The sequence below is a fragment of the Bacillus rossius genome, chromosome 1 (genome assembly GCF_032445375.1).
Source record: "Bacillus rossius redtenbacheri isolate Brsri chromosome 1, Brsri_v3, whole genome shotgun sequence".
NCBI classification, from domain to species: Eukaryota; Metazoa; Arthropoda; class Insecta; order Phasmatodea; family Bacillidae; genus Bacillus; species Bacillus rossius.
The window spans coordinates 42,536,112-42,650,362 of NC_086330.1; the positions used below are offsets into that span (position 1 = coordinate 42,536,112).

The 114,251-nt window shown below is 37.8% G+C and overlaps 3 protein-coding genes across 8 annotated transcripts; 1 reads left to right on the forward strand and 2 right to left on the reverse strand.

Moving 5' to 3' along the window:
• The first annotated feature begins 12,886 nt into the window (after positions 1-12,886).
• LOC134535139 (tRNA modification GTPase GTPBP3, mitochondrial) lies at positions 12,887-64,833 on the forward strand. Of its 5 annotated transcripts, XM_063374091.1 has the most exons (8): positions 12,887-13,154; positions 13,232-13,408; positions 16,772-16,891; positions 36,010-36,179; positions 57,603-57,713; positions 59,339-59,444; positions 61,543-62,077; positions 64,535-64,833. In XM_063374091.1, the coding sequence occupies exons 1-8, from the start codon at positions 13,040-13,042 to the stop codon at positions 64,767-64,769; spliced, it is 1,569 nt and encodes a 522-aa protein (XP_063230161.1). In that variant the 5' UTR covers positions 12,887-13,039; the 3' UTR covers positions 64,770-64,833. The 5 variants fall into 5 exon arrangements, with proteins under 5 accessions (XP_063230161.1, XP_063230191.1, XP_063230201.1 ...); XM_063374121.1 differs by lacking the exon at positions 64,535-64,833 and having other exon boundaries at positions 12,939-13,154; positions 61,532-61,618; XM_063374101.1 differs by lacking the exon at positions 57,603-57,713 and having other exon boundaries at positions 12,943-13,154.
• Positions 31,457-32,899, reverse strand: LOC134535154 (transcriptional coactivator YAP1-A). The gene has a single exon (XM_063374144.1). The coding sequence runs from the start codon at positions 32,801-32,803 to the stop codon at positions 31,550-31,552; it is 1,254 nt and encodes a 417-aa protein (XP_063230214.1). The 5' UTR covers positions 32,804-32,899; the 3' UTR covers positions 31,457-31,549.
• A 14,835-nt stretch (positions 64,834-79,668) lies between the features above and the next one.
• LOC134535165 (geranylgeranyl transferase type-1 subunit beta) lies at positions 79,669-97,829 on the reverse strand. 2 transcript variants are annotated; one of them, XM_063374156.1, is made up of 7 exons: positions 97,365-97,829; positions 94,798-95,017; positions 91,116-91,248; positions 83,431-83,547; positions 81,335-81,445; positions 80,473-80,602; positions 79,669-80,392 (listed from the first exon to the last, which is right to left on the reverse strand). In XM_063374156.1, the coding sequence occupies exons 1-7, from the start codon at positions 97,594-97,596 to the stop codon at positions 80,274-80,276; spliced, it is 1,062 nt and encodes a 353-aa protein (XP_063230226.1). In that variant the 5' UTR covers positions 97,597-97,829; the 3' UTR covers positions 79,669-80,273. The 2 variants fall into 2 exon arrangements, with proteins under 2 accessions (XP_063230226.1, XP_063230237.1); XM_063374167.1 differs by lacking the exon at positions 81,335-81,445 and having other exon boundaries at positions 97,365-97,810.
• Between the last annotated feature and the right edge of the window lie 16,422 nt (positions 97,830-114,251).

A 114,251-nucleotide genomic window follows, 5' to 3' on the forward strand; every position in this document is an offset into this window, starting at 1 on the left:
TGCAGGTCCCACTTGGTGTGGTCCTCGTCCAACCGGATGCGCATCTGAGTTTTAATGTCATGATTTCGCCTTTCGGTCGGTTTCGCGCGCAGATGGTAGGTGGGCGTCGTGTGATGCTCCACCCCCCATCCCGTGCAGGACATTCGCCAGCTTCTCCCCGTGAACTGCACCCCGTTGTCCGTCAGCAGGACTGCGGGGTACCCGTATCGCGGGAAGAACTCGCGCTCGAGCAGGGCAATCACGGTGCCGGCCTTCACGTTTGGTACTGCGAACGCCTCCGCCCAGCGGGTGAAGACATCCGTGACCACAACAATGAAACACCGACCACAGGACGTGCGAGGATACGGCCCCATATTATCCACCGCCACAGTGTGGAAGGGATCCCGGGGCCGACGTGGGACCTGTTGCTCCCTGCCGTCGGGTCGCCTGGACTTCCGCTCCTGGCAACGCAGGCAGGCCCGCACGTAGCGTCTCATTTATGCCACGTTGCCAGGCCAGTGGAACGTCCGTCTGACCTCACGCAGCGTCAGCTCCGCACCCGGGTGTTCCGCCAGGGGGTGGTCATGCAGGTAGCCCATGATCCAGCGCCTAGCCTCGGGCAGCACGTGGGTCTGCCACCTGCTCGTTCTGGGAGCCCTCCTGGTCTGGAGCACCCCATCCAGACTTCGGCAGCCCGGTACCACCCCTTCCCCGCACTCCGTCAGTCGAGTCTGGGTGTCGGGGTCCCGGAGCTGCGCAGCGTGGAGCCACGTGAGCAGTTCAGTCATTGTTTCTGGTCGCGCGTCAGGCGCAGGGGCAGTGGAGCTTGTCAGCGCGTACAACGCACACGGTCGCGGCGTCGAGTCCTCTACCCCGCGTTCACGCACAGGGAGGAGAACTTCCTCCCAGCCCTGGTCGTCGCGGAACTCATTCTCAGGATCCGGATTCCGAGACAACTCGTCGGCCAGCTGATTTCACGTCCAGGGATGTGTTCGACCGTGAACGAGAATTCCTGGATCATCATGGCCCACCGAGTGAAGTTAGACTTCCGGCCCTGAGCGGAGTCTAGCCAGCGGAGGTATTGGCTGTCGGTTCTCAGCGTGAATGAGCGTCCCTCGACGTGTTGACGGTACCTCTGCAGGGCCCAGACCACTGCAAGGCACTCCTGCTCATTCACGTGATACCTCCGCTCAGCCTGCCCAAAGTTGGCGCTGGCATACCCATTCACACGCCTCACGCCCCGGTCATCCATCTGGTACAGTACCGCACCCATCCCCTCCTGACTCGCATCTCTCTGGATGAAGATGGGGCAGCTGGGCACCAGGCGTGAGAGCGTGTGACAGTTCCTGAACCAGTGCTTCACCTGTCGCAAGGCCTCGTCCGCGGCGGAGGTCCACCGGAACTTAGTCTTCGGCGACAGTAGGTCCATCATCGGGGCCGTTACCGTGGCGAAGTCGGGGACAAAAGACCGCAGCCAGTTGAGCAGACCCATGAGCTTCTGGAGCTGCTTCCTGGTCTTCGGTGCCCCCTTTCCCTCGATCAGCTCCAACTGCTCAGGTCAGGGGCGGCACCCCTCCGTCGTCACAATGTGTCCCAGGAACTCGATCTCACTGGCCCCAATGTGACATTTCTTTGGGGCACACGTCAGTCCGTGTCTGACCATACGTTCTAGCACCAGTGCCAGATGGTGCGCGTGCTCCTCCCACTTCCTGAACTAGACGATAACGTCGTCCAGATAGGCACTGGCGAATTCGCCAATGTACCCATCCAGAACACGTACCATCAGTGCCTGGAACATGGCAGGGGCGTCCATGAGACCAAACGGCATGGCGCAGAACTGGTATCGCCGGCCGTCTGGTGCGGTAAATGCCGTCTTAGGGCGGTCCTCCAGGCATACCGGCACCTTCCAGTAGCCTGATATCAAGTCGAGTGTCGTGAAGATAGTCGCGTCCCCCAGTCCGGCTAATGCGTCCGTGATGTTGATCTGCGGGGGCGGGGCGGGAATGGTCAGTTTGTTTACCGCCTTGAAGTTCACGCAAAAGCGTAAACTTCCGTCTTTCTTGGTGGCCAGCACCACCCGCGAGTTGTACGGGGAGGTGCTGGGTTCAACCACCCCGTCACGTAACATCTCGTCAATTTGAGTCTGTATGGCCCCCCGTTCTCGGTTGCCAAATCCGTATACCTTCTCAAAGGGGGGGCGGTGCGGTACCATCGGTATCCAGTGCTCAGTCACGTTCGTCTGTCATAGCCGGTCCGCGGCCGCAAATACCTGTGCCTGGGAGGCGAGGACATTGTTGATGACGTCGACGTTCTCCTCGGGGACACAATGCTGAAGATCCTCTAGGCGGATGACTGACTGAGGGGGACTGAAGGGAACCTGGTGCACGCCGTACACCATCCAGCGCCCCCGGGTGCCGAAGTGCATCCGCCCAGCTCGTACTTCTACGGTGGCGTCGACCTCGTACAGCCACAGGACTCCCAGGATCAGCCCCTCGCGGAGCTCGGGGACCACCCAGGCCTCGATGTGGCTAACGTGACCAAAGATGTTCAATGTTACCTGAGTGATGCCCCCTGCTGTGACGACGGTGTCCCTGGTGGCGAGCTGCACCAGGTCCCTCCGCGGGGTCATGCCTCCGCTCTCACCAGGTGGGTCGCGATGTAGGATCGACTGGCGGCGGTGTCCACCAGGGCCAGCATCTCCCGTCCGTTAGCATGGACGGGAATTCGCAGCAGCTCCTGCTCCTCGGAGCCGACCTGCCCCAGCTGTGCAGTCGTCTGTCCCCCACCGCCCCCGGCCTCCTGGCCGTCCGGGCGTGGGGAACTCGCGGCGAGGTCCGCGGCTCGTCCTGGCGCTGACTTGTTGACATTCCGGTGGTCCACCTTGTCGACTACAGTTTGACGAGGCGGCTGGTCCGGCCCCAGAAACACCCCCAGTCGCGGCCGCTGTGGTACTGGCGGCATCCAGTTGTCCCTAGGGTTGTCCCAGCACGGGAACTACTGGTGGGATGCCTATGCTGACGCTCCGGTTGCCCACCTCGCCGATGGCATGTCGACGAGGCGGCTGGTCCGGCCCTGGTAAAACCTGCTTCAGGGCCACGGTGGTTGTGACGGCATCCAGCTGTCCCTGAGGTTGTCCCGACACGGGAACAGCTGACGAGGAGCAGTTCTGTTGCCTCTTGCTTCCCGGCGGCGGACACGATGTTGGTGTGATAGGCGCTGGCGATGGTCGACGAGTCCTGTTGGTAACTGGGTCTGTCGGTGGCTGGCGGGTCGGGGAGCAGCACCTAGTTGTCCCTCCGCCCCCGTTCCCGCGTTTCCTGCCTGCGACGTGTTGCCTTCGCGCGCTTCCTCCCACGCGGCTCTGGTGGGTCACAGGCGATGCCAATGGTACGCCTCTGGGCAAAACCGGCATTGCGGCGGACGCTCGTCCCTCTCCCGCGTTCTTGTCCGCTCCTGACGTCCTCCTTCTGCTGCAGCTGTCTCTGGGTGTCCCCTGGTACCACCATGGTCTGTTGTCTTCCGCGGTCCCGCGCTGTCGGCTTAGCTCACCATGGCCATGTCATTGTCCGTGACCTCTGTGACGGTTACCCCTCGTGGTCCCAAGCGGGCACGGGGAACCCTCGCGCCCCTAAGTGCCGTCCTCCACTGCGACATGTTGTGTTCAATCACACGAGCGAGGGCCACGAACTCCTCTGTGTCACGTCCGGCGGCTGTTCTCATGAAGGGGTGGAACTCTGGTAGCAATTGTTCGACGATGGTTGGTAACGCCGCACTCACGTCTCCACTCGTCCCCAATCGGCGGAACATTCGCAGCTTCTCGTAAATGAACTGTTCCGCACTCTCGTCCTCATCCTGGTTCCGGCAATAAAATGTCCGCAGACACAACGCACGCGCCTGATCGTTGTCGTACCTAGTCTCGACTTGGCGTACAAAAAGCCCCCACTCGGTATCAAAACTCCCGGCCATTGACCACCAGTTTCTTGCCTCGCCGCGGAGCTGTCCCGCCACTCTCGACGCCCACTCTGCCCATCGCACTTCGTATAGTTTTAAGAGGTGCTCGCACTCCCGCAAAAACTCCCACGGGTCCTCGTTGTCTCTCCCCGCAAACACTGGCAACTCAAACTGTGTATTCACGTACCGCACTACCGGTCCCTCCGCGTCCGGGGGCCTGTCGCTCTGTTCCCGTTTACATTCGGCGTCTGTGCTGACCGTGCCGTTCGCGCCCCCGGCTGCGCTGCCGGGCCCGCATACTACGCTTTTTACGTCCAATTTCGCGGAGTCTCCTTCCTCATGCATGTCTGTTTCGAAACTGATTAGATCGTCTCTCTCTTGTCCCGTCTGCTTCCACGCCATCCTGTCCTCCGGTGCTACTGATACGGGATGTGATCGCAATCTCCCCCAGTAATACAATGCGATCCTTCCCGGCGTGTTACGTTCAGTCGGAGATCCCGCTGCGCTGCCGTCTTGAATTTCTGTCGCTCCCACGTCGCGCTATCTCTCGCCGAAACGTCTCGTGTTCGTGCCATTCCCGCGCCACGTTATCTCCCGCCGGCGCACCGGCGCGACGGCTCGAGTTCGCGCCGCTCCCACGCCGCGCGGCTGCACCTGCTTCTGTCCTGTCCTGCACCTGTGCGCTTGCGTGTGCTTGCGTGCGCTTGCGTGCGTTTGCGTATGCTTACGGCCACACTAGTTGGGTGCCAAATGACGTCCCTCGGTTTCTGGTCCCTATTTCCCCGTTTACTAGAAGTTCCTGTTGTGCCCGTACTGCTCTCGTAGGAGAGGTGTGAGTCCAGGCCAACGTGGCCGGGACCGGGGAATACGGGACCTGGAGGGAGGGTGAGGTGATGAGGAAGAATGATAGGCAGTTTTTAAAGGACCACTCGATGTTAACAGTTCCACGAGCCCCTTTTATTGTAATCCTGAGAGCCTGCCGCGGCCTGGCGGATCCGTCGCGGGATGAGCGCCCTTCCCACGAAGACTCGGACACCCGAAGACCGTCTCGTGCAACCAACTCGTCTCGACACGAACTAGAAATCCTCCCACGTAACAAAGTTCCTGATTGAAAGTTGCTCCACAAAGGCGCATGACACGTGCGCGGTTCTTTACGTAACAGACTCGTAATGACGGCGAAGGTTCGGCGGTGCGTAACTACGCTTACGCGTCCTATGATGTTCGACTCGTGACGTAACTCGTAACTCGTAACTCATACGCTCAATCGTGTGAGCGGCACAGCGAAGTGACGTCGTACCGACCATGGCCTTTAAGCCCATGCTCCGCACCGCCAGTACCGTATCCCGTTTTCGGAGCGCGCCCCTTGCCCAGCCGGATTGAGTCAGGCGAGCGTCCCGGGCGTGACCCCAATAGACAACAAACCTTATTAAAAGTCACCGCGGCCACTGGCCTTAATTAAAATGTCCGTGACTAGGATCGTGTCAGATTAGAAGAAATCCAACTATTACAGCTCACAGTGAGACAATATGTTGATAAATAAGGTCGCCAACTTGATGTCACATTTTAAATAATTAAATACATTAAAACTATTGCTAAGCCTTAAGCACCCAATTACCAGGTGCTACATTTTAATTGGGCACCTGGAACATGTTTTAACTGGTAATATAGTAAATTAAATTAATATATGTTTTTTGACGCCGACTCACAAAGAAGAGAAAGTTTCTCTTCCTTGCGAGGCGGCCATGTCCGGCAGTCTCGAATCACTCCGCGCCGGGAACAGACGTGTGTCCGTGGGCAGCATCCAAGTTTCTTTCATTTTATTATTTTTTATTCTGTACTAAATCTTTAAATTTAAAACCTTTTGTTAACTCACCGCTGCCCACGTCGACTCGGCGCATATTTTGCGGAGCCGGGCCTATCCCGACCGTCTTAAGTGTGATACCGCGATACGTATCGTAGCACAAAACGTACGGTACTGGCCGACTCCAGCGAAAGTGTTTTTACTTAAGGACGCCGTGCATATGCCTGCCGGCTGCACACACGTAAGTGTTTCGCCGAATTTAGGAGCCCGCTCATAGAGCACCCCCTGCACCAGTTAATGTTCGGCGCTGGCCGTCTCCAGCGAGCATCGACCCGCGTCCCGCGAGACTGCCGCGGTAACCATTAATGTCGAGTAGCGTTGTTTTTTCTGTGTTAATCGTGTAACGGCTAGACGTCGCCAAGTGTTGGTGAGAGTGTTTTGTAGCGGGACTAGATTAAAGGTAATTCTCACCAACTCGTGTATACTAATTATCCGGAGTCTCCCGTCCTCCACACGGCCGAGCGGCCTTCACAGTCAAGAGAGAACCATTCAGGGTAGATTCAAGCCATGTACCTGGCGGGGCACGCGGGGGCAGAGTACCCACGACCCAACATCAACGGCCTAGCAGTCCGCTAGCCTGGCGCCCCTCCGGACAACAAGAGCACCGCGACGCCCGTAGCGCCCGTCAGGTACCCCCCGGGCCTTTCACATAGGTCGGGTGACGGCAGAAGGCAGCTCAGCTGCCGCAACAACCCGTACAGTGGCGCTGTCGCCGGACCGCGAGCTCGGTAGATGCGCCTCGCGATCAGCGCGGAGCGGCGTGCACGTCTACCGCTGAACGAGTCCTGAGCAACACTGCCCTTCCCCGCCCACCCGGGGCCGTCGCCCGCGGTCCACGGGGGAGGGGAGGAGAAATCGGCCGGCGTGGGAGAGCGCCACCCCTCGCGACGCGGACGAGCGCCAGGCCGCGATTACATATTAACACTGCGAGACCTTTGAGAAAATTACAAGATTATTTACACAATAATTAATACATTACGGTTACATTATTTACACACTTACTGAGGTTCACGATCATTTAAAAAATATATACAACACAGAATTATTCGTAACACTAAGGAAGCCACTGGCATGCTAGGGCGCACGCGGGTGCGTCCCTGGCCGATGCACTACACTGATGGTTCACTGGGGAAACAGATTCCCTCAGGCCTGCGTCGGTGGCCAGGTACGGCCTCTGCATCTGGGAGGGTACGACGACTGTCGTCACTGCATAGTGAAATAAAACTTGGATGTTAGAGTATCAAACTAAGACAAAATGAATAAAGTTTCCAAAGAATAATGCTTAGAATACCCTGAAGTTAAAAGTGTGTTCTCTCTGGCAATAAGATGTATAATATCTGTTATACTTTGGTTGTCCTCTTTTCAATTAAATAATTAAATACATAATATTGGCTCATGAAATATACAATTAATGTTAAAATAATAATAATATAACTGTAAACAGTTGGACTGGTTACAAGTTCAGTATTAATTTTTTCTAACTGCCTATTATAAATTCCTTGTTTTCTACATTTCAGAGATGTGAGGTGCCATCTTCTGGTTTATTGGTTCAGTTCTGTCATCCACCACGGGATGCCTACAATGTACAAAAGTTGAGGAACATCCCGATGAAGCCCGAAGGGTTAACCTTCGGCCATCTTCGGAAGTTTGTTTTTATTTTGGGAAAACGCGTGGTATTTAGAAATAGATTGTAAACATGGCATATAAGAACAGTAAGATAGAGAATTAATTTAAGGAATGTATAGAAAATAAAATGGAAAACATCGTCGGGTATGTGGAGATGGAAGTTGTCTGTGAAACATTCACGAATGGATTGTAACAGTTAGGTTATTCATACTAGGTGCCTCAGCAGGTGAAGATGAATTTATTATCTCTAGTCTGTCCGTGCATAACGTCAGAGTGATAGACTTAACGTGAAACGACGGTTCGACAACAGACTCGGCCATTGGTTGGACAAGCGTGTGTATGATACGTCAATAAAGTGCCATAGTTTTTACTCAGTCTGTTTCCTTTTCATTGCTGGTGAGAACGGGACGAGAGTGGAGTGAGCTTGAGGAGTGAGTATTAAAGGGGAAGGGAGGGAGGGACTTAAGGAGGAGGCTCAGGGAGTTGAGAGGAGTTATCCTTGCCACCGGGTGGAAGCCCATTTGCAAGAGTACAAATTAATTAATTCATAATTCATACAAGGCGTCCTGGGTGGCCTGAACAGCCCAGGTAAGTTAAATTAACGACGCACTCCTGCCTGCAGCCACGTGGTAGAACCCGCCCTGAGACCATATTTTCGACCTAACTAAGAATGTACAGTCGTAAATACTTCAACGCAGCTGTGTTGATGACTTCATAATGAAATGTGTGAATAGATAAAAGATAAATGTATATTTATATAAGATACCAAAATTATCGAGATTATCAAAGAATACAAATTTTTAACGTGTGAAATATGTTGACCATTGGGTGTGTATTATGTTGCTGTAAATAATATCTTTTTTTATTCAGTTTCTCTTTAACACTTGGTCTCCAGAGTGCCCTTTATTTGAGCAATTCACTACATCCTCAGTACCTACTTGTAAATTGCTTCTGTTTGTTTCAAGCATGTGAAGAAATTACAATATTAGCTTATACGTTAAATTCCTTGGACGCGCCATGGAAATTAAGAATTATTTTCCGTTTGTTGCAGGCATGAGAAAAAATTAGAACATCTGCTTATACATGTGATTCCTTGGACACCACATGAAAATTAGGAGATATTTTTATCAATCCTCATAACTGTGCCTTTTTTACTGGATTTAGAATGTTATTTAATTGCCACTTAAGGATAGTAACTTAGAAAGTTGAAATAAAACTGGTTCTAGGTATTATTTAAAAATCAAAGAGTATGTTTTTACAACCTTATATTTCAATGTAAAAAACTTATGAAATTTGGATGGAGAGAAAAAAAGTATAAAGATTTTTTGCCACATATTCATAATAAATTATTGTACAGTGAGGACGGTAGGGGAATGGAATAGGCTGGAGGAGGAGTATGTGATGGTTGGGAGTGTGGACCAGTTCAGAAGAAGAGTGCGGGGAAAGTAGAGTGAATGCTTGCCACCGGGTACTTCTGTGCCCACTTGCAGCAATAATAATAATAATAACAATAACATGATAGGTATATTTTCAAACACATTGATAGTTATTGGTAGGTAAGTTACAAGAAAGAAAGTGTAATATTTGAATCATAAAAAAAGATTTAGGCTTAACCAGTGGCGTAGCCAGGATTTGTGTATGGGGGGTGTTAAGAAGCATGGCCCCCCTGTATTAAAATGGGTGTCTGGGGGTCCTCCCCTGGAAAAATTGGGATTTTAAGGTGTAAAATAGTGCTATTTTAGCAGTTTTCGGTTCTTAAATTTTAAATATTTTAATGGTAAAAATTTTATTAATCTTAATATGAAATTTGTTTCAGTGATGAATAAGAAATTAATTAAAGATTTGGTGCTAGGGGGGGGGGGGGGGTTTGAACCCCTAAACCCCCCCACCTCCTGGCTACGCCCCTGGGCTTAACATATTCAATATGTCATTATTCTATTCATGCATAGTACATAAAAAAATTTCTATATGAACTGCACATATATATTTTAATGTAACATGTCAACTTTTATGAGGTACCGGTATAGGCTGAAAGAAATGGACATGGATAGGGTTCTTTTGGGCAGGGCTGTTATGAATAAAAAAAATACAACAAAACTTAAAAAATTACTCAATATTTATGTTTATTTCCATTAATATATTTGTGATGAAACTGTGGGCTCTAACTTTCACATAAATAAATGTATTATTTCTGTACTGAGCATTACCAAAACAGAGATTACAGAGTAATATTTCCTCTTTACATTCTACGACCAGATGACACTCTGCAAGTCAACATACACTAAAGCACACAATTGTGTTGAACCTCAGTATCCATCTATGTGAAAAATTACTTTTATGGTGAGAAACAGAATCTTGTAATTTGTGCAAAAAAAAATTAAATAAAATAATTATTTGTTATTTTGACCAACAGAATTTGTGTCATCACAAGTTATATAACTTCAGTGTGCCTAGATGTTAAACATAGTTAGTTGAAGTATAGTACGTTCTGGTATCTCTGAAATAAACTGTTAGATGCAATAACATGCATGCATGTATCCAATTCTTTCCCAGCAACCCAAATATCAGCTGATACATTAAAATTTTCTGCTTTAAATGCTATATGGCTAGTAACTCCTATTCTCTTTAAATGTACTTGATTCCTGTAAATGTAATCTGGTAATATTCTATTAGTTATTCCTCGAACAAAACTTAAGCAGGAAAATGCTCAGAATAATGACAGTAAGTACATATACTCAATAACAAACAAAACAGTTCCTGCGTAACATACATGAATCAGCCATTAAACATTAGAATATGTACACACACAAATACAATTCAAAGTTATTAGTTTTAACTTTAAAATTGGGCTAAAATAACTTTCTTCAATTTAAACCATTCTGTACCCCATAGGGAAAGGGTGCTATGTCCATTTATCTACGTTTACAGGAGAACATTTAAAATTATTATAAAACAATTTTATAAGTATGTACATACATTTTTCATTGAGTTAGGAATTGATAGGCCTACAAACATTATAAATCCCATATTGATTATATAGAAAGTTTAAAATGTTACAATTAAGATATAGACGGGGCACGCTGGGGCAATGCACCCACGACCAACAACGGCCAAGGTTTCCAAGCTATCCTGGCGCCCTCCGGACATCATCATCATCATTACAACACCCGTAAAACCCGTCAGGTATTCCCCGGGCCTTCCACAGAGGACCAGGTGACAGCAGGTGTAAATGCATGTAGCTGATTTTGTATTTGCCACCACAGGAAAATGAAACATTAAGGTAACATGCAATAGATACAAAGAGAAATATCATTGTATTAAATTAATTAATTAAATGCACCCGTGGCAGTCTACAAGCAGAACACTCTCGCACTGCTTATTTCACAATGTCACATATCGAGCGGGGGAAAAAAAATTAGATGTTTTAAAATCAACTTCCAGAAATAAATATAACAGCAATAAATGGGAAGAAATGGATTGCTTGATTGATTGAGTGCTGTGATTTAATGTTGACACCGTTCCGGCTGCCTCCCCGTCAAAGCTATCAAGTTTTGCGGGATGGGTCTCGGGGTTTGGGTTCGGCCAAGTGGCGGGAGGCAGGGACGTGTCCGTAGAGGTGATCCTTGGGCTGTTTAGGCCACCCAAGACGCCTTATACTACAAATGATGCACTCCGCTACGTGAAGTGTGGTTTTTATTACACACCAACCTCTACATGGTGCTATGCATCCCCTGGCCGCGACTGTTCGGGGTTAGGGAGCTCTGCGCGTGTACGGCTGTTCGGCGATGACCCCGCTTACTATGGAGAGGGGGGAGTTTTGAGCGAACAGTACGTGGCGGACGTTGCTGCTAAGACCTGCGCGGTGATGCACGGCCAGTGGTGTTGTAACTCACGATCTAGATGCGGTTGCGGAATTGGCGCGAAGACGACCAGCCTCTTCGAGCTCCCGGTGGGTACTGACTCACTCGTGTAGCACAGCGCTACAGCAGGCCTGCCAATTGCGCGCCAGAAGCGCAGCGCGCAGGAAACAGACGCGGCCAAGTTTAGGACCTATTCGCACGTTGAACAATGGAATTAACAAATAAAAACATTTGATGAAATATACATTACATAGTTTATGTCTGTGAGAGAAAACATGTACCCTTGATGCTATAGTCCGGCGGAAGCACATTGCCACACCCGGCGGAGTGCTTCCGCCGAGGTGGCCGGTAGTGGTGCTAGCTGCGGGTCGTTCGGTGCACTCACACTCGTTGCACCATGTTGCACGCGCGGGCGTGTTCGTGGCACACGGCTTTGAGAGGCGTCGGAGAGGCATCGCGGCCTGTGCGACTAAGAGGCGCACTATCGGCTGGCGTCAATGTAATATTAACCAATGTCTTGCAGTCAACAGTTTTTAAGGGCCTTCAAACTAATTTTTAAGTCGACAATAATTTGTCAATATGACAGCAAATGTAATAAATTAAGAAAGACTGGATTAAGATACAAACATAAAGAAAGTACCGGCAATGTAACAGTTGTTGCCAGGAGATAAAGAAGGCACCAACAATGCAATGCCATTACATTAAAGTTTGTTGGGAATAACTGGTCAAAAATCAATAAAAAAATGAAAAAAATTCTCGGCTCTAGACCTCGCCGTCGTTACCTGCTGAGACACATTTCTTACACATTCTTTAAACAAATTCTCTATTTCATTGTTATCGTGCGCAATATTTACAATCTATTTAACATTCCCGCGCGTTTTTCAAAAGAAAACCAACTTCCGAAGATGCCCGAAGGTTAACCCTTCGGGCTTCATCGGGATGTTCCTCAACTTTTGTAAATTGTAGGCTTCCCCATCCACCACAAGGGCTGCATGCTGTAGGCTACTTTGTTTCTGTTTACAAACCAGAATTGTTTCGATTTATTTCATTCCATTCTGTATAACACTCTCCAAACCCTGATCCAATAGTTATAAGAAGTTTCTCCATTCGAGACTCTCTCACACGTTTTTCCAACTTTTTCTCTATCTCTGTTGGTTTACCTGTGCCCTTAAATCTGACTCTTCCTTCTTCGGGTTGTATTCATAGCTACAATTACAGTCATGGCACCAGACCACGATGCTAACAACAACGTTGCATGCGACCTTTTTAAAATTAAAACCTCAACCTAAAGCTTAAAGGCCGCATCCTGAAATGCTACCATACTCCAAACTACTAACTTCTTGAAAAGGGACCTACAGAACTGTGAAGGGACTCACATTGATATGGTGACTCGCCAAAAAAAAAAAAAACTACATACAAGTTTAATCAGGAATGCACGATTGAAGTGTTGAAGCAAGAAACACCAATTTTATGTTTTGTGTTTTCATTATATCTTCAACCCTAATTTTAGAATTTATCTTTAACCTAATATTTAGTTGTTGATTCTAAATTGAGAATTTTAGTTTTCTTTTAATTTTTTCGTTTAAATGTTGGTTCCTTGATTGTTTTTATTATCGTTGCTTTGTTGCTTCGTATATCACGCGGGAGGTGCAAATGTAAATTTTATAAAAATTTCATTCCATACGTATTGTATATGCAATGACATTAAACATTTTAAATTTTAATTTACTTAAGGGTTTTGGGAAGCTGTAAGGGCGTTTTAATGTTGTTAAAGTTTGCAAAACAACAATCAATGATTTTTAATTATTCAAGTGTCTTTTTACATCTAAGTATTAGCAGAAATCTTTCTGCTTCTACAATTTTTGCATTGTCCTCAGGTACTCTATAATGTTATGTATTCTAGTTGGGTTGTGTTTTCTTTTTTATTTAACTCACTTAGTTTTATGTTTTTCAGGCTATGGGAAGAGTGGTGTGGCTGTCATCAGAGTTTCAGGATCTCAAGCATCAGCGGCTGCTGTGAGAATAGGTGGATTGAAATTACCTCTGGTTCCAAGGCACACGTTCTTGCGGAAATTACGTGATCCACTGACAAATAACATTCTCGACCAAGGGATAGTTATTTGGTTTCCAGGTACCAGTCAGTCATTCATTTCATGCATTATTTCCGTTTGACCCTGGTAATTGTCATGGTGAGGGGTGGGTCCGAGAAAAATAGAAAGTAATAAAAATACAAAAAGAAACATTGCCATATTTCAAGTAGTTAACGATTTTAACATTGGTTGGGTTAGCTTTGGTTAGTTAAGTTTATAATACTGTAAAATCTTGTTAATGGCTGGTTAGGTTAGGCCAGCTACATTAAGTATGTATTACATATTGTATTGCGAATACATTTTGTTTTGAAGAGAGATGTTTATTTCTAACTTGCGTGGTGGTATCCCACCCATATCTTTTCTGTGGTTTCTTTCAATAAAGTTCAAAAATAAATATTTAATAAAATTTCTTAAATAAATGTCTTAAGAATAAAATCATTCAGCAAAAGACAATAATTAATAACTTCAATCATAAAAAAAATATAGTGCTCATGTGTACTTTTGTTAAGAAAACTGGTCATGTATGTTCCATTTGTTTTTGCTGCATTTATTATTGTAAGTCAGTAAAGTGCTTTACAAGACAGTACACACCCACCTTTTATCATAAGTGGTAGGTTGACGTCATCTGACCGAAGGCCACCCTAAAGCCCGACCTGCAACCGCCTGTATCCGACCCCGCTAACGGAACGCACCCCTAGCCATGGCCCACCCGAGCCAGGCGAGCATCGGAGCAACAGGTAGAATCAAGGACCATGCCCTAATTAATCAGCCACCTCGACCCCAGTTCATTATAAATCTCGTATTATTCAAACTTAATTAATGTAAACTTGTTAAATCTAATTCTTGGAGAGTATCTGCAAATTAGGTTAATCTTTATTATTTAATGTATAAATTTAGAGCCACTTTCAATCTCCTGTTAATTAAATAATTTCCGAATAACGGAACTTTAGAAACTTTGGCGCGAGAGAACGCTGAGGCCTCCCCTCGTGCCAAGGCCAGACGCCAGTACCGAGCGACTCACGGACTGGGGCGGACGTGCGTCCCACGGGGAGTCTTCATCCTTTGTCTCCACTGAAATTCACTACTGGTAACTATAGTCATAATTCAAATCCTTTTCGTTTCGTAAACTCCCCGTGCGTACCTGGTCCTTTTTACGGTGTAGGGCCTAACCCAGTCGTTTAAATATAAACTCCCCGCACAAAGCATTACGCGGGGCAGTTCAGCATGCGGCACGGGCCGGAAGCAGGAAGAACTTATATTGAAATGCATCTGTGGGAGTGTTTGTTGGTACCAAGCAACACATATATATTGTTAGAAGTAGGACTTTTGTAAATTTTATGTGCTGGTTTCAAATAAATATCTTTCCTTTGGGGCAAGAATTAAGTAATATAAGAATTCCTTGAAAAATACGTGACCAAAATGTCATCCAAAAAAATTAATTACTGTTCACTTATTAATGGACTTCTTATTAATATTATGTTACACAGCATAGAAAGTCATTAAGGGTTTTTATTGTTGCTGATCTAACAAAACTTACCTAGAATGTGGAAACCACAGAAGCACACTGGAAACCTGGTCTTCTTGAGTTAAGTTATGAGAACCAGTGCTACCATAGGATTCTAATGCAGATTAAAGGGGAAATATTTGAAAATAAAATGTACAATTGTATAAATAAATGTTGGTTTTATTTTGATTATTCAAGGCCTGTCTAAGAGTTGCTAACACTTAGGGCGGGATTCATAGTTGAAGGCTTGTTTGGCGAATAAGTAATACTTTATAAAGTAGTGCTTATTCTTCAAGTAGTACTTATTCCAGCAATATGAATTCATAAACCTATACTTGACGAAGTAATACTTGAACAAGCCCTTCTTATATTGGCCGTGCGGTACTTGATCAAGTATCTCAAAAAGTAAAGGACGAATTTTGTGTCAACGTAACGCAAGAAAATATACCGCTGTAAATCCATAGTTTACCTGTTTGAAAATAAAAATGCCCACGTTTCCAACCATATATGCGTACCATTAATACGTAAGATGATATTTATACTTTATTTGAAAGTGAACTTGAATAACATAAATATGAACATGTATTAAAACGAATTTACAACTACATAAATATGTTTTGAATGTTTGTGTTGTTAAATTATGTTGGCCATCTTGTGTCTGTGATCTATAAGTGGGTGAAGTTAACCACGTGGTAGCGAAACAACTTTCGTGATTCGTGATGGCTAGTGAAAAAGAAAAGAGAGGAAAAATTATACTGATTCGGAAAGAATTTTGTTTAAGCAGTTGGTCTTAAAATACAAAGCAGTACTTGAAAATAAAACCACGGATGCGATGAGTACACAAGCGAAGAATGCGGCGTGGATTAACATTGCACGCGAATATTATGGTTCGCTGTGTATATGAAAGGGTTTAATGCATCTCGTATGTATGTAGCGCTTTGGTGTCCGTACATTGACATGGTCCTCGTAAACTTCATCCGCAAGTTGTTCAAAATCATCCCACTCACCAAAATCCATCACGCTAGCTGCAGAAGAGGTTATGTACGTAGCCTGTATTGTTTACAAAACTAAGCGGCAACAATTTGTTTAGTTTCTTTTCACGAAATTAAATTTGTTTACGCTCTCATTTTAAATTTAATATATGCAAAAATTAACGGGAATTAATACCTTACATAACCTATTCCTTACAACAAAAAAATCCGTACCGGTACTTGAGTCACCTAGATAGTCGACTTCATGAAGTATTACTTATATCAATGAATGAGCATGGCTTATTTGATTATGAATACTTTCGAAACAAGGCAAACTTATTTCATGACTGTGAATTCGTATTGAGCAGTACTTATTTGACGCAGTGCTTCGCAAAGTATTACTTGAAGTAGTCCTAATAAGCAGTGCTCTTTTTGTTCGCTATGAATCTAATGCCATACTTAAGCATGCATATAAGCAGTATGAATTCCGTCCTTAGTTCAGTGTGCTGATTAGAGTTATAGACAGCTGAGGCCTAAGATGAACTCTCTGGTGACCTGTACATGCCTGCGTCATTATTCTTTTTCCTCAAATAAATATATCTTAAAAGAATTTGAGGGACAAATTAGATTGTCATGTGAAATCTGCAAGTTTTTTACATTGTTTTACGTATTGTTGACAGTGAGATAATTAAAGACAAAGACTCAGAACAATGAAAATCCAGGAAATTGGTTACTGTGTTTGGTAAGGAACATTCCAGTATTTGCTTGGGGTAATTTTGGGATACTGTGGGAACAAAAACTATATTAGGATGGTAAGCTGGAATTTCGCACTCTGCTCCTGCGGAATGCAACACCAAGTGCTACTTCACTAAATAACACAGTGAAATAATGTAGTTGCAACGTTCGTTCAAGCTGTGTGTGTGTTTTAGGGCCGCGCAGCTTCACGGGAGAGGATTCATGCGAGTTCCAGGTCCATGGTGGACCTGCAGTTATTACTGCAGTTCTACACGCCCTGGGGAAACTACATGGCTTCCGGCCTGCCGAACCAGGTATTGACTTGAACAAAGGTGGTTCGTGTTGAACACTTCTGGACAGCCTACTAAAAAAGCTACTTCCAAACCATGGCCAATCCTTTCTGCTACTTTCTCAAAGTAACAATAACATCAAAAGGATGTCTTTTGCCCTTTCCTTTGTCATTTAGAACTGTGGGTATAAATATGTTACTGCACGTTAATGTCGTACTCACTCGTAGCTTTTACACCAATTTCTTCCACCCTCATACCACTTTACTCCCTCTCCCCCAACTCTTTGTTATAAAATCTTGATCTGCCTACAACTCTAAACCTCACCATAGCTTAGTTTTTCCCCAAGCTTGGTGGCTTCCCCCTGCAGCCAGCACTTTTCCAGATTCTCCAGCCCCTTTAACAACCATTTTCAGAGGCTTCTTCCCCCCCCCCCCCCTTTTTTTTTTCCCCCATCGCTTTCACCCGGTTACATTCCTCCAACAGTGTCCATTCTTCTACTCACTACTTGTTACTGTTAAATAAGTCATTGAACTTTACTTTGTAGCTGATATAGTTATAAATACATCTTAAGAATTGCACCAGCATGTACAGCAAAATGTGAAAATGTATCATATTGAAAAACAATAAAAAAATACATGAAGGTTTACTTAATCAGAGTTGCTAACTGTATTTCAATACTCCCCCTTAATCCTTTGTCTTTAGACCTAAATCAGTCACACACATAGACCTAAATCAGTCACACACACATTATGTTGTTTTGTGCAGAGTCCTTTAGTGAGGATGTCTGCAACCATTTCTTTTACGGGAAGATAATTGAATACAATTTTTTTTAACTGCATCTTGCACAAAATGAAGATGCAAATATGTTTGGTTCTGTTATGAAGATTGGTATTGTGTACCCACTAATTTTTGTGCACCTTGATTGTCATTCCATATTGTATTTGATTCATTTCTTCCAATCAGTTCCATTAGTAGACCTTTAGTGACAATTGTTTCTTAAGCCGCTTCAGACATTGCCATGTATTCAGTTTACATGCTTATCATAGCAACCAGTCATTACTTCTTGGATTCCCAAGATGTAGCTGCACCAGCCAGAGTAAAAACATAAACAATGTAAGATCGTCTGTCTCCTTTATAATTTGCCCAATCTGCATCCGCAAGTCCAATTATATCAACACTTTTTCTGAGTACAGAGCAGTAATTAGTTCACTGCCCCCTTTAAGTATCTAAGCACACTTCCAATGTTGTTCATTGTATGTACAGTAACACGTTTTTGTTGCGACCCCATTTATTGCGACCACCTCTCTATTACAACCCGATTTCGAGGAACCGTGAAAAAATTGCCGAAAATCCGAAGAAAATCAGACAGAAAATAAGTTTCTTGTGGTGAGTAGCGTGTTACTGCGTTTCTCTTGCCGAGTGCTCTACTGTCGTAGGCAGCGCATATCTAAAAATAGATACCACTTCATGTCGACCGCTGTCAGCGCTTAACAACCCCCATTCCACGTCCCTTTGCCGGCAGGGTGCAGATAAAGGTTTTTGTCGCAACGTGTTTACGTTTAGCTTTTTGCGAGTGTCTAGTGTGGTACACAGTTTAGGCAATGCTACCTGCTGGATTTCTCTTGATTTTGATTACTATCGGTTGACAATACACAGCGACCGACTGGATGCACGCTCGCCTCGACTTGTTTTAACTGCCGCAGCGATGTTTATTTTTACAGCTCAAGCAATTATCTTTTCCTGCGGGTTGACAGAAAAAGGTCGCTTCACCCAGCATAAAAATAAAAGGCTAGGCCACTTATTCTCCACGCAGGAAACACACTGGCTGCCGTCTGTCTCCCTCGCATTTATCTTTCTTCTAACATTCCATGTCTCGCCTCTCGCGCGAGCAATAACGAAGCGACCACGCATTGGGCCGTTTTATGCTTTTTTTGGTGACAGCAGCTTGATTTTATTCGGTATATTCCTTTTCATAGGACCCTTGCTATTAAAATACATTTATATTTAAGTTTTAAAGCTTGTAAACTCCTTGCCAGAGATGACTGAACTCGAACTTGGTGTGAAAAGTGACATATTTTGACTCCTCCCTCACCGCTTTAGTACCCCATTCTTAATAGCCCAATTTTACGGGAGAAGGGAGGGTGAAATTAGAATTTTCTCACTGAAGGTTTTTCAAAGGGGAGCGAAGTTGGGGTGTTATAAGGGAGGACACTAGATGGTTTGTGTGTCTGGGAGGGATGAGCTAGCCTTGAAGAATGTTACCTTGGGGAGGGAGGGGTGAGCTTATGCATCATGAAGCCGCTGCCGCCAGCCAGCCGGGCGAGCTTCGTGTGCGCCCACTCGCGTTGCAGAACCTACAGCTGCCATATTTTTAAAGGAAATGTCCCATTATTTTTTTGTTATTCTTACATGAACATTGTTGGAAATATTAAAGCCGACACAAAAATACGCTGTGTGTTAAAATTAACAGATTTGAATGATCTTTCATTTAGTTTTTTTAAATTTTTTTTCTGATTTTCACATTTTGGTCAAAATGTCCAATTTTTGACGGTTCCCGCAAATGTATTTGTAAAATCACTGCTTCGTTAAATCCGGGGTTCGGGACATCGGGGTTCTAGTGTATTTAACTACGGAAAGCAGAAAACGTACATGTAAACTAACACATATTTTCTTTAGAGGTGGCCTGTAGGGTGACGGACTTGTCATGAAGGTTGAAGTGTGTTTAAAGCAAAGCCGTCTAGCATTGTGAGTGACAGCATCCTGTCATTGTACGGCTGGTTTGTTAGCGAGTAGCGGTTTGGAAAGGGGGGGGGGGGGGGTGTGAAATCAACCGAAAATTTCGGAAAACATCTATTACGACCCCCCCTCTATTACAACCCTATTCCTGGGAACCGTGAGGGGTCGTTTCAGAGAGGTTTGACTGTAGTTTAAATTAAACTGACTCCAAGACATTAGCTGCATGAGCTATGTCTGGCCGAGTGCTCATAGCATGATACATAAGTGAACCTGTCAAATTCAGACTTCTTCTGTTCCAGTATCCACTTTGCAAAGATTAACATTGATATCCAGAGGGGAGGCTGCAGGTTTGTCGTCTGACATTCCAAACTATGTCCGTTGTTCCTCTGTATATTTTCTCTGATCATCATAAATCTCACTCTCTCCATCTTTTCTGATTCTCAGTCCAAGGCAGTACTGGGCTTCTCTGTTTTTAGATTCATTTTACCAGCCACATTGTTGGAGAAGATTAAGCAGTCATGAACATAGGTGGCGATGATCATAACATTTTCACTGTTTTAACTTATTATAAACACATGATCAGACTCTGATCTTTTGTGTCCTCATTCAGTCAATGCATTGTGGAGTTTCTGATTCCAAGCGCTTGATGCTTGCTTCAGTCCATACATTGCATTCTTGAGTAGGCATACTTTACCCTCCTGACCTTAAGTTCTAATCCTTATGGCTGCTCCATACAAACATCCTGATCTAAGTCACCATTGAGAAAGCTGTAGTTACATTTAGGTGGTCAATATCCAAGTTTAATGCAGCAGATAATCCCAATAGAATGCAAATGGTTGAGTGCCTAACAACTGGTGAATATGTCTCTTCAAAAATTTATTCCATTTTCTTAGGAGGGTCCTTTCGCAACTAGGTAGTCCTGCTTTGTGACTAATTATAGCTCCATCTGTATATTTCTTAATTTTGAATACTCACTTGTTCTTTATTATTTATTATTTTATCATTTTTGGGTCCATCCACTAATACCCAAGAATCATTATCAATTAAAGTACTTTACTCCTCCTGCATTGCTACTGGTAATTCTCACTTATGCTTACAGCTAACAAGGCATGTGACATGCATAGAGAGGGTTGCACTAACTATGGATGTTGTGCTTATCGCATGTCGCATGGGGCAGATAGGCAGATCGCTGATTTTCACAAAAAGACCGCAAATAGTCAAAGTAATTTAAAACTGTATGTAATTTAACAGCTTATAGTGATCAGATTGTTTTTAGGTTCTTGTTGATTGCTTTTCATATATTTGGATATCACGAATGCCAGTGTACCCTGTGGCTCTTGCAGTTGCTTTTGATGATGATGATGATAATAATAATAGCAGTAATAATAATAATAGCAGTAATAATAATAATCATCATCAACTGCTTCCAACCTGTGGCCGGATAAAAAAAGTAAAATGCCTTTCATCTTCTTCCGTCCCTCCACCATTCATCATCCTTCACTTTATTCCAGTCTTCTCTCTCCTGCACTCCTTTAATTATCTACTGTTCCCACCTCCTCCATGTTCTTCCTTGGGGTATTCTTTCTGTATACTTAAAACTTCATTATTTTCCTAGGCAGCCTTTCCTTTTTATATTCTCTGGACATGGCCATACGTTCTCATTCTTGCTTTTTCATTGATCTCATTCAAGTTCCTGTTTTCGTGCTCTTGCTTGCACCATTTCATTCTGAATCCTGCCTTTCCTTGTAAGTGGCAACATACTCCACATAAACTTCATTCCTGTTGCTCTGATCTTCCCAGCATCTCTTTTTATCAACAGGTCATATCTCTGCTCGTGACTATGGGCACATGGTAGGTATTGCAAACACCTGCATTTTAATGGTGCCTCCCTCTTCCATGCCAAATCTGTCGCACACGTGTAGAATTTATCCCCTTGTTGTCCTCTTCTTACAATTTTCTCTTTGTTTTTTCCCATCCCTCCAATACACTTCCTAGATACTTGAAGGTTGCTACCTGTTTTAACTCAACACCATCTAATTCAATGCATCTCTGAACTCCATTTTTTCCCCTCATCATGACCATTACTTCACTCTTTTTAGTGATGAATCTCATACCTCACTTCCAGCTGATAGCTGCTCTAGCCATCACCTTCCTTTTTCCCCTAGATCATCAAATCATCAGCAAAGAGCATGGCCTCTTAACTTTCCTTCTCCAATTTTTTCTTCCACTCTCTTCATAATTCTCTCCAACACTATTATAAATAGCAATGGGTACAATACACTACCTTGCATCACTCCATTGGCTTGTTTAGACCACTTTGTCATCCCTCTTCCAGTTCTCATGCTGCTTCTGTTTCCCGTATACATTCTCCTCACACTATCTATTAACTCTTATTTAATCCCAGCATCTGTTTTTCCACACTGTTGTATGCCTTCTCCACATCCAGGAATAACATTACTAGATCTTTCCCAAATTCATATATTTTCTCTGTCAATTGTTTTATGACAAATATCAGGTCTGTGGTAGACCTCTCTTCTCTGAACCCATGGTGCTCCTCATACCATTTTCCTGCCGTACTCTTCCATATCTTCTTTTCCATGATCTTTTCATACTCCTTTGCACAGTAGCACATCAGAGTGATCCCCCTTATACTTCTCACATCTTTTCCTGTCTCCTCTTTCTTAAATACTAGCACTATTGCCCCTTTACTCCAGTACTCTAGTATGCATTTTTCACTCCAAATACACTTCATAATGTTACAAGTAAACATGTTTTTCGCTTCTTCGTCACAGCACTGCAAAACATGATTTATTATTCTTATTTCTCCACTGTGAATCACTTTACAGTTCTACGAACATTGCGAACTGACATCCACCTCTGTGTCAGACTGTCAACTGAACGTAAACAATGTTTTTGCAATAGCATTATATTGCATGAGCAGGTGCCTCACCTCTTGGCAGCCATGTTTTCCGCCTTTAAGATGTTTTGACATAGACAGTAGGCATGTGACAAATAAATTCGAAGTTTGGGGAAATGTAGGTCTTAACGTGAGAAAATATTTGTCTTTAACTTAGGCACCACCATGTGGATGGGCATGTGGACCTGACTGAAGACTCTAATACAGGGTCGTGATGTGGCCTGTTTGGGTGCTAGACTCAATTCCCACTTTGTCCGTACTTGTTCACCCGACCGGCGGGCCGGTATTGCAATACTGGTCGATAGTAATCAGTGGGCTCTCTAGGTATCCCACACGCCTCTGGATAGTTGCATACATGGTCGAGCGGACAAAGTACTTACGTGCATCTGGTAGAAAGGTTTTATTACCATGTACCTTACATGAGGTATACGATAAAAAGCTCAGAACACAATTATAACTGTAAAAACACCAACAGCAATTAACGTTTCGTGTCAAATATCCATCATTAGACTGAAATGTGAAGCAGTCTGCCCCCAGAGTAGGCCTCGAAGAAGAAAGAAAATTTTTTTTAAAATCTTATGAACTAGAGACCTGCAAAATTCGTGAATTCATTCGGTGATAGGTTAGAATTCAAATCATATACCTCTTAGATAATTTTGCTATTGACTTACTGTTCATCTGGACGAATCTCAACCAGTTATAAACCCTCAACCAAAGAAGGATCGAATCACAGACAAACCAGCTGAGATGTCTTACAAGTCAGCAGCCAATGAACTTGCGTTATTTGCCAGAGTGTACAGGGGTATGTGCAGTCTATCCTGAAGGCCATCGAAACCGCGGATTTTGCAGGTCTCTAGCTATGACGTACAGCAGATAAAAACAGATCAGAAGTTACAAACTTTGAGGTCCTCGAGGTGCGGTGGTTGCTTTCTACTCCCAGCAGTGGTAGTGAGAAACTGGGCAGGGATCAAGGTGTTATGGCTGCAGGAAACTTCTAAATTACCATTAGTTCATGAATAACTACATAATGATGATATAACCATAGCAAATCCCTCAAACTGTTTTACTTAAACTACAATAATTTATTATGAATTAATATTATTTATGACTTTGCATGTTTCGTATTTTAGTTCAAAAACTCAACCTCTTAAATTATGGTGTATTCCGAAATGGTTTTGCTTAGTGCTGCTCCATCCTTATACACTTGGGACTTGAATTAAAAGTAAAATTAATAATTATATTAATTAGACATTTAAATATTATGTACGTGGCACAGACTCTAACATGCCCTTTTGTAGTGGTGGAGTGAAATAAATGCATACACACTGCTGGTAAGAGGTTTAAAAGTACATAGCAGATATAGAGGGTGTTGGTGGGCGGGGATGGGGGTGTGGTGTGAGCAAGGCAAGGCATATCAGGCTTAAGGGAGGGTGTAACTCTGGTCGACGTCAAATTTATGATCATCAGGCAAAGTTCGAGCTTTCATTTTAGCCAGAATCTGAAACCAAGGGCATGGACAGGGGGAGGGTATAAAGTTAGATCCCACCCTTCCCCTTAAATTTGGGGAAGACGTACTTTTTGCTTTTATAGTCGCACTTCAAATCATTTTTATAGTTTGTGTTAGTTGTCTTAGATTTAAATTTTAAAAAGTACTTTTCAGGTTGTTAGATTAAGAAAAAATTTTAAAAGACCGTTAAGTACTACTATAAATCTTTGTCACACAATGCCAAAACATATGGTAAAATGGTGAAAATTTACAAGTTTTTATTTTCTTCGTCATTCAAGATGTCTACAGGTCACAAAAAAGTAACAAAACTAAAGAACTGGCCATGAAAATGTCTCGAAATAAACGGTAACAATCTGCAATTCCCACAATTTTAATTTACAGCATTTTAATTTGCTAACTTGCATTTTTTATGCCTTCAATTAAAGTCATGCGCTAAATATGAATAGTTGTGAACTGTCCATTTTAATCATGTGGAAATGATCTCTGATAATCTAGCTTGCTAACTAAAAAATGGACATATTTCTGCTGATAGGTCAGGGAATGTTCAACATTGATGTAAATATTAAATATAATGTACCTTTAAAATCTGCATAAATTGCTGGAAAGCATAAGACTCTATAATGTAAATATAAATTTTCTTAGTACAAATGTGGTTGATCGTACCAAACTAATAAAATATTTACTTTATTTATGATCATCCACAATTGCAAAATTAAAAAGCAAAATATTGAAATTGGAAAATTCTGACATAACTGTGAAGCAGCGAATCTTTGGCTTCCAGTGTTTTAAAGCTTCACCACAATGTGCAGCTTAACATCAGATGCGAAGATTCAAATAAAACTAATCACAAATTTCCTGGTGAAATTCATATGCGTTCATATAAAAGATTTGATTTAATTTGCTTGGTCAAAGCTTCGCACAGGCCTAGTACTATTTGTAGATACACCCTGTAATGCAGCTAGTCACTGCACACGGTTAGCAAAAATTTAATCGCACAGCTCACTAATAAAGATGTATCCGGGTAAGGATCTCATATTCTGGGAAATGTGAGTAGAACAACCAAGTGAGAGTGTTGCCATCCCTTCTCCATGCATTTTAGTCCTTAGGAGTTATATACACATTGGCAAATAAATCTTATTTTTGTAAGGAACCAGTAGCTAAACCATCAATCAATGAAATAAAGAGAAATTCAGTGTTTTTCCTTTTTATTCAGTTTTTGGCTAGATTAATTTAAAGTCACTCACCTAAATGATGATTATTACATAATTTCCTAATACCTATTTTTAAACAGTATTGCTTTACACGCAAATGATAAAAATACAGTAGGCCATACACGGGTCTGAAACAAACTGTGCTACTTCTTTCATCACTCCCATGCTTAGCAAATAAACATATAAAAATGTGTGCCTAAATACATACAGTCCATAACACTATAACAGAGATAATTTTTAACATTATATAAAGTATAATATTAATATCATATGCAATTGTAAAAGACACAACAAGAAAGTAACACAATAAATTCCTATATTGTACCAAGGACATTATCAGTAAATTACCAATAAAGTACTAGTTAGTAACTTGATTATGAAATAACTAATTTTAAAATTATTTATGCTCCAACCTTCAAGTCTTAGTCATGCACACATTAGTCACACTTCAATATTAAAAACTTACCCACATCTAAAATACAAACCTCACAGTTTACAGTATAGTAAAAAAAAAACTGCACACTACCTATGGCACCACATAATTCTCTAAATAATTGGAACATTTTTGACTTTGCTACTCATAACACTTTATTAGTGAAATTAAATTCAAGTAGGTATCAGGACAGATATTTGCTATTTCCATGTAACTAAAATTTTATCATTTATTGCATATTTAAATATCTTTACTAAAGTAAACTAAACTCTAAACAACACATTCTATAATTATATCATGTGTGCACAATTTATATTGCATGTGCATTATGTGGCATCAGTGCAGTACATTAAAAATATCTCTTCCACAAGGTTATGATCACTTGTTAAAATCATCACTTACTTTGAAGTTTTGAACAACTATGAGCAGTTTCAAAGGATGTGCATATTAAGAACTACTGAAAACATGGTAGTTCTGAATATAAATATCATGGTTTGCTCAAAGTGCAATTCAACATTTTAAATATATTTCTTATATAAAATTCTCCAACATACATGCATAAACATAACAAAGTGTTTAAGCTTTCATTATTTATTGCTATACATAATAGTTAACTATTTATTATGCAGTGCACACAATTTATGAGATACATTTATGTATGTTTAGAATAAAATAGACAGATATTGTGGCAGGTATTAAAAAAAAATGTGGGTTGTAAAAAAAAATTAAGAACGATTGTAGTGGACACAGGTTTAGATGACATAATAAACATTAGAGAGAGGCTATAGATAGCACAAGAGAAGTGAGATGTTGAAGAAAAATTCTGCAACTCATGATAGAAATTGGAAGTTATAACCTTCTAAAAAATGAGAGTAAGGGAGGAAATGGAGACGCTCTACCACCAGTTGAAGGGTTCACATTTGGGAGAAAACCAGACTTGTTTCTGTGCTGTGTATGGAGGCAAGGAGGCACTTGAATGGATCCAAATACAAACAGCACACGTAATACAACACATGAAGATACAACATTTTGGAAGAGGTTGCTGGTAGATAATGTGATGGGTTGAGTAAACTTAACAGTCACCAGCAAAGATGGTGCCACAATGTAAAGAAACAGCATGTTGACAATAAATTATGTTCAGACAGTGGCATGGTACAGAGACAGGAAGGTGTTGGCAATTCAATCAACTGCAGGACACACAACAATATTTTTAACTTGGAAAACATTTGACTTGTACTACTAGTTGATCCACTGTTATAATTAGTCAATTAACTTAAACGTATTTTCACAAATTTTCAAATATGGTTCCACTAACAAGGTTCTGTTAGAACTAGTGTGGCTATATGGATGTGGAAGCTAAACTGTCTTTCTCTCTTTCAGAAAATTGCAACATAGATAAATATTTAAAAAAATTCATCATGGAAATTTTTCTTTAGATTTGTTTGGTCAACCTGTGTACATATTTAAAATGGCTATTTACATCTCATAATAGCCAAAATACCAGTGGGAACAATTAAGGCAGTTCAATTTTAAATCACAAATTATGTTTTTTTTTTGTTTATGTGGTGGTTTGATGTAGTATCAATAATTTATACTATAGCACCTGTAAATTATGCATTCCTTGCATTTTGATAAATTCATGCTGCAATTTTATAGGGAGATATAGAGATATACAGACATATGTATTTTAATTTATCTGCTTACTTACCATTCCTGAGAGAAATTAAAAATAGGCAAGGCCATATTGGGATGACTAAAACAACATCCACCAATAAATTATGTTCTATGATACTAAAAATATTACAACCCTGTAAGTTTTTTAAAACATTATTATATAGATTTTAATACTTAAACACTGAAGGATATTGATTTACTTTTAAATAATGGAACATTATATTACCTTGTATTTATGTTATTAAACATTTATAATATTAACTTTCATCTCAGTCATTACATCATTAGTCATAATGGAAATTTAATTGGTAAGATGCACAAAACAGCTTTAGAGATATACTATGTAATTACTCCACAGGCACTAGCAATAACAATGTCATACTGGTGGAGTTTTCAAGTTCCAGGCACATATCACTACTGGATGGGGAAACAAAATTTAATGTGAGGACAACAGAATGGTTTATCACTATCATGTTGCTTCAAGAGCTCAACTGAAAATTGACTGAAAAATATCAGTTATCCAAGGGGTTTAGATCTGCAACTATGGTGTGTTGATGTATACAACTGCACTCTAATTGTAAGCATTTATTACAATATACATATAAACATTCTCTACAATAATCTTTTATAACTAAAATGGCAAAAATTCATAATAGAATCTATGCTAATTTGTCATAAAAAAAATTATTGTAGGCATAGATTCTACTACGAACAGATGGTGCAAATCATGTTTTAATAATCATAAAATTATATGAAACATGTCAAATATATTAATAACTTGGTTTTTCTCAATCAGCAATTTTATGTCAAAAATATTTAGTCCCAGCTTTATTCTGAATTAACATCCTTCAAATGAAAATCCTTCCATACATACAAAACAGTTTCAGTTTGTAGCAACTCTGCTGAATTTCAATTGACATTTGACCAAATGAAAACAGCAAACTATTGTTTGGCTAACATATATAGCTTTGACATATCTAAGATAAATGGCAAACATGCAGATCCACATGATTACCACATCAAATATTAACTGAATGTCACTACCACATCAATGACCATCAATACAGGCCTTGGAAAAAAAAAAATGCCATATACTGTCTTCATCAAATATTCCCCCAATAAACTTTCAGCCATTTGGCTGCCCTGTATTCTGAAATGTAAATGCTACCATTTAACTCCACAAACTTTCACACTTGAAGAAGCTGATCATCCCTGTATTCATTTGGATGAATGTTCCACTCTTTACCAAGAGGTTTACTATTCATTCTGTAAAAATGTATTACAATTACAGTTAACAAGATAATAAGAAAACAAAATAAATACAGGGACACAGCTTTCAATAATGCTTCAAAATCAAAATGAAACTAAAACAATTGACAGTGTTTACAGACCTGTCAAGAACACTTGTTTGCACAGCAGTTGAAGATTGCCAAGCTTTTGACAAAAGAAAAAAAAGGTTTCCTGACAATTGGGTGATGATCATGTGATTGGCAGACATACTGGGGATGGGCAGATGCCATTATTTGTTATGAAATGTATAATTTTATTGCATGTAAATTATTCCTAATAAAATAAATAGGTAGGTACTGCTTCAAACAGTAAGAAACTGCTCACATGCTGCCAACTACTCACAGTTTGGGCACTAATTTTTGTTTTGTTTTTGTTTCTTCATGGCATCCTTCTACAGCTGGAATACAATCATGGACTGCATCCCAACTACTATTTTCTGAATGCAAACAATTACACAGAATACTCCATGCTGACGTTTCAGTAAGATTCCAACTAACTAACTAGTTCAGCTTGATGGCAAAATAATTATTTTTACAACTTTAAAAACTGAAGGCATACTGTACTAATCTTCAGAACATAAATACTTGCACAATGACCGTTTTAAACTTTCTGTGAAAACTATGGTAGAAGTAACATTTAGTTACTGCAGAATATTGAAACATCTTACATTAACATGTGATGTATGTGGAACACACATTTTTAATGGTGCTTTCACTCTGGCTGATCCAAATGCGTGCTTTGTAAAAGATGTGGTAAGTTACCACACACTGTACTAAATGAGTCACGTGCTCAAATTACTGAACGTTACAGTGATTGCAAACATGTTACTTTGGCAAGCTGTTTGCATAAGAACTTGAATACTAGCACTATCCACACACAATTAGAACTTTTTCACATATAAAATGTTCATCTTTCAAAACATGTGCTACATAAATTTAAATGCAAGGTCTAAACCAAGAACACGTAATGCTTTCACAACATAGTGCAGTCTTTGTAAAGAGGTTCATAATTTTATCTGAATGAATCTATATAGTATATATTCATCACTACTCAACAAATTTATTGCCTATGAACCATGTTTCGTGTAAATAAGAGCAGTGAAGTGTTCAGCTCGAGAATGCCAGTCTACCTGCAACTGTACATATAGCTACCTTAAAAGTGTTAAAAATGATCTGGCTATAACAGAAATAGGCTTAAGATTGATCAGTTAAGTGTAGGACTCGATAATGTCCTTGTAAACTACCGTACTACTTACAGTGTTCATAAACGTCAAAGATAAAACAGTAACAACATTTCCATGTTTATGTACAATAGGTTGCCTACTGTTGGTACACAATTTACTATAACACCGTTCAATGCAACTAAGATAGATAATAAGAGATGCAGTGTGCCATTTCATCAGGTGTAATAATTAGTTTGCTATTGCTTCATTCTTTTACTTTAATAAATCTCTACATTATTTCAGTGCAAAAATCTCTTTCATAAAAAACTATATATTTTTTTTTAAGATTAATTCCAATATATATTAGACTGCATACTGAAAGTATATAAATAACTTCCCAGTTAAAAATATCTTGAAACTATTTAACAAGGAAAAACATTTTTACTAATGTTAATTTATCACTTAAAAAACAAAATGCCAATATTTACATCAAATTTCTAAAACCCTTAGTTCAGTTAGTTCTATACACATAAAAATATTCACAATTTGGAGCACAGGAGAAATTGTACTATGTTTGTTACTTATAAAACAACTTGTACCTGTTCCATGAGCATGCTAGTAAACTGTTTGGATAGGCGTACATGATTTACTCTTATTTAAGCATAGTGAATATCCTAAACCATATCATCTTATTGGGACCAACGCCCTTAGGTGGACAGAAATAGCAAAAATTTGACTTGACAACATAATACATGGTACATAACATTCTCAAATTGGCTCTTATTAATGTGTCATATTACCCTAAACATGCAAACAACTTTTTTTCCTTACAAAATCTTGAAGAACAATAATTTTCCTTATTTAAAAATACTTTTTTTATTATTACAAAAATTACCAACTATATTCTATTTCATATAAGTAAATTGCTTTTGAATATTGTTTCATGTTAACCATGCAACTCAAAATATTTTAAACTGGCACACTGCAACTCAAACAAAAAAACAACATTCTGAACCATTTACATATATTGTTGCAAAAGCACACAATATGGCAAAATGCACATAATTTAACTAAAATTCAACACAGCATGCTTATATTCCTAAGTTAAATTCTTAATCAAAATGTAAAACAGTACATAAAATATACAAAACCTGCCATAAGCTAGTAACTTGCGTTTTATGATTAGCTGCAAGAAACAAGTGTTTTTCTGCCTAAGCTCGCTCATTGGTCCATGTAAACATAACTGTAAATATACCTGTAAAAGTATTTTAAAAATTATTTTCACATTCAAAATAAAAGGCACATTTTTATTGCTCTTACATATACCTGGGATAAACAGTGTGCTTTAAGGCACTGGCTCTCTATTATTGTGAGAGTGGACGGGATAAGTATCAGGTGTGCATTGTATGTTCAACACTCAGCTTGAGATTTATTTTTAGTACCAACTCACAATATTTTGCTTTAAACATCATGTTCATGCAAAATTTTGCTATACTTCAGCAGCCTATAGTTAACCAGGTACACAATAATAAAAAAAAATTATGTGTTATCTACTCATCTGTGCAATCACACACATACTTGAAATTAGTACGCCATCATAGGCACTTTTTTATGTTGCAAAGTGTACCTGTTGATCTAATAGCTTAACAAGAACCAACTAGATTAAGTGATGCAGTGAAAAAATCAAACTGCATGTAGAACACAAATGCACTCCCAGAAAATGTATAACATACTGATGATGAGATAGAATGCTTATAGCCACGTAAGTTCATTGTCGAGCTTATTTGGATTGATCAAAGATTCAACATCTTCTAATAAGGCACTTGACAGATCCTCTCCCAGTTGCAGTGATGGGACCAAATCATCTGTGGAATCAATGTTGTCTGTCAGGGCACTGATGTCAGGGGCATCCAGCGAAGCCATATCAGCTGCCGTCCCATCTTCGCTAACCACATCCATGTTGTCATCCAGGCCGGCCAAGAAGTCTTCTGGAGTTTGAGGTAGCGAACAGTTGTTGCCCATTCCCAGTCCACTATCAGCTGACTCTTGTCGCGAGTGGTCCACCAAGCCGGACAAAAATGGATCCATGCCTGCCGAAGTAGCAGTGCCTGGGACGAATGTTGAACTAGCTTGCAGCATCAGCTCTTGCTGACGCATTATTTCCTGTTGGCGTAATTTTAAGCGCTCGCGCTCCATTTGCAGTGATTGGAGCCGCAGTTTCTGTTGCGTGGCTTGAAGTGCTTGTGAGGATAAGGGTGGGTAATTCCAATTACTGTTCTGTGGCAAGCTGCTATTGGCTGGAACTCGCTGAAGGTGCATGGGAATACGTGGATCAAACCACGAACTCGTTCTAGTCTGGTGGTTGATAAAATATACTTCTCCCTCTGGAGTAGTTGCTTGCTCCCAACCATCAGGCAATGGCCCCAAGGCATTTTCCACTATTTTATTCCCTGAAGCTTGCTGCTGAGTCTCTGCAGACAAAGCTTTGCGGGGATCTTCCCATGTTGTGGTTTGACTTATGTGGTTTATAAAATACAGTTGCCCTTCTGGAGTCTTGGCTTGTTCCCATCCTGGAGGTAATGGGCCCAGTTCATCAACTGACAGTATATCATAGCTGCGCTGTTTCATGTGTTGGTGTTTAGTTTGTTGCTGTTGGGCTGAAGCGTACGTCTGCTGTAACGAGGCAGGCGAACTGTGAGCTCTCGGGTGGTTGGCTTGTAACCTACTTGGCGTTGTGGTTGTGGTCGCACCAGTCGAAGTACCAAATGCAGAATCGGCAGAATTCTCGCGACTATGCGATATAGAAGATACGGACGGAGATTTGGAGCCAGTAGAAGGCGGATTGAAAAATGAGTTAGGTAAATTACGCATCCTAAGTGGTACTTGCAAAGGTCTTTTGGAATCTGGCTTTAGAACGCTGTCGAACAAAGCTTGCAGATTTGATTCAGAATCCATTCGAACGACCACTTTACCTTTACGATGATCCGATTCAGATTCTTGAGCCATGTTTATAAATGTTAAAACATGAAAAACTTTCTAAAACTAAAGTAGCCCCAACAACAACTCACTTGCTCGACGTGTTGAAGCGCAGAGTAGCCAACTGCTGTAGGTGTCATTCTACAAAAGTCATTAAAAGTCATTGAAATACTTACAGAAATAATTACAACTTAATATATTTGAGTCCAACAATATACACGATTATATTCCTTATTAACTAGAATATCCTGTTGTCTTTAATTAGTACTGACCTAAAAAAAAACATACTCGTACTGGAAGAATTGTGTTGGTCACAATAATTAGACAATGGCTTGGTAAAGATTGTTTACAAATGTAAAATACTGTTTTTGACGTTGCTGTTGCTGTTAGCTGAAATAGCACAAAGGAATTTAGGTTTACATGATGAGGAAAGTTTAGTGTCTCAATTGAAAAGTTTCTGGCACGATAAAGTATTTAAGTCTTAAGTTAAGTGACATTTACATATAAAACAAATTCAAAGCTTAAGCATATTTGGCGTAAATTAGCAGTGTATACAAAATAAGGATATAAAAATACATCGTTCTCTAGAACAATATGATTGCGGTACAGAAACACGCAAATAAAGTTCTGTGTGTGTTGAAGGCTGTGTTTCATATAGCAGTGAGAATTAGTTCATTTCATTTCAAGAAGCTGAAGAGATGGCAAGTAAAAAGGTGAAAAATTTAACATACGCTTTTGAAAATTAGAGTGGAGAACAGTCTTGGCCGGGCCGTAACGTACTGACATTAAACTTCCCTGTATTTAAAAGAAAAGCCTCTGCTATGAAATTTTCACGGTCAAAACATTTAATTCTGGAAGACGAAATTAAGCCTATTGGAAACAGAAAATTGGAAATTAAAAATGAAATAAAATTTCTTGGTTTAGTAATTGATAAAAATCTATCCTGGAATGTGCACATAAACACTATTTCTAAAAAATTAAGCACTATGTGTTATGCTATGCAAACCATTAAAAATATTTGTTCGACTCAAGCTGTCCGAGCTCTATATTTCTCAAACGTTCAATCTATCCTTGAGTATGGTATTATTTTTTGGGGAAACTCAAGTAAAGCAATTAAATTATTTCGCCTTCAAAAAAAAATACTAAGAATAATAAAAGGTAAAAATAAAAAGTACCATTGCAAACCTCTCTTCAAGGAGCTAAACTTTCTTACACTCCCCTCTTTGTACATATATCATACCATATTGTTTGTAACTCAACATATAAATTTTAAACAAAATAGTGATATACATGAATATAATACCAGGGGTCAAAATAAGTTACAGATAGTAGGGCATAGAACCAATATATTTGCACAAGGCCCGTACTATTGTGGCATAAAATTAATTAACAAACTTCCAAGACAGATGATAAATACTAGAAATGATAAGAAATTTAAAAAGGAATTAAAAGAGTATTTAACTAATGAAGCGTTGTACTCTGTTAAAGAGTTTTTAGATGGGTGATTCATATTTTTTGAAAAGTGATTATATTAAATGCTCTGCAAATATAGTTATTGTATCTGTTTTGTATATTAAATGCTCTGTAAACATTGACTATTTATGACTTGTATCTGTCTTGTCTTGTATCTATCTATATATGTATATAAGTCCCACTTTTGTTTTTATTTTTTAATATATGTTATATAATTTAATGTATCAAAACTGTATATTAATTGCTACTGTATATGATTTGCTGGTAGCACCATGACAAAATATCCGCTGTACTGAATTTGAGTTCTGTATGTGAGTGTCCTATGTGTTTTGTATTAACAACTCCCCTTCAGGCTGCCTGGAGAAATGGAGGCTTATAAATAAATAAATAAATAAAATAAATAAATGCTGTATTCTTAAAGATATCCGGAGAACCACAGGCTCATGTTACAGCTATTAAGTAAACGGTAGGGCGGCGACAACTGCTAGGCCAATCACTCGTTGAAAACAGTCTCGGTTACATTAATAAAGCACAACATACATTTACGTCACTAAAGCAAATATAGACGATCAGGTCAATCTTACGGGGAAAACAGTCTTGTCTATGCTAATAAAAAGTAAAGCACTAAATGGTGTCACTGCACAGGCTACATAATGTTACCTTAAAACTTTAATTTCTCATAAACCAGTATGATTTTTTAAACTCTGTTTTCAGGGTAAATAGAGGAACATCTGTTGTGAAACAAAATATATTGGGAATTTCACACTTTTTTTTATGATAAATCCATGACCCCTACAATTTACCAATTGTTTGTTAAAAATAGGGTGGGGGCTCAACAAAATTATTTCCTCCAGGCCCTTAGTTTCTGTGGGACTGCTCTAGATCGTGATACCATACCATTATTCATTACTTCACCAAGATGGCATCACCTAAGTCATTACCACCCCAACTTTCTTAAGGGACAAGCGAGTTGAATATGGGGGTTTTGGGCAGAGAACGTTGTAATATCTATTTTTCACTTATGTAGTTTTCACATCTTTACTCTTTTTTGGTATCGTTAATTAGAATATAATCTTCCTTCCCTCACCCTGCTCTTTTGTATTATTTCTTCAAAATTTAGATTTTTTTTAACCTTCAAAATACTGGCATTGCCAATTAGATCATGTATTTCAATTTTTTTAAATAATTAAATACTGGTAAAAGTAGAATATACTGTATATAATGTATATAATGTATTTTATTTACCTACAACACCATGACTTCTCTTTAAATCACACACACACACACACACGTGGTCTGTATTGCGTAAGCTCTACACCCCATTGATTCCCAAAGTTCAATGGTACTTATTTGTTTTGCATAAACTGTTGCATAATTTTTTATTTTAATGTGGCAAATTTTAATTCCTTAAACTATCTGTTTATATTTTATTGAATACTTACCTTTGACCTTTATTGTGTATATCTTATTTAAATCCTAGTGTCTTGGATTTATATTGTTATACGTATTTATCTCCTGCTCTTTGTTAACTTAAGTGCATTTAATTCTACCTAACGTACAGACAAATATTTAAATTTTCATGTATTATTTTGCTATATTAAATATTATTTAATTTAAGTTTCATGGATCATTTTTTATATTTTATGAAATAATAGTGGGTGTTTATGATAATCTTAATATGTTGAGTCTAAAATATAGGAGCATGAATTTTTTTTTCATAACTCTTAAAGTAGTATTTGTGGAGTGTTCTATATATTTCACAGGTGAGTTTACAAAACGAGCTTTCCATGCTGGGAAATTGGATTTGACTGAGGTTGAAGGTCTGGCAGATTTAATCAATGCTGAAACAGATGTCCAGAGGAAGCAAGCACTGTCGCAATTGGAAGGCGACTTAAGCAGCCTGTACAAGAGGTGGCAGCTTGCTTTGAAGAAGGTAAAATTCAATCTTTAAAGTCTATAATTAAGTGAACATTTTATTGATAAACAAAAATGCTATTCCATTAGAATATATATAAAGATATGTTTTTGTATACATGCTCATTCCCTTAATTTTTTTTTCGCTACTGAATATACCACTGTACCTTGAGTAATTTTAGAATTTTAAAGATTTAAATTTTGTACATAATAGGCTGATACAAAACAAATTACCAATAAATCTGAAAACACAAACTCGCAATATGATTATAACCAAAGTAACAAACATAATAAATTGTTTTAACTTAAGCATGGACAATACAATCTTAAAAAAGGGGTAAATGTTGCCAAGTATCAAGGTTTGCTATTTGAGGCATAAGGTGATGTACAAGGTGAATGTATATAGCTATGTGTGAAGCAATATACTAGTCATGTTTACCTATCTATTTTAATGTAAAAAAAAATGATTGTTTTTTTCTCTATTAAACCTAATTATATAGTGAATGTATGTGTTAAGTGTGCAATATGTGTTTTAAGTTGGATGTAATTTATGTATGTACATGTAGCCTAAAGTGCAATTCTCTCTCTCTTAAGGGTCCCGCCTACCTGGGCACACATACGGTGTGCAGAGCTTCAGGAAAAACAACGCGATTTCAAAACTACTCAAGATATCCGAGTGGGGCCTATTTACAAATAGCATTTAAGAGTTCGCTGAGGGCCGAAAAGTACTTTTAATTTCGGATTAAGTTTTTAAACTGTATTTTTAGAAGCGTTAAAATGCCTAAAACGCGTGTTTTCAGAGTAATTTTTAGGCATAAAACAATCAGTACAGATTCTTGAAAGCACTTAAGGGGCTTGCATAACACCTTTATCTTCATTTCTCCGCCATATAATGTTACGGTCACCGCTCAAATTTCACAGTTATCCTGTGACGACGAGACGAATGCGCGCCAGTTCAGAGACTTGCGCTTAGAGGCTATACCGCGCTGGAAGCACCAGTGAGCGTCGCGCTTATCATCCCGCCTCACTAACACACCTACACCCCTGACGAGGCGGGCCCCTTAAGGAATTGTCTTTAGATAATTGCTACTTAAGCTGGAGTCACAAGGCCACGACGCACACAACATGACAGGCCTGACACACTCAGTACCTAATGGAGTACAAGGTTGCAGTGACATCAACGTGGCAAAATACGCGCCCGACTGCCCGCAAGAAGTAGATTCTATGTCTCATTTTATCATGTTGTGCTGCACGATGGAAAGCAAAATGGTAACCTTACAAAACTAAACCTCAAAATTATTTATCTACTTAATAAATCTTTATGTTGAAAAACAGCAGTGTGGTGCCTTCAACTGTTTATATAAACAAATGTAATTTTGTTATGGTCAATGTTATTATTCAACATTTATTCAATATTTAATTTAAGAATGAACCAGTTCAGCGAAGAACTGTTAATTAATAAAGTTCAGGCTCATGGTATTCTGTATGATGTTGGGTTGAAGGACTACAGAAATCAGAAAGGGAAGAAAGAAAAGAAAAGAAAAAAAAACAGAAATAGCAGTTTCTTTCTGTTTTTTTTTTTGAAGAGTAAGTATCAAAAATAAACCTTATCTGACATCTGTGCCAGAGACAAATGTTGTGCACTAAAACTGTTATTAAAAGCTTTCTATAGGGCTTACATTTTTTTAGCACATTCTATACAGCATTTAATGGATGAATTTGGCATGGAAGTATCTGCTGACAGCCATATTAGAGTTTGTTGTGTTAATGTTGTCGTAGTTTTGTGATCCTACGCTATTAACTCTGTCGTGCTGGAATGATGTATGACGTCTGATCAGATTTGTCATGTCGTGTCCTTTGTAGCATTGTGACTCCAGCTGAAGACCTATATACAAACTATCTTTTACTCGTGGGTTCGCTCACGTTGAATCCTTAAATAAGTATCAAAGATCATTGCAAAAAAAAATTATAGGGTAATTGGTTTTTTTATTGCATGATTGGGATCTTCAGTATTTAAAAATTCAAACATACAATTTAGCTTAAAAAACTGAAAACATGCTTTATTGAAATATGTTTCACTATTACAAAAAATAAATAATTTTAAATAATAACATTTTAAAGAGTTCAAAGTATTAACGTATAATAAATTAATTTTTCTTTAAAAGAGCTTAAATCAGAGTATTATTCTAGGAAGCTCATGTATACTATGTTATAAGTTTTTCTGTCCGGTGCAAACGTGTAGATTTCGGGCATTGGACACACACGAACAGGCTAAATATAGTTGGCCATGGGAAAAGCACTGCTTTTCCAAATGCACCCCTGCTACCTGCAATGTTTGCCCTTGCGCTTTGTTGATGGTAACAGCAAAACTAAGCCTGACGGGAAACTGAATTTTTTTTAATTGGAACTGTAGATCAGTGGGGATAATTGGAATTCGAGGTATGATAACACTTTACCCTTTACCGACACCTGTTAAAATCGTGGCACCAAGTATATTCTGCCCCAATGTATGATTCGAAGCCTTGTTCCATTACATAGTCGAGGAGCATCTAGATTTCGCATAAGCATGACTTGTACATTTAGTTCCATTTGAAGTTTATGTAAGGGTACACCTGAAGTTCAAGTGATGATTGTATCAATTGACAAATACTCCTTCATTTCCCCTTACACCTCTTTTAAAATATAAGTGTTGATTTTATTAACGATATAATTTTTTGGCGCCAATATTGCTCTTGGACACAACCACTGATCACTATTCATATTTTGTTGCTAGTCCGGGAAAACGTGGGTAATAAGATCCACATCATTTTCTACTAAATTACAAAATTCTCTTAAAAGTAAAATATAACCTTCAGCATCTACATCCAAACAACCATGACCGAAGAAAATAAACAGACTCCTAACCTCAAAAATTAAAAAAAGTTTAAGTATTGCTTGGCGGTGACAGTAAAATAAAATTGAATAGTGAATTGACCGCTGGTGTTACAGTATTAGATTGGTGAATTATTTAATTTACTTATTGAAACACCAGATGGCATTAAATTTCATTCAACTTACTCAAACTCTCAGTTGGACGATCATACATCATAAAAATATCAATTTTTTTTGCCCTTCAAAATTTTTTTTTAATTTATAAAAAGTGTCTTGTGTCCATTTCTATGCCCTTCAAAATATGCGCACAAAATTTCACGATGATCGGTTGAGTAGTTTCCGCGTGAAAGCGTAACAAACAAACTCACATTCGCATTTATAATAATATTAAGGATTCTCAAAATAGAGCTACACTCTCTGAGAGATTGCAATAAAATATTTTAAATAAATGAATATCTAGTTCTTTTTTTTCCCCTTGTGTTAATTCAGTTACACTCACTACAAATTTAGCATCAGTTCAACAAACCAGAAGACAAGAAATAATTTCATTGTATCATTGTAGTGCTGCCAAGTATTACAGATTTTACGTATTTGTTGGTGATCTATACCTCTAGTTGTGGGATCACAGTGATATTTATTTATTACGGAAACAGAGAAAATTGATTACATGTCAGAAATATTGTGTGTTTATCAGCATTTTGTACGACAAATATCGTGCATATAGCTGGGTGTGTGTTGACTGCATGTATGATACAATAATTTTAGTAAAATTCAATTTGTAACACCTAGTTGAGCTCATTATGAATGCTTTAAATAATATTTACCCTCAAAAAGATTCAAGTTCAGTTGTCTACATATATTTCTACATGTCACTGTAGCAATGAAAATATCACAAATCTGTGTTTTTACCTGTCTATATTTTAATCTATATTTTTACTTGTCACAGGTGTGACATAGGTATATAAAAACATGTGTTTATTTAAATGCAACGTTGTGTCAAAATTTCAAAGCAGTCAGTGAAGAACTTCCTGAGATTTAAGATTTTGAACAAATGAACATTTACATTTTTATTTATATCGATTTTGGAATCGCTAGTTGTTATTTTGCATCTTTCCATATTAATTTAGAACTTTTCCAAATAGTATGGCATCATCTGGAGCTGCACTCTCATTAAGGGGTATTGATCCCTAAATTAAAATTGCTCAGATAAAGATTTCCTTTCATGAAATTGTTCATTACATTACAAATATGAGTTCCTGTAAAAAAATAAAAAATTTATTAATGAAGTTTTGAATATTTGAATTAAAAATTGTATCATGTTTTGCAGCACCTCCAGCATGAAGCAAGTGCAACATTTTTTTCAAGTAACTTGTTTTTACAAAACAATAAAGTATAAAGACTGCCCTGATGCAAAAAGATTCTTAAAACGGTGCTTCAAAAGTTTAAAATATTGAGTTTTAAATTCAAATGAAAATACATTTTTTCAAGTAGCACTCTAGCAACTTTCAACACTAAATTAAAATGAGTTTGTATCAAAAAGGTAGAAACATTTTATCACAGGTGCATTTTTAAATATTTAAATGATGTATATCTTCAACGATGTTGAAGTTTAATTGCGTAGCTTTCTTGCTGGAGCAGCTAAGACAAAGGCTTGCATTTTTCAAACAGGTGTAATATTCAAAGGCCGTACAGTGCAGCGCTCTCGCGGCAAAGAGGCAAACTGCTTGGACCCGCCACGTATTTTCCCCCTACACCTCTCCAAGGTTGTGTGAATGGAGCCTAGGTGTTGTTTGACATGTTATCGGCGGTGGATCACGCGGTCTTCTTTCTGCACGTGGGGGAGGTAGGCGGGGGGGGGGGGGAGCAGGAAGGGCCCAGAACAGCGTTGCCAGATGTCCTTCTGGCAGGAATGCTCAGCCACGCGCAGTGGAAGGCTAGACTGCTCAAGCGAGTGGCAGTTCCGAGCGATATTGGGCACAGAGTGTTGTGTGGCTAAAATAATTTTTATAAATCTTGAGGGAGGTCGTATTGAGTGACGAGAAGAGGCCGCAATACACTAATTAAGAAGTCAACGATGTATGGTATCCTGAAAACTTACACATTACACCAACAAATTTAATAAATGAACATCAAGCAAATTTTTTGTATCAGTCATTGCATTCGTTATCGATTTATGTTTATCAACAAAAAAAGATACAAAAGAAAATAATTTAATTTTGCTTAAACAATTTTATGGACGCTTTTACTTGCTTACAGGCTTTTTAAGATTTATTATTGTAATATTTTCTAAAAATACACATATAGGGGCTTATGTTCATTAAAAAATATTGCGATATGTAGTAGTTTTTGCCATTCCGATATTAATTACACCTGTTTGTAATGGGCCGTCTGGAGGGGAGGATCGAAAGGGGCAAACGCCCAGGCGTCCAGTTATATGAGCGGTCCAGCCAAGATATGGAGATAAATAAATGGATTTATTAGTTACTTCGGTAATATAATAACATCCAAAATGACATTAATTAGTTATACTACAAGTGTAAGGCATTCAATACAAGGTGTACTTACAGGGTTGCTACGGTCAGGGAAAACCTGGAAAACCGGGAAAAGTCAGGGAATTTCATGGAGCCTGGAAAAGTCAGGGAAATTAAGAAACATACTGGAATTTGCATAGAATTGTTACATTCTTGTAAAATTTACCAAATACATTTTCGCCCAACTGCAGTTCAAATTTAATACGTCACCGACATAAAAACTAACAAATAAATAAATAAATGAATAAACGCTTTACGTACTTCGCATGACGATCTGTTGTGCTGTGCAACGCGATCGATACTGACCATGATCGATACTTCCCGCGATTTCGATTAGTCGATCGTGGCAGAGCGGAAAAAAACGGTTATGATGGCTGAATTTGCTTTGTTTTCATGAGACTTTTACAGTTTTGTGCTATGGATTACGGATAAATGAAAATAAAGGCCTACGGGCTTACCTTTGGTTTGGAGTGTGTGTGTGAATTGTAGTTTGTTAAATTATAGTGTGTGGTTTTCAATTTTTTTGTAGAAACAGTAATATGAAAACCATTTTCCATTGTTTACATTGGTTAACAGCATGAAGAGGAAACTTTGAGCGCTTTACTGCGTAGTTCGTTATCAAATTAGTAACCACCACCTTAAATACGATAGTATGTGTGTTTTGCCTTGATTCCAATAGCATTGACTTTAAATACATATATATATTTAAATAAATAAACATTGTATGTACGAAAGTTTTGGAATGCTTTTAAGGCGACGTTAATTTCAAACTTGAAACGAAACAAACATGGAAATCAAAAAAGTCTCAATTTTGTAGAAAAGGTTTGTTTTTTTTAAGAAAACTGACATTACTTTCTCTGAGAATTAATATGTAATATAACAAACATCACAAGCAGTAAACATGTGATACAATTTCTCTGACATTTGTAAACAATATGGACCTAGGCCTTACAGTGTGTGATCTGATATAAGAAAGTGGTTTTCCACGATAGCCCTAAATTTATGCCTCTGCTTTTTGAAACTGAAAAGCTATCCCAGTTCTCTGAAAAGTGAGTTGTTTTTTTTTTTAGTAGTACATATTTCACTACATTTATACATAGTTTTAAAAAAAATCCATGTTTAGGTACATTAACAGATTATATTAAATTTATTATCCCTTAAGTGTAGTTAGTCTCGACACTTACTGTTGAAGAAAAAACTTGTGCATTTCCAGATATCTTAAAGCAATCCCACATGGAGTATTTCCCTATATACTGACAACAGCTTGTCAGGGACATAAAGATTTTGATCAATTACAAAAGACATATATTAACAGTTCAATATGTGTGAGATAAAAATGCCATATCCACACTTTCCGCCTTATGCTACCGAGTACAATTATTATTTTAATGGCCTGGAAAAATTTTCATTTAGACTGGAAAACCTGGAAAAGTCAGGGAATTTCATATCTGAAAATGTGTAGCTACCCTGACTAAGCAGTTTAATTATAGTGAGGCACTGTGAAAGGACCTTTTTCTTTTGTAGATTTTCGACTGACTCGAGTCATTCTCTGCACCATTTTCAAAGTGAGATACAATATTAAAAATCTTAATGCAAAAAATATTTGCAGTAAATTTTATCTTTGGCAATGCATGAAATAAGTTTGTTCTTTATTGAATACATTGCGCTTAAGGTTTGTTTATGAAAAACGTTAAATACGGCGATGGGAGAGGGAGGAATTGGGGACGTATAGGAAGTCAATGTAACGTATTTGTGTAAAAAGAAAATTATTAATGACTTTCATTCGAACAAATATTAAAATATGTAGTACTAAATTAATAGGACAAAGATATAACAAAGTTCTTGGCTTATGCCATTAACGTATTACGTCACATCCCACCGAAACATTGTTGCTAATTTTTAGAGGAATATTACCAACTGGGTGAGTGGAAAAAATATAACTGAAAAACGCTTAGGCATAGGGTTTGGTGCAAGGTGTGTTAAAATGTATGACAAGTTGTATGTAGTAATATACTAATGATAATAATGAAAACAAGTCAAAAATTGTTTCTGTTTAACGAGTTGAACTTAGGTAACATTAATGTAAAATTTAAAAAATGCCTTTGTTTGAAAAAATATTAAAGAGAAATTAAAATATATATAAATAAATACTTGAATCGGCCTATCATTAAATTGAAAACATGTTTTAAATTGTACTCAATAACATTTACTGCAAACTTTTGGTTGAAACCATTTAAAAGTACCAGAACGAAAGGAATTCTCTAGGAACACTCGTGCAAAACACAAAAATAACTGGTTATAACTGAACTAATATTTTTATAGTTACATATATTTACATATTTTATATTAACATAATTATATTAAACAGCCCTCATGTAGGCACACAGCTACACTATTGAGAAATTACTTCCTTACCTATTGTCAGGAAAGCAAAAATTGGACAGTAACATTTAGGAATAAAGAAAATATTTGCAATTTCACGCAAAGTTGCTGACATAAACCATCATAGCAATAAACGAATAGCATGAGAAATACTGTATGTTTTCACATTTGTATTGCCATGAAAATAAGTTTTGAACGTTGGTTAAAAATGATGCAGTAAAGCAATAGCGAAAAAATGAAATAACCTAGCATAAAATTTCATATTCTCCACGGAAAAGTTATTTATTGGAGGTATGACCCAAGCAACACACAGGCTAATTATTACAAGGGAATTTCACAATTTAATTTGAAATTAGTACACGCTAGTTTGGCTAAAACATAAATAATTTAGCAGCATGATTGTAATTTTAACACTTCAATGCATATAAACTATTCATCATAATTGCTATACTACCAGAAATAATATATGTATTGAAGTGGCACAAACGAAATTTCAAAACACTGAACTCGAAGAGCGACACTTTTTTTATATAATTTCTTAATACTGTAACAAAAACTACAGAATTATACAAACATAACTTGTAGAACATTAAAGACAAAATTCATTAGCCCTACATTTATCTTAATATGATAATACATCCACACACACTTTTAAAAATTTTTATTATCTTATTACTTATTTTGTTACACTGTAACACAATACCACTCACTGGTTTTGGTGTCTAGTGAAATGCACTATGCACATTAGTTGCAAAAAGATAAAATATCAATGAGTGAAAAAAAAAATATTTGTCATGATGTACACAACCCATGAATAGCTGACATTTACTTTTGGCAGAATCATAAATAGGAATACAAAATAATAAAATTATTTTGAAACTAACATTTTAATTAAACACAAATAAAAAATACCATGTATTCTTAAATTCAGTATTTACGTTTAACCGAAATTACATTCAGGTTTTTCCTATCTATCGTGGCGAGATACGATGATCCATAGGCATACACAAGGGGGGGGGGGGGGGTCAACCCCCCCCCCCCCCCCCCAACCCCCAAAATAAGGCAAAAAAATTATGAACACTCATGTCATTCGAGCTCAATTTCTAAACACAGAGCAACGAGAGAAATAACGTCACCAAGCAGCCCAATTGGTAAGTAAACGTAAACAAATTTGAATTGCAGTGGTTGGTTCATGATAAGTCAGTCTAAATTCTCAAAAGGCATTGATTGGTCTATGGAATAATCAGTTCAATTCTACTTTTATTATGTTTAAGATTTGCTTAGTAGAATTGGGCATTGAGTAACAGTAGTGATTGCGACCTAATTTCATACAAAACTCTATAAAACTATTAAAACGTTGGAGGGGGGGAGGGATCGGACGTTCTTAGGTCGTTGGTTTTGTCAAGTCAGGTACTTTCATTTAAATACTGTACATCTGTACGTATAACACGAAGAAGAAAGTTTGATTATCGCAAGGTGTGTAATTTTAAACGACTGTTACAAACAATGAAAAGCTGAAATGTAAATTTCTCGCCTCAGATGAAAGGGACCTCGTTGAGTGCAACGTGGTGTGAAGTTGTGTTTGAGTCAGTAGCTTAATGGCCTCAACTTAATGTGTAGGTGTTTTTAGCGAATATTGTAAAAGAACAATATAATTTAATATATATTATACTAGCTGCCCGACCCAGCTTCGCACGGCTATACTAATGGGGGAAAAATGAGACTAAATATCCCATTTACAGTAATAATAAATCAAATAAAATGCAATTAATTTCGACAAAAATTTATTACAATGCTTTGTAATGTACCGGAGAGAAAACGAGTAGCACCGATGGTTTCCCGATTCTCAAGCACGCAACGTACAACTGATGTACCCGTACTTCGCTACGGCAGTCTACAGGCAGATCACTCTTGTGCCGCTCATTATACATGCCCCTCCTTGTGGGTACGCTACTGTCGCACCTCGAATGGAAAAAAAATCAAAGCAATGCTCGTTGTCATGGAGACGCAGAAGGCATAAACAATGCAAAATCCCGCTGTCCCACTGTTGCCCGGGCTTAACGGGATACAAGAGCCAGTCCTGTCAGTCGTTATCCGGTAGAGCGCGCGGATGTCGCGAATGTGCAGCGCTCGGCTGCGGCGAGGCTTACTCCGCGCGCGGGGTTGCCAAGTCGTCAGTCGCGCGCTGGCTGCTGTCGCAGTGCCTTGGTTATCTGCCTCCCTGCCACCCGATATGTTTCCTCGCGGCCAGACACCAGCTCCGCCGGGATCCACGGCCTTCACATGCTGTGCGCGTGCTATTTTACATACCTTTTCAATTAAACAGTTGTCAACTACAATTTATTCGCTGAAACAATTTATTTATTTGGGATTTAGTTACTATTTGAAGAGTGGCTTATAGCGAGAGATTCTGATGTATAATCTCGGCCCGGGTATGATTTTGTGGTCTAATTTCCAGCATAAACCGAAAACAATAAAAACATAATTCCCAGTCTTATAACTCTAATCGATTAAAAAACCTTTCACTCGATAAGAAATAACTTTTTTTTAATTGTACTAAATACTTTAATAAAGTATTGTCTTAAATACTTCCTGAAATGTACAGGAACAAACACTATACAAAATTTAATGCTGTATCAAACAATGCTACTCTGGCCAGAGTTTTTTTTTGTGTAATTTTACAGAGAGTTCACAAAGATAGTTTTTATGTATGTACATTAATGATACCGTTGAAAGACACCATTAAAAAATTGATACAATATGTGTACTATTTAAATAAATATATTAATTACATATAATTTAGCATAACATTAAAGATTGAAATGAACATGTTGACATACGTTTTTAAACAGAGAAATTATAGTCTTTGAAGCACTTTCACTGCTACGATACACATAATATTACTTTAGTAAAAGAGGTGTCTATATAAATTTATAATAAGTTCGAATTTAATCTACAAATAAACATAAAATATGTGTTTGATAACCCAAATTCTAAAAAAAAATTGTATTTGCTTTTACAATCAAAATATCATAATATTATATACACTGTTATATTAGGACTATGTCAAAAACAGAAGAAAACATGCATAACATTTAGGAAACCAAAACTGAAGTAATCTGTTTTATGTTTTTCTTTAGTGATTTTTGAGCTTCTTTTACAAAGTCAGGCTCTCGCACATTTTTAGTCTTCGGGTATTTAATGTGTCTGCTATCTCTGGAAGTAAGCACTCCGCAAAAAACTGTTGTAGCTTTGACAGCATGAGTTTTTCCCAAATTTCTTTGTCGAACAAATCTTTCAACATGGAAATCATTTTTCGTATCAACTACAAAGTGGTAATAATTTTTATTGCAGACGCCAAGTTGACCTTGAATCTGGTATAAAAAAAAGTGGGTTTTCTTTAGACGCAAATCTCCAAGTTTTTCTTCGATAAACGTTTTTTTTTTTTCTTTTTTGAAATATAGTCCTTTCATTTATCGTCCCCAGCTGAAAATAAGCATTTAACTTCCAGCAAACCATCGTCTGCCACTAGTACATCTGGAGATATTCCGAGAAATGAAAAGCTTGGGTGTACGAAAAAAAAGCCACAATCTTCGACTTCGACATTTTTTAGTTTGGAATACATATTCTTAGCCAGATTTTCGTTAACTCGTCCAAACTGAACGGCTTTGGAATTTATCTCCCTGTGATACAAAATTAATTTTACTACACAGTGACAGGATGTATGTGTTCTTTTTACCACAAAACCAAAACTATATGCTGTAAGTCTGTTCATAGAAGCATCCCTCCATTTAGTGTTCTCGTGTTGACCAACAGTACTTCCTTCTTTCCAACTCATGAATATTTTTTAATGTTGTTGCATCCCGATTCAGGTTTTCGAGGATAAACTTCATCTTTGTATCAAGTTCTTCAGGACTCAACACGTCTTCAGGACACAAAATGTCTTCAGCACTTGGACCATACTCCAAGTCAGGACCAGGAGTGTTGTTTGGTCGTCTCTTTTTATTTGGAGGGCCATCTTCATGCTGGAGACAGCTAATTTTTAAAACTGTTTGGAAGTATTTTCCTGGGCTTCGACCAAATTTGTTTTTCCATGGGATGAAGTGCCACCTAGGACCTCTGACATGGGCCAGTCCAGCTCCCATACAACGAGCGTGATAAGAGCCTCTTTTAGCAAAGTTTACCCGTTTTCCATCTGAAAACTTAGCTAACATACTCATATATCGCTCAACCTGATTTTTAGTTTTGTTAAGTACGGGTCTATCAGATTTCATTACCATAGGATCAAGAGCCTTTTCAATAGCTTCCATAATCCCCGACTCATTCACAAATGTCACAAAATTGTCATTGGTATTTTTTTTTCTTTTTCAGTATTCTACACGGCAGTTTTCGTGACAACCGAATACATGATGAGGACCATTTTTTATGTCAAGTTTCAATCGAACGATAGATGTACCAACAAGAGTTGTTCCAGCAATTTCGATTGCTTTTCTAGCGCCGCGCCGGATTTTAATGTTACTATTCTTGATTCAAGCAACCGACGCGCAGATGGTGGAAATGACATGTTTCTGGAAAATTTGTGAAAATGGTTTTTTTACAATGTGGTTTGCACACTCAATTTTTATGACTTCCCTTCCGTAAGGAACTCGCTGCTTTATTCTAGAGTAAACACTGAATCTCCGTCACCAAAGTAAGTATTTTTACAAGTGCTTCTCAACACTCCCACAGAACCCTTCTACTATTATAGTTTGTTCCATTACAGTGCTTGGACCACTATATTTTTTAAAGAAAAGATGTTCATTCACCTTTTTGTCTTTGAGTCTTGCAAATTCGCATGCGAAGCAATACTTCCTTTTCACTCCCAGGTACAAGAGTCGGTTTGTTTCGGCTCTGATAATGCAATTCTTCAAAAGAAAAAAAGAAGTTAATATGCACATTTTGACTGGATGTTATAAGTACTGAAATATTTTATTTTATGAACAACAGACTATAGAGTAAGCATTGGTGTAAACAGGAAGATAACTCACCACTCCACTTAAATTGAAATAATGTCAGTCAGTCCTTTTATTCCAGCCGCCGTCCCCTATGACACTAATATGTGGTGTATCATTTTCTACGTTCCCTATGGCAATAGCTAGTTTTTTTTCCATTCTCTATCATTTTCTTGGAAAGTTGTCTTTGCCGAAACTAAATTTAAAAAAAAAAAAACCATCGTAGTAGTAGCGTTAAGAAAACTTATGCAAATCACATGTACACATATTTCACTACACAAATCTTATCACATTATAGGGTTGTGCGAATAGTGTATTTTGGTGGTCGAAAATTTTGAATCGAACAGGAATTTTTTTTAAATTTATTGCGAATAATTTCAAGGTCGAAAAATTATCTTACGTTTTCACAACAATACAGAACACATGTAGAGAAAATAGTAATACTATATTAACTTTTGCAGACAAAGTGAAAATTGTACCATGTTTATTAACCTATTGAAGCAATGTAAACATCATTAATATGCACATTTCTCAGATATAAATATTATAAAGTGCAGTTTGTACTTTTTAAAATTAAAATTAAAATCCAAATTCCATGCCCGTAATGAATAACGGAATTTGGGGGGGGGGGGGGGGGGGGGGAGAGTTGAGAATTTGTAAAATTTGAAGGAAGTAGCTTGGAAAATAACTTGTTGCACTCATGGGTGCCGCATGTTGAGATCCTCTTCAAGAGAACTATACTACCAGCCAGCTTGTGTTAGCTACCCAAGGTCTACGGCCCACTGTTGAGATTCAGCGCTTCGTTTCGTGTTGTCACTGGGCGTCCTCACACGTACATACCCACACCACTTGAGGCAGACATTCCTCCAGCTGCCCGAAAGTAGCGGCAATCTCCTGATAGTTCTGTAGATCTCTTTCCAGGAGTGTCAAGTGAAGGCTGACATTTCACGAATGTGGTAGCACGGTCGTGGGCGGCGAGTGCTAAGAGATGGTGTTATCATCTTGTAACGCGTATATTTACCTATAAATGTGTTTGTATGTAAATCTGTTTAGTTTCGCTATTTAAAACGTGTTTATCTTAAAACGTTCATTGGTTACCAAAAAGTAATCAGTAGGTATAAACCAGAGTCTATAACTGTAACTGCCATTTTTACTTCCACGTATTATTATCATAACGAAAAAAGCAACCGTGTTTGCGGAGCGTCACAATACGACTGGGCACATAGCGGCGGTGAGGACTACCGTACACACAGTGTGTGAGGTAACATTGCGTGAAATATACCCTGAATTATTTGAATGCTGATATTTTTCTCGTAGATGCTAGCTGCCAGACGAACGGTCACGTGTCACGGATTGTTTTGGTATCAATTCAGGTCCTACATCTACTTGTAGGTTATCAGTTTTTTTTTCTTAAGACAGCCATCTATTAAGGGAAATAAATAGTTAGATATAACAGTGTATTATTTTAGTGCTAGAGAAGGTTGAATACGGATTCAAGAAAAAAAAAATGTTTTTATTAGGTTAGATCGGGGATGGTCAAAACTAGTCCAAATGACAATAACGATGCTTTTACCTGGTATCGTGAAGAGTCGTATGATTAAGAGCCTACTGTATATCAGCAAATAAGCAATGACGACTATAATGTCTTATGAAAAAAAGAGAAGTTTGGCTTCACCTGAGTAACAACCAGCAACTACAGATGTGCCTGTAAATATTGGCAATTTTAATCTTTGATATTCGACTTCCGAATGTGAATAGTTCATAAATAACTGCGCAACTATTCGTGTTTACGAATATCCGCACACCCCAATAGATTTTCCATTTTTTGTGACTAATATTGGTATATTAAAATTAAATAAAATACTCATTTTTAGGCAACTAATAATATTTTCAAACTGTTGTCTCATTGCTATGTGGATTCATTCAATGTAGCAGTGGGGGATCCAGGATTTTGGTTTGGGAGGGGCTTGACCCAGCTGAGGCTAGGCTTTATCGAGGCAAACACTAAAACAATAGTGGACCCAGATGCTTTTGGGGGGGGGGGGGGGGCTTGAGCCCCTTAGCCCCCCCTCTGGATCCGCTACTGCAATGTAGCTTTCTAAGTAAAAACAAAATAATGCCTGATAAAGGGATTTATCTTTAAGTTACATTCAGAAAGTCGTCTAAAAATAATTTACAATTATTCTTTCTCCTTCGAAGAACAGAACAACTTATAATGTTATGTAATAATACAATGGTTTATGTACCTACTGGCTGCTTAATCTACTGAGCCTTTTATTTAATGTAAACCTTAGCATGCAAGTATGAAATCTATTATGAAACTTTTCGCACAGCGGATCTAAGTTGTTCCAAAATATGTAAAATATATTTAACCTATCTAAGGTACAAGTTTCAAGTTTCCACTTTTGGTTCACATTGTCTTGAACTCCAACAAAAAAGGATGGGGGGGGGGGGGGGGGAGAGAGAGAGAAACTATGTCCAAATTTTTGCTATCTCAGAGCTAGTGCACAGATTCTCAGGGTAGACGAATTAAGTAAAAATTATTGACGGAGTAACGAATGGTGCTAAGAAATTAAGTTTGCCGCTGAATATGGGTTGAATTCCCCAACGTAGCCATGTTAATTTTTAAAGTCTTACACATAGGAACTGAAATAATATATATTGAATTGTAAGGCACAATATTTTTATAAGCAGCAATTAATTTAAAAGTTGGCTAATTGTAACTAACAATTTGGCTTGGACAGTATAATACTCATGTGAATGAAAACAATACAACCGAATTGAGAACCTCCTTTTTTTAAGTCGGTTGAAAATTAACTTGTTTTCATGCTTACCAAATCTAATTTTCCACGTAGAACTGTTTGTTTACTCTTACTTTTAAGCTGAGGATTTTTTGCCTAACTTATACTTACATAAAAATAAACACATTTCTTGAATCAGGATAGTTTAGTTTGCAAAGCGTCACTTGATTACATTTCAAATTGAAAAAAATTGGAAGTTTTTGTAAAGCACATTATGTCACAAAATATTTTTTGCCCAAACACACTTTACAGTAAATGAAAGAAATAATTAAAACTATAAAAAATTTGGGTTCACCTTCTCTTCAAACCTTTCGCTTTTCGCAGCACATCCATCCATCTCTGAATTGATAGCACTGTTCTTAGCTTTCTTCTCGTCGTTGACACAGTACTCCGCACCATTCAGATTATTTACTGGCACGGAGGAGGTGGGGTCAGATTCCGTTAGCCGAGGATGGGTCCGAAGTAATGGCAACACGGCAGCCGGCTGCAGGCTCCCGCGTGCAAGACAGGCGCAAGTGAACCTACTCGCGGCCAGAACAAATAGCTGAAAATGCAAAATACTAAATATTTCTTGTTCTAATAAAGTTATCAGTATGCCACCGCTTACTTTTTTTATCTTTACTTTAAAAGGAAAAATTCTGCAGACTCTAAATATTTGTATATCTTACAGCCTGTTTTTTAGACCACTTTTTCGGTTTTCCTTAATTTTAAAAACGTAAAATAAAATACTTATCAATATTTTTTCTACAATATTAATCTGACAGATGATTACTGTTGTAAAACTGCAGCAAACAAGCCAAGTACGAAATTTTTATCTGAAAAATTGTAGAAGATGTAGAAAACACTTTTTAACCTACAATTCCCTATCAAGTCGCTGGACCAGGGACGGCCTTAACCACCCTTGGGAGTTGATTTTCGGAAAACGTCATTCTGCATAACATGAGGAACATTACTGTCAAGTTAAAGTCTGTAGGATATAAAATTGAAAAAAAGGGCAATTTTTGATATTTAAAGTCCCCGTAAAATTTCAACGGTGATGAGGACTGCACTAACAGTGAATTAGTTGTTGCCATAAAGAAGACTGAAGCATCAACAAAGCAACAGCCGTTGCCATGGTGATTTTCTACCAAAAACTGGAATTTTGATATTTTACACCCCCAAAACTCCCAAAACTCCCTTCAGAAAATCATATCTTAGTGAGCGTCTACATACATCACAAAATGAGTAACTATGCTAAGTTTCAATCGGTTGAAAGATTTCAAGTCAATCGTAATGCGTCAGTCAGTGATATTTCGCACAAATATATTTTTAAATTTAAATAATTTTACATAAAATAATAATTAAATCTATACATAAATATGCCTCGAATTGAAAAAAAATCGATCTAGTAGATGCCCGTTGCCATGAAGACGCAGAAGGCATAAACAATGCAAAATCCCGTTGTCATGGAGATGGAGTACCCACTGTTGCCAGTGCTTAACCACCCGTGGGAGCTGATTTTCGGAAAACGCTGTCATTAATTGAAATAAAATGTAGCCTATGTATAAAGTTGGACAAAGTTACAAATATTTGTGCGAAATTTCATTAAAATCAATGCAGTAGTTTTGGAAATTAGCCCGGACAAACATTGTGACACGAGATTTTTATATATAAAGATTTAATTCTGTTCTGCTACACTTGAATTGTAAAGCCTGAATTACAACAGCCCGTTGCATCCGAGCGCCATCCGTTCATCCGTCAGCCGCCAAGCGATATACAACTTCACTTGACTTCACTCCACTGCTTGGATTTTGGCCTTGAGCGATATCTGTTTAGCCAGAAATATCAATTTCATTATTCTTTTTCATCATATTTTATCACAAGAGTAAATTTTGAATAAGTCTCAATTTTACTCCCATGCCTTACCCGGGACTCGAACCCAGAACTTCTCCCACCATAAGCTGGTGTGCATCCGACTACGCTATGGAGGTCGGCTGGCGATTTACAACACTCCGCTCGTCCGTCCTAATATTTCTCCATGTCAATGCTGACAACTGTTGAGAAAACTTAACAATTTGGGGGGAAAAAATTATCATATGTAATTATATTACTTAAACAATTATGTAAAGTAAGTACTTGAAACTCATTAAACTCAGAGTGGTTTTTTTTGGGCATGTATTTACACATTTCAGAGTTACCATACATAATTATAATACTTCCGTGACTTAGACCATTTTTGTTTCAATAAAGAGCTTTCGAAATGTGTCTAAACGTAAGCTAAGAAATGATTTTGGAATCAGCTAAACAATTAAACTTTAATACATTTTAATATAATATTTTATATGCAAACACCTAGAAGACATTAGGAGGTTATAGTTTCATCTGTTCACCCGTCAAAAGTATAAAGTTACCAAGCTTTAGACGGACGAGTGAATGACAATTTTCAGTCCAACTTATTGGGTGCAGGTCACGTAATTGACATGACGGATGGAAGGGCTATTGTAATTCCGGCCTTAGTTGCTAACACCCTTACAATCAAATTATACAGCAATTATTCTATTGTAATGCCGTCAAATTATTAGGAATAAGTTTGTAAAGTGCGTACTAAATTCGTTAACTAATTTTATATATATATATATATATATATATATATATACATACACATATATATATATACACACACACACATCTTTATGGGGTTTTTTGTAGGTATTTTAATATTGTAATGTGAACTTACTTAAGTTAATTGAAAGAAAAATTACGTACAAATTACATTTAAACAATAGCCCAGGTTAAAATATGAAATTTGAGACTATTCTATGTATTTACTCAAGAAATAATTAATTTTTTGTGTAAATGCAGTTTTTCTTAAAAATCTGGAAGAACACACCCGATAAAAATTCCTGGGCACACCGTTACAAATGTACAAATAAATTTACGTTTCAAATGTTTGCTAGCTCATAAATTTAATTAATTGTCCGGTAGAACTTGAGATCTATTATAGTATTAATATCTGTAAGTCAGTTGTGTATTTGAATGTTCGTATGATTGTGCCATTTAACACTTCAAAGAGGCAAAAGAAATTATTCAATATAATATTTAAGAGTGGCGGGTTAAAGTTTATTAACGTAATGTCAATGCAATCAAAATATCGCTCGCAAATGTTAATATGTTGCGTGGCGTCAGTATAGGCTAGCGTTAGTGACAAAGCATTAACAAAATGGCCATACCTGGACGGACGATTTATTCTTACGTTAAAAACGTAAAAATTTTGAATGCTGGTTCGCAACTTATTATATCATTAGCCCTATGATGATATCAGGTATCTTTTTTAAATCTAAAAATAGCATTCATTAATTATATTTTAATAGGGCAGAAATACTAAGTTTATCTTCATCACTTCCTTATTAATAAGAGCATGCATTTTCTGCGAAAAGATTTCGAGACTAGCAGAGAGTTAAAACACTAGTATTGTCTATGTTTGGTGACTGGTTCAGTTTCGTTCAAGCACATGCTTACTATTAGTACATGAATCACAGCCATCCAGTGCGGGAGAAAACGTGTTCTGAACGGCACGGTGAAATAGGGCTGTCTTCTCTTTCTTACAGGTGGCCACCAGTCACAAGGAGGAAATCGTTGGCGTGGGCATACCTTTTTGCGGTCTAATGGGCATTCAAATTTTTTCGCGAACTTCATGGCCCTACTTATTAGTCGAAAATAAATTAATTTTTGGATATGTGATTGTTCTACGGAAATGTGTCTTTTTCGTTAGGCATTAAGAAATATTTAATTACAATGTTCCTGAGAACTTTACCCAATTTTCTAACTGTTTTTAATATTAGGTGTTTGCTTTAACTCACCCGTGTTTCTCCACTCTTCATGTCTGTACCAAATTTGCCAAATATTTCTTACTTTTAACACCATTATTCATTTTCTTGATAAAAAAAAGTTGGTTGTCTGTAAAGTCGGTATACGGATGATAGTTTAACGTGACAACGTCATAAAAAACATTGATGAAATGATTGCATACTTTTATGAATAAACTTGAATCGTTTTTATTTAATTATCACTATTTTGTATGGATACAAAGAAGGAGTGAAATGAAATCTAAAATTTAATTGATAAATTTTTTTTTATTTGCATTCAAATATGTTTATTACTTTAACGAAGAGATTATTTTAACTATAACTTTTATACATGTTTGCTATTTAACTTCTTCCAATCTGTGTTATTCTGTTAAGGATAGGACGATGATAGGAAAAGTAGGAAACGAATGGGAGTGTTTCAAGTTTAATGTGCCTCGGAAAAGTCAAATTGATGGTTGTTCCAATCGAGTGGAAGAGAGATAGATGCGGCGCAAGCGTACAATGAGCATAATGGGACAAAGCGTAATGGGACAATGTGCGTTACGGGACACTTTTTTGTGCGTGCAGCCGGCGTTCATCGATTTATTAGACGTTGTCACGTCAATAAAGAGTGTTTTGAACGTTTTCGCCCTTTTGTAACACCTTTGCGCCACTTTGGCATTTTGACAGAACCCCGAAAATGCTGTAGACTGCACTCCAACTCTATCGCTCCGTTTGCAATTTGGCAACAACGGAGAGGGCGAAAACCAGGGAGGGGGCGAGCCCAGGTCATTTCTGATAAGGGGTCATCCATTAATCATGTGATGTTTTTTTAGCAAATTTTTAACCCCCCCTCCCCCCTAGTGATTTGTGGTGAGGTTTCAGACTAACCCCCCCCCCCCCCCCCCCCAATAAATCACGTGTATTTTTTTGGTACAAAATATTTTTTAAAAATTTAAGATTATTATCTTTAAATATAGGTATAATCTAATTTAATTCTGGAAAATTAAGCACAGTGATAAAAATGTCCAGACACACATTAAGGTTGCAGGTTTATTCTCACTAGCATAAAAATAATAAAGGAAAGGCTTATATGTGATTTACGCATGTATTCGGCGCCAAAATCAGTCTTACTGGCGACTGGCAAGCCGAGCCGGGTGGTTCATGTTGCGGCGGGCGGGGATATTGTTGCCTGGCTACGACGAGTCAAGGTCACGCGTCGCTTTTCGGTTTAGTAGAAATCGCGTGAAAAAAATAAATACACGTGTTATCTCTCTACACCCCCCTCCCCCCTTGTGATATTTCGTGATTTTTCCCGACACCCCCCCCCCCCCCCTTTAGAGCCTCACGTGATTAATGGACAATCCCTAATCGGCTGTGAACACGATAGAATGGTGTCAAATAGAAAGATAAGAAACGGGAGGGGTGGGAGGTGGGTAGGAGGAAAGGTTCGATGGAGGCAGCAGAAAATAACCTTGCTGATAGGCATGCGACTGAAGCGCTATCCTACAGGCAACAGTTGAACTTTTTTCTCATTCTTGCCCTATGTTTCTGGAAACGACCAACAGATGTGTTAGCATCGGAAATTTATCCTCGTAGCCGAGGGCCTAATAAGCCTTAAGCCCAATGCTTTGGTTATCAAATTATAAATTAGAAGGAAAACCTCTTGAAAATAATACATAAATTTTAAAGCTAAATATATATAAATTTTTGTTTAGTGTAGTTTTTTATGTTTCTGTATACTCTTTCAATTACTATTTAATAGATGGATTAACTCATTACTATTAATGTGTTAGTTATTTCGTACAGTCTAGTATTTGGCATAAGCTTAATTAAGTTATCTTTACATATGTTTTATTGCATGTGTAAATTTTATTACTGATGGATGTGCCTGGAGGTTGGAATCACTGTCATAGTATTTTAGTATAGCATGTCTTATCCAATATTTATGTACAGACTTGTAAAATAAGATATATTGAATTCTATAAATTTAAAAAAAATTTTGTTGTCGCTGTACTTTGATCAAAAAAAAATTTTCCCAGGCTGTGGCACTTACTGAAGCATACATTGACTTTGGTGAAGATGAAAACATTGAAGATGATGTAATAAATGAAGTTGAAGTTGCAGTTAGAGCTTGCAAAGAAGAAATTCAGGTATGTATATATATATATATATATATATATATATATACATATCATTTTTATCGTGTGGTAGTTATGTCAATAACATTAGATATTAAATCCATACTTAAAAATATGACTTGAATTGTAATAAATATTAGGTTTTTTCTGTCAACCAAATACATAAATACAACCATTTACATTAGGTTGATGTCAACCGGGCCTGTGCCCCAGAAGCCTGGTCAACCTCCGCCACCTTTCCCCTCACCCTCCGTCCCACTTCCCGTACTGGCAGCCGCTCGTCTTGGGTACGTAGTCGGGTGGTTGTGTTTGAATAGCGGCCACGGACGTCAAGAGGGCGCTGTAGCAGCAGTGCACCACACCCCTTTAACTAGAGATAAACATTGTAATTCTTTTTTGCTTATTTTTTCCCCAAGTGGCGTGTGACGGCGGATCGGCCGGGAGTGTTTTATGTACTTTAAGTAATTAATATTTAGTTAAGGCATAAACAACGAAAAGACGTGCCGAACATGCACTAGGCGAACTGAAGTCCCCCGAAGCCGGACTGGTTATCATTAATAATAAATTGTAATTTTAGTTAATAGTTTTTATCATGCATTAGGTGTAATATAATTATTAAGAGTGTTTCATGTTTTACCTGTAGCTTCCTGTGGCGCGTAATCGTAAATAGGTATAACGGTAATTGGTTCGGCGCGAAGACGCCATGTTAGGCTAGCAGTGCCCTAAGCTCACCCCAGTCCTTCGCCAGCACCGACCGAGAGCAGACGCATCAGCACCCCGGGGACCTCACCGCTTGCCTGCACTGCTAAGTAATTCCGTTAAATCTTAATCATCTTAAATCTTTCGCTCTTAACTCCTCGGGGCTTCTCTCGGTCGGGAGGACTGTTTAAATAATTTTATGAGTGACCACTACGGTCCTTTTTATGCTAATTACCTAATTGTAAAGTGTGACCACATAGTCAGGTCGCCCCACGTGAACAGATTCGTGTCGCAGGCGTTGTGTGATATAATCAAAGGTGTAGGCGAAGTAGCAACTAATAAACCAGGGCATACAATTTTATTTGTATTTGTTTATTTCAACATCCTGAATGTGACGGCGTGTGGGACGCCGTAAGAGCCCACTGCGTAGGTGAAGAGAGTACCCGACGCTGAGAGTGGACCAGTGGCGAGTACTAGGATTGGCTTTAGGGGGGTTAAAATCACGCCTCACATGGGCGACGTCACGGCCCTGAAAGAGTCTCTCCCGGGTCCGTGCCCCTTGCATGGTGGCACCCACAAATTAATCTCAGTAAATGTTTCGACGCGAACCCCTCCTTAGCATGACAGTTAGGCCGCGGCCATGTCAAGGTTTACATTTTTGGGTCCCTGAACGTTGAAATGTTAGTTGAGCTATGAAATGCTTAATATCAAAAGTTTTTTTTTTGTGATAAACAGTTGCTTAAAAGATTTCAGTGACATGACATACCCAAAGATTGATTATCCTACTTAAGGTACTACCACAAAATGTTATTAATTTACATGTTGCTATCTTCTAGCATTCATTAGATGCGACCTGTATTCAGAATTAATTTGACTATTTTTCTCCAATTACTATTTTGAAAGCTCTTGAGTCATTTATGAATTGCTTTAAATTTCAGAATCATCTGTCAGATGGACGGCGGGGTGAAATATTGAGAAACGGTGTGAAAGCTGTGATAGTCGGCAAACCTAATGTTGGGAAGAGCAGCTTGTTAAACAAAATATGTAAGTGTCCTGATACTAATTACACTTACATGCACATCAAATCATTGTTTAATTGCAGCTTGGAGATGCTAATAACCACCTGTGATGTAAAGAACCTGTAACAAGATGTAACAGTCCAAACCTCCGTCTAGCTCAAAGGGGTCTTGCTGTTACATGCATAAACATTTGAAGAATTTATTGGGTGCTGAGAATAATATACAGGTTCCTTAGAATATTACTTTTTGAGGTTAAGTCTTTTTACCTTTAAGATTGTCTTGCATAAATAAAATAATTAACTAATAAAATTTGTAGATTTATTTATTTTTTACATAATACTGAATATAACAGTTGGGAATGTTTTGGGAACTGACATACATCTGTACCCATCATCAGGTACAAACAGTCTGTCAGACTGTCCATCTGACTTGTTTAGTTTCATCGTTGGTTCCGTTTGTCCGACATCAGCTGATTCAGTCTTGTTTTCTGTGAATTTTTTATCTTTATATTTTTTATTTATTTTGGATTTTCAGAATTTTTCCATTACAAACAGTGTAAAACTGCAATGGTGTATGTTCAAAAAACTGCATTAAATCAAAATTCCTTATGCATGAATCATTTAATGAATGTAACATTTTTATGAACTTGTATATTAATTGCCACTATATTGTACAAGAGTTCTTATAAAACTTTACTTAAAATAATTATGTTTTCACTCCATTTCACTAACTGCATGGATTTTAACTAAATTAACTATCTATTGTAAGGTGTAAAGAAGCCATTGAGCTATTCCCAGTCTATCATCACCCTGGATAGGTCGCTGTCTGCAATTCAGGAACTTCAACTTTGTATCCTAGCTGGTCTTCATCATCCCAATTTTTAATTTATTCTAAAACTCTTTTTTCTATCCTTGGAGCCTACCTTGGTGACTGTTTAGTAAATTTTGATAGTAATCCGCAAGTCAGAATTCGGACATTACCGCGAAGACTCTATCGAGCCACGAGGGTGGCCTGGACCTCATGTATTCTGATCACGTGACAGAGCCTTTTATCTGCTCACTTGTTACTCTTTCTGACACTCAGAGCTGATTAAGTCTTTTGTGGTGGTATGGTTAGGGGGTTTGTCTCTCATCCCCGACGTCATAGCGTGATAATGAGCGTATGTGAGATTGTAAGAGAGAGAGATTTAGAAAGAGTGAGTGCACATTGGTGTGGGTGCAAACATATGTCTTTGCCAGGTCCACATGTCCTCACATGTGGTGATGCCCATAGCGTTAATTCCGATGTCGCATATAACATACTCCTGATCATCTCATGTAAATAGATGTCTAAATACGCCACGTTATTGGCATTCCCAATGTTTCGGAATGCAGATTGCATTACACCATGACCATGATCTTAGTTTTTGCTTTTGCTGTAGTTCGAAACAATACTGGCAGCAAAGCACAGAGAAAGAAATTGGTTATGTGCGAAAATCCCACTTTAAATTACCTCACATTGTTTCTATAATTTTGATTGAAAAATTTTTTGGAGACCTTAGAAAATATTTAGTTTGATTATATAAAGAAACATTTTGGTTGCTGTCTCACACAGTTTGGCAAGTCAGTGTGTCATTTGTGATTATCCATTTGTTAGCTTCGAAAAGTTTTTGAGTATACGTAACCCCTACCCGTCTGTGAGGTTTGATTTGTGATGAAGTGTGCAAAATGGTTAATACATGAACGTCTAAGTAAAAACACATCCAGCAGGAAATTTGTCATTGATGTACAATTATAATAAAACCAAGTTTTCTAGGAATATAAGTTTATTGAAATCCTTGCTCTTTTGAAACTAACATAATATTTTTTTCAATTTTCTCAGATTCTACATTTAGCTTGTTATTGCAGTTAATTGAAAATAATACATCTATATCACATTTATTATAGTTATGATTTGCATAGACCTCAACACATCACATTGTTTATGATTAATGTTAATGAAAATTAACTGATCACTTCAGTTCATGAGTTAGACATATGAATCTACAGTACCTTAGCAGATGAGGTCCTAAGAGCAATTGTGTTTTGTTCAAACACACAGTGAGCGAATGTAACCCAAGCAATGCCTTTTGAGAACTGTTTCAGGCCAAAGACCTGCAGCCATTGTTACTGCAGTTGCGGGAACGACGCGCGACGTTGTAGAGATCAGCATCAACATCAGTGGTTACCCTGTCGTCCTGGCTGACACTGCAGGGTTGCGAGCCAACAGTGTGGATGTCATCGAAGAGGAAGGAATATCCCGTGCTCGTGCTTGTGCTTCAGTGGCTGACCTAATTTTGCTCGTCATGGATGCTGCGGAGTATGCAGCTTGGGCAGAGGAAACAAAGTGCACAAATTTTTTGGCCTTTGCCAATATGTATATACGTGATTTGGATTTGGATGGTCTATTGGAAACTTGTAGTGAACGTGAGAAAGCATTTGTGCATGTAATTGGTTCACCCAGCCAGTTGCCGCTAACAAGAAAATGTGTGACCATTTTAAATAAAATTGATGTGGTACCCGAAGAATCATGCACAAAACAAATTTTAGAGAAGCATCCAAGTATAATTACTTTATCATGTAAAACCGGGTATGGTTTTCCAGAACTGTTGAATAAGCTGAAAGAAAATTTGGTTGAACTGTAAGTATTAAAAATTCTTATCTTTAGGTATTTTACTGTTAATGTATGCTGATAAAAACGTGAGCACCTAGTCTGTCAACGTGCTTGTTTTCGTGTTAGCTGCACCCAGCTGTCGCTTGCTATTTTAGAATCTAGTCTGACACAGTGACTTAAGTCGTGCACATAATATTGTTAATATTTAAATATTTAATATTTTTTGATCAGTAAAACCCCACTAGATAAAATAAATGATGACACTCAAACTCCATCATGCAAGTGCAGGAATATAATTTACATGCTCTGAGTTCAGTTAGTTTGAAAATTTTGTCTGCATTTACTGTTTTTTGTTGCAACTCTCATTGTTGTCAGCCCACTGTGTTAGTCTGTGCTCTGATATCTGATATTGTTCTAATTACTTCCACAGAATCCTCTGTGATTTCTTTACATTTAACATGGGTTGATTTTGGCTGGTTTTCTGTGTGTTTGGTATTCATCTTTCTTTGTCTGTTCTTTGGGTTTTCTCTATGACATACAGTGCAAATTAGCATTGGAATTGGTCTAGAACAATGAATTAAATCAGTCTTCTACATGGCAAAACTCATTCAAATAACGTAAAAAATTTTTTGGTTAAAATTCATTTTAGAATAACCTCTTCAGCATGGTGCAGTTTTTGTTTTATTGCTGGCATACACAATATCAAAAAAATGTAACTGCATTTATTGGGAAAACAGATTTTTATTGCCATGATATTTTTGCTTACTGGGGCGAAGAATGTCAATTTTAAAAATGAGTAGAAATATTTAATTGTAGGAATTTTATTGTAACATGTTTTTGACAAAATGTTTGTTGTAAGGAATTCTGTGATAAATGATAATGAACTTAGAAAGTCCCTAATTTCATTCCAACAGTTCCAAAAAAAATTCCTAAATATTATGCTAAAGGTCCCCAAAATGCCATAATTTATCTACCTGGTGAGTGGTAGCCCTGCTTATTTCATAATTATCATACTAATTTAAATTTGTTAAAATATAATTACTAAATAATTCTCATTTTCTTTTTAACAGCCTCCTCCAATGACAATGTTTTTGGTAGTTTTAAAATGATTGCAATATGTGCAAAAATAAAATACAGTAGAATCCCGCCAATCCGAACTAATTGGGACCGAACCCTGTTCGGATTAGCGAAAATTCGGATTAGGCGGAACTTTGTCATATGATGCCATATATTGTCTTTTTGAGGCGTAGGTATTTAGTGTCTGATATGTCAAATATGTATGAAAGGTCAGACTAAAAATATACCTTTATTATTTAGCCTACATATTTAGTATCATATAATGTTTTTAATTACTCACATAGCCAAAACTGCAATTTAAAATATTCCGAGTTTAACAAATCCAACAGCCTACATCACGTGACAACATTAGGTCGAAATGAAGGGCGGTTCGTGAATGGGTATTAGCGGAAGGGCAGTGAACTTCAACCAGAGTAAACAAAGCCCCCATCCTCCTTCCTGCATAGGCTTACGCATTCTCTAAAAAAATCTCTGGCCTCATTTAGAGTTTGTCCAAACTGTCTTCCTCCCGGCAAAAGAAAAGTTTGAACTTCTTCAACTAATGAAAAAAATTGTACCACGTAGCGAAAATGCAGAAGAGTGCGTTGAAAAGTGGACGGGCATTGACGACTGTGGCCACGAGCAATACACAGATGAAGATATCGTAGCAGCTGTGCAGGGAACGTCAACTGATCTCGATGCAGACGACAGTGAGGAGGAAGGGAACGCGCCGACTGATGTTGTTTCTCACACTGCCGCAGCCAGTGCCCTTGATCTGGCTTTGCGCTACGTCGAGCAACATGCCGATGCAACCCCAACAGATGTTATGTTTATGCGGCGTTGGCGAAACATTGCATCTTCAAGCCGATTTGGTGCATTGCGTCAAAGGAAGATTACTGACTTTGCCTCTTAGATAATGGTTTGCTTTTTTACATTTTTGTTTTGTGTCAATCCTGTACAGAACATTAATTCTACATATAGTAGATATGTAAGTAAATTCAAAAATTTTCAATACGTACATATGTAAGTACTATGTACGTAATCCTATATTTATCTATTTTCAGTGAAATAGTTAAATTATAAGTTTCTTATGTACATATAAATAAACATACAACATTACTTGAAAAAACTTGTTTTTCTTTACTTTTCCTCGTTCTTAAATGTTATAAAAATTAAATTTTTTTTGTCCTAGCCCTGTTTGGATTAGGCAGATTTTCGGATTAGCGGGACTCTACTGTATTTTATTTGAAGGCCTCAATTTTTATGTTGGAAGTCTTATCCACTGACAAGACTTTTGTGCAACTTAATACCTAGATTAAATTAATAATATTACTTCAATTTTTGTAAGTTAAGAATATACTCCAGAATTGCTTTTGTTTGGTACTAATCATGTGTTTTAGTAAAACAAAAAAAATTTTTTTTTTCCAGCTGTGGTATTCCCAGCAGTGAGAACCCATGCCTTACTCAAGCCAGGCATCGTCATCATCTGAATGACTGTTTAAAATATCTTCAATGCTATTCTGAAATGTCATCAGCAGGAGGAGATGATATTTTGGCACATCACTTGCGAAAAGCTCTTACAAGTCTTGGAAGAATAACAGGTCATGTTAGCACAGAGGAGATACTTGATGTGATTTTTAAAGACTTTTGCATTGGAAAATAACAATAAATATGGTAGTGTTTAATTTATGTATAAATGTGTGAGAATAAAGTCTTGCAGTCTAGTATTAACATTTTTATGTCACAATGCACTGCACATGCATTGATTCTAGTAAATATTTTTGATATTCGTAATTTGTCTTACACACACATTTTGTCATTTATGCCCACCAGTGATGATGAAGTACCTGATTTAAATTATTAAGTATAAATATTTCATTTCTTAAATAACCAAACAAACCATTTACTATTCTTTTTTTCCCTACTTTAAAGATTCACTATGACAACCATTGAGTTAGCTTAAGCAGATATAAAATATGGTGCTGCGTCTGGAAAGCACACTAACGTAAATTCTAGGTAATTTAAATGAGAACCAGGATAAGAATCTGATTCTTACGTAATATATTTTATGGGTATATTGCAAAACAGGCAAAAACTGACCCCAAGTTGATTCAGTCCATTTTAACTCACAATATTTCTGGTATTGTTCTGAAGAGCGACATCTTTACTCGTAATTTCCTTATTGAGATATTGACACTGACATTTTTTAGGATGTACTTTGTCAATCTGTATTTGGTGGTGGTGGTGGTGGGGGGGGGGGGGGGGGATGTTTGTAGGTTGTATTTGTGTTTTTTGTGTGCACATGTGCAGGCATGCATGTGGGGTGCATTTTCTTTGTGCAAGCAAGATTTTATAAATTGTTGGGTGCCAGAATGTGAGTAAACACAAGTTACCCAAATTAAGTATACCAAAACCTTGACTAAAATAACATAATAGGCTATTAAAATATAATGTACTATTTCATCCGAGTAAAGAATTTAATATTGTTGAATAATTTTGTTATATTCTTTGGTTATTATGGTAGACCCACACTAAGAAATGCTCACCATGACATACAATATTCTAACCCTTGATAGTTAAATACAATATTTGTGTATAATGGACAATTAATTGCAATTAAATTCAAATAAATAATGTAGGTATTGTCTACAACCATTGTGAGGAATATTAAACAGGGTTATTACGGTCCTTGAAAGTCCTTGAATTTAGGTAAGGGGATTTCAAGGCCTTGAAAAGTCCTTGATATTACTTGGGTCTTGAAAAGTCCTTGAATTTAGACGTTTGAGTTAACGTGACATGAAATCGTGGGTACTACATAACGCCGGCGCGACTGGAGGTTGCTGTGATAGACAAGGAAAGAGGGGAAAAGGAGGGGAAGGAAGCGGCAGACAGTCAAGGTCACATTCCTCACAGCGTTGTCCCCTTACATGTGTGTTGGCTGCAAGTATTGTAATAAATCGTAAAAAGGTGCATTCTTTCACAGTTGTGTAAAAATTAAAAATAATCAGTGAAGCGGAAGAAATTGGTAAATGTGCTGCTGGGCGAAAATATGTCGACGAATCATGTGTGAGGGATTGGAGGAAAAGTAAAGACAAACTGTTTTCGGCCAGTGGTGATAGACGTGCGTTCCGTGGTGCGGTAGCAAAGTTTCCGGAGATAGAGGAAAAACTCTACGACTACATACAGGACAGACGGCAATTCGGGTACGCTGTAAGCACGGAAATGTGTTCGCTAAAGGCGCTGCAAATTGCTTGTGAACTTGGCGTGGGTGAAGGCTTTAAAGCAAGTAGGAACTGGATGCGCAGGTTCATGGTAAGAAAGGGTTTGTCCATGAGGCGGCGTACTACAATCTGCCAGCGTTTACCGACAAGCTACGATGATGAATTAATAGCATTTCAGAGGCATGTGTTAAAGCTGCGGAAGCTGTAGAATATGACACATTTAGGCACAAGGTTTTTTATTATGCATGTAATAAAAAATAGTTTTTATTATGCGTGGCTAGGACTCCCGTGCTTTATCGTTTATTTGTTTGAACGAGGTCGCTGCCCAGCGCACGATAATGGACGCGGAAGATTGTAACTGTAAACAGCTGGGAGCTGGGCAAGGTCACGCGCACACACGGCGTGTTGTTCTCGATCGCGCGCGGCGATGCCACGTTCTACTCTCGCGATGTTGCCACATAGCAGTTGCCTGCCTTCTGTACACTTTTAATGCTAATGCCGAGGCTGTAATAAGTAGCATAGTACTTTTTTGGTAATTCTTTACAATTTGTTACTGTTTGAAAGGAAAAGAAATCACGAGTAAATAATTTTTTTCCATGCAGATTTGCAATAAAAATATTTTTTCCCACCATGGAATTCTAAAAATAAGGGTGCGGGTCTTACCCGGGGGCGGGTGGTACGTGGGTTTATACGGTAGTTATAGTGCAACCATACTTTAATTGTACCATAATATGTGTAAATATACGTTTAATATCGTATGGCTGCCAGAGCGCGTGTTCTGAGTGTTATAGAACATCTCCGAAGGTTGAAAAATAGCTCGTTTCGCCAACTTTACGGTGTAAAATATTCCGCCGAAGTGCTTTATTCAGTAACTGCCACCTAAATCTTATGGCTAGGGACCGGAAAAATTTGCGGGTTCAATGACCTGCAAGATGAACTCCATAGTTCTACGTACACTCGGTCAAATGCCACCCACTCATTGGCTGCTGTCTTGTGAGACGTCCCAACGTAGCAGCCTGTGGTTCGATAAAACTTTGGTCGCGTGTTTCTCATAGGCCCAGCGTCATCCAGGTGAGTTGTGAGCCAATAGCAGAGGCAGCACTGAGGTATAACTATTTGTAGTTTAGCCTATCACGAAAGAATACGCTAATTTTTCCGGTCTCTACTTATGGCTCATTAAATATTGTACATTAACTCTGATAATATTTACATTACCAGTAAACTACTTCATCATCGTCACGAATGTATTAATTCGTTTTTCGTGTTGGTCCGTTTCTTTGTGGGCTTCAGTTGGTGTGTGCTGGCTTAAGAAGAAAATGACACTGTTTTCGTTCGGACTCAGCTGTGATTGTAACTTTAGTGTCTGCAATAACTACTTCGCACTATGCAGTTTTGTGTAGTTTAATTTCCGGGTAGTGGAGTTAGTTTTTTCGGTGTGTAATTTGCGTGGACCATAACTAGGGTTAATTTAGGTCTACTAAGTTTAATGTTTGTATCAAAATGCCCGGCAATTGTGTTTTCAATGATTTGTGGCTCCAGAATCCCAGTTTTAATAAGTGGCTGGGAAAAGTTGGAAACAAAAATAAAGCTAGGTGTAATGTGTGTGAAACCGATTTTGATGTTAGCAAAATGGGTGTGGTTGCTATAACAAGCCACATGAATGGGAAAAAACACTCCAATCGTGCAACTGACAAAAAGTCTTGTTTAGGAATCCAGTACTTTTATGGTAGATCCAAGTCCCAACTAAGTTCATCTTCCATGGTGGCTGATACTGAAGTGAACATTAGACCTACACCTCAAGAAAACCAGAAACTTACTCCCTTCTTCTCGAGCCATGATACATTGAAAGCTGAAGTTATGTGGGCCCTGAAAGTATGCTGTAGCCACTATTCTAATAAGTCATGTGAAGATATTTCACAAATTTTTAAACATATGTTTAGTGACAGTAACATTGCCCAGAGCTTTTCACTAGGAGAAACTAAGTGTGCTTATCTTTGTTGTTTTGGCATTTCTCCATATTTTCAATCTCTACTTATGGAAACCCTTCGGAAACAAGAAACTTATGTTTTGCTTTTTGATGAAAGTATGAACAGGAAACTGCAGAAGAAACAAATGGATTACCATATTCGTTACTGGGAAGGTGATAAGGTCAGATTGTCTTACATACATTCCGAATTTTTAGAACACTCTACTGCTCAAGATATGTTCACCTCCTATGAAAAGATGTATTCAGATGTTGGTATCCCAAGCAGTTCTTTGTAACAGCTGTCCATGGATGGCCCAAACGTAAATTGGAAATTTTATGACCTTGTGTGTGATCAGCTAAAGAGAGATTCCAATGTTTCAGTGATTCATACAAGCAGCTGCGAGTTACACATAATTCATGGGGCATTCAAGCATGGTTCTACATCATCCACATGGGATCTAGATAAGGTTTTATCTAGCTTGTATTATCTTTTCAAGGACTCACCAGCTAGAAGGGCAGATTATGTCAAAGTGACAGAATCAAATGTATTTCCCTTGAAGTTTTGTACAGTAAGATGGGTTGAAAATATGATTGTGGTTACTCGTGCTCTTGAGATTTGGCCTCATATTGTAATGTATGTACAGGCAGTTGCAGGAAAAAAGATTCCAAACCCGAACACAAAATCTTTCTCAGTTATTAAAGAAGCAGCAAATGATACATTGTGTCCAGTGAAGCTTTTAGCATTCCAATGAATTGCAAAACAAGTTGAAGTTTTTTTGAAAGTGTACCAACTGATAAACCCATGCTGCCCTTTTAGGCTAAGGACATGGAGAAATTGATCCGAAGATTGATGGAAAGGTTCATCAAGGATAGTGAGCTGAAGAGTGCTGCTACGGGCATCAAGCTTATGAAAATTGATATAAGTATGAAAGAGAATCATTTGCCTGTGGCAAAAGTTCAGTTAGGATTTGTTGCTGAGAACAGGATCAAAGATTTGATTCAGAGGAATGTTGTTAAGGAATATGATGTTTTGCAGTTGCGTATGCAATGCCGTGATTTTCTAGTTGAAGCTGTAAAGAAAATTTTGAAGAAGGGAAATGAATATTTCAACAGATTGTGCAACAAAGTTTACTTTGACATTGAAGACGTTAGTGGAGGCTAAACGAGTTCAAGAAACTGATTGTGATGACTTAATTTCATCATACAAAGAATTCATTGCTGAATTTGGTTTCTCCTCAGAATTTGTAAAGTTCAGACCAGTGGTAGATCGTTTGGATTCGCTATTATATGCCTGTGCAATGTCAAAATCTGACTATGAAAAGCTGTGGTCAGTAATGAAAATGCTACTTATTCTTTCCCATGGAAGGTTATTTGGAAGAAAAAAAAAGAGCAAGAGAAACAGAGCAGAAATCCTTAAAAAGGAAATGTGTTACTGATGAGTTAGATGAACTGAAGGAAAAAAAGCGTAGACTTCAAGCAGATATAGACACACTGAGTGAATCAGCTGATAAACTCTCAGAGCAAGCTGAAAAAACAGGAAAGTTAACGTTTGTTTCAAAGTCTAACAGTTACAGGAGGACAGCAAAAGAAAAAGTGGCAGAACTTGCAAAACTTGATGAGCTTTTGTGTAGCAAGTTGAATGATTATAAACAAATTTAACTTAAATTGTATTGTCTGTTGTCTGTTTAGGACTTTTCTTCTTTTGATCTTGAATATACAGAAATGGGTCTTCATTTTTTAAATTCACAATTATTTTATTAGCCACATTTGTGTAAATATTTGTTTAGATTTGTTAATGGGTGTCAGTGTCTGCAGTACAGCAAACTACTCGTGACAAGACAGAAACACAAACTGTGAAACATGATTAAAATGATTTTACTGAAGCACAGGTTAATAATGTATAATTCTGAAAATTGAGGGACAGTGACCAGCAGAAAAGGTTTATGAAATACTGGTAAGTGATGAAATTGATTTTGGCATATTAGAATTTTAGCATTAATATTTCATTCTACAATCAATTTTACAATTGTATTTAGATTTTCTGATATTAATTTTTTCCTGATGTGTCTCTTAAAAATGTGATAAAAAATAAATAGGTTAAAAATGTACGTGAAAACCATTCAGTCTTGTGAGGACCACATTTTTTGTATTTGATAGTATACGTATTTGATAATTTATCACAGCCAATGATGGTCCTTAAAATTCGGCTTTATTGTCCTTGAAAAGTCCTTGAGCGTCCTTGAATTTTTATCTGCAATAACTGTAAGAACCCTGATTACAGAATATCTAAATAAATATGGATTAATGCTCCAAAGTTGGGATGCTAAAATCTGTGGGATTATTTTTAGCTTGGTACGTGCACAACAAATTTATGCCCAATCTGTAAGATTATGTGATTTCTATAGTCTGTAGTGTGAGTGAGTATGTGAGTGTGTGTGTGAGATACAGAACAGTCAGATACAGAACGTCTGATCTGTATCTTCACAATTTACCAATTTTAGGAAATGAATGTTCAAAGTTGTGATATCTTCAGTCACGGAATAAAAACGTTTGCTTGTTGCAATCATGTTTAAAAATCCTCAAAAGACCATTCAAAACTCTTCTTGCAACTATATAAACAAATAGGTCTCGCTTGACACAGTTACTCAACTATATTCTTGATCATTCAGCTAGTGTTTTGAGTACTGACTATGCTTTTAATAAAACTGGATTGTGTATGAAGCACATCCAACATCAAAAAAGCTTTGGAGTTAACTTCTTAAGAAAACAATTTTACTCTGACCCTCTAGCGATAAGTTATGCCCAATCAGAGTGCAGCTACACATTTTTCTGAACAAAAAACCAAAGAGTAACAAACAATACATAAATAAAAGTTGTGCTCACCCAAAATTTGTACATTTTAAATTGAAATTGCACAGCTTAATGTAATTAGTAATGAAACATAACTCATTTAAAAATAACAATTCTTGGGGTACTGGCAAATCATGGCCTCTTCTCTTCTGATATTAGTTGGGCTGTTTGGCCAATCACAGAAGCCCAGCTCCGAATGGTCAAACCAACTGGCCAACCAGATGAAAGGAAGGCTGTGATTGGCCCACAGCTGCAGCCAATCGGGAAACACTCCCCTCTCAGATGAGAGTAAAAGCAGGAGAACTTGTAAACCTCAGTAGGAAACTCAACCCTGATGATGGTAACTGCAATGTCGACCGAAAAATCAGTGATGTGTTCGCCTTGGACGCAGCTACAACCCAGAAGCCAAGCAACTTTACTCAATTATGTTCATAACTAAAGATATCCTTTTAAAAATATTAAATAACAATAGGAACTGAAACACCCCTCATGTCCTTGTTATTACTATTGACAAGATGTCGACAAAACAGGCCTTGGATGTGGCGGGCAGAAAAGAAAAAATTAAGAACAAAATTTAAACATCAGAGGCGGACACGGGGTGGGTCCAAAGAAAATTTGTAAACTCCCTATCAAGACCTGGGAGCATAGTGTGGATCGTTATTGCCTTAAGTAATAAAAACAAACAGTTACGTTTATAGGCATCCTTTTATTTAAGATCAAGGTTTGTTTTCAAGATTTTCTGTTACAAGTTATAAAGAGAAAACACTTCTATCATTTAACCATAATTAAAGAGAGCTCAATTTACCTAATCATTTGCCGACCCGGGCCGCGAATAGAAAATTATTTTTCCAACCCATCATTCTTAAAGAAACTGTAAATTTTGAACATTTTACAATAATCTGTAATCACCATATTAACTTACCATTGGTTAATTATAACCATTTCACATATACAATTTCGAAATGGCTGAAGAGACCAAAACTGTTAAACTGGTTCGAATCTGATATCTGAAACTACATTTGGAAATTAACAAAAGAAACTATCACTGGCACTCGCTCTCATGAACTGGAGATTTTCTGGCGGTTCGTAGCTGATGGCGAAAAGGCCGGGAGGGAGGGCTTCCAATGGCGAAACCACCGATTCAAAATTGGAGGTCGCCGGGCTTGCTCGGTTCCCCATGATGGTTTCGTTCTCTCTTTTTTTTTTTTTGGGGGGGGGGGGGGGAAAGGACCCTGTCAAAACAGGGTAGTAGTTGTTAGGCACATCCATGATGCCTGGTCGGAAGATGGAGGGCGATGCGCGGCTGACGTCCCGGTTAAATTAAAAAAAAATATATGCGGCACCTGACAAGAAATTTGGTTCGCGGAGAAACTAGAATTACTACGTAGAGGCTATACTGAGATGACTAAAATAAAAAACCAAAAGGTAAATAGGGAAACATCCCTTTTCTGATCAGACTACATCTTAGTACTGTTGCTCGGCGTCAGCTTTGATTTAACTGGACGGAGCCCGAAACGCGATCAGCGGACTACCGACGCGGTCGTTCCAGAGTGCAGAGCAAGAGTCCCCTCACATCCGCGCCGCATCGCTAATTCAAACAAGGACTTTGACCTAGAGGGTGGAGGGGCGTCGGAAACCTTCGGCAACTCTCATCGTCCGGCCCGAAGTGAACTATAGTAAAAGACTTCCCTCTGTCGGAGTATGCACGCACTAAGGTCGACCAGGGGCGAGTTGCGGTACAGTCTACTTAAATAAACTACACCCTTATGTAACCAGTTTATATAGAAAATAAAATTATTTCCAAAAATAATTTTAAAATTATGATAAAATTTAAAAAAATGTGCCGAAATACCTAATTTCCGGCACATACTCCCCCGCTTGAATGCGGAGCATAGAGAAAAAAACACTTCTAGTTAGGCGAGTAACCAGGTTCGCCTGTATCCTACTACTAACTTTTATCGCACGTGCGCGGCGCTGTCACGTCTCAAAGTCAGGCTTCCGAGGTATTTGGACCTCGTAGGTTATCATGATTTAAAACATGGCTCTGTGAACTTGAAATACTGTTAATATTATAAACTTTAGTAGGTACTAAATTAATGACGTGAAATTTAGACGTTGTTGATCTCGATGATTGGACAAGCTGTAGATTCCATCTGTTGGACACTGTGAGGGAGGCCATAAGGCCACTGAGGCAAAAAAAGTACCCTCGTCCTTGCACTCAGTATAAAATGGAGACTATACACTCCTTGTAACTTAAAACTAGAACGGGAATTAAAACCCCTGTTCAAAACATCTTTCCACAAGAAGCCGAAGGCATTGGGACTCAGCCCTGCTCAATCAGGCTATGGATAAGACTTGATGCTTGCTAAAAGCGAAGCAACACCTCGGTCCCAGAATCTACAGATCTTAGCTAACGTAGGCTTCGTATGTCCGTGCACTGATGGTTGATCAGATCAACAGGCCGGAGCAGAGAGACCTACGAGGTTTTTTTTTCCCCAAGCTAGACTGGGTTCGAGACCCAAAATGATCAACCACATTAATAAATTTGAAAAGGGTAAAAATACTTTGAATGAATTTAGGAATACATATTATTAATAATAGCTTTGATTATACCTCTAATTAAGGTTAATGTAATTAGTAAGAAATATAATGTACGTTTTAAATATTTAATCTTATAGAGTGATGACTGCCTTGTATATTTTGCTTTTAGGGATTTTTTGCCTCAACAACTCTGATGTTTTTAATATAATTAATTCAATATCTATTATTTAAAAGTTTTCTACAAACAAAAAAAATAAATTAACTACTCTTCGCACTCGAATTTAAATTATTTAAATATATATATCGCAATAAAAAATATATTAAACAAAGTCTAAAAAGGGGTGAATTACAATTGAGCGGTTCGACCTTCCATGACTGCTGATAGATTTCACACTGCCAGTAAGGGAGGGTTGGACAGGTCGTCCAAAGTAGAGTGCTGGGGATTTGACCAAGGGTTCACTCCGGTGGTCATGGGATATTTCACCCAGAGGACCCAATCTTGGCTCGTTGGCTCAGAGGACTGATTTTTGTGCTGCACTGTGGCTAGCTTGACCTAAGTCCTACTTTTGAAAACACATATAAAAAAACCAGTTTGCCGTCTGGAAGTCACGTAGCTCTTACTTAAATAAACAATGTTATCATTAACGGTGTAGAACAAATACGACTTTGGGGGTAGAATGCAAAAGATAAAATAAAAAATGGCTAGATGTGACAGCTTCTGTGCTCAGACTCAATATACGTCGCTGTACGTCACATTTACGTACAAGGAAAATAAAAAATATAAACTTTGTTAAATCAAAAGGCAGTTAAAAAAATTACTACAAAAAATTATTCTTGCTTACTTTACAGATTATTATTATTATTTATTAAAAAAAATTTAATGTAATCAAAAATTCACTAGATAAATAAATCGCCGGAAAAAATTCATGAAAATTCAAAAGGTATCAGAGAAATATTACAGAGTAAAAAAATTAAACAAAAATTAAAACTATTTACGTTAGTCAGTTTGCTAAAGACTGAACTTACGTATGTAAAATTAAAAATTAAAGTATCTTAAATTACCTATAGTGTGCTTGCCTATAAAAGAGATGCTTAAACATACACAAATTAATTTAGTGGACCTCTCGTTGGAGGTTGAAAAGGATTTCACCACTCTCGGTGATTAGTATAAATATAAAATGAGGCTAGTCACCCCGTAGGTGTTTACTTTTGGTGATATTCTTTTTTTTATGCTTGATTATATTATTATTTCATTACTATATTATGTTTTCAAGTATTACTACTTTAACAATGTAAGAAGTGAAATTTTTATAAAGCAAATGTCTTTAAGTATAGGTTGAAATAATTATTATGATGGGGGAGGGAAGCCCTTGAAACGTAGGTATATTTAAAATCTATGTTTAACTATTACTTGCGTGTTAACTAGTAAGGACATTGGTACTAGATAAAAAAAGATACTCATAATGTATAGTTCTTTGTTTACCACTAAACTTAATCCTCAAATTTAAATCCTTTAGTTAACTTCTGCGAGACAACAGTAGTAAACGATAATTTAGATAATTCTCCGTCGTAAAGAAACTACGGCGGGCGGAGATAAACAAAAACCGGCGTCACTACAGAGAGGTCAGCTTTGGTCAGCCCTAGAAGATGACGCCGGCGGGCGACACAGTCCACATGGCGTGGAACGAGGAGGGGATGTAACAACATGGCAGTAACCACCTGGCTATCAGAAAAAAACGTGAACTAAACAGTGGCTCACGTGAAACTTTACTCTCCAGGATTTACTGGACATAAATTTTAAAATCATGTCGCGGGCGATCATCTTGCGCTAAAGAGACGAAAGGGTCCCGGGGAGATGGACTTTGGGTACCCCTGGAGAGGCGTCGACGGCCGGTAGAGTTACAAGTGATAAGGCAGGCGCTTGCTCGCCCGGCATCGCGCGGGACCTCGCGCAAGCTTGCGTGGGCGTTTGAAGATATGACGTTCACCGCACATGAAAAACTACGAGAGAAAAATTAATTTTAAACATTTAAAGAAGGACAAGAAAGTTGTTTGGTGCCAGCTCCAGCTTACAATATATCATACAAAACAGGTCTAAGTACCAAAAAAAAATTCCTTTTTTTTTTACGTATGCCTATTCAGGTATGCCTATAGATGTAACCACGCTCTGCTACCAATTGAAACGCACAAGAAATTTGGTTCGCGGAGAAACTAGAATTACTACGTAGAGGCTATACTGAGATGACTAAAATAAAAAACCAAAAGGTAAATAGGGAAACATCCCTTTTCTGATCAGACTATATCTTAGTACTGTTGCTCGGCGTCAGCTTTGATTTAACTGGACGGAGCCCGAAACGCGATCAGCGGACTACCGACGCGGTCGTTCCAGAGTGCAGAGCAAGAGTCCCCTCACATCCGCGCCGCATCGCTAATTCAAACAAGGACTTTGACCTAGAGGGTAGAGGGGCGTCGGAAACCTTCGGCAACTCTCATCGTCCGGCCCGAAGTGAACTATCGTAAAAGACTTCCCTCTGTCGGAGTATGCACGCACTAAGGTCGACCAGGGACGAGTTGCGGTACAGTCGACTTAAAAAAAAACTACACCCTTATGTAACCAGTTTATATAGAAAATAAAATTATTTCCAAAAATAATTTTAAAATTATGATAAAATTAAAAAAAATGTGCCGAAATACCTAATTTCCGGCACAGAACAATCTGAACTATGTATATTTACAAATAAATATTAAAAAAACTTCACAGTCGACATTGCACTGAAAAAATTATAACAATTGCTGATAAAATAATTTTACGAACAAAAAAATTAATATTATTATTCGTTTGTGAACTTAATAGTTTTTTGTGGCAATCTCCCTCAAAATTTGTACATGTTATGTTCCAAAATAATGGAAAATTCAACACTATAGACTTCTTGCCTAGTTTCATTCCACCTCCTAAGAACTCCTTTACCTTAAACACACAAAAATCCAGTCCCTTTAGTTTTCTTATGTAGAGGCTCTACTGTACTCTTTCCGTTTGTTAGGAGTGGCATCAATCAGGACACACTAGCAGTCTTGTCCAACTCTTTGTCACAGGTATGCAAGACAGGAAGGACTGGGTAATGGATCTGTGACAACATGCTGTCAAAGTGTTAGGCTTCTTCATGTTTGCACTTTAAAGGTATCCTTTTTCTCACAATATGTCCCTCTATAAAACTAAATAAATATTCAACAAAAATGTCTCATTTTCACATAAGAGAAAAATGTAATGTATGGATCAAAATTGCTTTAAATTCCAATGATAAACATTTAGAAACAGCAGCTTTTTTCCTTGCCACCATAAAAGATAGTAGAATCAAAATTGTTTTTGTAGACAGCCAGCCTACTTACAGCATGATTTTTTATGTATGTAATATTAATTCTTTGCACACTGCAAGTTTACATTTAATCTTTTATTTGAGTTGTACAAGCAAATGATAGCTCATCCAGCATAGCAAAAAAGCTAGGTCGAGTTGTATGATTGGTGTTTGTAATTGGTAGGGGCCTGTTATTTTCGCGCTCGCGATTAAACGACGATAAACGCGAAATCACCATAAAATACAGTTTTTACGTGAAATCGCCATAACACAGCGTTTTTACACTACATTTAGTATTAAAAAGCGAAATCGCAGTGTTTTTACGCGAAATTTAAATACTGGGTAAAAGACTTGTCTCATCACTGGTAAACAAACACCGCAACATGGCCGCCATTGAACATTAGTCATAAATGCACTAAACAAACAAAAGCTTACACACGCTCAAGTTATAATGTTATACCCAAAAATATACTGTAAAAATACGCAAAACTACGGCGTTTATTTTCCTTTCCGGTATAATGTTTGGATAGATAAGACAAACAGGCAAAGTTTTAAAGCCTACGCACACCGCTCGAGGCACTGACGTCAGCTTGGAACAGCGACACTGGATAAATACAAAAGCAAGCAGATGATTGGGCGAATTGTGTTTGGAACAGCGTCTTAGTATCAAGCAGATTATCGGGCGATCCAGGCCCACAAACTCTTATAAGGAAGGGGGGGGGGGGGGGGGGGGGAAAGCACCACAATGCCGAATTACCACAACGCCAAAAAATGTCATTGCAGGACTGCCACAAAGGTTAGGTTAGGTTAGGTTAGGTTAAGGTTAGGTTAGGTTTGATTGTGATATTTCGGCGTTAAGGTACATTTAAGAAAAATACACAAATTCATTCAGTTGTTATTTCGGCGTTGTGGTAACAGCAGTTTTCTAGCTTTCTGAGTTGTGGTCAATTTTGACATTTGACGTTATGGTAATTCGGCGTTGTGGTAACGACCCTTATATGGGACCTTGGGAACTATCTTTACTTCGTCACCCAGCCGTACGGGGCAACACAAGCATTTTAAATCGCGCCAAATAGCGGAAAAATGTAAACAAACATTCATTTTCGAATGATTAGTTGGTCAACAGTGTTTTATAGATTTTGTTAAAGGGATTAATAGTTTTCCAGATTATTTTATGGGAATGAACTAATAATCAGTGTCTAAAACAAAAGTTTGTTATATAAATATATGTAACCTATTTGTTAAGGGTATTCAGTAATGAGGAGGTTCAAGTAAAATTATTTAACTGTAATAATTTCAGATATATTTACAGTAACACACACACACTTTTTTTTCAAGTTTTTAGCACCGCTTTTGCTAATTTTTAATGACAAAATCTGAAAATTTTATTTACCACTTTCAGGGGGTCCTAGTAATCAGGATTTTCTTCATTAATATTCTTTCTGGTTGATTTACTATTTCATTATTACTGACATCACTTTATATTGCTACATATTTTCACCATCTTTTACATCCCAACACAGTTATGCTAGATTCATGATACATAGTTGGTTTGAAAGGATTTTATACAAAGGCTTCTGTGTGTGGAAAGGTCAACCTACCACTGATTGTCCAGGCAGAAGTCTACGGTCTTCTGCGATTATAGTTTACCTGCTGCTGAGGAAATAACTCGGTATTCTGCCATCTGTAGTGCAGAATAAAGGGATTTTGGTACATTTTAATTGGAACGTCCATGACAGTTTATTTCCTGTTTCTCTGCCGAAGGTTTCCATGATTATGCCATCTTCTTCCCTGCCTCTCCTGTACCTAGCAGCAGAGATTGGTAAATTCTATTGTCCGGCTGCCTTATGTCGTTATGTGCTGCTATAATTTATGTTGGTTTTACTTATTAGTCAAAAACTCTTTAGTGTAATTTATACTTGCTATAGGCACAGATCCAGTAGTCTGGAGATCATAAATTAGCTATATGGGGCATTTGCATTAATTTTTTGAAACTTATTATTTTCATCAGTCCTGAGAACCAAATAACTTTCATTTAATTAACTTTTTCAGCCCATTATTCTTAAGTCATTGTGTAAATACAAAGAGAAACTACAATTGGCATCTGGGTTGGTTTTAAATGAATTTATGCTACCATTTAAATCTTAATACTAATTCACTTTCTTTAATTTATCGTTTAGTTTGAAATATTTATTCATTAAAGGGTGTGTATGTATGATTTCATTGTTTCCTGACCATTCATGTGAACACCTTAAACACCCTTTAATGAATTTCACATCACAGCCCGACTAATATTTATTTGGTTTGTTTGCTACGCTTCAGCAAGCATCCATTCATCGTGACTATCATTTTCTCATTTACAGAATTATATTTTTAGAGCGAGAGGCTGTAGTATAAAACTTAAATTCTTTCACTTACAAATTATGTAATACATTATTATATTAAAAAATCAGTTTTTAACACGACATCCGAAAGCATTATACAACCTTGGAATTAAAAAAAAAAGTTGGGGTGATTTACTTTTAACTTACTTAAAATTTCAATAATATTTTTATAACATTTAATTTTTTTCTTTAAAACAATAGTAACTTTAATAAGATGTATACAAGTTTTGTATTAACACAAAAAATATTCACAAATTTCAACTGGTATTATTTATGAACATATGGAATGTACAATATTGTAGTACTTGCATGACAATGTTACTTTTATCCTTACAGAAAAATTAGTTTATACTTTTGAGAAAACATTCCGAAAGAATAAAATTATCCATGGCAAGAACAGATGGCAATCTGTTTGGACATGTAATCCTAGGACAACAACTTGGACAACTTCCAAACCTCACACTTCGTATAATTTATTAAAAAGGAATACACCCGATTCAGAGAGCCAAGTGTAAACCTACATACCATTCCATCTCAATTTTATTTTGATACTTTTCATTTTTCAACAAATTTAGGACTACCTTATAGCTGTTCCATTTTATGTTCCTCACTGAAACCTTCAATTATGTGATTTCTTCAACATCAAAATTTTTGAGTATCGGGTGTCAGTTACAAAATAAGTAAAGCCGTTTATTTTGTGCGTACAATAATAACTAAACAAAGCTTTCTTGAGCACACCGTTCACATCAACTGAGATAGTAAAATATCACACAAGTCATCATCATCCATCTGATCTGATATGTGCAGTCACACTTGTGCTACATGTATGTATTCCACACACACACTGTCTTGTCAGTACTCCCACATCTTGTGCAAGTTCTCCAAGTGTTTGTGGGCCCTCTGGCTGATGTTCAGACCCGGGTGAACGGGAAGCAGACCGCCCTCGTTCATAAGGCTGAGGCCACACAGACCTGTGGCAGAAGACAAAAGTCACAGTTAGTGGATACTGCTGGGCACAGCAGCTAGTCAAACACATAACCACTTCAATTACCAAAGTAAGTGTGGAGCGGATCAGTGGTGGTGTCCTCCCATTTTGAAAAGCCTCCAGACAGAGTATCCTGTGTTGACATTATGTACTTCTTGTTCTCCTTGAAGTCGCTAAGATGAAACACTCCTAGGAGCTACAAATTAAACAAAAAATTATTATCAAACAATATATATGTAAAAAGAAAAAAGAAATAAATGTTGTAATGGTAACTCAGAATGTACAACAAAAAATTAAAAAATTCTGGGTTCAATACCCATCCACAAAACCACTGATTATTATGTTATTTACATTTATTGTAAACTGTATTAACTTAATTTACTTGTATACTACCTAACAGTAAAGATCAAACATGACCATTAATACAATATGCACTGCCTGTATTATCAGTTGGTTAGTGCTAAGAAAAAAACCACCCCAAAGAACTTAATTTAATGTACTGACCTTTATTACATCATTAAAATTATTAATACATCTATTCTCTGCAAGAAAAATAATAATGCAAAGCACATTAGGCATGAACAGGATTAATAAGGTATGTTTAGACGCGAGGAAATCAAGGCAATAATTGTGGAAGCAGGTTTCATGCAGGAACATGTTGGGAAGAAAATAATATGTTTGCTTAGTTGGACAAACAAGACAAGAATCATCTCACACAATGAAATGAAAGCAGAATATAACTGGCCTAGAAATTCAAAGATAAAAAATTTAATACAAAAGATTATATGGAACAAAGAGCAGAAAAGTCTAGGAACAAGAGGTATGCAGAAGTATATAGATGCATATGAGAAGATAAAGGAAGTATTTACACAGACATAGCCAATAAGCTGGATGTTTTAACAAATGATGACAGAATACCAGATCACACCTTTAGAGTTGCTCCAATCCAAAATGAATAGCAAGTATCTGGAGGTTTATTGGGGCGACCTTGAAATCCAGACACCTGGCGAAATAGTAACCACCTCTTAAGACCATCTAGCTGTAATTGCCAAAACAAACCTCAATATTATTACTCAACAAAAATTTATGTGAAAACATAAAAAAATAAATATATCACTATAACTTCATGTTTACATTGACAGCAAAAATTTTTCTACTGTAAAGATGATAAGAAAATGACTAGAGACTGAGTTTTCGGACTTAAAACCTGAAAAAAACCATAAGGCAATTACTAATTTATCAGTTTACCAAAGCATAAATATCTTACCTTTATCAGCTAAAATAATTGGCAACACCTTTGTGTAAATACACTGATACTCGGTTAACATAAGCATTCACAAATACAAGTTTTCAACAATTTTCAGCTTCCAATGACCACAAAAGGAGAATGCCACTAGGTGGCATAAGTTGATACAGAATTTAACAATATATTTCAGTGTTTATTTTTCTATAAAAATTATCAAAACCCAGTGGTAATTTTCAACATCACCAAAAAAAAACCTTTAATATATAACATCTGCATTTTGTTAGAAAACTTAAAGCTATCCATGTGATAGACAAAAGGTTGCCTAGTTTTCAATGTCTGTTTTATAATGCTGAATTCAATGAGTTCAACAAAACATTATCTGGCATAAATATTTTCAAATGTGACAATATTTGAGAAGTTACATCTTTATCACTGTTAATTTCAAATTGTGGAAGAAGAAAAAAGATCCTCAGGCCTTGGATTGAATGTGGAGTAAATATGGAGCAAAAAAGAAACAACAGTATGCATAATACATTTTGGTGTAAGCTCAACAGAATAAATAACTCACAAGATACTGTTCTAACTAAAACTAATATTATTTGAGTAATTGTTATGCACACCAGGTCATCAAACTTGGGGGGGGGGGGGGGGGTAATAGAGAAAAATAGACAGGAAACAAGTATTCACAGAATGGTACTTCTAGACAGACAGACAGACAGACAGACGACAGACAGACAGACAGACAGACAGACAGACACACACACACACACACACATAAAACACATTTTTGCGTGCAGAGCAAAATTTTGATGGTTGAACCAGCTTCCTCGGGTGGCGAGAGACAAAAGGTGAACTGCAAGTTGGTAACTTAAATGTCATAACTATCAACCTAGTGGCCACAAGGTTATCGAAGAGGTGGGAAATATGTAACATAAAAGCAGAGCTGCTGGAAATATGTAGAGCTGACTTTTGGAAATACATTAAGTAGGGACATGATTAAATGGTGAATTGCAATAAAACCAAAATACAAGTTAATACACCATAAAGCACTGAAACATAACAAAAACATAATCTTTTATTACATTAAATTCAATGAATGTAAATTATTTAGCATGGAGTTAGTACCAAAATGTATGTACAGAAAAATAGATTGGAAAAACTTTTTTTATTTTGAAACTGTTATTAGTAACTAATTTTTAAATAACGACATTTGTACATTTTTCAAACACATGTAGTTGCTGATTTATTTGTATTGTTCCCAGTAGTTTGACATGCTTATTACAAATTATTATATTGTAAAAGTGCACTGCTTTGGAAGAGTAAGTTTCATTGAACAAGTATTGGACGTATTTTTTGAAAAATGGTGCAATCTTTATGAATAAAAAGATTTCATACAAAAAAAACCACTGAAATCTCTGATTTTAAAAACAAAATTGGCTAAAAATTAAAACCATAAAATCTTGTCTTAAACAATAACTTAAAAAAGTGTCGCATCACAAACACCCTTAGGTGTGTGCATATCTGCAAGAACCATCCTATGAGTACTAGTGCACTAGTCCAATTTTCTCTTTAAATTAGTTGCCTGGCAACATATTATTTTTATTTGGAGGAAAAATAATCCCTTTTGAATCAATCTTGCCCAAAATTAAAGAAAAAAAAACTTCTGTAAGTATACTAAATAAGTTATAATAGGCCTACCTAATGTAAAGCAACTTGGTGTTTAATGAAAAGATGAAAAACAGCTATAAAAAAAATAACAACTAACCATAAACACATACCTGTTTTTTACTGAGCAGTTCTACCTGATTCATTAATGCCAGTGTTGCGACAGCACAATATGTTGTGCCACCATGAGACTCACACTCTGGCCTTTGAGAAAATCCAAAGTCATAAGACTGTAACAAATGTAAAACCATATGTTGAATACATACAAAAAAAACATTATACATAAAATGGCCATTCAAACAAAAATGAATCCAATAAAGAGAAGGATACTGGAACTGCGTCCAACAGACCTCTCATTATCTGATTTATGCACAGTGGGAAACACAGCAGGCACTGCAGTGGTTCTGTAGGTTTCCGAGGGTACTCTGGTTAACCCAAGCTACTTTCATCTTCTGGGGCTCCATAATAGATGCCACCCGTCAGGAATAAACACACCTCCATTTCAGAAGACACAACACAGTTGATGTTCATACTGTGTACACTGTACACAAATAACAGCAGTGGGTACCAAGGCATATAAAAGTAAAAAAAAAAATGGGGGGTTGTTATAAAACTTCTGTTTTTTCTCCATAAAATTTAATTTTATTCTGTGTACCTTGAGTAAAACTGAACACAATTTCACCTCAGTTGCTACAATATTTTAGTCACTTAATTGCTGCAAGGATACATTTTGTTTTCATTAATTTTTGTTAAATAAAAAAATGAAAATCCTTTATGATATAACATAAGGGAAATTCTTCTGTTTGGTATAATGAATATAACACTATAACAGTGTTTTTAATCAGCCTTTTATTTTACACTAAAACTAAATTGGGAATGTCAACACAGTTTAAAATAATGATTTTTCTAAGTTTATTTCCAATCCATGCTGTTTTCAATAATTCTTGAACCTTAGTTTGCCTTTCTTGCCTTTTGAAGCAAAGAAGAAAGACACTTCATTTAAAATTAATTCAGGCAATTTTTTTTTTCCCCCCACATTCAGTCAATTAACTGCTTCTAGTCCTTAAGTTAGAACATGCACAAGGTATGTTTCATGCAGAGCAATCGGGGTAAAGTTCCACTACCCCATGTTTATTTCCTACACTTTAATACTGAAATGTTACAACAGGTGTTTGTAACCTAGCACACACTGTAGCACAGTTGTAGCAACAGAGCAGCATGAGAAAATTAAGAAAGAATCCCACCAGCACTGCAACACATTCTTCAGTTTGCCTAAAAAATGATTTGTGTAAGTTTTACAAAATCAAAACTACCCACAAAGCAATGTTGTGGCATTGCAGGACCCTGCCCTCCCCAACTTACGACATGGTGTTTTTCCATAATGCAGTGTATCATCTGAGTATGTACGTTCAAGGTTATGGTGACCTTGTATTATACTGTCAATATTTTGTAATAATTTTTATATTTATTTATTTACATTAAGGAACACATTTTAACTATACTTTCACTGGTTTTCACATTGTTTGCTAGATTAGTTTTTTTTTAAATGCACTTTCAGTATTTTATTCACTTTCAATATTGTTTTTATACTTATATTTTGCATATTAGTATATTTAGAAGCTATCATTATGTTTCTAGAAATGGTGTATGGTTTTGGGAAAAGCATACCTGCCAACCTATGAAAATCTGAATTAGGAAGATTATTAACACAAATAAAATTACCGATTTCGACAAAAAAATTACCTATATGGCTACAATGCAGACTTGTACTGCTAAAATACAACTAAATTACACAAATCACCCACTATCAAATAAGCTATAGCTACATTAAAAAATATTTGTGTTGTTACCTGTTCACTGTGATACGTGAAAATCAGCACAATATTTCACACAAGAATACAACTCACAGAATCTATCTTGGCTTCCGATAAGAATTTTGCCAGAAAATATATATATTATAGTCAAACAATGTGGATTATAAGAAGAAAAAAATAATAAATAAATGCTTAGCTAATTTGGAGCACTGGAGCACTGTGGCTTTAAACAAGCAACTGTTGCCTTCTTTGCTCTCTTTAAGAACTCAGAACTAAAATTTTGTTCATAACACAAATTTGATTTTCTTGTCTTCAATATTGAAATGGATTATAAAGTGTCAATTGGACATTCTTCAACACTGCATTTCTGATGGGGAATTTATTAACAATGTAGTCACAAGCTGTAACAAAGTAGTTCCTAACAGCTGCAAAGAAAAGCTGTTTTTCCTTTTCATCAAGTGTTTGTGCAATTCTAGATGCTTGACATCCAATAACTAAATCCACGTCATCTTTTTGATTCTGGACACTATGGTAGTCAAGTTCATGTAATGAGCAACTATTTACAGTTCTTGGTTTTACAAAGTTTGAAACAGTTCTCTTAAAATGTGAATATGAGGTGGTGATGATTGAAGAATGACATTCAGTTTTTCAAATGATGGCACAACACTTAGGAGAATGCACACAGTGCTTTATTGAGATCAGAATAAAGAAACATATATAGTTTTTCTTCTCGATTCATAAAAGGACTTTCATTCTTCAGAATAGGAACATCATTTTTTGCCGAAGGTGAAGAAACTATTTTATGGCTGGTAAAGGAAACAGAACTTGGTTTCCTTTTCTTCTCTGTCTCTTTATCTAGGCCTTGATGGGCTCCATTTGAGCTTGCACAGGATGACTGTTGAAGCTTAGGAATTTTATAAGAGGTTAGACACACAGATTGTTTCTGATTTAATACCTCTTCCTTAAAACAGCTAAGTAATGGTTTCCATTGCTCAAAAACCCTCAACAAACTACTTCTAAGAGAAAGCCATTTTGAACATACATGTTTAAGAATTTTCTTGGCTTCTGTATCGTGCAGATCTTGAAATTTGTGTAATCTTTCTTTTCTCTTGGAACTCTTCTCCAAATAATAAAAAATGTCTACAAGAATGTCATTGACTTTTACTGGCAGAGAAGATGCAGCTTTTTCTGCAGCTAAGTTTATTAGATGACAAACACAGCCAATCACAATAAGCCCAGGGTGTTTTTCCTTCAACACTGCTGCAACACCATTTTTATGCCCTACCATAACAGCTGCATTGTCTGAGCAAAATGCAATGCAGTGTTCAATGTGAATACCATTACATTAAAATTGGGAAAGCACTAAATTAACAATATTCCGTACGGTGCAGTCACCTTCCAGAACAGGAATGGAAAGAACAACATTTACAATTTTATACTGTGCATCATAAAACGTAACTACAATGGGATACAACTTAAAACTAGTGTCGTTGCTACCATCAGTTGCGACTGAAAACAGCCCACTTTTTAAGTACCTTTGGTACGCCCATATCCATATTTCTTGGCAATTTCCGAGTCTGGGAACATTTTTTTGACAAGCGCACCTGCATGATCTGCAGCCGCTAGAGGAATGTTATGCTCTATCAAAAACGAAGTAAATAAACACTCAGCTCGCGTAATGTCTAAATCTGCACCCCCAGATTTAACAAAGAACCTTGAAAGTTTGTGATTATCTTCTTGTCATTTCACGTTGGATAAATGCTTCGCACTTTTGATGTGCACGCTGATGTCACTTTTACCGCCATGTGATATGTTGATGTCGCATCTGCATATCTTACAAAAGCCAAACCTTTCACCTTTGTCAGAATTTAAAATGCATGGAAACTCTGCACTATACGTATCACGGAATGTCTGGTAATAATATTGTTTTTTCTTACTCATCTTTGAAAACATAATGCAGACAGTTTGTGCTTCATAACCTGTCACAAACGTCTAAACGAGGCAACGGCAATAGCCTGTAACAAAGTAAACAAATTCGTAAACAGTTGTTTCACGTGACACTCGTTGACCACAGCGTATTTTGCCAGTTTAAATGTATTTGAAATTCAAATTTTAATACGTAATAGCAGCTCGTAAATTATAAATCAAAATCACCATCGAACGAACAAGCGATGACATACTCTCTGTAGAACTGTGTAAACGAAAAAAAAAAACAATTGATAGTCGTGAGCACAACACACGATACATCGATCGACATGAATGTTGAATCGATTTGGAAGACACCGACTTTTTTTTTTACCGCGAAGCTATTTTAATTACAAAAATAGGAAGAATTCAGACAATTTCGGAAAATCGTAAAGAACAGTTATAATTCGGAAGACTTCCGGAAAAATCGGAAAGGTTGGCAGGTATGGAAAAGGCACGATGAGAGACAGGTGCATGACACAGCGCCAATTTTCTAGACTGAATTAATTTACCGGCATGTTCTGGTGCTTTCCGTATGTATTTCTTACAATGGTAAAATCTGCAGGTGTTCCCTTCCACGGGAGGCAAAAAATTACCCACATTTGGTGCCAGCCAATCAGAGAAGCTAAGTTGTGATTAGTCAGTAAGGTCACACACCTGACTTCCCTGCGTGGTGTTACGCAGTTGTGTAGCCTGGTCAGTAGTGATGGGCAGAACGGTTCTTTTGACCGAACCGGTACTTTCGGATCAGTTCCAAGAAAGATTCGTTCATCTCGGTCATTTCGTTCTTTTCTGTGAATAGGATCTGGCTCTTTTATCAGGTGTCGTAACTCGTTCATCCTTTAGAGTATTGGCTACGTGTTTGCTTCCAGCCTCCCCTCGTTATCGCGTGACCCGATAACGAGAGGAGGCTGGATCGCGTGGGTGGTTATCTTTATCTACTCTGCATGGGTAAATGAAATTTCAAACGTCTAGTTGTATACTGACTGTTATAAAATTATTGACTGTTGATCGCTGCAAATGCTTCATGCAGTGATTCTATATAATACGGGAGCATTAAATCTAAGAATGTTAGGTACGAAAGTGATCTTTCTTAACTTTAATTCGTAATCGCACTATTATAGCTAGTACTTGAACATTGCTTTTCGTAGCCAGTGAATCACAGTTGCGTATATGAAACAAGATTATTTATATTGTATTACTTTTTAAGTTACAAATATTAATATACAGGCTATTTACACTCTAGAGAGAGTAAAGTGTTTACATGTAGACCAACACATTTAGAGAAAAAAAGACAAAAATTGAATACTACTACTGCGATTCAGTATGAAGAGAGAAAAATTAAGTAGGTACATTAATTAACACCTAAATGGTAAGTGTGAACATTTGTAGTTACTTTCCCTGTTATTTTTAATTCATGTTTTTTTCCCCCCAAATTTGTGTATGTGAATGTGAAAACGCAATTTTAAACCACTACTTAACAGTTGACATTTTCAGGTATAGATACTTTTCATTTACCCTATTTTATTTGATCAGTTATCGTTTGCTCTTATGAACATGCTCACGCTGTGATTACTAATTCTTCAGACTCCTGACGTCATCAATCATTTCACGAACGAATCAGACCGGGCGCGTGGCCGGTTCTCTCATCTCGTTCTCTCCGCGTTTTCGTTCTTCCGAATCTTTCAAGGTACCGGCTCTCAAAGAGCCGGTTGGTTCTCTCGTTCTCTCCGCATTTACGTTCTACCGAATCTTTCAAGGTACCGGCTCTCAAAGAGCCGGTTCTTTACATCGCGAACGAATCGCAAGATTTCGTTCTCTCAAAGATTCGTTCTTTTTGAACGAATCGTTAACGAACGACCCATCACTACTGGTCAGTCGTCGTGTAAGAACTGTGCCGTAAGGACACGTGAGACTGCAGCTCACCAAAAAATATAATGAGTGCTTAGAGGCAGACAATTTAATGTCTGGGGTCGGGCCATGCCACAATTAGTGTTTTTTAACCTTTGTTTTCGTACATTTAACTACAAATTTAGATCCCTGGCGTGCGGTACAGGCTGTTGACGTCCGCTGGTCCACACAGAACTTTACACTCCACTACCTGCAACTTCATGTATGAATGTGCAAGGAACAATCTGTCTTAGCCAGTAGGTCTGAAAGAAGCTTTGACTAAACAAATCAATAGCTCTTTTTTAATATCCGGTTTGACTGCCAATAAATTAGCTATTTGTTTTATTTGAAACTTCAGTTGTAGTGCTGCAAAGCTTTAACACTTTGCTGATCCTCTGTTATAACCCCTAAATTTCCTATTTCAAAATTGTAGTCTTTGAATTTGCAAGAGCAGTTTAACATAACTAAAGGGAAGCAGTGGTTAGGTTGGTATGATCAGCCACATTAATACGAAGAAACCTATTAACAGTATTGATTCTTACCTATTCCAGCAATTTATGCAGTTTTTTGAAGGTACAGTTTATTTTAAATTTAAACGCTAAATATTCCCTAAATTACACTTCACAAAAAGCTACTTTTTTTGTTTCTAAACATTCAAATTCAACACCATTTTATGATAGATGTCAGACTGTAAGTCATAGATTTGTAACAAAAAGTAAATTTTGAGAAACAATCACTTGAAAACCTAAACAATTTTTTTCTTTTTTTCTTTTAGAGTGCCGATCGATAGTATCAATGTATGGGGCCAACGAGATTATGCTCTTTGTACTATGAGTAACAACATAAAAGTGTTTCATCTTCTATTTTTATGTTTTTTAGTATTCATAATAATAATTATGGGATAGTTTTTTTGTTTAAAAAATTGTTAATATGAATTTTACAACTGATTTTATCTTATTTTTTTAGTATTCGATGTGATATATGAAAATGTCTAGTTATTATTATTTTTAAAAAGGCAAAATCTTTGTTAATTAAAATGTGGTACAGTTTTAGGCTATTTAATATTTTTTAATGGTATAAAAATATTAAGTATTTTTTTTTTGTTTTGTATAAGTTTTGTATGAATAAAGTTAGTTACTTCAAAAGATCAAAAGGAGGCACTTAAGTTTGCTTTAATAAATGCTCCTTATTTATATTATGCCTATTTAATTTATTGAATGGCCCAATTGGTTAATAAATTGGTTCAAACATAACATTTATTTTTTTTCACTTTCATTCCAAAATTTTATAAATTAAATGTACAGCCTTTCTGAGAACAATATTCACAATTCAATTAGAAATTACGAATATTTTAAACATTCAATTTGATATTCACTTTGGATCAAAAAACTAGAATTAACACAGGCCTATTAGCCAAGCAGGATTGCTACTTGTCATTTCTTCTTTTCACATAGTCAATACAGAACTTTCTTTTTATGCTTTAGTTTCAATCTATCTCAATAATAAAAATAAATATACTAAATGTGTTCCCACCATGTGTGTGAGAAGTTAAACTTCACAATTCAATAATCAACTTGAACAAAAAAAAAATTAATATTTGACTTCTACTTCAAAACTAAACAATAAAGTACACAATAACATACTAAAAAACAAACATACGCAATTGGAAATATATAAAGTTTCACAATTCTAGTTGTATTGTTACATAAAAAATCATTACGTAGTTGTTTCCAGCAAAATGATAAATGCTGCAACGTAGCATCGCTTCACTAACGCTTGATCGAAAGTAAGGAGCAGGGCATTAAATATTCCCCAACTTCCCACTCTGCCATTTAACACCCATGCCTGAGCATTAAACTTTTTGTTGTACACACTAATGAGTTATCGCCTCTACTTACTCTACCTTCAATTATTTACTTGGCCATTATTAATACAAAATTATGTTATCTTATTGCAACAAAATGTATTTTGTTAATTAGAAAATTGTTTCACTGATAAAATAATATTCATTAAATATAGAAAAATAACTTCAGCAACAACAGCTACTATTAAAATGTAGAATGAGAAAATATTATGTAAACTTGTCACCACATAAGTCTGAAAGTCAATTATTTTGAATGATATATTACCAAGCTTTCCAGGATGTAGTTTAGGGTCTTCTGCGAGTCAATGCCAGACCAATCACAGAGTATGTAACAAATGCAGGCTGCACAGTAAACAAACCTCATGTCGCTCTCACTACCAGACAATGTGGCACAAAAACTGAAACAAATAATGACAAGGAAACAGTTAATCACACACACATTTACAAGTACATAGTAATAGGTCAGAAAATTTTTGTTTCTGTTGAAATATATTTCTTTCTGAAAAGTAAAACAGCCTCAACTACACTATATTTCTAAGGATCTTTGGAGAACTACATGATCAAGTTGCAGCTATTATCAAGAAAAAAGAGAGCTATTATCAAGTAAAAAGAGAGCCAGCGACAACAGAATCAGCAAAATCTCTCATGGTAAACAGTTGGCTACACTACTAAAGCACAAAACAAATTTACGTCACTTAACTTACATTACAGAAGCTGGAAAGTTTGAAATGTAATCATAGTATCCCACTCAAAGTGATAAATTACTTTTCACAATGACAAAGTACCTATAGTGTAAATTATAATTTTACGTTTACATAACAAAGATGAGCACAGCTTATCGGATTCTTTCTATTATGTAGGTACCCTGTGTCGGAAATACTCTACAGTTGGCATAATCAATTCCAACTATAGTTTGTCTCAAGATTGCAGAACAGAGTAAATGGAACCCACTATTGCCCGATTGATAATACCTGGCTTGTGAACATTAAATTCCTTATTAGTTGTACTAAAAATAATTATAAGTTTTTGTAAATTTTTAATTTAACTATTTCTTGATTTTTCCAAGACCATAAAATAGCGTCTTTTGATAAAACTATTTCAGTTCTATGCTTTCTGAACGAAAAATATCAAAATCTAAACTCTCATAATTTCACCACAATTAATAACAAGGTATTCCATTAATTATGTCCTATGGTGAAACAAAGCCAAAGTTTTTTATATTAAAAGATATTAAAAACAATTGTTGATAAACATCACTGAATTCAGTAAATATGTACTTGGGCGATATGTGTTAAAAAAATTTTTTTATCCGAAAATACTTTTATTCTATGCTCTTTAACTTCCTCTTTTCATGAAACCCGGCGGAGATAAGAAATTCCAAATACTTTAGGCGATATCAAATTTTTTAATTTTCATCACAATACCTGTGCATTCGTCAGAGAGATCGCGACGTAGGTGAACGACTACATCCTTTTCTACTAATGGCAAAGGAATTGTACCCGCCTCTAACTTGGTGAGTTTTTAACGTTTCAAATTTTAATGTTTTATTTGTTATTTGGATATTGTTGCACAAGTAATAAGTAAAAAAATAAAATTACATGAGTTCCTACTGTTCATCCTTTGTCTCGGTTTGTTAGGTCAGGTCAGTTACATTATAAATACTTTAAAACTAAACAACCATTAAAATTAATCCATATTATTTTTAATGTCCGCTTAGTTTGAAAGTATTTATAATGTAACTGACTTGACCTAATCGACCATTTTAATTAATTAGGCATTCACGAACAAATGGCAAAATAAAAAATTGAAACAGTCGAATGATAGCACAGGTCTTATATTGCAAAATAAGAAAGGCAATATCTCCTAAGTATTTGTAATTACTTATCTCTGTCGGGTTTTATGAAAAGAGGAAGTTAAAAAGCATAGAATAAAAGTATTTTCTGAATTTTAAAATTTTTTTTTAACAAATATCGCCCAACTACATATTTACCCTGAATTCAAGTTGGCGTCTTTCAGTTTCAGATAAAACGACTTGATTTTACTAAATTCTCAAAACAATTTAAACATTACAAAATAAATTTTTTTTTAACTAATTTTTAACCTTTTTTCATTACATATTACAGATTTGTCTAAAACTTTTGCACTCTGAAACAAGGGCACTGCTAATAGCAGATATTATGCATTGGAAAGAGAGTAATTGCCCAATTAAATGCACACTGCAAACAAGATGAGGCATGTCACAGTAAAATTAGTTCACACAACATATTAATTTAGCTGTCTGATAAAACAGTAAAATACTAGTAAACTACATACAATATTGCGCAATCATGTTTAATAGCACGAGTAGAAAAAATGTTAGGAACTAAATAGGTATAAAATTAATTTCTTAATTTCAAACAACATGGAAACATCTTGTTCAAAGAATTCAAAAACACAGCAAAAATCACATCCTTGTAAAAACATGTTACCGTAAAATTATTCTGATCTAGCCTAATTAATGAAATTATATAAGTACAGCAATGCAGTTTCACACTGATATTCGGAAAAAAAAGGCAAGGATATGAAAACAATTATTGTTATTTTGGTAAATATTTACAATCGCGGTAGATGCCAAAAATAATGCTAAAAATCTGAAAATACTTTTATTCTGTGCCCTTTCACTTCCTCTTTTCAAAACAACCGGCGGAGGTAAGAAATTCCAAATACTTTAGGAGATATCAAATTTTTTAATTTCATCATATGTAGAGTCGCGGTATATGCCAAAAAAAATGCTAAACATCTGAAAATACCTTTATTATATGCTCTTCAACTTCCTCTTTTCATTAAAAGCAGCGGAGATTAGAAATTCCAAATACTTTAGGAGATATCGAATTTTTAAATTTCAGCACAAAACCAGCGCATTCCTGTGGCGTGCGTGCACCATTGTTTCTTGTTTACGTACGAGTATCTATTTTTTTATTGGATAATGATGTCACGTGATTGTTCGTGATAGGCCAGAATTCAAATGAACTAATACGTGATTATTTAGTTCAATTATTGTTTAAAACGGTGTTTAATTACAGCCTCCAACTTACGTGAGTTTTTAACGTTTCTAGTTTTAAAGTCTTATTTGTTATTTTGATATTGTTGCGCAAGTAATAAGTAACAAAAAAATTACGTGAGTTGTTACTGTACATCCTTTGTTACGGGTTTGTTAGGTAAGGTCAGTTACATTATAAATAATTTAAAACTAAAGAATAATTAAAATTAATTCACATTATTTTTAATATCACCTTAGTTTGAAAGTATTTATAATGTAACTGACCTGACCTAATCGACCATTTTAGTTTACTGTTCACCCTCTGTCCGGGTTTGTTTGGTCAGGTCAGTTACATTATAAATATTTTAAAACTAAACAGCCATTAAAATTAATTCACAAAATAATTTTTAATGTCGGCTTAGTTTGAAAGTATTAATAATGTAACTGACCTGACCTAATCAACCATTTTATTAATTACGCATTCACGATTCACGTATTCACGAACACGGCAAAATAACAAAAATGGCGCCGCTCGAATGGTTCCACAGGTCTTGTATTGCAAAATTAAAAAATTCGTTATCTCCTAAAGTATTTGGAATTTCTTATCTCCGCCGCTTTTAATGAAAAGAGGAAGTTGAAGAGCATATGATAAAGGTATTTTAGGATTTTTGACATTTTTTTTGGCATCTACCGCGACTCTACATATCATGAAATTAAAAAATTTGATATCTCCTTAAGTATTTGGAATTTCTTATCTCCGCCGGTTGATTTGAAAAGAGGAAGTGAAAGTGCATAGAATAAAAGTATTTTCGGATTTTTAGCATTATTTTTGGCATCTACCGCGATTGTAAATATTTACCGTTATTTTTGTTTGCCTTTGTTTTGATGTGCCACTGTCCCCAACATTTACTTTTCAAAGTTTTCTCACCTGCCATCAGCTTGCTGCAGTGACCTCACACCATGAATCACTGCTTTTCTGTTGACTCTACTCAAGTCATCTCCCAGAATCACTAAGCATGCCAGACCTGTGTAAGTCATTGCTAAATGGCCACACTCGTACTGAGAAACGTGATTCTCAAGGCCGTCATCGGGTAAACAGAAAGTCGTTGACCCTTGGAAACCACAGCGATCCCAACTTCCATCACCACCTAAGTACAAAACAAAAACCAAAATATATGTATAGTATGTAGCCTATTGTCATTTTTTACAGAGTTATAAGGTGGTCGCGAGAATTTATGGCTTCTCTGAAAAATTAAAATTATAAAGCTAAGGCCACACAGGGTGCTATGGTTCCTATGTTTGCTACGTGAGTAAAATAAAGCCAACTGCATCTCGGGTGTCACTGTCACTGGCCACATGAAAGTGTGTTCACTATGTTCACTATGTTGGCAACGTTGCTAGGTGTTTGGCTGTTGGTCATTTTTCTTCACTGTTGCTGACTTCGCGCATGCACAGATTAACAAAAACATCTGATTTCGCACAGAACTGTCCTGTACTTCTACGTTCACTTTTTATGAAGTTTAACTTCTCTTGGTATTGTGTTTTAAATAGTCAAGTCAACAGAAAAGTTAATAAAATGATTATGAATATATCCATGTTTCAGATTAAATGGTAAATATTTACAATCGCGGTAGATGCCAAAAAAAAATGCTAAAAATCCGAAAATACTTATATTCTATGCTCTTTCACTTCCTCTTTTCAAATCAACCGGCGGAGATAAGAAATTCCAAATACTTAAGGAGATATCGAATTTTTTAATTTCATGATATGTAGAGTCGCGGTAGATGCCAAAAAAAATGTAAAAAATCCTAAAATACCTTTATCATATGCTCTTCAACTTCCTCTTTTCATTAAAAGCGGCGGAGATAAGAAATTCCAAATACTTTAGGAGATATCGAATTTTTTAATTTTGCAATACAAGACCTGTGGAACCATTCGAGCGGCGCCATTTTTGTTATTTTGCCGTGTGTTCGTGAATACGTGAATCGTGAATGCGTAATTAATAAAATGGTTGATTAGGTCAGGTCAGTTACATTATTAATACTTTCAAACTAAGCCGACATTAAAAATTATTTTGTGAATTAATTTTAATGGATGTTTAGTTTTAAAATATTTATAATGTAACTGACCTGACCAAACAAACCCGGACAGAGGGTGAACAGTAAACTAAAATGGTCGATTAGGTCAGGTCAGTTACATTATAAATACTTTAAAACTAAGGTGATATTAAAAATAATGTGAATTAATTTTAATTATTCTTTAGTTTTAAATTATTTATAATGTAACTGACCTTACCTTACAAACCCGTAACAAAGGATGTACAGTAACAACACACGTAAATTTTTTTGTTACTTATTACTTGCGCAACAATATCAAAATAACAAATAAGACTTTAAAATTAGAAACGTTAAAAACTCACGTAAGTTGGAGGCGGTAATTAAACACCGTTTTAAACAATATTTGAACTAAATAATCACGTATTAGTTCATTTGAATTCTGGCCTATCACGAACAATCACGTGACATCATTATCCAATAAAAAAATAGATACTCGTACGTAAACAAGAAACAATGGTGCACGCACGCCACAGGAATGCGCTGGTTTTGTGCTGAAATTTAAAAATTCGATATCTCCTAAAGTATTTGGAATTTCTAATCTCCGCCACTTTTAATGAAAAGAGGAAGTTGAAGAGCATATAATAAAGGTATTTTCAGATGTTTAGCATTTTTTTTGGCATATACCGCGGCTCTACATATGATGAAATTAAAAAATTCGATATCTCCTAAAGTATTTGGAATTTCTTACCTCCGCCGGTTGTTTTGAAAAGAGGAAGTGAAAGGGCACAGAATAAAAGTATTTTCAGATTTTTAGCATTTTTTTTGGCATCTACCGCGATTGTAAATATTTACCGATTAAATTTATGGAAAAATATAGAAGGCAGGATATTCAGAGCAATGCCTTGGATTTGATCCCAAGGGAATGTTATAAAACTGAGTTGAATTTATCCTGAAATAATCCATAAATTTAGTTTCATCCTCACTGGCAACTGCTTTATCAAATGATAAAACTCAAATTATTTTGTTTTGAAATTAAATTCATGAACACAATTCTTATTAAGTTTACATTCTGTGGTATCGAGTAGAATATCATCATTTTCAGAATCACTCAAATCTCACGGCATGAGTCTCTCCGACATTGCAAACTGGACTATTCTGTCTGGCCACTTGGTGCAACGCACTTAACAAACATCAAAACATAGCTAAAATCGCGAACATAACGTAATTTTCTGTGTGGCCTCCGCTTTATGAAAATTGTGTTTTCAAGTGATGTTTTTTATTCATATAATTTTTGTTACAGTTTAAAGTACAAATCTGTACTGGAAATAACGCTGTGGTAAATTTTAATTCATTATTCAACAACTAAAAGCTTGAGTCAAACAATAAATAAATTCTAACCAAAAGTAACCTAACACAACAATTTAAAAAAATATATTACCTTCCACAGGAACAACTTGAAGTTTGTAAATCCAATCACAAATTTCACTTTTTTCGTCTTCGTTTAACGTATCTAACGCATTCAGAATATCTAACCCCGATATGGCAAAAAATGCCAAAGTTAAACGTGACGAATCGTGCGAAGACCACGACTTCGAAGCGTGATGCAGAAATCTTTTCAAGAAATTAATATGAACTGAAGGATAAAATTCTTCATTCTTTAAAAAAATCATACTGAAATTTTAGAGCATTAAAAGACACTCAAAGGAACAGCACATAATTTTTAAATACGCAAACAGTTTCAATTTACTACCCTTTTATTTAAACGCATTAGAAACAGCTGAGACAAAAAGGCATAACACGATGTATTGTACACTATATTAAAAATTAAAATCGAATATAACTTCATACGAAAAATCATAACCTACAAAGATATATAAACATTTAACGCACGATTAGGCAACTTGCTTTTGTCTAAACCACGTGTATAAGCCTTTAGTAAAGAAAAACAGCCATAAAATATAATTAAATTAAAGAAATTTTGCATTAAATAAATTTAAAACAAAGACAACACTAAAGAAAATTTAATAACGAAGAACAATTCAAAAAATTTTTTACCTGTCTTTAAGATGGATGACAAATACTTATCTATAACAAATAAACTTCAGTTGTTTAAGAGTTCACATCACTATTATGACTTCGACCCAAGTGTCGACCCAGCTCTCACAGCCCGTTATGCTACGCCAACGCCTTCTCCTGCCCTGTGTTGCGTGTGCGACGATTGAGCTGTGCGGCTAGAGCAGGGGAGGAAAGAGAGATTCGCGCGCCAGTGGAAATTTAATGTAAACACTGCCGTCACCCGACCTCAGTGAAAGGCCCGGGGGGTACCTGGCGGGCGCTACGGGCGTCGCGATGCTCTTGTTGTCCGGAGGGGCGCCAGGCTAGCGGGCTGCTAGGCCGTTGGTGTGGGGTCGTGGGTACTCTGCCCCCGCGTGCCCCGCCAGGTACACGGCGTGAATGTAACCTGAATGGTTCTACGCTTGACTGTGAAGGCCGCTCGGCCGTGTGGAGGACGGGGAATTACGGAAAATGATATATGAGTTGGCGAGAATACATTTAATTTGTGAGTTTCACCGGGGGTCCATGTGGATACACGGTACACTCTACAAGTACGCTCCGCGGTTCAGTCCCGCTACAAAAATTCTCACCAACACTAAACACAACACTACATGACAATGGTTACCGCGGCAGTCTCGCGGGACATGGGTCGATGCTCGCTGGAAACGGCCAGCGCCGAAAGTTAACGGGTGCAGGGGGGGCTCTATGAGCGGGCTCCTAAATTCGGCGAACCACTTACGTGTGTGCAGCCGGCAGGCATATGCACGGCGTCCATAAGTATAAACACATTCGCTGGAGTCGGCCAGTACCGTACGTTCTGTGATACGATACGTCGCGGTATCACAATGAAGACGGTCGGGATAGGCCCGGTTCCGTAAAATACGCGCCGAGTCGACGTGGGCAGCAATGAATTAATAAAAGGTTTTAAATTTAAAGATTTAGTATAGAATAAAATAATCAAAGAAAGAAAACTTGGATGCTGCCCACGGACACACGTCTGTTCCCGGCGCGGAGTGGTTGGAGACTGCCGAACATGGCTGCCTCGCAAGGAAGAGAAACTTTCTCTTCTTTGTGAGTCTGCATCAAAAAACTTATATTAATTGAATTTACTCTATTACCAGTTAAAACATGTTCCAGGTGCCCAATTAAAATGTAGCACCTGGTAATTGGGTGCTTAAGACTTAACAATGGTTTTAAAGTATTTAATTATTTAAATTGTGACATCAAGTAAGCGACTGTAAATTTACTAACATATTGTCCCACTGTGAATTGTTTTAGAGGGATTTCTCCTATTCTGACTTGATCATAGTCACGGGCATTTTAATTAAGGCCAGTGGCCGCGGTGACTGTTAATGAGGTTTGTTGTCTGCTCCGTGCGTGGTGTACTCGCCCGGAGTGGCTACGACGCACTTATTACATGTCGGGTAATTAGTAATTTCGTACTAATGGCTTTTCCCTTAATTGAATTATGGGTTCGAGCCTCCGGGGTTCCGTCCCTTTAAATATCATTATGTCTATTGGGGTCACGCCTGAGGCGCTCGCCTGACTCAATCCGGCTGGGCAAGGGGCGCGCTCCGAAAACGGGATACGGTACTGGTGGTGCGGAGCACGGGCTTAACGGCCATGGTCGGTACGACGCCAATACATAGAACCGGACATGACTAATTATTGTAAATATTCTTTAACATTATTTACTGTAAATAGTTTATTTTATTATATGAAGTGTTATGTATAATAAATTTTTACTTGTTTACCGGGCGCCAAGGCCGTGGCTTCCGCCTGTGACCAATGAGCGTGTTCTGCGAGCTAGCGAAGAGGGGAGGGATTCGGGCACTCGGGTGCGCGAGGCGGAGAAAGGGGCAGTCGGCAGCTGGGCGCGGGAGACATCGGACGTGTCTGCGAGATCGCTCCAAGACGGTGAGAGTGGAACGGGCGCAGTATCTTGCTGTAGTTCAGGCCTTGCCGAGGAGAAGGAATTTCACTTCTTACAGTCATATTGTTATTCAGGCAAGTGTGTCACCTCGTCATTCAGTCGCAGTCTGCAGTTTGTCATTATTCTCGCGTGCGTGTTTCTCTAGAGGTTTGCAAGTCGCGAAGTACTTTTGTGAACTGGATATTCGCCATTGTGTGTACAGTGATTTACAGGCCCTCCCGGACACTGTGTTGTCCAGTCAGACAGTCAGCTTATTGCGCGAATCATAGCGAGTTCAAGTCTTAGCGGCGTGGGTAATGTTCGTAACGAGTGGGACGTCATGTATTTTTCCAGTACAGTATAAGTGCGTGGAACCGGGCTTCGCCCTACAGAAACAGTCACAGGCGGAAATGCCGCAGCCCCCTGTAAAGGGTTCGATTTAACGTGTATAAAGAATCTGGAAACTGTCTTCGAGTGTGTTAATTGTTATTCTGGTAACCAATTCCCTTGGCCACGCGTACCGAACCCCCCTCTTCCGAACGCTGAGTACCCGGCAAAATAACATCATTTCAGGGGCTAGACGACCAGGCGACGACAATAATTATAATTATTATAATCATTTATTATTATAATTTAGAATTGTTAGGTCATTCATTTCATTTCCAATTTTTTTTATTTTAGTTTAAAATAGATAAACATATAGCTTCATTTATAATTAAAATTGTTTTTGTTTAACTTCTTTGCAGTTTATAAAACACGCTAAATTTCCAAAACAATAGTATCAACTAAAACTTCAAAACGAAAACCAGACACAGAAATAACACAAATTTGTAAGAAATAAAAATTAGTTAAATAAGATAGTGATAATCATTTAATAGTGCCGTCAGCCGCGGTCTCGTGTTCGAGATCGGGCGCAGGTCCTAGCGGGTTGGCTGGCTTTCTTAGCGTTTTCTGCTCCGGGAGGGCGCCAGGCTAGCTCGGTGTCTAACCGTGTGATGGTCGTGGGTTCGTTGCCCCAGCGTGGTCCGCTAGAACCGTCGGCGGTGGTGAAATTTGTTTCCTGATTGGGTTGTTAAGTTAATTGACATACACTGTTTGGTTTTTCTACGGGTCGCACGTCGCGCACGGGGGGTGCGGGGTGGACTTTTTATTGTTCACGATTGACACTGGTTCATTACATTGGGCGCGAGGTTTACTCGGCGGTACATGACTGCCAATGGGGCGTCGGAACACGTAGAAGTTTTGATCACACTATGATTACAATTACACTTGATAAAATGGCACTCTGTGGTGCTTTTAAGTACACGGTTACACTGCACACGTTATTTGAGAGGGGCACCTGCGTGCCTCTACGTGCGTTTACTTAAGACCTCACGCCAGTTGCAGCCGAGGGAGAGCGTTCAATTAGCATCGGCTAATTTCGTAATCTGTAATTGGCGACGCGCGGGCCCACCTGTGCGGACCGCGGCTCGCTATTAAATTAAAACACGTTAATCTTGAAGGTAGCCTGTGCCTGTGCACTAGGTGATTAAATAAAGTTCTGGGGTGTCGGGAGACGGCCCGTACCGAATACTGCACGGCCCCACGTAATGCTTTGTGTGGGGCGTGTTAAATTGATGCGGCTGGGTTAGGTCCTACACCGTAAAAGGACCGGGCGCACACGGGGAGTATTAAAAAGAGGTTTTGGTGGTGACTATAATTACCAGATGGACGTTCGTTGAAACAAAGAGATGTTGGCTCCCCGTGGGACGTGCGTCCGTCCCGGTCCGCGAGTCGCGCTGTACTGACGTGCAGCCCTGGCGCGAGGGGAGCGGTAAGCTCCCTGTCGCACCAGAGTTTCTAAAGTTCCGTTATTCGTAAAAATCTATATAATTAACTAATTTTAAGTGGCTCTAAATTCACATAGTAAAACATAATGATTAATCTAATATCTATATATGTTATAGAAATGACATTTAATAAGTTTGTCTAAAATAAGTTTGAATATTAGAGTCAAGCTGGAGACTGTCTGTTTCTTGGAAACTACTCCAGTGGCGAACGATAATGCTAATTTGGGGTGGTTTGAATTACGTCACACGTTTCCCTACTGAAATTAGGCTGAAGGCCGCAAGGGTTGCACTCACAGCTGTTTTAGCGGAAAACTACACGTGAGTGAGCCGGGCACTCCTACGTCGCACTTTATTAATTAGGGGCTTTTGTTTGTTTTTGATTACGTTATTATTGCGTGGGGAATTTTGTAGGCACGGTGAGTGCATTGCATGCGTAATTAAAAATGGTTCGCTATTCTCTACCTTGGGACTGCGGTCTGCTCACTTGACTCGGGTGGGCCATGGCTAGGGGTGCTTTCCGTTAGCGGAGCCGAGTACTGGCGGGTGCAGGTCGGGCTTTGGGGTGGCCTTCGGCCGTACGATGTCAATAGTATATATTTTTCCGAATATAGAATATTCTAAATGCAAGTGAGCTTCGGCTAGTGTATTCATCAAACAAAGGTCGCCTATATTTTTATGAACAAATATTTTTTAATGAAATTTTAAATAATTGTTTTTAAATAGCAAGTTTTTTTTTTAATTTTTTAAGAATTTTTTTTAGTTTTTGGATTAAATAAAAGTTAGATATAACAATTATACTTGTGAATGAGGCAATCTTTATTTAGTTTTTTTTTTGTTTAAAACAAACGCGAACTATTATAGACCAATTATTTGTGATGTGTACTTGTATTACTGTTTCTGCAACAATTTTGTGTTATAATTGGACGGCTTTTATATAAAAAGAACCAAGCGCCATTTTTTACATTTTTGAGATATACCCATAACTGAATGCATGAAACACGTTAAATTCTTTAAAAAAATAGACCCAAGTGATATCTAGACTGTGCTGCTATTTGTGAGCACTTGAACCAACAACCATTTTGCATAGAGGTTTTCTACTTTTATTTAAACTGAACCAAGTGACATTTGGCGGTTGGTTCTGTTTAAAGAATATTTAATGTGTATTTTCTTTCTTGATTTAAAAAGAACCACGTGATATTATGGTGATTCAACAGTGATAATATTGTGAAATCAAACAGCTGCTGGATTCAATTTGTTTTTAATTCAATGTAGATTTTGAAATACTTGAGGGTACAAAATTCTGTAAGTTAATATTAGATTTGTTATTGTGTGTGTGTTTTTTTTTAACAAGATCATGATGTATATTGTCAAAAGGATCATACAAATGATGATGAAGACTGGGATGATAGTGTTCAAGATCCAGACTACACTCCACATTTAGATTCAGGCAATGAAGGTGAACATAGAGAGACCAAAGACATAGAGGAAGAGAATAAAAATAATAGTAATGTACCTGAAAAGTTAGATGGGCAAACGACTCAAAATAAGAAAGGAGGTAGACCTAAAAAGATGAGAAAACGAAAGCATGTAAGTCAAACATGCCATTCACGGAAAAATCTAAAAGACAGCATCAAACCTCATTTCGTAGTTAAAGGTACTTACTGTAGTCCCAAGAAATTCAATGATTTCAATTGCAACTACCCCAAACGATGCAAAGACAATGTTAATATTGATTCTAGAAAAAAAATTAATTTTGGGATTTAGGATTTTATGATTGCCAGACTGCTTTCATTGCTGCACATATTCAAGAGGTAAATGTTAAAAGAAAGAGGTCATCATCTAACAAACGACAATACACTAGAAAATACGAACTGGACAAAGTGAATGTCTGCAGAGAAATGTTTACTCATGCCTTGGGAGTATCAACAAAACGAGTCAACACATCACTGAACAAAATTCGCTCCGATTGTGTAACTGACAAGAGAGAAACTCAAAGAAAAGGTGTGCCTCGAATTTCTCCCGTTGAAATTCAAAAAAATTAAGGATCACATCAACAAGTTTTGTAGGTATAAATCACACTACTGTCGGCGAGTGAGTGGTGATACACAATACCTATCTACAGAACTTACAGAATCAAAAATGTATGAATTATACAGAGAGAAAACTGAAGGAAATGGAGCAGTAAGTTTTAGTTGCAACAGAATGATACTTCACAGAGATTTTAATATCAAACGGAAAAAGCTGAAAAAAGATACATGCAATGCATGTGACAGATTTCATGCAGCAATGCAAAACTGCAACAACATTGAAAAGAAAACAATTATGAATGAGTTAAATGTGCATCAGTCAGAAGCTGAAGAAGCAAGAGATGCAATGAATCGTGAGCTTAAGACTGCAAAGGAATGTGAAAATGTGGAAATGTTATGTTATGACATGGAGAAAACATTGCCTCTGCCTAGAATCCCAACAAGGGATGGGTACAAGGCACTGCTGGAAGAGATGCCCAAGAAGTGGGTTCCAGCTTGCGAAAGCATATTGTTACTCATGTCGGAAGGAATGTCACAGACATCATTTTGTGGTCTGACTCGTGTGGGGGCCAGGATAGGAATATCAAAATGGTACTAATGATGAACACATTGTTTGGTGATCCAAACTCACTGAATTCTGTGACACTTAAGTATTTAGTTTCAGGTCACACCTCCCGAATAATTCTGATTTTGGCGATGTGGAATCTGCCCTAAAACAACAGCGACTATATACTTTGGAGGACTACATAAAGGTAATGGAAGGATGCCGTAAAAAGAGAAAATTTGTTGTGACACAAATGCAGAATGACGACTTTAAAGGGACCAGTGAAATAGAGAAAGAGATCACCAACAGGAAGATTGACACAGAAGGAAATAAAATTAACTGGCTCACACTTCGTCAAATTAAATTGGAGGGATGTAAACCACAAGTTCTTCAGATGAAGACCAGCCATTCTCAAGAAACTTTCATTGATGTTTACATTAACAAAAACAAGCGACGAGGGAGACCCTCAGATGGATTTCAATCATCTAAATTAATTTCCCTGTGGCCTGAAGGAAAGCCTATAAGTAAGGAAAAGCTTAAGGGTATTAAATCTATTCGTCATCTTATACCTCAAGGAGTATGGCATTTTTATCAGAAATTTCAATCGAGTACAGAGGTTTAAGATGACATAGATGGCTTTGGGAATAACGCAGACTTCACAATGGAAGATTAATAATAAATTGCTTTGTGTTTTATGCTGAAATGTGTAAGTAAAAGTTTCTCATAACCAACTGACTTTTAAAAACATTTTTGTGATTTATTTGTCATCTCATATGGTATAAGTTATTCTTTCAGGGTATCTGGCATTTTTAACACAAAGCTTATATCCGATACATGAAGAACACTTGCCAGATTGTTTTAAGACTGATTATGTAGATTTGCAATGGGCAATTACTGAACGATGGGTATTAAGGTTTTTAAAATGGTGTATTATTTGTTTTTTTGACAACGTGACCATGGCATTCATGTTCCATTATACTTGGTTCTTTTTAAAGAAACTCTACTTTATTTTATTCAGAGAGAACCAACATCCATTTTTACTGATTAAACTATGATAGGAAGATAATTCACAATGTTGTGCATAATAATAAAGCAGCTTATTATACCTGTTAAAATATTTTACATTGATTTTTTTATGTAGATGTTTCATTATTTTTTTGACATATGGATACTTTGAACAGTCTTTTCTCAGTTGTGACTGAATGGCGCTTGGTTCCATTTATATAAAAGCCGTCCAATTGTATAAACTATCAAATTTTAACTTTTATCTTTAACCCCCGTAAAACTAGTTGTTGTTGTCGTTCTTATATTTTTTGAAGTGTCCTATACCATATGTGCAAATGTCTGTATGGTAAGATTCACAAAAATAAAAATAAATAAATAAATGTCTAATTATTTTGACGTGACAACGTCTAATAAATCGATGAAAGCCGGCTGCACGCACGAAAAAGTCTACCTTAACGCACATTGTCCCACTACGATGTGTCCTGTTTGGGTCATTGTATGCTTACACCGCATCTCTCTTCCACTCGATTGGAACAACCATCGATTTGACTTTTCAAATCATGTTTTCGTCGTTTGAATTATTAATATTATGTAATTTAACGATCGTCCACCGATTTTCAAGCCAATCGGTACGGTTATTTAAATTAATGTTGAATTTTCAAATATGTTTTTGTAAGAACAATGGTGTTTTACAGTTACACATAATTTAAATTACACCCGGGATCTTTTGCACAATGTTTTAAAAAATATTGTAACACATTACAAATAAGTTTGGTGTATTTGGGATGCGTATTTGTTATAAAATCGTATTATAAAAACGAAATAATATTATTCCCCTATGGTGTGACATCTACGGTGACGGACATGAACCGAACGAATCGCGTTATATATTGGCTTCCGCGGCAACCAGGCACTCGTTAATACATATTTTACTTGGTTTATTGCGAGGGGCGTTCTTATTAATGACATTATAAATAAAATTTCTTGCCCAGGGCCACAATTGCATATCATTTTTAAGCACTGGAAGACATAAAAATGTAAAACATTCTCGACGAATTTAAATCTCGGCCCCAGCGCACCACGAGCATCTGGGTTGAAGATTAAAGCCGAAATTCTTTCTTAAACTTACTAATACTTACTTTATTAACTGCGAGGGCATTTTTATTAAATTCTACATTTAAATTCACGACGAACAAACTTTGATGTCGTCCCAAGTGCTCCTCCAAATTGCTGAGGCCATTATTGCCCGTTGCTGCTTCAGGCTTGCGTGTGCGCCGGCGCCCGTGCGCAAAAGTGTAACAAATGGCCTTGGCCGAGAGGGGAATGCCCTGCAGAGGCACCACCATAACAGTAATATGCCTTTCATAAGGGTTTTATTTATGTAATTATGTGAGTGTGTAAATATCTATTTGTGTTGTGTACCTGTAGATGTGTTTCAGGGGCGACTGAGTCGCGTCTCCCCGCCTGTGACCATGTGGGCTCCACGCACTTGCACACGAAGGGAAGAGGGGGGATTCATGTGCGCGCGGAAAGGGGGGAGCCCACTGAGTCGTCGCGGAGCGTGGGTCGAGTTAGTCGCCTGAGTGGGATGAGAGAGTGCGGTCACGAAGTTGTGAGTGAGAGTCGAATGGACACTGTCAGTCGTGTCACCGTTGTCACATCACCGTCATTCGCGTTGTCAATCACATCACCATCAGTCACGTCACCGTCGTTCGCGTCGGCAGTTACATCATAGTCTTTCGTGTCATCATCATTCGCGTCACTGTCAGTCACATCACCGTCAGTCACGTCACCGTCGTTCGCGTCGGCAGTTACATCACAGTCTTTCGTGTCATCTTCATTCGCGTCACTTTCAGTCACGTCACTGTCAGTCATGTCACCATCGGTCACGTCACCCTCAGTCACATCACCCTCAGTCACGTCACCATCGTTCGCGACGGCAGTTTCGTTACTGTCATTCACGCCACTGTCAGTCGTGTCACTGTCGTGTCACCTCCAGTCGCGTCACTTTCGTGTCACCACCAGTCAGGTCACTGGTAGTGTCGTGTCGCGCTCAAATTGCGTGGAGCCGGGCCTAGCCCTAATGGACTGTCACAGATGGGAGCAGTGACAGCCCATGTACAGTGTGTGACGTGTGCAGTAAACAAAACTTAACATCATAAACTCTTTTATTTCACCCGAGTTAGGGTAGTTCCCTTGCCACATGGCACGTACCCTCTCTACCGGAGCAGCTGGGCAGCGACTCCGAACCACGGGAACGGCCCTAACGTCGACAACTTCGTCGTTTAATGTGTAATTGAAAAAAAAGCGTAAAACATTCTCGACGATCTTGAAGTTAAATAGCAAAAATGTATAACAGTTATAGTTAAAATAATCTCTTCGTTAAAGTAATAAACATATTTGAATTAATGATTGCAAATAAAAGTAAATTTATCAATTAAGTTGTAGATTTCATTTCACTCCTTCTTTGTATCCATACAAAATAGTGATAATTCAATAAAAATGATTCAATTTTATTCATAAAAGTATGCAATCATTTCATCAATGTTTCGTGATGACGTCACGTTAAACTATCGTCCGTAAACCTACTTTACAGACAACCAATTTTTTTAAGACAATTATTTATTAGTATTGTAAGGCCTCTTTCCATTTTCTACAAACAATAATACAAAATCCTTACACATTTTATGAGTTGTGACTTTGTCCAGCCGAAGGCCACCCCAAAGTCCGACCTGCAACCGCCAGTATCCGACCCTGCTAACAGAACGCACCCCTAGCCATGGCCCAACCGAGTCAGGCGAGCTTTCGATGCCAAGGTAGAATCAAGGGCCGTGTCTAATTAGTTAAACACCTCGACCCCTGTTCACCAATAATCAAACAAAATTTAATAATAACCACACTAGTAATTAAAACCCCTGCCTAAGGAAAGTGCGACACAGGAGTGCCCGAGTCACTAATGTGTGAACTTACATTAACAAGTTTGTGAGTGCCCCTTTGCGGCCTTCAGCCTGAATTAATTCTGTGGCTTGGTTCTAAAAGGGCCAATGTCAAAATTAAAAGAATCATTACACGTGTCTTCATGAGTGAATACCTATATTAAATAAATTGTAGTGATCTAAAAAGCAGTAGGAACGATCTTTCAATATTAAAGGTAAGCTACAATTTTTCATATTTGCATATTTCAATTCTGTAATTTAAAAACACCATTTAATTCGTTCACGCTGTACAATTCAAAATTCACTCGTTTTCTTGTCCGTCGAATATTTCGCAGCATTCACTCGACTCTTGAAGTTAAAAGATCACTAGCGTGAATTTAAATTTGACGCCACTCACGCTGCCTGTTTTAGCTTTTTAATTAATTATTAGTGTTGTAAAATATCTCAGGATTTTTAACGGGGGTTCGGCCTCGTGGCTGCAGGCAGGAGCGCGTCTCGAAGTTTGAAAATTACGTTCAGAAATTACCTGGGCTGTTTAGGCCACCTAGGACGCCTCGTAAATGAATGGAAAACGGTTTACAGGACACTACACTTTATTCAGTATCAATACACTCATACGCCCCGAGACTGGCCGCGTCCGTTGTCGGACTGCTAAGACACGCGTATCTCTAAACGTGACGGTTCGCGCGACCAAGATAGATTGCAAAGTTATATTGACAAGCTGAAACAGTGGCTTCACGTCCCTATGAAAGGTTTAGCAAGTAAATGAATGGCTGTTGCCGAAACTTATGCCAGCACGTGAATACGCAGGCAAGATTCTATATTCAGGATGGTTTGCAGTCTAGCCTGCTACGAAATATTAACGTCTCTAACCAAGACGTGGGCACGCCGACTGAAGACGTACACGTAAAAGTTCCTACAAATAAAAGTTAGTCACTTAAAATACACGTTACACTTTGCACATAATAACGGAGAAAGTTACAAGACGAAAGTTAGTCAGTGCTATTCTCAACACTTATATGGAGGATCTACGACGATAACGATTAATTGGCTCATTAGCCGAAAACTGCGTACCACTACTACGCGGTCCTTAAACTGGACATGGATTACGTATGAAAAGTAAAATTCCCTGGTAGGAAGAATTTACATTAATTAAGAGCCGCACGAAGTATCGTGCGACTGGGTTGGGGTCGGCGCCGAGTTAATTGAAAGGTTTCCGAAAACTTACACTATTGCTGAAATGTTGAAGAGATGCTAGAGCTGATGACCCGACGTTCGCGTAGCGTCCGACCCCTTCGAGCCCCGAATGGTAACTGAGCGTGAGACCGCCCTGCGGCCTCGCGCCTAACCACGTGAAACGCGGGAAAACCGACCCGGCCAGTTTTGGACTTAAATACAAGTTACAAAATATATGCTTATAAAACAATTAGACATAATTTCCCTTACATGAATCCTCTTTTAAATTGTTATTAATTTAGTTGTTTTAACTTGACAAATACTTATATATAATTAGTTAGGCGCATTGCCACACCCGGCCGGGCGCTGACGTCGCTTAAGTGTTCGTCGCGGCGCACTTTCATACTCTCACGCTCGGGCGTGTTCGATGCACTTAGGGGCAAGTGTTGTTGTGGCATAACGACCTTTGCGGACCAGAGGGAGCACCGGCGGTTGGCTACAAATTCTCCACTATTATCAAAAGAACCATTATTATTATTAGTATTTGTTAAAAATTATAATTTAATTAACAAACCAGTATGTAACTTACTTTTTATTATTCCATAAATTGTTAATAGATTTACTATTGATTATATAATTATTATTGTTTAATAATTTATTATTATTTATTAGTTTTTCAGTTTAAATTAGTATATATTTATTATTGTTTAATAAATTCAAGTAATTAATTTTTAATTACTAATAATTTTCAATAAATTTATTATTGATTAATTAATTATTATTTAATAATTTATTATCTATTTAAATAACTCATATTTTATTATTTGAAAATTAATATATTTGAATAAAACCCAGCTAGATTGGTTATGGTAGAAAGTAAAACATGTTGTGAAATTTAGCGAACAAGGGATAGAAACGTAAAGCCAGTGGCGGATCCAAGGGGGAGCACCATGGGCAAAAGCCCCCCCACCCCCCTTTCGACAACCACCTTACAAAAACTCAACGAAAAACCATTTGTCTGCTACATTAATATTGCCGACAAAAATGATTGTTTCTGAAACCAATAAAACATTTTAATATAATTAATGAATTTCGTGTAGAATCATAAAATCTGGTGGTTGGATGTTATGTGTAGTGTGAGTAGATTAAATTCAAATTTAATAATTTTAAAACCTTTTTTCTCTCTGGCTACTTTGAAATCCTAGGTAAACCTCTGCATCCGCCACTGCGTAAAGCACAACCAAATATACAAAAATAAATATACAATATATTGCTTAGAATAAATATGAATTTGCATTAACCTTTCCCATTTATGATGATACAATTAGAGATACAAGTCATTGTATTCGAGACTATTATTCGACACATAGTCATGACAAAATATACGCATATTATTGCAATAAATATAAAAGTTCATATATAATCCCGATCGTGAAAACAATATCATACCATTAGCAACATATCCAAATATATGACAAGAAGTTAACGCCATACGAGATTCCTACATTACTTTACAAAGAAAGCCTAATTTAACAAACTAACACATAGAAACAACACGATTTATTACACAGAAACCAAATAGGTCAAGCTAACTGCTCCTCGCGAGGAGATTCAAACAGGGTGCTCGTGCTTATGGTCTGTCCAATTCAACGGCCATAGCCTGGTAATAAAAATAGAGCAACTATTTACGGTCAACAGCTATGAATAAAAAAGTACGTTCTTGTACAAGCACGGACAGTCAAGGTAATCAATACTTAAGGCTATAATAAGAATGAGAATATTAATTCTGGGGTTTACGCGCAATGGTTCGGGTATGGCGCAGCAGTCATGCTTCAAACAGATGATTAATTACAAAGCAATTTAAGCAGACACAGGACAACCAAATACAAATTTTCTAAAAGAAAATAGAACCCTAAACTCAGGAGAATTTAAGCTACATAAACAACAAGAACATGGCCACTTCACACTAATTTAAAGTTGACGCCGTCCCCGCTGCCTGTCCTGAAATTTGGTGAATTAAATTTATATAAAGTGAATTTAGTCTCAAGGGTGGGGTTCCTGGCCTCGTGGTTGCAGGCAGGGACGCGTCGACAAAGGGCCCCCCGGACTGTTATGGCCTCCCAGGACACCGTGTTAGTGAAATATACACGTAAATTTAAGTGTTTTATTCCGGTAGCACACGTTACAAAACGTTACACGAGGCACTGGCACGTGACTGGCCGTATCGTCGTCAACCTTTACTCCGCCTACACGGCCCTCAAATGGCGGCACTGATTACGTCTCATGGCGTTCCGAAGACTACTCCACCGAGGGGTGCAGGCTTTCCTGAGCTACGGTGATAACGGTTTGTGGCGCGGCAACTCTGGTGCATAACACATGGTAGTTCGTAATGCACTTACTAACTGGAACTGTTACTGTCTAGGTGAATTAACAATTAATACTAACTTATACATGGACATGATGATGACGACATACACTAATCTGAAACACGGTAATTGACACTGAATAGTTATTAGTACGTCCCGGACTCGAAGTGGGGACGGTCTCCAGACTTCTAATGATCACGTGGTGCGAGACTAATTCTCGTAGTGGCGTGGGCCACGTTTAAATTGGGAACGGGCGCGACGGGACCCGACGTGGTCTCTCGTTCACGTCCGTGGCACGTCCCAGGGATTGAAGCGTTCGTACGTTGGTGGGGCGCATTTGGCGCAATGCCGCCCTGCGCAGGCAAAGTTCAAACTCCTCGTGGGGAGGTCTTACAGCGTGAGGCGCAGGCTCCTCGGTGGGCTGCCTTGAAATATAAATTACGTATTACGTTAAAGACCCGTAGTCGGGTCACACACTTTAATTATGGACCGCACGACAATTCGTAAGGCCTGTTAGGGCCGACCGGGAAGCTGAAGAAAGATGATTCGGAGATAATTACCTATTGATGCTAAACGTGGTTATTGGCGCGAAAGTTGGATGCTCCCTGTGTGCGGGGCTGCCGGCCCTGGCGAGTGCTGGATGGCTACTGACGACTCTCCCTGGCAACATAGCCAGGGAGGGGAGGAAAATGCGCGGGAAAACGACGGAGCGCGGGAAGGCGATGCCGGCCAGTTTTGTGAACGGAATTAATTCACAATATCATTAATTAATTAAAGACAATTTTAATACTTGTTAGAATTGTTAGTTTCTGTTTGTTAAATCATTTGCATGTGCACTGAATACCTGTTGTGCATCGCCACGCCCGGCCGGGCGCTTCGAGCATTTAGATGGCCATGAATGACGTCAAGCCGTTCGGGGCGCTGCACTAAGACACACGCGCGGGCGTGTTCGTCGCACTAGCACTGGCTCAGGTGTTGAGGTCACATAACAGCCTGTGCTCTCAGAGGGATCACCGACGGCGGCGTCAAAGTTACCCCTGCTTGAGCATACATACCAAAACCATGTCACGACTCCTCTGGAACGGAACAGACCCGAGGCCGCCGCCTTTCCTTCACATGCTCGGCCGGGAGCATGTGACAGCGATTCCAGGAACTATTATGTTCCCATAACTCGCTATGTGGGAATTCAATACAAGATTGCGACCCCGTCACTTTGTTCGAATCATTAGAAACGACGGCAGGGCGCGAAGTGTGCGATTTTAAGATTAAAGGTGGTTCACGGTCCAGAGACCCGAGGCCACAGGGGCCTACCAATTTATAATCCCAGTGATGACACGGGAATCGGCGAAGGGAAAGAAAGGAAGGGGAAGGTGGAGGCAGAGTGATAAGGGGAAGGGAGCTTTGGCGCTCGGCGGTTTGAAGTGGCATCCACATCAATAGTTATCTAAGCGTTCAAATATTAAACATGCTATCATTTTTGTTGAAAGTGTTTACTAATATTTGGGCAAGCTGTCCTTAATATATTTTAATTATTATATTTACTGTATTTTCTATTACTAATTTACGTAGAAAAGAATTTAGACATAATATTTTAAGAGATTCAAACTATAATTGCTTAGATAAGCACAACCTTAAAACAATTTAACCAAATATTTCAACATAACATTAAAAGTTTGACGCCAACCACCGGTGCTCCCTCTGGTCCGCAAAGGTCGTTATGCCACAACAACACTTGCCCCTAAGTGCATCGAACACGCCCGAGTGTGAGTGTGTGAAAGTGCGCCGCGACGAACACCTTAGCGACGTCAGCTGCCGGCCAGGTGTGGCAATGCGCCTAACTAATTATATATAATTATTTGTCAAATTAAAATAAAATAACTAAATTAATAACAATTTAAAATAGGATTCACGGTGACGCAGCACACAATCCCTACACGTCCTCATGAACCTAAATTTGTAAAACCTTTCAGTTTCGGACCCAAAGAACGTGAGGCCATTCAGGTACAAATAGCAGAAATACTACGTGACGGGGTAATTGAGCCGAGCGAGTCGCCCTACAACTGTCTAGTGGTGATGGCGAAAAAGAAGGATGGCTCGCTCAGGTTTTGTGTTAACTTCAAACCCATCAATTCCGTCACCATACCAGCACCCCCTCCTCTCATTAACATAACAGATGCTCTGGCAGGGTTGGGGGACGCCCGCGTTTTCACCTCACAAGACCTCAAGACGGGATATTGGCAAGTCCTAGTATGCCCGGAGGACAGACCCAAAACAGCATTCACCGCTCCCGATGGCCGCAGATTTCAGTTCTGCGCCATGCCGTTCGGGCTGATGGACGCCCCCGCGACCTTTCAGGCCATGATGGTCCGCGTCCTGGATGGGTTCGTGGGCAAGTTTGCCGCGGCCTACCTGGACGACGTGATTGTCTGGTCGCGGACGTGGGAGGAGCATGCGCAGCATCTTGCCATGGTCCTC

Excerpts from the sequence above, each read along its gene's own strand:
- LOC134535139 (XM_063374091.1), top strand. The coding sequence starts at position 13,040 with ATGTTGTTAAAGTTTGCAAAACAACAATCAATGATTTTTAATTATTCA. Across the intron at positions 57,714-59,338 it reads CTTGCAAAGAAGAAATTCAG|AATCATCTGTCAGATGGACG; the intron begins GTATGTATATAT and ends TTTAAATTTCAG. Across the intron at positions 62,078-64,534 it reads AAAGAAAATTTGGTTGAACT|CTGTGGTATTCCCAGCAGTG; the intron begins GTAAGTATTAAA and ends TTTTTTTTCCAG.
- LOC134535154 (XM_063374144.1), bottom strand. The coding sequence starts at position 32,803 with ATGGCTCAAGAATCTGAATCGGATCATCGTAAAGGTAAAGTGGTCGTT.
- LOC134535165 (XM_063374156.1), bottom strand. The coding sequence starts at position 97,596 with ATGATTTTTTTAAAGAATGAAGAATTTTATCCTTCAGTTCATATTAAT. Across the intron at positions 91,249-94,797 it reads CTGCAGCAAGCTGATGGCAG|TTTTTGTGCCACATTGTCTG; the intron begins GTGAGAAAACTT and ends TATTTGTTTCAG. Across the intron at positions 83,548-91,115 it reads ACTACATCCTGGAAAGCTTG|TCTTATGACTTTGGATTTTC; the intron begins GTAATATATCAT and ends CATTTGTTACAG.